Source organism: Haliotis rubra, unplaced genomic scaffold, assembly GCF_003918875.1.
Source record: "Haliotis rubra isolate DU_JTF1 unplaced genomic scaffold, ASM391887v1 Scf307, whole genome shotgun sequence".
NCBI lineage: Eukaryota > Metazoa > Mollusca > Gastropoda > Lepetellida > Haliotidae > Haliotis > Haliotis rubra.
Genome location: NW_025766977.1, coordinates 45,925 through 167,820, shown reverse-complemented (window position 1 = coordinate 167,820; position 121,896 = coordinate 45,925). Strand labels below are relative to the sequence as shown.

Below are 121,896 nucleotides of genomic sequence, written 5' to 3'. Positions count from 1 at the left end.
CGATTCCTTCTTCATGTAACTGATGGACGAGTTTGGAGGCAGCGACGTTGAGGATATAGTAGATTTTGACTGCACAACATTCCCACGTTACAAATAAACATTTCTGTCTCATCACATGCAGGCACAGACAAGCCAAATGATTAAAGTGTTCCGCGTCACGGCTTAGGCCCGGGTTCAATTTCCCACATGGCTACAGTTCTGGTGTCCCCAGGGGCGGTGTGGTAGCCTAGTGGTTATGGCGGTCATTCGGCACGCCGAAGACCAGAGTTCGATTACCCACTTGGGTACTATCTGTAAAAGCCCATTTCTGGTGTCCCCAGTCGTGAATACTGCTGAAATATTGCTAAATCCCAAATCACCAACTCACTCACTCACTTAGTTTTCAGACGTTATGCAAAGTGATGAAAGAGCTGAGTTATTAGACGGCAATGTTTTGAGTGTTTTCCTTCCGACCGGGTTCAAAACGAATTCATGGTGTCGGATGTATTCCGATCTGTGACATAACCTTACTCTTGAAATCATTCATTATGATTCACGAAGGGACAATTAGCTGTTCATTACAAGTCACGCCTACATCATCTGGTAACCACATTTCGACTTTTTGCTTGAAATAATCAATTATGTATTTTTTAACCAGATGCACAATTCTTGGAAGCATCATCAATAATGTCTTGTATTCTATTTTGTATTTCTATTTTGACACGTAAACCAATGTTCATTATACATAGTTATTTTTAAAATAAAATAACGAAAAAACATACACTAAACGCCAAAAGAAACGTTACCCTCCTTCCTTAATGACCGGGGTACCTATCTTCAGCTGGCGTTGTGTTGCGTGGACGTCCACTTCTTGGTCTGTCTACGGTGATCCCGGTCTGTCTGAAGCCCTGAATAAGTCTTATGACCGTGATACGGTGGCATCCGTGGGCGTTGGCAACAGCATTGTATGTCGATCCCATCTGCACCATCCCAATGGCTCTTTCTCTCTTTTCAGCTGTTAATGGTGGCATATTTCTCGTACTTGGGTATCATATCATGCATTGTAGGCTCTCTTTATACCTTACTCTACATGTGAAATGGATGTAAATACTGTTTGAATATTGCTGCGTTTTGGCGATTGATATTGCTATGTGTAAAATGGAAATGGAAAAATGTTACTTTGCAAGCAAAAATGTTAACAAAGATAATTTTAGATGCTCCTAAACATTTTTTCACAATATCAAAGACACATTATACTTGTTTTCACTAATGCAAATCAGCAGAAAATGTTTTAAAAGACTGAAATCATACAAATGATTATTTTACAATTTTACACACTCTACAACAGATGTTTCTTGTTTTAATAGTTGAAAAATGGTGACTTTAAATGGTTTATCATTGTCCCAAAGCAGAATTTTATTTCAACCTTTCTTTTGGACACCAAAATCACTATTATTGGTTTATTTTGGCATGGACGAATATAGGACAATTTTAACTCTTCTGAAAAAGATGCTTTTCACCCTAATATGAATGCATTTGAGAATTATTTTTTCGTGATTTCTGTGTTGTTAAGCTTTCTTGTAAACTAAAACCTTCTAAAATATCTTTGATAGTTTTTCAGTAATTCATAAAGGTAGGAGGGTAACGTTTCTTTTGGCGTCTAGTGTATTTCCCAGGTTAGATAAGGGCCCATTCTTGCCCACAATATCTGCACAATTACGAATTGTGCATAATTGCTACGGGGGAGTCGGCTTTATGGTGCTATTAGCAATAGTTCAGCTATATCACGGCAGGGTACACCAGAATTGGGTTTCACACATTATACATCGAACCCGGGCATAATCACTAAACGAACCCACCGCCCGTCGCAAATGGTTTGAAGTGAGAACTAAATGTATTGCTCATGTTAACGATTGCATGATTGGGATTTATCACATCACTAATTGTGTCGGGAAGGAAAATATGTCGAAAATAAATTTCGAAGATTTTATTCAGCCTTAGAACATGAGCAAGTCTTTGATCCAAGCTGATTTTTATTGGAGATAGCATAAACGTTACAAACATATAATTATATGAATATCTTTTGGGTTCAAGGGCATGCTCATACTGATAATTTCACTTTGAGTTTGAAAAATCAATCTTTTCCTCTCATTTTTACCATATTTGGCAGAAATCCAAAACATGCAAGTGTTTAAGGAAGAAAAATGGCACGTTGTCAGGCAACTGAGCCTGATATCATGGTGCATGATATTTTCATGTGAATATTTAACTTTTCTATAATGTGAAGTACATTTCAAGTGGGGCAGAAAGGACCCTTACCCTACCTTCTCCTTCCCTATATTCCCGTTAGCAAATACACAAAACGTTGAACGCCATTGATTAAACACGAAGTTATAAAGATCAGCTCCCGATCGAGTTTGGAATCAACAGCTATCAAATATGTCACGTGTAAGGCGATTAATGTAGCATCAAAACTGGCTACGAGAATATCCGTTCTATTTTTCAAACATTTTCCACAATTGAATGTTCTGTCAAAGTTTCTTTGTCGTTTAAAGCCACACTGAGCAAAATTCCAGCTATATGACGGCGGTCTGAAAATAATCGAGTCTGGACAATACAGTGATCAGCAGCATGAGCATCAATATACGCAGTTGTGATACTATGCCGTGTGCCAACAAAGTCATCGAGTGTGACCACCGGATCCTGTCAGTCGCCTCTTACGACAACCATGGGTTGCTGAAGATCAATTCTTATCTGGATCTTCACGGCTGTAAAGATTGAGGGATACCTCAACCATGCAAAATGATAATACTATTATCTTGTGCAACGTCTGTACAATTCAAAGAATCCCTCATCTATATTTGCACTGAGAGCACACATATTAACCTGTAATGGTGTCGGAACTGACTCAAGCCGGGATCACATGCATATTTGTGATCGTGCAACCGTTGGGGCAACCATTGGGGCAGGATGCGCTAACCTTTCCTTGTATCGTCACTATTTCATCACGATTCGTCAACACATGAGACAAAATCGAAGAATGGATTGTGTTTTTAATCAAAGTTTATTATGATTAAGGTAATAGCGTTTTCTCTTTTATTTAATCTCCATCTACTAGCACGAAAATAAAATTGGCCCACCAGATAGCAAGATGTATTAAATTGATATCTTTCGAAATCTTGGACTGTTTATGTGGTGCATTTTCAATATAGAAACACACCAAAACGACCAGCAGACTAAAGCTTTCAAGTCTGTCCAAATGGGTTTTTGAAAACTAAAGATTCCACACCTTCCAAAGATATCATACCCGTGAAAGTCCAGGTTAGAATATTGATCTTCAGTAACCCATGCTTGTCGTAAGAGGCGACTAACGGGATCGGGTGGTCAGGCTTGCTGTCTTGGTTGACACATGTCATCAATTCCCAATTGCGCAGATAGATGCTCATGCTGTTGATTACAGGATTGCCTGGTCCAGACTCGATTATTTACAAACCGCCGCCATAGAGCTGGAATATTGCTGAATGCGGCGTAAAACTAAACTCACTCACTCACTCACTCACTCACTCCAAAGATATCAAATACATCTTGCTTTACATGTGTTCTGACCTGTTCTAAATTTTGACACCAGAGAGCACTGTTTTACTGTCGACAAACACACTTTGTCGTTTTCTATTTCGATTCAGTTATTGGCTTATTCTTGTCAATACACGTCAATACAAAACGCAAAAGTGTGAAGTTCGAATTATTCCAGCTAAGTGACGTCTGTCTGTAAATGATCGATTCGAGACCAAACAATACAATGATCGAGTCGAGACCAAACAATACAATGATTGACATCGTGAGCATCAATCTTCGCATTTGGAATACGATGATATGCTTAAAACAAATCAGCGAGTCTGACCACGCTATCCCGTTAGTCGCCTCTTACGACAAGCATGGGTTACGTAAGAACAGTTCCACATCGAATCTTCACGGGTCCTCTTGACATTGACAAGTGGGTTGGTTCATCAACTGATTACTGGCATGATTCAGTCTTAATATCCCATACTGCAGTCATAAATATCTGTGTGTAGTTCATATATCAATTTTGTAAAACTATTGTGGATTCTTTACGAAAAAAGAGTCTATCGTAGGAAGTACGTCATTATATTGTACGGAATTGAGCCCTTTGCATTCGACGGATGAAAAATTGAAGACAATTTCACCATTCTAATCAATCTTATTAAAATCTAAAATAGCACATTAAGTCGATTAGAAAGAAATATATTCTGTTCCCATGTCTTAATGTTATATTAATGTGAAATGAAATGAAATTCTCCAGGAAAACGTTACTCTCCAATTGCAGTGCAAGTGTTATGGAGTCTCGGATCCGGTTGATATGTGACCTCCTGATATGAGGTCTCGAAACATGATCAATGTATGAGCTTCAGAACTGGGGTCTCGAAACTGATTTATGAGCGGGGACACAAACAGGGCCTCGTGACTGATCGATGAATGAGGTGCACAACTGTTCATTCTATGTTTGATTTACCGTAGAAGTGTACCATGCATAAGATACACAACTGTTTTTACATTGCTCAATGGCTGAAAGGGGAGATCTCCACACTGCACAGTGTCTAACATATACAATTAGAATCTTGGGAAGGTACAAATAGATTCACGAATGGGACATCTTCACTGTACAAATCTTTACACAATAATCTTGACAAGAGAAACAACTGGGATGTCAACACTGAACAACGTATTACAGAAACAGTTTTGAGTTTGACAACGTGAGCATAGAAGAAACACAAATAGGATGACAACACTTTTCAACTTACTATAGACACAAAGGATCTTTACAATGTACTCATAGAAGCGACGGTACAACGTATAATAGACCTACTTTGGACATTGTACAGCGTTTGGGAGAACGATTTAGGATGCCGATACTCTAAAACGTATATATAATTTATCAGAGACATAGAAATATGATAATATCAAAGACAGAGATATTTTTAAAATATAAACGGTATGGCCCCATGTCTTACAATGTTCCGTGTCAACCTTTGATCAACCTCTGTGTCTTGGCTGTCTCTCACACTGACAGCATGGCTCGTTCATGACATCAGTCGCTGATTTGTCGAACGTTCTCTCAGTGTTATTTTCCACTGTATTGTGTCAGCTGATATGAGGGACTGCTGGTATGACTTTGTTTGATGGGTTACTTCAGAAACTTTACGTCCTGCCAGGTAAAGGTGGGAGGAAAACCCGTATGACAGTAACATCAATGTCATTCTGTCGTCGTCAAAGCTTACTACTATCGTTCCTGAAATATTGCCATAGATCCTCTTTGTTTTGTATTGTTCATACGTGAAACGCTATAATTATAATGGATATTTAGGCATTTGAAACATAAAGTAAAGGTTACAGTTACACAGTCTTAGATTTAAATAATGGTAACTTTGGGGCTACAGTCTTATCGTATGGTAATCAAATGAAATTTCAATCAAATATTATTTCTCACGATATGGCTGAAATATTGCCGATGTGACTTTAAATATTAACTCACTCACTCAATCTAATATTAAACACGTACAATATTTTAAGGTATTTAAGTATATTGCGATCCCGAGTTGAACCACGCACTTGCTCCAGTGTACTCAGGCTTCGTGATTTTACCAACAATTCGGGTGGTTGGTCTTTGATAGGTACAGTACCTGTACAGTGATATAGCTTTTGAATTTCTATTTACGGCTTTGTACTGTGAAATGATTTTTGTTCATTCGTTATTTTCAGGCTGCTTGCAGATTAGCCTAGTGGTTAAAGCGTTCGCTCGTCACGCCGAAGACCTGTGTTTAATCCCCCACATAGGTACAATGTGCAAAGCCCATTTCTGGTGTCCCCCGCCGTGATATTGCTGGAATATTGCTAAGGGCGGCGTAAAACCATTCTCACTCACTCACGTGAAAAACCTTAAACTCATTTATTCAGTCTTCATTTATCTATAAAACATGTCGAAAAATATTGTGTTGTAAAATCCCAAGGTAGATTTGTCTTCCTGGTTTTACAATTACCAAGATATCAGAAGCGACAAGTTGTCATGGAAACGTACGAAATTACAGTATCAATAGTGATTCCCACCCATTTAACAACATCATCAACATACCTAAGCAGGCAATATTACCACTGATCCACGGAAAGCTCTCAACATTTGCTAAATGAATCTGCTTTGACTTGTGAAGATCGTTATCGGGTCATTAAAGCGACTAGAACGTTAATTACACGTGATTAAAGGGATTGCCATTTGTGGTTACACCAAAAATCATTTGCGACTGACTTGTGACTGATAACAGAAAATTCCATAAGTTCTATTGCGACCTGATTATTAAACCGCTCTCATTGGTCTCAGAGATCCCAAACGGGTCTCAATAGAGTCGCTTCTAGTTTACGAGTCTATATGCGAGTGTCCTACGACACAAATGCGACCCTCTTGCAACCATTACACATCGACTTGCTACTTCATTGAGAGTGTTGTACGAGCACTGTGGCGATTGTTGCGACCATCGGCGATCGCTGCGAGTGTATGCGACCGAGTTGCAACTCAATCAGAATTAGTAGGAGCAATACTTAGCGACTGAAAGACTCCTAAAACTTTGAGATCGATGATGCAACCGAATGGAGAGTCTGTTACGATCAATGAGACCGAATTAAGAGTGCAATGAGACATGTGCGACCGATGGAGAGTAATTGCGACCAAAGAGACCATGTTTGAGACTATGGATACGGCGTTGAGAATAATTTGCGAGACAGCGACTGATGGCGAGCAGAGGCCAATTTTCGGTCGTAACTCGGTCGCAAGCCCGCATTTCCAGGCCAAAAACATGTGGGAAGACCTTGAAGGCCAGATGTGTCGTTGTGTCATAAGGTGACACTAGACGTGTAGGTGAATGAAAAGATTACTTGAATATGACAGCATACATTTTGTAATTCATAATGATAGGCACAACCAATCACGTATCTGTGTAATTTTCGTGTATCTATATTTTCCAAAACACTTTCCATTACCATCAGAATTAGTGAGTTTGGTTTTACGAAGCATCTAGCAATGTTCCAGCAATATCATGGGGACACCAGAGATGGGCTTGACATATTGTATCCATGTGGGGAATCGAACCCGGATCTTCGGCGTGATGATAGAACGCTTTAACCACTGTCAACTTGAAAGTGAACTTACATTGTTGATGAATTGCTTTTTGGGGGGAAAAGTTTAAGCAAGTCCATTGCGGTTAAACATATGCTTACTTTCTTGCTTAACGCCTTATACACTCAAGGCCAAAAGAAAGTGGCCTGTGCTAAAAATCTGAATAAAAATCAACACAAACAAAAAATTTATTTCAAATTTATTTCTGTTGATAGTAAGGCCACTTGCTAAACATCAGGAGGTTATTACAACATCAAACATGAAGTAATGTTTAAGCAACATTTAATTAAATGACACTGGTATCAAAAGGCAAAGTGACATGTTTTCAGTTGTCTTTAACAATATCTGTGAACTCCAGATTAAAACACATTTGTCAACGTTTAGGTGTGCATTACTTAGTATCTTGTGTGTCCTCCTTCTGCATTGATACATGCAAGTATTCGCCGTCTCATTGACGTTGTGAGACGTCTGATGAAGGCATTTGGGATATTCTTCCATTCCTCATGAATGGCCTGTTCCAGTTGTCTCAGGTTTGCTGGGGGGTATAGTCTCATTCTGATTTTCCTGCCCAGAAAGTCCCAGAGATGCTCTGTTGGTGAGAGGTCAGGGGAACGAAACGGCCAAGGTAAAACGTTGATGTTATTGGTTCCCATGAGGTCTGTCACAATCCTAGCTGTGTGTGCAGGAGCATAGTCTTATTGAAATAATGTCCCTTGGTGTTGATTAACGAAAGGAAACAAAACTGGACGAATAACCTGGTCAGTGTATTGTTGTGCTGTCAGGTTGCCTTGAACTGTGACCAATTGTGTCATTTCGCCACAGATACCTCCCCAAACCATAACACTCCCACCACCATGAGCCTGAACCTCCATAACGCATGACGAGGCATGACGTTCACCACGACGGCGATACACACGTGCTCTACCGTCGTTATGGTATAAACAAAACCTACTCTCATCGCTGAATAGAACCCTACGCCAATCACGAAGCTGCCATCGTCGAACACGACGTGCCCAGATCAGCCTATTCAGGCGATGTTGACGTGTCAGCACTGTTCCACGGAATGGTCTGTGGGCTCGAATTCGTCGTCTAACTGTGTGTCTGCTGACAACTCGACCGAGTGCCGTTGATGCCGATTCCGAAACTGTCAGGAACCGATAAATGCCTCGTCTGGCTGACGTAGTGTCGCTTTTATCCTTCAAAAAACGTGTATTTCACGATTTGAACAAATTTCACGATTCTTTAGCTCGAAGTAAATTTTTCCTAATGATAACATTATTAGTGTGTTTTGGGGATTGTTAAACAAAAGAAAATATATTTCAACAATTTTGAATAAATTTCATAGATCAAAAATATAATGGGCCACTTTCTTTTGGCCTTGAGTGTATACCATCTGCATGATGGCGGTCTGTAGATAGTCTGGAACCAGTCAACAGATTATGCCTTTTTGTTAACTGGACTATTGGCTTTATGCAAAAGTGTTAAGTGGGAATGTTCATCCCTTGCCACCTCATGATTTTGTTTGTGTGATTTGTTTGTTTGCTGTACAAGTTGCTGTAATACAGATAGACGTTTGATGTCGACGGTGATTCGTTCACTCTTCTTGCGGTTACGTATTCATGGGATGGACAGTGAAAGTATATATTGTTCACGAGTCTAGTATGTATGATCATGACACATCGGTCATACGTGTTTGGACTTTGTGGTGTTTAGCCTTGATTAAGGTTTAAATATTAGTAACAGAAGCAAGCCTCGTGTATCACAATGTACGCATTTTTTTAAACACATAAAGTTCAGGTATTTCATATTACAAAACGAACAAATGAAAATATAATCTGACAAATTACAAAAGAATTCCGCTATTACAAAAGAAATGACATTGTTATTTTTCGTAATTTTACCCTTGGCTGAAGTCCAGAGGAAGATTTAAACTAAATCCTCAAGATCACAGTCTCTTCCGATATAGGAGACCAATAACATTTGCTTTCATAAAATTCCGCTCTAAGCAAAAAGAAAATATCACTACTTGAGACAGTTCTATTGTCTTTACAACATGCACCTAGAGAAAAAAGCTGTTGATTGTGCTAATAAGATTCCCTTTCGCCCTTACAAATTACTGTTGCTTTCGAACCTTGCTCCATTCGTACAACCCAGGGGGCAGGGCTTGTGTAGTACGCCAGGCATAAGCTCAAAATTGGCTCTCTTCAGCCAAATAATTTACGAAAGGTCGATTTTTTACAGGAAAGCATGGGACAATTAGTGCCTTCGGTAGAGTCACGCTCCTGCCTGGAGCCAGTGGATTTACGAATACAATTGGCTGAAAATCTAATAACGCTGAGCTCAAGGGTGCGCGGAAGTATGTCGAGGAAGCATGGAGACTCTTTTGGAATGTGTTCCTGTCAAATGTGGAGTCGAGGGCAGAATAAATATCCAATTCCGGACGCGTTGGTGCCTTTGAAGGAAGAGTATCGGAAGTAAACCAAGGTGTTAAGAAGGACAAAGCGTTCTTTGTTATGTGTCTCCTTGTGTAGACATTTGTCTGATCCTCCAGGGCGTTTTGTGTAATAAAAGTAAAAGTATTGAAATGTAGTCGTGAAAACTCCAATAACAATCACTGTTTAAGTTCAGAGCATGCTCATAGTCTCGATTGCTGAATATCAAATTGATCACACACTTGATGGCTACGGGGACTTTTCTGTGCTTCTTGCCTGTAGAATAGCATTGAGACATGAACAGTCGTAAAGCCTTTCAGTTCCATTTAACAAAATATCAGCATTCTGAAATCTACCAGCTATATTAGTCCATTGTACGATTCAGACTATATCACGAACATGTGTTTATGGATCACTATCAAATAGGGAGCTGACTGGGTGTTATCGAAGGAGAACGTTTCCTTCCACCGAGGGCACAGGTCAAAAACACATTCAAAAGGAAATCATATTTGAATGACAATACAAAACATAAAGGTAACTTGATGCAAGATCGTTTTGACAATATATGTGCAAATATTGCAGTTTTCAAATGAGAAATTATATATATTAAGCCCTTTCAGATAGACGCACTGGCGGATGGTCAAAGTGCACTTTGTGTGTCATGTTAGAGATTAACGGTTCTTGATAGCAAAAATAGCTACATAAGAAAATCCTTTGCAATGTCTTATTACGACCAACAATATAGTTTAACAATAGTCCGTAAAAAGAAATCCTTTACCATTTCTACAAATAGTACATCCAAGAGAGTACAAATAGTATAGCGAACAGTGAGCCTCCGTGAATGGTCTGCCTGGTCTACAACTTTTCCACAATTTAGAACCATTTTCCTTACTGTCTGCGGGGTCCATCGAACGTATAGATAAATCAATACCGAAAACCCCACCGACTCTCCTTCCCTTTCCATCACTCGAGATGCCGTAGGTAACATGTCGTTCCAACACAGTAAATCCCCTCAAAACATTTTCAAAACAAGTACAGCATTCTGGTTTAGTAGTATGACAATAGTTGTTCTTGGAACCTACACGTACATTATGATCTTCAGATGATTAGACAGATAAGCAGTAAGCCCTCATTTAAATATTTAGAATCTTGTATAAAATAATTGACGAAATCAACAATGACAACCTCTATTGTAGACATATCGTGTATGAGGCACTGGCACACGGGATGACTACATTGCGTCTCAAAATACAGTGTGGGAATTGATTGTAAATAACACAAGGTGCAACACAGTCCTTGATGATGGAAGCACAGACGGATGTTCCAAGTATTTTTTTAATAGCTTGACTTTGCACCTTACAGAGTGATTCTTCACTGATTATCTATATTGTAATTAAATTGGAAATATCTGATTACGTAACAAAGTATTATATAAATTAAGAGTAATACAACTTCTTTAACTGATTAGTTCATGGACTGATGTATTATGACCCACCAAGAAAGCCTGTCCTGTTCTGTCTAATAATGCTCTCGTTTTTTCAAGGACCTATATTGCTTTTGTCTTTAATGTTTTAAAGAATCAATACAAACAAGCTTCCAAGCTTACCCACTGTCCTGTCTCACACTCACAATGCGTAAATCCCTGTTTCCTCACCTTAATCAGTTTGCACGAATGCTGCTTGCAGTGGTGAGAAACTATATTCACTCAATCACCCACTCATCAAGCTGATCTTTATCTACTTAGGAGTTTCATGGTTTTAAAATGAGTTCCCTCAATGGCCCCAGCACAGGATTGAGTGTACGCTAACTCTATACTGTAATCAATGCCATCACTGCAAAGAAGAACCAGTCGGAATCAAAAGACTATAAGACACTCCTACCTCACCAGATCAATACTGAAATTCCAACACAGCAGATCTCCATGAGACACTAGCCCAGTGGAGGTGTGGATAGTATTTGTATGCACAACATATACACGTACATCATGATCTGAAGCATCTATCAAATAAGAAAGGGATGCTTCATTTAAAAACTTGAACACAGATAGAAAATACTGGTCTTCACCATCGACAACATCATCTATGACAACTTCTATAGGACTGGTTCTGGAACTATGAACTATTTCCTTAAGGGTAGCCTCCGAACATGTCTTCTTCACCTTTTTTCTCGGGTTCCTTTCTCATTCCTGTTTGACCCCACCCTGGTATTACTGGAATATTTCTAAAGGTGGCAACTGATTCACTCACCCATTCATTCACTCATATTCACTCACTCACCCACTCAGTTACTGAGGGTGGTTAGTATTCCTTTTTTCTGTTTTTGTTTTATCATCTTCTTAGACATAATGAGAAGATTTAAGCCACATCAAATTGTTTTCTGCCATTAATGTAACACAATGTTTGCCATCGATTCCTTGTTTTTGCCCGGTTTTAATTGGAAATCTGTCTTTGATGTCACCTGGTTTCTTCTATTTCCATTCCATTCTATTGTCAGTCCTTAAAGAATCGGGAACTGGATTATCTCGTCACAAGAAGGCAGCTGTTGCTGGAAACCATTTTAAATAAATAGTTTATTTTTAAGCGTTGAAGGATTGTCATTGTAAATAACACAAGGTGCAACACAGTCCTTGATGATGGAAGCACAGACGAATGTTCAAGGTATATTTGTATAACTTGACTACTTTGCACCCTGCAGAACGATTCGTCACTGATTATCTATATTGTAATTATATTGGAAGTATCTGATTACGTAACAAAGTATTATATTAATTAAGAGTAGTACAACTTCTTTAACAGATTAGTTCATGGTCTGGTGCATTATAACCCACAAAGAAAGCCTGTCCTGCTTTCTGCCACTAATGTAACACAGTATGTGCCATCAATTCCTTGTTTTTGTCATGTTTTAGTTGGAAATTCTGTCTTTGATGTCTCCTAGTTTCTTCTATTTCCATTCCATTCTATTGTCAGTCCTTAAAGAATCGGGAACTGGATTATCTCGTCACAAGAAGGCAGCTGTTGCTGGAAACCACTTTGAATAAATAGTTTATTTTTAAGCGTTGAAGGATTGTCATTGTTCTCGGCGATTAGATCTATTAAACTGGTTTTATGTTTTTTCACAAAGCCATTATGACTTTAAATGAGATCAAAACAAGTAAGAAGACCCTTGCCCTGATGACAATGATGACACAGTCCTTCCACTGTAAGAACAGGAGATCTCATTTGATTCATGGCAATTAATAGTAAAGGAAAGACTGGAGTGATGTGTTATTTCGAAATACCGGTGTAGTCGTGTTTCCACAATGCCCTTGATTTATAAGTCAGTCAGATATCTCATCATTATATTAACGCCAAGTGGAAGCGATCCTGGGTCAGACAAACTATTACCTAGTAATGTAACCATCTCTAACAATTTCGGAATAGGAGATAGTTACACTTCTATTCGCCGCACGTCACAGCCGTACATCGTATGGGAACGTCATTGATTTATATTTAAGTCATATATTAACATTATATAACGCCTAGTGTAACCGATCCTGGATCAGACGAACTATTACCTAGTAATGCAACCATCTATCACAACTTTAACGAATAGGACATACAATGTTGTTACACTTGTATTTACCACGTGTACGTCGTATGAGATTCTCTATCAATCACCGTTTATCTTTCAACTGATGAGTGTAGACTTATTCGAAACATTTCATCGATTTTGTATTTGGTATTTACAAGTTACAATACTTTTTACATGCAACTACATCATGTTTCATAGTCCAGTTTTGCCAAGTAACGACGAAGCGTGGCTCAACGTAATTCATTCAGATTCATGATCACTTCTACACTCAATCTTCACTTGGTCAAAGCGACGACGAAAATCATAGTTTTCAAGGATTGTTTCCCTTGCAAACAAAATAAATGTGGATTTAAATACAACCATAACTTCTATTTCAAGTTTCATGGAGTGTGTAAAGCATAAATGTGCAATGCTAGATGATGAAAACTGGTTTCAAAGTGTCTGGAATGATAAGACCTGTCCTAATGGAAATAAATTGAGAACATATAGAAATTTTAAAAGGGACAAAATACCAGAAAAGTATCTTTTCATTCCCATGACCAGGAATAAAAAAAAGTTTCTATCAAGACTAAGATGTTGTACTCTTCCACTCAAAATTGAAACAGCGATATGGCCGGCCTATCACACCACTTGAAGCCAGACAGTGTCCCTTCTGTAGAAACACCATAGAAGCTGAGACTCATTGCCTCATTGCCTGCCCAATGTAGTGACATCAGATGTGAACTTTTTAAGAACTGTTGTTTAGAATATATTTCTTCAAATCTCACATCAAAAGACATGTTGAATCCAGTAATGCTGTGCAAATACCAGTATCATTTAACAGATGTTTTTTCCAAAATGTTTGCAAGAAGAAATAACCTTATTTAGCCTCACTTAATACGTACTAAAAAGTATATAAAAAATGTATAAAACAACATCTTTTACAAACATTATTTTTGTATATTATTATTTTACCCCACTCTGGTATCATATTTGGACTTTATGTTGTGTGTGTGTGATACTGTAGTATGAATGGTTTCGATATCTTTATATTAAGGTATGTGAATGCTTGTAAACAAAAATGTTACTTATCGGGTAAAAGTGTATATGTTTTTATATTATATTTTTACTTATCGTACTATGTTAACCGTTTATGGTGGCCAATGCATTATCACTCTCTCTCTCTCTCTCTCTCTCTCTCTCTCTCTCTCTCTCTCTCTCTCTCTCTCTCTCTCTCTCTCTCTCTCGCTAATCGAATGTGGAGTAGACAATCCAGTGAGTAACACGGTGAACATCGATCCACGATGACATGTGTCAACCAAGTCAGCGAGCCTTATCCCATTAAACGCTTTTTAGATAAACATGGGTTGCTGAGAACCAATTCTAACCCGGATTTTTAATGATTCATTGCTAAGTATTTCCTGAAATGTGTTACTGATTTCATATAATGAGCGATAGAAATGACTTATGTTAACAAATTCCTGGAGTATGATATAAAGTCTAAACTATCATTGATATCTTTAAAGTTGTCATCACTAGTTTTCAGTGATCTATTCATGCATATTCACAGCTGTAATATGTTTCCTTTAACGTCCGATGTAATTTGTTTCATATATTCATATTCTGACTTTTACATTCACTCTTAAACACACGCATACAGCATAATGTGAGGCATTGTTTTATTTGTGCCTTATCCATTATAGTTTTTCGCAGTGAAATATATAGAAGAATAGATTCTTTACGAAATATTTGAAAATAAGCACGCACGCACGCACGCATATATGTTTTTAGCAAGGTCCTTTCCGCAATTACTATCAAGCACGTAGTCCGTGAACGAAATACGCTGGGCGTTCCCATTCCAATATGTATTCCACCCAATACCGGTCGCTATGACCGAAACTTTATAAAAGTACTTGCTATGTAACAAAAACCAGTGCAATAAAAAATTTTCTTTAAATACTAGTCGTCTGTGCAATGGATTCCATCGCATATATCATTTGGCTCCAGCGGTGAAAATGCATTAATGTACGAATATTCAATTTCCTGCCTATAATTATGTGTTACACGAAGCAAAAAATAATCCCCCATCCCCTCTCCCACAACAGCCACGATAGATGGATATACAATGTTCCTTCAGTAAAGTGTCAGATTCAATTGAATTCTATTGCCATTTTGGATGTTCGTGATGTCAGAGGAACCCGGTGTACATTGACTGAGGTAAAAACCGGAGGGCGGGATATCGTGAAACGGCTTTATATTGACATTGTGGATTCATAATATACATCATTCGTAAATCGTTATACATGACGGACCGAGTGGTGTACCGCTGATTCCGGCAGTAGTCCAGTTGTAGGTTTGATGTGTGAGGAGTAAGTGAGTGAGTTAAATTTAACGTCACATCGGCAATATTGCAGCCATATCGTGACGAATAAGAAATAAAGCCGTAATAATAAAGTCAAATTGTAAAACCTTGTCAACGAAGGACAGTCAAATAACTAGAGCATCACAGATATAGATATAAAACTAGTATGAAAAACTAAAAACTTTTAAACATAGAAGACAATACAATATAAAAATAGGCTACATATTGCCAACAACTGAAGGTAGATCACCATACTGGGGACCATGGGAACTTACAGTACATTTCCTTCCTGCATGGGCCCCAGCTGGATTTACATCATTCCTTCAGCTATTAGCAATTTAGAATTGATGTGTGAGGAAAGTTTAAAGTGATACAGGTCCATGTGTGTCAGTTGGTTCCAGTCCACATTTGTGTGGAAGATTTCCGTGAATGCCATCAACATCGTTTTGCTGTCATTGTTTGCATTCAAGATAAAACATATCGACCAACTGAAAGATTTCCTTATACAATATAGAAAACATCCATTTACTTCAGATGAAGTATGTCTGAGTTCGAACATATTTCTTCAATAATCGTATGGTATACATGCAAAATCGATATCAATGTCTTGTACTAATCAACATACACGAAACTACGTACATGTATGTTCAGACGTAATGATTCTAAGTAGGAGTATGTATTATTTCTTGGTGAATTTCTTACTGGGAGAAATGAATCAAGCCACTGGTACGCGTTGTGGGATAAAATGTGAAACACCATTACTGCGCAGGCTTATCTCAGTATAGACAATATCTTGATCTTTGGAACATGGCATGTCACAGACTGCGATTAGTATTTTTCGATAATAATACAGTAACATATTTCTCTGTTCCTGTTTCAACAAGGCGTATTGATGATCTTTCTTCACGTTAATCGTAGGTTCGAATCTCAGACATCATATGGTCATTTGTGTTTCAGCGAAGATTGTTTGTACAAAATAATCAGTGAATGCATCTAATCTCGATCATTACTGGTTTTACTCTCACAATCCAAAATTCTAAAGTAACAAACATGCTTGGCAGATAGGTGCAAAAAATGCAACTCACTCACTCTTCATTATGTCACGCGAACATGCCATGGCTAACAGGTGTCAAGCTATGCGTTAATTCTGTATTGTGAAGTTTCAACATGTCGATGGAACTACGCCGGTAGAAGCCCACACCACTGTCAGGTATGTTGAAAAAGTTTCTTCGGAACCTTAACATCTATTAGCGCACAGATGGTCACTTAGCAAGATACCAGCACACCAACTTAATTAAAGAAACGTATTTTCAGTGTTGGAGATGGTGAACAGAATTAGAAGCAAGCCTTCAGAGCGTGAGATTCCAATCATAGCAGTCTTCTTTTTTAGGTTATTGAATAAAGCCAGGAGTCCGTTTTCACACATGGCTCGTCAGCAAGATTGAAGCAAAATAAAAACTTCGAGATGGGTTCTGTGTCTTGGAAGAAGATGCGAAGAACTTGACATGAAATCAATGAACATTTTAATAACGAATTTCAAAGGAAAGATTAATCAACTGTGTGTATATGTGTCATTTTGAGGAAGACAAATATTATAATTTGGTGAACCGCGATTCGGTGCGAAGTCTGTTTTGCATATGCTTGAATTCGATTCTGTTGATTGACTGGCTAGATTAATCTGGTTGCAGTATGGAAGCAGGTTCTAGGTCATTCGGTTCACATTTGAAATTTGTCAGGATGAAAGAATGCCATCGACTTGTTTTTTCTTGATCATTTGATTATTTTACAAATTGAAGTCGTGGCGTGGAGATGAAGCTATTTAAGATAGTTGCTTCTTTCACACCTGTGGGTGAGAAACCATTTCAGTTATTTGGTATCAAACACGGGTGAGATCGAATTCCAGGTCTGTGATTGGCTACGCAATGGCCTAAGGTAAAACAAGAAAACTTTGATACGAGTCTTCAACACGACAGGAGTACAGTACCATGTCTTCATAAAAGTTCAACACAAGTTTTAATGTACAATAAATCCATTTCTCCATAAAGATTAATACACACAGGCATCTTCGAAACCGTCGGAACAATACTGGCGAGTACACCCTTTACATACTGAATTTGGAAAAGACGGTATCCCACAGTTATTGAGGGTAGCAGTGCATTCAGAGTACATGCGGACACCTCCCATTCTGAGTTCAGTAACATCGCTTGAACCCCGTAGAATGAGAATAGTAGACTATTCAGGGTCCCACTTTCATTATTGTGACAACTTTCCCAACATATTTTATGTATTAAGGGATTTCATAAAAGACTCATTTTCAATAATGTAACAACTTTCCCAACAGATTTTATGTACAGGGATTTCGGGATTTCTTTAAAGATTTAACTGAAAAACTAACAACATAATAGTAATGTGTAAAATATAGAATATAAGATATAAGAATGCCCAGTCTGGCCTTTCACAAGAAACAGTTTCCCACGAAAGGGCAAGATACAGGTAAAAATTATGGGAGTGGACCATTGCCAAACTGTATTGAAATGGTAGGTTTCCCCTGCCCTACTGGTAACACCCGCCATTCACATGCAAGGACAAAAAGGATTACAGTCCGACGCCGAACAGTACCCCTGCCATGCGACGGCGGCCTGCGAACAAAATAGACAATCAAATGATCGATGAACCAGAAAATACAGTAAACGCATCTACCAAACCTGAATTGTTGGAATGTTTGAATTCCATGAATTTCCTATCCTGTTACCCGTGGATTACCATGTTCCGACGGACATTATAAAGAAAAAATGCAACTATACATCACAGAAGGTGTCTCCCATTTGTCAGACATTTCAATCCACAAATTATATGGTTGAGTGTACACAAAGGGCATAGAACAAGGTGGTAGCCTTTTATCAGATTATGACGGAGAACTTTCCTATGTTACATATACACAAACTGTACACAGCAAAAGAAGAACAAACTATTACAATTTATGACAATGTATTGTCAGCCACTTCCAAACAAACTGTAAATTCATCATGTGTCAACTGGCCATTGTTCAATACCAAATTATATATTACAAGCTCACAGCCGTTTGCAAATCTCAGTATGATTTGGCAGGTATCAGTATCTAAATAAAACATGTGTTGAGGAATACATCTTTCAAGAATGACCTAACGTTTTGCTTTGATATATTAATAAGACCTAATTTTGATATTTTACTTTTAAACTATATTAATTGATTTATAACGTATTTTTATTATTACGTGGTTTTAAAGGTCAAGATTTTTCCTATAAAAGGGGAGGAGGATGGAGAGGAGGAGGAAGACGGAGAAGAAGATAACATATATAACAGTATTCAAGGCGACAATATTTCATGGATCGACCTGTTTATCACTGTCTACGCCATGCTATGACTCCGAGGTCTATCCATGGTACATCCTGAAATATGTAGAGTACGTCTTGGAAAGTGATAAATATATCATACGAGCCCATAAAAAGCCTGAAACGTACACAAGCCAGCAAACATGATCTTGCCTTTTTTAATGGAATCATTTAAATCTTCATTTGATACAAATGGTACATCCTGAAATATTTAGAGAACGTCTTGGAAAGTGATAAATATATTATACGAGCCAATAGAAAGCCTGAAACGTACACAAGCCAGCAAACATGATCTTGCCTTTTTTAATTGAACCCATTTAAATCTTCATTTGACACAAATGTGATTAACAAGATTCAGGAAAACATCCTCAACAAGGTGTCCTATAAACTGGGGTATTCTACCGGGAAAACAGCCCGTCTGACTCTGATTCAATCTCCTATACATCCATGGGGCCTGCATAGTGCATCTGGCACAGGCAGCCGTCGTGCGACGATTCGTCACATTTTACACAGTCGATTCAATATATTGTGCATGCTTTTCAACATATTCATTTTTGACGAGTCCATGCATCTAATTAAACATCTGTGATAGAATGGTTGAAAATATCCTAAAACGCATATGTGTAATATTAATTCGATTTGCGTTGTTATCCTTTGTTTACATAGGTTATACAACTCCCCTTCGGAGAATACAGTCACGGTCTCTCTCTCTCTCTCTCTCTCTCTCTCTCTCTCTCTCTCTCTCTCTCTCTCTCTCTCTCTCTCTCTCTCTCTCTCTCTCTCTCTCTCTCTCTCTCTCTCTCTCTCTCTCTCTCTCTCTCTGTAATGTCAAAACTTTCCTAATTATGTTTAGTTTATACCGTCCGAACTCATCGACGTTTCATCCATGATTGCCTGGAAGCTTAGCTTGAAACATATTCTACACAAATATGGTTGCCAGCTTAAACATATTCTACACCAAAACATACTGAGATTGTTTTCGTATTAAGAAATCCTTATCGCAAACCAAGAGCTTCGCCTTGATTAATTTTCATATCCGATCCCTCTGATTAAATGATCCAACTGAAATGTCATTGCATATTTTTGGCTTTCTGTGATGTCATAATGTGATTTTATCACAACAAAAGCATCAGTTGAAGTAATTAATCATCTCTTTTTCTGGTCACAGATGTCGTGAGAAGACTTATTTTGGCGTGTTAGTTATCGAGGGTATTAAATCGCAGTCAGAATAATGGGTTTGATGGCTAAAAAAGGAAGGAAATGAAAATGTCGTTTCTGTGAGATCATATTAAGTAAAATATCAAACATTTGTTAAAAACCGTATTCTTTAGTTTATCATGAACATCACATCACATGCTTTTTCGCATGCGATTCTTTTCTCCCTTATCCTTTGCTTACCACGGCATTTCTCAACCATTAAAATGACTCTCCTTGAAGACTGTTCAGCGGAGATCCTGTTTCAAACTAGCAGCTTCGTACAAGCTACACTACGATACATAATTATAACCCTTAAACAACTAAATACGTTGACCACTAACAGAACTATGTGCATGATGATACATCTGATAATAATGTTCATTAAACATATTTTTGCAAGTGGAATTGGTCGAAAATGTCTCTCAAACACATCCTGTGGAGGATGTCCAGAAGCAACCCAAGAATTGCCACAAGAGCAGTGCGCACGTGTCACATGTCGGTATTTAATATGCATAGGTTACAAACTTCAATTATTTCCTCTGCCAATATAGTACGAAGACGATGATGAGATGACCAGAGATGGCAAAATAATGGCATGCATAACTCCGGTATGTCATTTAAAGACATTGGTCGGGAAGTGAATGTCCACTGCACAGTCGTTTGGTCAGAAAATACAGGGAAACCAATGAGGTGAAGGATCTTTTGCTACGACCCAGGATGATGTCACATCGTGAAGACAGGGCACTATTGAGGCTCACTCGACGACAACCATTCTCCGGGTCTCTACGAGAAGAGTCCAGAATACACCTGAGGAGAACAGGTACAACTCGAGAAGGGTCAGCAAACGTCCTGTGCTGAGAGATCATCACCAACACCCACGTTTGTCTCGATGTTTACCACGGTAACGCTGGAATCTAAAGAATTCAATGGTCTGATGAAAGCCGATTCCTTCTTCATGTAACTGATTGACGAGTTTGGAGGCAGCGACGTGGAGGATATAGTAGATTTTGACTGCACAACATTCCCAGGTTACAAATAAACATTTCTGTCTCATCACATGCAGGCACACACAAGCCAAATGATTAAAGTGTTCTGCGTCACGGCTTAGGCCCGGGTTCGATTTCCCACATGGCTACAGTTCTGGTGTCCCCAGGGGCGGTGTGGTAGCCTAGTGGTTATGGCGTTCACTCGTCACGCCGAAGACCAGAGTTCGATTCCCCACTTGGGTACTATCTGTAAAAGCCCATTTCTGGTGTCCCCAGTCGTGAATACTGCTGAAATATTGCTAAATCCCAAATCACCAACTCACTCACTCACTTATTTTTCAGACGTTATGCAAAGTGATGAAAGAGCTGAGTTATTAGACGGCAATGTTTTGTGTGTTTTCCTTCCGACCGGGTTCAAAACGAATTTATGGTGTCGGATGTATTCCGATCTGTGACATAACCTTACTCTTGAAATTCTTCATTATGATTCACGAAGGGACAATTAGCTGTTCATTACACGTCACGCCTACATCATCTGGTAACCACATTTCGATCCTTGTATTTTTTGCAACTTTTTGCTTGAAATAATCAATTATGTATTTGTCAACCAGATGCACAATTCTTTGAAGCATCAACAATAATGTCTTGTATTCTATTTTGTATTTCTATTTTGACACGTAAACCAATGTTCATTATACATAGTTATTTTAAATATAAAATAACGAAAAAACATACACTAAACGCCAAAAAAACGTTACCCTCCTTCCTTAATGACGCAGGTACCTATCTTCAGCTGTCGTTGTGATGCGTGGACGTCCACTTCTTGGTCTGTCTACGGTGATCCCAGTCTGTCTGAAGCCCTGAATAAGTCTTATGACCGTGATACGGTGGCATCCGTGGGCGTTGGCAACATCATTGTATGTCGACCCCATCTGCACCATCCCAATGGCTCTTTCTCTCTTTTCAGCTGTTAATCGTGGCATATTTCTCGTACTTGGGTATCATATCATGCATTCTAGGCTCTCTTTATACCTTACTCTACATGGGAAATGGATGTAAATACTATTTGAATATTGCTGCGTTTTGGCGATTGATATTGCTTTGTGTAAAATGGAAATGGAAAAATGTTACTTTGCAAGCAAAAATGTTAACAAAGATAATTGTAGATGCTCCTAAACATTTTTTCACAATATCAAAGACACGTTATACTTGTTTTCACTAATGCAAATTAGCAGAAAATGTTTTAAAAGACTGAAATCATACGAATGATTATTTTACAATTTTACACACTCTACAACAGATGTTTTTTGTTTTAATAGTTGAAAAATGGTGACTTTAAATGGTTTATCATTGTCCCAAAGCAGAATTTTATTTCAACCTTTCTTTTGGACACCAAAATCACTATTATTGGTTTATTTCGGCATGGACGAATATAGGACATTTTAACTCTTCTGAAAAAGATGCTTTTCACCCTTATATGAATGCATTTGAGAATTATTTTTTCGTGATTTCTGTGTTGTTAAGCTTTCTTGTAAACTAAAACCTTTTAAAATATCTTTGATAGTTTTTCAGTAATTCATAAAGGTAGGAGGGTAACGTTTCTTTTGGCGTCTAGTGTATTTCCCAGGTTAGATAAGGGCCCATTCTTGCCCACAATATCTGCACAATTACGAATTGTTCATAATTGCTACGGGGGAGTCTGCTTTATGTTGCTATTAGCAATAGTTCAGCTATATCAAGGCAGGGTACACCAGAATTGGGTTTCACACATTATACATCGAACCCGGGCATAATAACTAAACGAACCCACCGCCCGTCGTAAATGGTTTGAAGTGAGAACTAAATGTATTGCTCATGTTAACGATTGCATGATTAGGATTTAGGATCACTAATTGTGTTTGGAAGGAAAATATGTCGAAAATAAATTTCGAAGATTTTATTCAGCCTTAGAACATGAGCAAGTTGATTTTTTATCGGAGATAGCATAAACGTTTCAAACATATAATTATATGAATATCATTTTGGGTCAAGGACATGCTCATACTGATAATTTCACTTTGAGTTTGAAAAATCTATCTTTTCCTCTCATTTTTACCATATTTGGCAGAAATCCAAAACATGCAAGTGTTTAAGGAAGAAAAATGGCACGTTGTCAGGCAACTGAGCCTGATATCACGGTGCATGATATTTTCATGTGAATATTTAACTTTTCTATAATGTGAAGTACATTTCAAGTCGGGCAGAAAGGACCCTTACCCTACCTTCTCCTTCCCTATATTCCCGTTAGCATATACACAAAACGTTGAACGCCATTGATTAAACAGGAAATTATAAAGATCAGCTCCCGATCGAGTTTGGAATCAACAGCTATCAAATATGTCACGTGTAAGGCGATTCATGTAGCATCAAAACTGGCTACAAGAATATCCGTTCTTTTTTTTAAACATTTTCCACAATTGAATGTTCTGTCAAAGTTTCTTTGTCGTTTAGCCACACTGAGCAAAATTCCAGCTATATGACGGCGGTCTGTAAATAATCGAGTCTGGACCAGACAACCCAGTGATCAGCAGCATGAGCATCAATATACGCAGTTGTGATACTATGCCGTGTGCCAAGTCATCGAGCATGACCACCGGATCCTGTCAGTCGCCTCTTACGACAACCATGGGTTGCTGAAGACCAATTCTTATCTGGATCTTCACGGCTGTAAAGACTGAAGGAAACTTCAACCATGCAAAGTGATAATACTAATATCTTGTGCAGCTTCTGTACAATTCAAAGAATCCTTCATCTTTATGTGGACTGAGTGCATACATATTAACCTGTAACGGCATCGGAACTGACTCCAGCCGGGATCACATGCATATTTGTGCTCGTGCAACCGTTGGGGCAACCGTTGGGGCAGGATGCGCTAACCTTTCCTTGTATCGTCACTATTTCATCACGATTCGTCAACACATGAGACAAAATCGAAGAATGGATTGTGTTTTTAATCGAAGTTTATTATGTTTAAGGTAATAGCGTTTTCTCTTTTATTTAATCTCCATCTACAAGCACGACAATAGAATTGGCCCACCAGATAGCAAGATGTATTTGATATCTTTCGAAATCTTGGACTGTTTATGTGGTGCATTTTCAATATAGAAACACACCAAAACGACCAGCAGACTACAACTTTAGAGTCTGTCCAAATTTGTTTTTGAAAACTAAAGATTCCACACTTTCCAAAGATATCATACCCGTGAAGGTCCAGGTTAGAATATTGATCTATGCTGTCGTAAGAGGCGACTAACGGGACCGGGTGGTCAGGCTCGCTGTCTTGGTTGACACATGTCATTGGTTCCCAATTGCGCAGATCGATACTCGTGATGTTGATCACTGGATTGCCTGGTCCAGACTCGATTATGTACAAACCGCCGCCATACAGCTAGAATATTGCTGAATGCGGCGTAAAACTCACTCACTCACTCCAAAGATACCAAATACATCTTGCTTTACCTGTGTTCTGACCTGTTCTAAATTTTGACACCAGAGAGCACTGTTTTACAGTTGTCAAACACACTTTGTCTTTTTCTATTTCGATTCAGTTATTGGCTTATTCTTGTCAATACACTTTGCGCAAACACCAGACTGCACGCCAAAACGCAAAAGTGTCAAGTTCGAATGTTCAGTCCAGTATTCCAGCTAAGTGACGTCTGTCTGAAATGATCGAGTCAACACCAAACAATTCAATGATCGAGTCGAGACCAAACAAGACAATGATTGACATCATGAGCATCAATCTTCGCATTTGGAATACGATGGTATGCTTAAAACAAATCAGCGAGTCTGACCACGCGATCCCGTCAGTCGCCTCTTACGACAAGCATGGGTTACATAAGAACAGTTCCACATCGAATCTTCACGGGTCCTCTTGACATTGACAAGTGGGTTGGTTTATCAACTGATTACTGGCATGATTCAGTCTTAATATCCCATACTGCAGTCATAAATATCCGTGTGTAGTTCATATATCAATTTTGTAAAACTATTGTGGATTCTTTACCAAAAAGAGTCTATCGTAGGAAGTAAGTCATGATATTATACGGAATTGAGCTATTTACATTCGACAGATGAGAAATTGAAGACAATTTCACCATTCTAATCAATCTTATTAAAATCTAAAATAGCACATTAAGTCGATTAGAAAGAAATATATTCTGTTCCCATGTCTTAATGTTATATTAATGTGAAATGAAATGAAATTCTCCAGCAATACGTTACTCTCCAATTGCAGTACAAGTGTTACGGAGTCTCGGAACTAGTTGATATGAGGTCTCGAAACATGATCAATGTATAAGCTTCAGAACTGGGGTCTCGAAATTGATTTATGAACGGGGGCACAAACAGGGCCTCGTGACTGATCGATGTATGAGGTGCACAACTGTTCATTCTATTTTTGATTTACCGTAGAAGTGTACCATGTATAAGATACACAACTGTTTTTACATTGCTCAATGGCTGAAAGAGGAGATCTCGACAATGCACAGCGTTTTACATACACAATTAGAATCTTGGGAAGGTACAAATAGATTCACGAATGGGATATCTTCACTGTGCAAATTATTACACAATAATCTTGACAAGAGAAACAACTGGTATGTCAATACTGAACAACGTATTACAGAAAGAGTTTGGAGTTTGACAACATGAGCATAGAAGAAACACAAAAAGGATGTCAACATTTTCAACTTACTATAGACACAGAGAATCTTTACAATGTGAGCATAGTTACGACGGTACAACGTATAATAGGCCTACTTTGGACATTGTACAGCGTTTGAGATAACGATTTAGGATGCCGATACTCTAAAACGTATATTTAATTCATCAGAGACATAGAAATATGATAATATCAAAGACAGAGATATTTTTAAAATATAAACGGTATGGCCCCATGTCTTACAATGTTCCGTGTCAACCTTTGATCAACCTCTGTGTCTTGGCTGTCTCTCACACTGACAGCATGGCTCGTTCATGACATCAGTCGTTGTTTGTCGAACGTTCTATCAGTGTTATTTTCCACTGTATTGTGTCAGCTGATATGAGGGACTGCTGGTATAACTTTGTTTGATGGGTTACTTCAGAAACTTTACGTCCTGCCAGGTAAAGGAGGGAGGAAAACCCGTATGACTGTAACATCAATGTCATTCTGTCGTCGTCATAGCTTACTACTATCGTTCCTGAAATATTGCCATAGATCCTCGTTGTTTTGTATAGTTCATACGTGAAACACTATATTTATAATTGATATTTAGGCATTTGTAACATAAAGTAAAGGTTACAGTTACACAGTCTTAGATTTAAATAATGGTAACTTTGGGGCTAAAGTCTTCGGGTGGTTGCTCTTTGATAGGTTCAGTACCTGTACAGTGATATAGCTTTCGTATTTCTATTTACGGCTTTGTACTGTTAAATGATTTTTGTTCATTCGTATTTTTCCGGCTGCTTGCAGATGATCTCCAAGATTTAGTTTGAAAAGCCTTAGGGGCGGTGGGGTAGCCTAGTGGTTAAAGCGTTCGCTCGTCACGCCGAAGACCTGTGTTTAATCCCCCACATAGGTACAATGTGCAAAGCCCATTTCTGGTGTCCCCCCGCCGTGATATTGCTGGAATATTGCTGAAGGCGGCGTAAAACCATTCTCAATCACTCACGAGAAAAACCTTACACTCATTTATCTAGTCTTCATTTTTCCATAAAACATGTCGAAAAATATTGTTTTGTAAAATCCCAAGGTAGATTTGCCTTCCTGGTTTTACAATAACCAAGAGATCAGAAGCCACAAGTAGCCATGGAAACGTACGAAATGACAGTAACAATAGTGATTCCCACCCATTGAACAACATCATCAACATACCTAAGCAGGCAATATTACCACTGATCCACGGAAAGCTCTTAACATTTGCTAAATGAATCTGCTTTGACTTGTGAGGATTGTTATCGGGTCATTAAAGCGACTAGAACGTTAATTACACGTGATTAAAGGGATTGCCATTTGTGGTTACGCCAAATATCATTTGCGACTGACTTGTGACTGATAACAGAAACTTCGATAGGTTCTATTGCGACCTGATACCGCTCTCATTGGTCTCAGAGATCTCAAACGGGTCTCAAGAGTCGCTTCTAGTTTACGAGTCTATATACGAGTGTCCTACGACCCAAATGCGACCCCCTTGCAACCATTAGAGATCGACTTGTTACTGCATTGAGAGTGTTGTACGAGCACTGTGACGATCGTTGTGACCATCGGCGATCGTTGCGAGTGTATGCGACCGAGTTGCAACTCAATCAGAATTAGTAGTAGCAATACTTAGCGACTGAAAGACTCCTAAAACTTTAAGACCATTGATGCAACCGAATGGAGAGTCTGTTACGATCAATGAGACCGACTTAAGAGTGCAATGGGATCTGTGCGACCGATGGGGAGTAATTGCGACCAAAGAGACCATGTTTGAGACCATGGATACGACGTTGAGAATAATTTGCGAGACAGCGAGTGATGGCGAGCAATTTGCGGTCGTAATTCGGTCGCAAGCCCGGTGTAACCGGGGTGTTACAGAGATACAGGTACAGAACATTTCAGGCCAAGAACATGTGGGAAGACCTTGAAGGTCACATGTGTAGTTCTGTCATAAGGTGACACAAGACGTGTAGGTGAATGAAAAGATTACTTAAATATGACAGCATACATTTTGTTATTCATAATTATAGGCACAACCAATCACGTATCTGTGTAATTTTCGGGTAACTTTCCATTACCATCAGAATGAGTGAGTGAGTGAGTTTGGTTTTACGCTGCTTTTAGCAAAATTCCAGCTATATCATGGGGACACCAGAAATTGGCTTCACATATTGTATCCATGTGAGGAATGGAAACCGGATCTTCGGCGTGACGATCGAACGACTTAACCACTGTCAACTTGAAAGTGAACATACATTGTTGATGAGTTGGGGTTTTTTTAGAAAAGTTTATGCAAGTCCATTGCGGTTAAACATATGGTCTTTCTTGCTTTACGCCTTATATACCAGCTGCATGATGGCGGTCTGTAGATAGTCTGGACCAGACAACAGATGATGCCTTTTTGTTAACTGGACTATTGGCTTTATGCAAAAGTGTTAAGTGGGAATGTTCATTCCCTGCCACCGCATGATTTTATTTGTGTGATTTGTTTGTTTGCTGTACATGTTCCTGTAAAATAGATGGACGTTTGATGTCGACGGTGATTCATTCACTCTTCTTGCGGTTACGTATTGATGGGATGGATAGTGAAAGTATATATTGTTCAGGAGTCTATAGTTTGGCATGAAATGCATGTGGACCCGGGTTTTTGTAAATATCTCTTCATCCAATGACCCAATCGATCTCAAACTGTGCAATCGGATGTTTTGTCAGACAACCTAATCACGTTGTAAATCACCGATTTTATGCATTTGTATTAAAGAATCTGTCTATGTAACTGTCAACAAAATAAACAGCAGAACGCAGAATGCTTGCAGAGGGAGGGAGCCAATGACCTGTAACAGCGGCAGTGTTGGGTCATAAAGGTCAACGTTCGTCAATGTAGGTCAGCTATGCACGTGACAGGTATGAAGAGGTGTCACAGGTCGTGAATAGGGTAAGGTGGGTGCCAACTGTTAACCATCATACGGAGTTTGTTTCTCTGAGTTGTTCAACATTAACCACAAAACCCATTAGTGAGAATTATTCTGTAGGTTAAAATCTTTAAATTTAGCAAATAGCCGGCGAATCACATCTCTAACCTTATGTCAAAAGAATCTAACTTTGGATGCCTACCTTTTTGTACAAGGTTTTGTTTATTGGTTGTTGGTTTATTTTTCACAATTTTTAGCACGATGTTCTTTTTCATGCCAAGAGCAACAGTTGTACGTTTCATGTAATCCGACACCTTATAAATCGGTTTGCTACGTTTGCTCTCTTTTTAAAAAAAATTCAACACATTTCTAATTAAACGTTTAGCATCATTTGAATAAGCTTTCATGATGACAGCTGGAAGTAGTCAATGTGAATGATCCAAACGGTCTATCACTGTGGATTGCACAGGTAACTATTATGAACTGCACGTGCATTGACCTTTATGACCCAACACTGCCGCTGTTACAGGTCATTGGCTTCCTCCCTGTGCAAGCATTCTGCGTTCTGCTGTTTATTTTGTTGACAGTTACATAGACAGATTCTTTAATACAAATGCATAAAATCGGTGATTTACAATGTGATTAGGTTGTCTTACAAAACATCCTCTTGCACAGTTTGAGATCGATTGGGTCATTGGATGAAGAGATATTTACAAAAACCCGGGTCCACATGCATTTCATGCCAAACTATAGTATGTATGATTTTGACAAATCGTTCATACGTGTTTGGACTTTGTGGTGTTTAGCCTTGATTAAGGTTTAAATATTAGTAACAGAAGCAAGCCTCGTGTATCACAATGTACGCATTTTTTCAAAACACAAAAAGTACAGGTATTTCATATTACAAAACGAACAAATGAAAATATACTCTGACAAATTACAAAAGGATTTCGCTATTACAAAAGAAATGACATTGTTATTTTTCGTAATTTTACCCTTGGCTGAAGTCCAGAGGAAGATTTAAACTAAATCCTCAAGATCACAGTCTCTTCCGATATAGGAGACCAATAACATTTGCTTTCAAAAATTCCGCCCCCAGCAAAACAAAATATCACTACTTGAGACAGTTCTATTGTCTTTACCACATGCACCCAGAGAAAAAAGCTGTTGATTGTGCTAATAAGATTCCCTTTCGCCCTTACAAATTACTGTTGCTTTCGAACCTTGCTCCATTCGTACAACCCAGGGGGCAGGGCTTGTGTAGTACGTCAGGCATAAGCTCAAAATTGGCTCTCTTCAGCCAAATAATTTACGAAAGGTCGACTTTTTACAGGAAAGCATGGGACAATTAGTGCCTTCGGTAGAGTCACGCTCCTGCCTGGAGCCAGTGGATTTACGAATAAAATTGGCTGAAAATCTAATAACGTTGAGCTCGAGGGTGCGCGGAAGTATGTCGAGGAAGCATGGAGACTCTCTTGGAATGTGTTCCTGTCAAATGTGGAGTCGAGGGCAGAATAAGTATCCAATTCCGGACGCGTTGGTGCCTTTGAAGGAAGAGTATCGGAAGTAAACCAAGGTGTTAAGAAGGACAAAGCGTTCTTTGTTATGTGTCTCCTTGTGTAGACATTTGTCTGATCCTCCAGGGCGTTTTGTGTAATAAAACTAAAAGTATTGAAATTTAGTCGTGAAAACTCCAATAACAATCACTCTGTAAGCTCAGAGCATGCTCATCGTCTCGGTTGCTGAATATCAAACTGATCACACCCTTGATGGCTACGGGGACCTTTCTGTGCTTCTTGCCTGTAGAATAGCATTGAGACATGAACAGTCGTAAAGCCTTTCAGTTCCATTTAACAAAATATTAGCATTCTGAAATCTACCAGCTATATTAGTCCATTGTACGATTCAGACTATATCACGAACATGTGTTTTCGGATCACTATCAAATAGGGAGCTGTGACCGGGTGTTAGCGAAGGGGAACGTTTCCTTCCACCGAGGGCACAGGTGAAAAACACATGCAAAAGGAAATCATTTTTGAATGACAATGCAAAACATCAAGGTCACTTGATGCAAGATCGTTTGGACAATATATGTGCAAATATTGCAGTTTTCAAATGAGAAATTATATATATTAAGCCCTTTCAGATAGACGCACTGGCGGATGGTCAAAGTGCACTTTGTGTGTCATGTTGTATACAAAGCTGTTAGGGGTTAACGGTTCTTGATAGCAAAAATAGCTACATAAGAAAATCATTTGCAATGTCTTATTACGACCAACAATATAGTTTAACAATAGTCCGTAAAAAGAAATCCTTTACCAATTCTACAAATAGTGTAACCAAGAGAGAACAATTAGTGTAACGAACAGCGAGCCTGTCCTACAGGGACACATGAATGCACTGCCTGGTCTACAACTTTGTGACAATTTAGAACCATTTTCCCTTTCTGTCAGCAGGGTCCATCGAATGTATAGATAAATCAATGACGAAAACCCCACCGACTCTCCTCCCCTTTCCATCACTCGAGATACCGTAGGTAACATGTCATTCCAACACAGTAAATCCCCTCAAAACATTTTCAAGCACAGCATTCTGGTTTAGTAGTATGACAATAGTTGTTCTTGGAACCTACACGTACATTATGATCTTCAGATGATTAGACAGATAAGCAATAAGCCCTCATTTACATATTTAGAATCTTGTATAAAATAATTGACAAAATCAACAATGAAAACCACTATTGTAGACATATCGTGTATGAGGCACTGGCACAAGTGATGACTACATTGAGTCTCAAAATACAGTGTGGGAATTGATTGTAAATAACACAAGGTGCAACACAGTCCTTGATGATGAAAGCACAGACGGATGTTCCAGGTAATTTTTGAATAGCTTGACTTTACACCTTACAGAATGATTCTTCACTGATTATCTATATTGTAATTATATTGGAAATACCTGATTACATAACAAAGTATTATATAAATTAAGAGTAATACAAATTCTTAAACCGATTAGTTCATGGACTGATGTATTATGACCCACCAAGAAAGCCTGCTCTGTTCTGTCTAATAATGTTGACGTTTTTTCAAGGACCTATATTGCTTTTGTCTTTAATGTTTTAAAGAATCAATACAAACAAGCTTCCAAGCTTACCCACTGTCCTGTCTCACACTCACAATGCGTAAATCCCTGTTTCCTCACCTTAATTAGTTTGCACGAATGCTGCTTGCAGTGGTGAGAAACTATATTCACTCAATCACCCACTCATAAAGCTGATCTTTATCTACTTAGGAGTTTCATGGTTTTAAAATTAGTTCCCTCAATGGCCCCAGCACAGGATTGAGTTTACGCTAACTCTATACTGTAATCTTCGCCATCACTGCAAAGAAGAACCAATCGGAATCAAATCATTATAAGACACTCCTACCTCACCAGATCAATACTGTAATTCCAATACAGCAGATCTCCATGAGACACAAGCCCAGTGGAGGTTTGGATAGTATTTGTATGCACAACATATACACGTACATCATGATCTGAAACATCTATCAAATAGGAAATTAAAGGGACGCTTCATTTAAAAACTAGAACACAGATAGAAAATACTGGTCTTCACCATCGACAACATCATCTATGACAACTTCTATAGGACTGGTTCTCGAACTATGAACTATTTCCTTAAGGGTAGCCTCCAAACATGTCTTCTTCACCTTTTTTCTCGGGTTCCTTTCTCATTCACTCGAGTAGTGTAACTTTTTTCCTGTTTGACCCCACCCTGGTATTACTGGAATATTTCTAAAGGTGGCAACTGATTCACTCACCCATTCATTCACTCACATTCACTCACTCACTCACCCACTCAGTTACTGAGGGTGGTTAGTAATCCCTTTTTTCTGTTTTTGTTTTATCATCTTCTTAGACATAATGCGAAGATTTAAGCCACATCAAATTGTTTTTTGCCACTAATGTAACACAATGTTTGCCATTGATTCCTTGTTTTTTGTCCGGTTTTAATTGGAAATTCTGTCTTTGATGTCTCCTGCTTTCTTCTCTTTCCATTCCATTCTATTGTCAGTCCTTAAAGAATCGGGAACTGGATTATCTCGTCACAAGAAGGCAGCTGTTGCTGGAAACCACTTTGAAGAAATAGTTATTTTTAAGCGTTGAAGGATTGTCATTGTTCTCGGCGATTAGATCTATTAAATTGGTTTTATGTTTTTTCTCAAGTCAGTATGACTTTAAATGAGATCAAAACAAGTAAGAAAGACCCTTGCCATGATGACACTGATGACACAGTCCTTCCACTGTAAGAACAGGAGATCTCATTTGATTCATGGCAGTTAATAGCAAAGGAAAGACTGGAGTGATGTGTTATCTCGAAATACCCGTGTAGTCGTGTTTCCACAATGCCCTTGATTTATAAGTCAGTCAGATATCTCATCATTATATTAACGCCAAGTGGAACCGATCCTGGGTCAGACAAACTATTACCTAGTAATGTAACCATCTCTAACAAATTTCGGAGATAGTTACTCTTGTATTTACCACACGTCACAGCCGTACATCGTATGAGAGCGTCATTGATTTATAATTAAGTCATATATTAACATTATATAACGCCAGGTGTAACCGATCCTGGATCAGACGAACTATTACCTAGTAATGCAACCATCTATCACAACTTTCGGAATAGGAGATACAATGTAGTTACATTTGTATTTACCACGTTTACATCGTATGAGATTCTTTATCAATCACCGTTTATCTTTCAACTGCTTAGTGTTGACTAATTCGAAACATTTCATCGATTTTGTATTTAGTATTTACAAGTTACGATACTTTTTACAAGCAACTACATCATGTTTCATAGTCCAGTTTTGCCAAGTAACGACGAAGCGTGGCTCAACGTAATTCATTCAGATTCATGATCACTTCTACACTCTATCTTCACTTGGTCAAAGCGACGAATAAAATCACGGTCTCTCTCTCTCTCTCTCTCTCTCTCTCTCTCTCTCTCTCTCTCTCTCTCTCTCTCTCTCTCTCTCCTCTCTCTCTCTCTCTCTCTCTCTCTCTCTCTCATTATTTCGATTGTTTGTTGTTTTACGCCGCACTCAGCAATTTTCCAGTTATACGGCAGCAGTAACTAATCGATTGTGGACTATACATTCCAGTGAGTGACATCATGAACATCGATCCACGATGACATGTGTCAACCAAGTCAGCGAACCTGATACCATTAAACGCTTTTTAGACAAACATGGGATGCTGAAGACCAATTCTAACTCGGATCTTTAATGATTCATCGCTAAGTATTTCTTGAAATATAATACTGATTTCATATAATGAGCGATGGAAATGACTTATTTTCACAAATTCCTGGAGTATGATTTAAAGTCTAAGCTATCATTGATATCTTTAAAGTTGTCATCACTAGTTTTCAGTGATCTATTCATGCATATTCACAGCTGTAATATGTTTCCTTTAACGTCCGATGTAATTTGTTTCATATATTCATATTCTGACTTTTACATTCACTCTTAAACACACGCATACAACAGAATGTGAGGCATTTTTTATTTGTGCCTTATCCATTGTATGTTTTCGTAATGAAATATATTTTTAAAAAGAATAGATTATTTACGAAATATTGAAAAACAAGCACGCACGCTCGCACGCACGCACGCACGCATATATGTTATTCTGCTACTAATATCAAGCACGTAGTCCGTGAACGAAATACGCTGGGTGTTCCCATTCCAATATGTATTCCACCCAATACCGGTCGCGATGACCTATGGGATTGAGGTGACCAAAACTTTATAAAAGAACTCGCTATGTAACAAAAACCAGTGCAATAGTTTTTTATTTAAATGGTAGTTGTCTGTGCAATGGATTGCGTATCATATATTATTTTTTGTTTCGTGTAACACATAATTATAGACAGGAAATTGAATATTCGTACATAAATGCATTTTCACCACAACAGCCACGATAGATGGCAATACAATGTTCCTTCAGTAAAGTGTCAGATTCAATTGAATTCTATTGCCATTTTGGTTGATCGTGATGTTAGAGGAACCCGGTCTACATTGACTGAGGTAAAAACCGGAGGGCGGGATATCGTGAAACGGCTTTAAATTGACATTGTGGATTCATAATATACATCATTCGTAAATCGTTATACATGACGGACCGAGTGGTGTTCCGTTGATTCCGGCAGTAGTCCAGATGTAGGTTTGATGTGTGAGGAGTGAGTGAGTGAGTTAAATTTAACGTCACATCGGCAATATTGCAGCCATATCGTGACGAGGAGTAGAATAAGAAATACGGCCGTAATAAATAAAGTCAAATTATAAAACCCTGTCAACGAAGGACAGTAAAATAAGTAGAGCATCACAGATATAGATATAAAACTAGTATGAAAAACTAAAAACTTTTAACTATAGAAGACAATACAATATAAAACAGGCTACATATCGCCAACAACTGAAGGTAGATCAACACTCTGGGGACCAAGGGGACTTACAGTACATTTGCTTCCTGCATGGGCCCCAGCTGGATTTACATCATCCCTACAGCTATTAGCAATTTAGAATTGAAGTATTAATGTAATAATACATTCTGAAAATATTGACTCTACATCAGATTGTACAATCCGCGCGTATTTCCAAACCCACGAACCATAGTTAATGGTCGGTTAGCGAATTTCCATGAGTGCCATCAACATCGTTTTTGCTGTCATTGTTTGCATTCAAAATAAAACATATCGACCAACTGAAACATTTCCTTATACAATATAGAAAACATCCATTTACTTCAGATGAAGTATGTCTGAGTTCACATATATTTCTTCAATAATCGTATGGTATACATGCAAAATCGATATCAATGTCATGTACTAATCGAAATACACGTAAATACGTAATGTTTCTAAGTAAGAGTATGTATTATTTCTTGGTGAATTTCTTACTGGGAGAAATGAATCAAGCCACTGGTACGCGTTGTGGGATAAATTTGAAACACCATTACTGCGCAGGCTAATCTCAGTGAAGACATTATATTGATCTTTGGAACATGGCATGTCACAGACTTCGATTGGTATTTTTCGATAATAATACAGTTACACATTTCTGTGTTCCTGTTTCGACAAGGCGTATGGATAATGTTTCTTCACGTTAATCGTAGGTTCGAATCTCAGAAATCATATGGTAATTTATGATTCAGCGAAGATTATTTGTACAAAATAATCAGTGAATGCATCTACTCTAGATCATTACTGGTTTTACTCTCACAATCCAAAATTCTAAAGTAACAAACATGCTTGGCAGATAGGTGCAAAAAATGCTACTCACTCACTCTTCATAATGTCATGCGAACATGCCATGGCTAAGAGGCGTCACTATGCGTTAATTCTTTATTGTGACGTTTCAACATGTCGATGGTACTACGCCAGGAAAGCCCACACCACTATGAGATAGTTTGAAAAAGTCTCTGCAGAACTATAACATGTATTAGCGCAAATATGGTCACTTAGCAAGATACCAGCACACCAACTTAATTACTGAAACGTATTTTCAGTGTTGGAGATGGTGAACAGAATTAGAAGCAAGCCTTCAGAGCGTGAGATCCCAATCACAGCAGTCTTCTTGTTTAGGTTATTGAATAAAGCCAGGCGTCCGTTTTCACACATGGCTCGTCAGCAAGATTGAAGCAAAATGAAAACTTCGAGATGGATTCTGTGTCTTGGAGGTAGATGCGGAGAACTTGGCATGAAGGCAATGAACGTTTTAATAACGAATTTCAAAGGAAAAGAATAATCAACTGTATATGTGTCATTTTGAGGAAGAAAAATATTATAGTTTGGTGAACCGCGATTCGGTGCGAAGTCTGTTTTGCATATGCTTGAATTCGATGACTGGCTTTATACTGAATCCGGGTCACGATTCTGTTGATTGACTGGCTACATGTATCTGGTTGCATTATGGAAGCAGGTTCTCGGTCATTCAGTTCACATGTTTGAAATTTGTCAGTATGAAAGAATGCCATCGACTTGTTTTTTCTTGATCATTTGATTATTTATTACAAATTGAAGTGGAGGCGTGGTGATGAGGCTATTTAAGATAGTTGCTTCTTTCACACCTATGGGTGAGAAACGCATTTCAGTTAACTGGTATCAAACATGGGTGAGATCGAATTCCAGGTCTGTGATTGGCTACGCAATGGCCTAAGGTAGGACAGGAAAACTTTGATACGAGTCTTCAATTCCACGCCTTAACAGTACCATGCATGTCTTCACAAAAGTTTAAAACAAATTTTATTGTATAATACGTCCATTTCCCATAAAGTTTAATGCACACAGGCATCTGTGAAACTGTTGGAACATTACTGGCGATTACAACCTTTAGATACTGAATTTAATGAAAACAGATAATGAAAGTAGAAGTCAGAATACTCAGAATACATGTAGAATTCAGCAACATCGCATGAACCTTGTAGAATAGGCACTGTAGATTATTCAGGGTCTCCATTTCATTAATGTGACAACTTTCCTAACACATTTTATGAATTTAGGGATTTTGTTACAGATTTAAACAGCATAACGGTAATGTGTAAAATATATAAACGCCAGTGCGAAAGAATACCCAGTCTTCCCTGTCACCACAAACAGATTCCATGGATTTAAAGGACAAGATACAGGTGGAAATTATATGAATAGAACTCTCACAAGCAGTGATGAAAATGAAGAGCGTTCCTGCCCTACTGGAAACACATGCCTGAAAAAAAGAAGCATTACAGCCCGACGCCGAACAGAAGTACCCCTGCCATGTAACGGCGGCTTGTGAACAAAACAAGAAATCAAGTGACTGATGAATCAGAAAATCCAGTAAACAGAGGTACCCAAACTAAATTGTTGAAAGATTTGAATTCCATGAATTTCCTATACTGTTACCCATAGCGCCATAGACCATGCGCCGTGGGACATTTTGAATAAAAATTACAATTATAAAAAATTACAGAATGTCATTGCAAAAGTATACTTTGCCATTGTGAGCGAAGGGGGCCCCAGGTTGTCCGTGATCAAGTGTAGTGCGATGGGTGAATCAATTTCATCGTCATGCATTGCACGCGCTCTAGCCTACATCTGTTCTACCTTTCACAAACCAAATGGGTTTGCTCATTGCCGTGCACCGCTTACTTCTCGTAAAAGTGTTCTCTGAGCCGGTCCAACTGATCCTTGTTTGCCAGTACCTGGTTAAAGGTCAAAATTTGTCCTACATGGAAATTGCATGAAGAGAATCGAATCTGCAACAACATAGATCATGCTACGTGTTTTCCCACTGAGAAAAGGTGGGAGGTATATCTGGTTTGTGGGAATGATCTTTGCCCACCGATCATTGCATGTGCAGTAGCGTTCCTCCAAACTCAAGAGTATCAAGGAGCTTTGGACGAGAGTATTTTAATCAAGCATACAGCTATTGAATATAAGCAGCGTGCGTGTATTTAATAAATTGTACTTGTAGGAACTCAGTTAAAATTCAGTATTACCTGTGAAAGTCTGGGTTAGAATATTGATCTTCAGTAACCCATGCTTGTCGTAAGAGGCGACTAACGGGATCGGGTGGTCAGTCTCGATGACTTGGTTGACACATGTCATCATCTCCAAATTGCGTAGATCGATGCTCATTCTGTTGATCACTGGATTGTCTGGTCCAGCCTCGATTATTTACAGACCGCTGCCATATAGCTGGATTATTGCTGAGTGCGGCGTAAAACTGAACTCACTCACTCACTCACTCACTCACTCACTAAGACTCAGTATTGGTGTGAGTAGTGAGACAATTGCGGGCTAATGCCAAAAAAGTAAAAACCTCTAATGCCGAAAAGTAAAAACCTCCATCCTATCGGCCCAAGGTCTTACGTCTTCACCTATTCCCGAACAAAGGTGACAACTCTTTTCATCTCCAAGTAGTAACTTTGCAGGGTAAATGTAGTCATTCCAGGAAACAGATAGTAACATACATCTCGGTCGATATGTTTTAATGCCTGTGGATATCCGGGTTAGAATTGCTCTTCAGCAACCCATGCTTGTCGTAAGAGGCAACCAACAAGATCGGATGGTTAGGATCACTAAATGGTTGACAAATATCATCGTATCCCAATTGCGTAGATCGATGCTCATGCTATTGATCTCTGGATCGCCTGGTTTAGACTCGATTGTCTACAGACCGATTTCTGCATTAGACGCATTCCTTGTGTCTTGATTGGCTACAGCGAGGGAGTTTTCTCGGCTATTATAACCTATTAACCAATCAATACTAGTGGGCATTTTGTTTACCCCTTCCTGCTTATAGTTTCACTGTGTGGCACCTATTTATCCGAGATTCAGAGATCTTGAGTATTTTGAAGGACCGAACTGTTATTAATTACGTTTTCGCAACATAAGCAATAAAATCATCTACATTGTTATCTTAATGACATCAAAGAGACACATGTACAGAATTTCAGAAGTTTGTACTGTCACCAAGGATTATCGTACTGTTGTAATCTGCAAAACGAATTTGTTACAAATAATGGTATGATTTGCACCTCTGTATTCCCCTCAGATCTTAAACTACTTCCAAGACTTCATTCTCAGCCGTGAACCTTTACAAATCCTGAGACAGTAATTTTTTCTTGGGAACAAGAGAATCTGAATTCGGAATTATTGAACGAATGTGTTTTTCCACATTGTACAGTTGTGGGCAATCCGTGTCCGATTATCGACGTGAACCCATCGCCTCTGGAAATTTGTGAAACGTACATCGAATCATCGAGTGTGCGACTAACTGCTCGTTAGTTTGTATTCCTGGCCACTGCACTGTGTCACCACTCGTATCGTGAAACGCGCAAGGAATGCTGTCTTGAAGTACTCGTCAATGGTTAACCCATCATGTGTGACAGCCTGATACTGTGGATAAAAAGACGCAGACAACGTCAAGGGTATGCTGAGTAAAATACTATGATAGTTTGGATAGTCGTATGCTTGTAAAGGGGTAATTGTAAGCTACTACTACCACTACTACTATTTTATTATTATTATTACTACTACTACTACTATTACTGCTTCTATTTCGGAGGGGAGGAGGAGGAGGAGGGAGAGGAGGAGGAAGACGTAGAAGACTGACTGACTGACTGAGTTTTGGTTTTACGCCGCTTTTAGCAATATTCCAGCAACATCACGCGGGGGACACCAGAAATGGGCTTCACACATTGTACCCATGTGGGGATTCGAACCCGGTTCTTCGGCGTGATGAGCCAATGCTTTAACCACTAGGCTACACTTCCGCCCCAGACGTAGAAGAAGATAACATATATAACAGTATTCAAGGCGACAATACAATACAATATCTATAATACAATACAATATCTACAATACAATACAATATCTACAATACAATACAATATCTACAATACAATACAATCTCTAAAATACAATACAACATCTACAATACATACAATATCTACAATACAATACAATATCTATAACACATACAATATCTATAACATACAATATCTACAATACAATACAATATCTATAACATACAATATCTACAATACAATAAAATATCTACAATACAATAAAATATCTACAATACAATACAATCTCTACAATACAATACAACATCTACAATACATACAATATCTACAATACAATACAATATCTATAACACATACAATATCTATAACATACAATAACTATAACACACATTATCTATAACACATACAATATCTACAATACAATACAATATCTACAATACATACAATACCTATGCCATGATATGGCTCCGAGGTCTATCCACGGTGCATCCTGAAATATGTAGAGAACGTCTTGGAAAATGGTGAATATATTATACGAGCTCATAAAAAGCCGGAAACATTCACAAACCAGCAAACATGATCTTGCCTTTTTTAATGAAATCATTTAGATCTTCTTTGACACAAATGTGATTGACAAGATTCAGGAAAATATCATTAACAAGTTGTCCTATAAATTCGGGTATGCTGCCGGGAAAACAGCCCGTCTGACTCTGATTCAATCTCCTATACATCCATGGGATCCATGGAGCATGCATAGTACATCTGGCACAGGCAGCCATAATGCGACGATTCGTCACATTTTACACAGTCCATTCAATATATTGTGCATGTCTTACAACATATACATTTTTTGACGAGTCCATACATGTTATTTAACATCTGTGATAGAATGGGGGTTTTTTCGGAGAAAATATCCTAAAACGTGTAATACTAATTCTATTTGCGTAGCTATCCTTTGCTTACGTTTGGCATACGACTCCCCTCTCTCTCTGTGTGTGTGTGTGTGTGTGTGTGTGTGTCTCTCTCTCTCTCTCTCTCTCTCTGTGTGTGTGTGTGTGTGTGTGTGTGTATGTGTTGACATAATGCGATGGTTGTGGTTGTGAACAAACAGTCTCCTTTCACGCTGTATTAGGTGTGATATTTAACAAACCGCCTTCTTTTGCCCTGCGAGATGTGTGATGTTGAACAAACTGCCTCATTTTGCCCTGAACTGGGTGTGATATTGAACATTTAATAACAAACCCTCTTTCACCACCTGATGCTGTTCTAGGTGTGATATTAAACAAACGACCTCTTTTGCCACTCGATAATGAACAAGTTGTGGTTTTGAACATTAGCACACAGCTCCAATTTTGGCTCCCGGTGATGACCTGGTTGTGTTCCCCTGAATGTGACCTGCGTAATGTCAAAACGTTCCTAGTTATGTAGTTTTCGGAACTCACCTTGACGATTCATATGGTTGCCAGCTGAAACATATTCCACACCAAAACAAAGTAAGATTGTTTTCGTATTTACAAATCCTTATCGCAAACTAAGAGCTTCACTTTAATTAATTTTCATATCCGATCCCTTTGATTAAATGATCCAACTGAAATGTCATTACATATTTATGGCTTTCTGTGATGTCATAATGTGATTTTATCACCACAAAAGCCTCAGTTGAAGTAATTAATCATCTCTTTTTGTCATCACTGATCTCGTGAGAAGACTTATTATGGCGTGTTAATTATAGAGGGTATTACATCGCAGTCAGAATAATGGGTTTGATGGCTAAAAAAGGAAGGAAATGAAAATGTCTTCTCTGTGAGATCATATTTAAGTAAAATATCAGCATTTGTTAGAGGCCATATTATTAAGTTTATCATGAACATCACATTTTCGATTACAACTCTATTATAATTCCATTCTATAATGATATATCCTTTGGATCTGTTTGCTGCAAAGCTTTTTTGCATGTGATTCTTTTCTCCCTTATCCTTTACAAAACACACAGCTCCTCAACCAGTGAAAATGACTCTCCCTGAAGGTAGTTCAGCGGAGATCCTGTTTCAAATTAGCAGCTCGTACAAGCTACACTACGATACATAATTATGCACCTAAAACAGCTTAATATGTTGACCGCTAACAGAACTATGTGCATGATGATACATCTGATAAGAATGTTCATTAAACATATTTTTGCAAGTGGAATTGGTCGAAAATATCTCTCAAACACATCCTGTGGAGGATGTCCAGAAGCAACCCAAGAATTGTCACAAGAGGAGTGTGCACGTGCCACATGTCAGTGTTTAATATGCATGGGCTACAAACTTCAACCATTTCCTCTGCCGATGATGAGATGGCCAGAGATGGCAAAATATTGGTATCCATAACTCTGGTATGTCCTTTAAAGACATTGGTCGGGAAGGGAATGTCCAGTACACAGTTGTCAGGCGTTGGGGCAGAAAATACAGGAAAGTGAGGGGTGTAGGGTGACTTCAGATCGTGAACACAGGGCACTATTGAAGCTCACTCAACGACAACTATTCGCCGGGTCTCTAGGACAACAGTCCGGAATACACCTGAGGAGAACAGATACAACTCAAGAAGGGTCATCAAACGTCCTGTACGGAGCGATCATCACCAACACCAACGTTTGTCTTGGTGTTTACCATGGCAACGCTGGAATCTAAAGAATACAATTGTCTGATGAAAGCCGATTCCTTCTTCGTGTGACTCGTGGACTCGTTTGGAAGCAGCGACGTGTACGGTATACTCGATATTCATTGTACAACTTTCACAGGTTACAAATAAACGTTTTTGTTTCATCACATACAGGCATACACATACATTAAAGTGTTCCCGCGTCACGGCTTATGCCCGGGTTCCATTACCCATGTGGGTACATTTCTAGTGTCCCCAGTTGATACTGCTGAATTATTGCTAAAACCGAAATCACTCACTTATTTTTCGGACGTTATGCCAAGTGATGAAAGAGCACAGTAATTAGAAGACAATGTTTTGCGTATTTTCCTTCCGACCGAGTTCAAAACAAAGTTATTGTGGTGGATGTATTCAGAAGATGTTATATTCCAATCTGTGACTAAACCTTACTTATGAATCCATTCATTACCTTTCACGAAGGGGCAACTAGCTGTTCATTACACGTCACGCCTACATCATCTGGTAACCACATTTCGATCCTTAAGCTTGTATTTGTGGCATCTTTTTCAACTAAATGCACAATTCTTGGAAGCATCAACAATAATGACCAAAACCTTGTATTCTATTTTGACATGTCAAACAATGTTTATTATACATAGTTGTTTAAAAACTAAAATAACGAAGAAAAATATTTTCTTAGTTTAGATAAGAGCCCATTCTGGCCCACAAATCTGCACAGTTAAGATTGTGCACAATTGTTATGAGTGAGTTGGGGTTTATGTTGTTATTAGCAATATTTCAGAAATATCACAGCGGGGGACACCAGAAATGGGCTTCACACATTAATGTATAGGGAATGAAAGCAGGGCAGAATCAGTAAACCAACCCACCGCCCGTCGCAAATGGTTTGAAATGAGAATCAAATGTATTGCTCATGTTAACGATTGCATGATTGGGATTTATGACAGCACTACAATGTGAAGTACATTTCAAGTGGGACAAAAAAAACTACCTTCTCCTTCCCTATAATTACCCTTAGCATAAACACAAAACGTTGAAAGTCATTGATTAAACACGAAATTATAAAGATCAGCCCCCGATCGACATTGGAATCAGCAGCTATGCACATGTGTCACGTGTAAGGCGATTCACATAGTATCAAAACAGGCTTTAAGAATGTCCGTTATATTTTTCAACCATTTTCCACAATTGAATGTTCTGTGAAAGTTTGTTTGTTATTTAACGCCGCACAGAGCAACATTCCAGCTATATGACGGCGGTGTGTAAATAATCAAGTCTGGACCAGACAATACAGTGATCAACAACATGAGCATCAATATACGCAGTTGTGATACTGTGCCGTGTGGCAACAAAAGTCATCGAGCGTGACCACCCGATCCTGTTACTCGCCTCTGACAACCATGGCCATGGGTTGCTGAAGATCAATTCTTACCCGGATCTTAACGGCTCTAAAGATTGAACGAAATCTCAACCATGCAAAGTGATAATTATTAATACTATTATCTTGTGCAACGTCTGTACAATTCAAAGAATCTTTCATCTCTATTTGCACTGAGTGCATACATATTAACCTGTAACGGTGTCGGAACTGACTCAAGCCGGGATCACATGCATATTTGTGATTGTGCAACCGTTGGGGCAACCGTTTGGGCAGGATGCGCTAACCTTTCCTTATATCATCACTATTTCACCCCGATTCGTAAACACATGAGACCAAATCGAACAATAGATTGTGTTTTTAGTCGAAGTTTATTATGTTTAAGGTAATAGCGTTTCCTCTTTTATTAAATCTCCATCTACTAGCACGAAAATAGAATTGGACCACCAATTAGCAAGATGTATTTGATATCTTTCGAAAGCTTGGACTGACGCTTTCAAGGGTAATTTGAGCGGCACTGCAACTGTTTTGACAGATATACACGTGCTATTCATAGTACCTAATCCAAGTAATCCAGGCCATACCTATGTAACAGTGCTATCGTCATTGCCCGAAAACGTTGTTTGTCACCTGAAACGCTAAACAACGTATGGTCTCGCGCAGTCCCGTTACCAACTTACAGACCCTATTAGAATCGTGTGCATTCTATGATGATGCTGAGACTGAAATAGATAAGACTGAATGATTTGGTTTTTTTTGACAATCTTCAGTGATATTTACTCAGCAACATAGAGGTACATTCCACTTTGACTCAGTATGTGTACATGACAGATTTGGGTTAGAATTGGTCTTCAGCAACCCATACTTAAAGTAAGACTAACGGGACAAGATTGCTGTCTTTGTTAATGCATGCCCGAATTGCATATGTCAATGCTCATGTAGCCAATCACTGGATTGTCTCTTCCAGGTTCGATTATTTAAAGACCGCAATGATGTATCTGGAACATTGCTGACGGCGGCTTTTAAAATCAAACAAACAAACAAACAATTTCTCACCTACTATCGCAGCACCCACAATATCCGCCTCCACTGACAAAATGACACAGCACCCTGTTTCTTCCAAGGTAGGGGGTCCTCCAAAAGGTTCTTCATTATGAACCATCTTCTGATAATGTCATGTTTTCAAACGAAATTTGAAATTCAAAAGACTTTATGCAGGTCTTAGTTATTCAGTCAATGAAAATGTACCTGCCAAGTGGGTTTATCAGCTGACTACTGACATGATTCAATCTTAATATCTCATATATCAATTTTGTAAACTATTGTGGATTATTTACGAACAAGAGTCTATCGCAGGAAGTACGTCATTATAATGTACGGAATTTAGCCCTTTACATTCGACAGATGAAAAATTGAAGACAATTTCACCATTCTAATCAATATCATTAAAATGTAAAATGGCACATTAATTCGATTAGAAATAAATATATTCTGTTACCATGTCTTAATGTTATATTAATGTGAAATGAAATGAAATTCTCCAACAAAAACGTCTCTCCGATTGCAGCACTGATGTTACGGAGTCTCGGAACCGGTTAATATGTGACCATCTGAAATACATGATCAATGTATGAGCTTCAGAACTGGGGTCTCGAAATTGATAAATGAGAGGGGGGCACAAACAGGGTCTCGTGACTGATCGATGTAGGAGTGCACAACTGTTAAATGACTGGGAGGGAAGACCTGACAATTTGGATCGTGGTAAGGTACAAATAGGAGATTCACAAATGGGATACCTTCACTATAAAGAGTATCATACAACTGATCTTGACAAGAGAAGCAAATGGGATGTCACCACACAGACACAGTAAGGATCTCGACAACATAAACATAGAAAAGACACAATTACGATCTTTGCAACGTGCGCATAGAATACGTACAGTTGGGATTTCAACATCGTTGAACTTATTACCGGGACAATTGTGATCTTGACAACGACAAATTGGAGACACACATGGGATATTGACACGGTACAACGTAAAATAGGCATACTTAGGATCACGACATCAGGGACACGAATGACATTTTGACATTGTACAACGTTTGAGAGAACCATTTTGGATGTCGGTACTGGAAACTGTATATTCAATTTATCAGAGATATAGAAATATAATAGTTATCAAAGAAAGAGATATTTTGTACAAATATAAACGGTATGGTCTCAAGTCAAGCAATGTACCCTTGATCAAGCTCCGTTCTATGTATCTTGGTTGTCTGTCAGACTCATAGCATAGCTCTTTCATGCTTAAGTAGAACATTCTGTCAGTGTTCATTTCCACTGTATTGTATCAGCTAATATAAGGGGCTGCTGTTACGTTACGTTCTGTCAGCTAAAGACACAGAGAGAGAAAAGAGGGGGGGTGTGACAGTGACGTCAATGGCATTCTGTTTTCATCAAAACGTATTACCATCGTACCTGAAACATCACCATGGGTCAGTCTTAGATTTCAATATGGTTACTATGGGGCTACTTCAATCGAATATTATTACTCACGATATAGCTGAAATATTGCCGATTTGACTTTAAATATTAACTCACTCACTCAATCTAGTATTAAACACGTGCAATATGTTAAAGTATTTAAGCATAATGCGATCCTGAGTTGAACGACGGACTTGGCACTCAGTGTACTCAGGCTTAGTGATTTTACCAACAATGTTGGTGGTTGGTCCTTGATAGGTTCGGAACCTGTCCAGTGTACAGAGATATAGCTTTTGTATTGGTCACTGCTGCAATAAACAACCCTGAAGGTCAATAACTTCGTTTCTACTTACGTCTTTATACTCTGAAATGATTTTCTGTTCATTCGTATTTCTCATAATGCTAGACGAATGATCTCAAAGGTTTGGTTTGAAAAACCTAAAACTCACAGAGTAAGCTGACAGTCTTTATTTTTCCATAAAACATAACGGAAATATTTTTTTGTAAAATCTCAAGGAAGATTTACCTTCCTGGTTTTACAATTACCAAGATATCAGAAGCGACAAGTTGCCATGGAAACGTACGAAAGACAGTATCAATAGTTATTCCCACCCATTTATCAACATCATCAGTGCACCTAAGCAGGCAAGATTACCGCTGATCCACGGAAAGCTCTTAACATTTGCCAAATGAATCTGCTTTGACTTGTGAGGATCGTTATCGGGCCATTAAAGCGACTAGAACGTTAATTACACGTGATTAAAGGGATCGCAGATAATTTCGAAACGATATTCTATGTAATATTATGGTTTGAATGGTGGAAAGTTTCAAGGCCGTGTTGTACTATACTGGAACTCGTCCTATTAGAAAATGAACAGCTTCTTTAAAACTGAAAACATGTAAATATAGAATTTATGAAGTTGGTGTTTATGCCAGTACAGAATATTCATTATCGCATATGTACATATGAAGCCATTCCTTGTATTAACATACATGCTTATAAGTAATCTTAAATAGATATAGTTTTAGTATCCCGAAATCTTTATCTCAGCAACCAAATGCGACCCCCTTGCAACCATTAGAGATTGACTTGCTACCGCATTGAAAGTGTTATACGAGCCCTGTGGCTATCGTTGTGACCATTGGCGATCGCTGCGAGTGTATGCGATCGAGTTGCAACTCAATCAGGATTAGTAGGAGCAATACTCAGCGACTGAAAAACTCCTAAAACTTTGAGATCAGTGATGCAACCGAATGGGGAGTCTTTTACGATCATGGAGACTGAATTAAGAGTGCAGTGAGACCTGTGCGATCTCATTGCGACCATATTTGAGACCTCTTGCGACTGTCATCGGTCACATAACTTTTGCGAGTGTTTTTGAAGGTCACAAACACTCGCAAACGCCTTTGCGACCGATGGAGAGTAATTTCGACCAAAGAGACCATATTTGAGACCATGGAGACCTCGTTGAGACAAATTTGCGACCGTATTGCGAGTCTTAGCGAGTGATGGCGAGCAGAGGCCAATTTTCGGTCGTAACTCGGTCGCAAGCCCGGCGTAACCGGGGTGTTACAGCGATACAGGTACAGAACATTTCCAGGTCTAGGACATGAGGGAAGACCTTGAAGGCCACATGTGTCATTGTGTCATAAGGTGACACTAGACGTGTAGGTGAATGAAAAGATTACTTAGATATGACAGCATGCATTTTGTTATTCATAATGATAGGCACAACCAATCACGTATCTGTGTAATCTTCGGGTAACTTTCCATTACCATCAGAATGAGTGAGTGAGTGAGTTTGGTTTTACGCTGTTTGTAGCAATAGTCCAGCAAAATCATGGGGGCACCAGAAATGGGCTTCACATATTATATCCATGTGGGGAATCGAACCCGGGTCTTCGGCGTGACGAGCGAACGCTTTAACCACTGTCAATTTGAAAGTGAACTTACATTGTTGATGAATTATGTAAAAGTTTCAGCAAGTCCATTGAGGTTAAACATATGGTTACTTTCTTGTTTAACGCCTTATATACCAGCTGCATGATGGCGGTCTGTAGATAGTCTGGACCAGACAACAGATGATGCCTTTTTTGTTCACTGGACTATTGGCTTAATGCGAGAGTGTTAAGTGGGAATGTTCATTCCTTACCACCGCATGATTTTGTTTGTGTGATTTGTTTGTTTGCTGTACACGTTGATGTATTACAGATGAACTTTTGATATCGACGATGATCAAAATCATTCACTCCACTTGCGGTTATAAATGCATTAGTTGGATGGATAGTGAAAGTATATATTGTTCTTGAGTCTAGTATGGATGATAATTTTATGGTTAGGAAGTTTTTACGTAGTTTGAAAATACTGGGCGTGTCTATATTCCTTTAGAAAGGTCGTAACAAACCTATAAAATGCGAAGGTGACACATCGTTCATACGTGTTTGGACTTTGCTGTGTTTAGCCTTGATTAAGGTTTAAATATTACTAACAGAAGCAGGCCTCGTGTATCACAATGTACACATTTTTTTCCAAATTCATAAAGTACATTTATTTCATATTACAAAACGGACAAATACAAATTTAATCTGACAAATTACAAAAGAATGTTGTTATTACAAAAGAAATGACATTGTTCTTTTTTTGTAATTTTACCCTTTTGTTGTTTGTTTCATGTTTGGGGCTGTGTATTGTAATTGAGTTTGAATGTGATAGGTAATGTGATAGTGAGGTTCCCTAATAATTGTGGAGGAAAAACCATATAAATTATGTATTTTTAGAGTTTAATAAATGTTTTTTTTTAAGAATTTCTATCACGTCTGTTGTGTTGATATTAGCCATGTTGGTGGCCAAGCTGAAGTAGTGCGGCAGTGTTGTAAACGTGCGCAGTGAATCGGTCATGAAATCAGACGCATTTTCAATCCAGGATTGATAGTGTCTAATTTTCTTGATTGTCCAATCAAATTCGAGCATTTCACGTAGTCATGGTAGAATTCATGTTACAAAACGAACAAATGCAAATATAATCTGACAAATTACAAAAGAATTTCGCTATTACCAAAGAAATGACATTGTTATTTTTCGTAATTTTACCTTTTGGTGAAGTCCAGAGGAAGATGTAAACTAAATCCTCCAGATCATGGTCTCTTCCGATATAGGAGACCAATAACATTTGCTTTCAAGAATTCCGCTCCCAGCAAAAAGAAACTATCACTAATTGAGACACTTCTATTGTCTTTTCCACATGCACCCAGAGAAAAAAGCTCTTGATTGGGCTAATAAGATTCCCTTACAAATTACTGTTGCTTTCGAACCTTGCTCCATTCGTACAACCCAGGGGGCAGGGCTTGTGTAGTACGCCAGGCATAAGCTCAAAATTGGCTCTCTTCAGCCAAATAATTTACGAAAGGTCGACTTTTCACAGGAAAGCATGGGACAATTAGTGCCTTCGGTAGAGTCACGCTCTTGCCTGGAGCCAGTGGATTTACGAATAAACCTTGGCTGAAAATCTAATAACGTTGAGCTCAAGGGTGCGCGGAAGTATGTCGAGGAAGCATGGAGACTCTTTTGGAATGTGTTCCTGTCAAATGTGGAGTCGAGGGCAGAATAAGTATCCAATTCTTGGCGCGTTGGTGCCTTTGAAGGAAGAGTATCGGAAGTAAACCAAGGTGTTAAGAAGGACAAAGCATTCTTTGTTATGTCTCTCCTTGTGTAGACATTTGTCTGATCCTCCAGGGCGTTTTGTGTGATAAAACTAAAAGTATTGAAATGTAGTCGTGAAAACTCCAATAACAATCACTGTTTAAGTTCAGAACATGCTCATCCTCTCGGTTTGCGGAATATCAAATTGATCACGTCTTTGACGGATACGGGGACTTTTCTATGCTTCTTGCCTGTACAATACCATTGAGAGATGATCAGTCTTCAAGCCTTTCAGTTCCATTAAACGAAATATCAGCATACTGTAAATGGCCAGCTGTATTAGTCCTTTGTATGATTCAGACTATATCATTATCAAATGGGGAGCTGACTGGGTGTTCGCGAAGGGGAAAGTTTCCTTCCACCGTGGACGCCAGTCACAAACATATTCAAAATTAAATCATATTTGAATGACAATGCAAAACATAAACGTCACTTAATGCAAGATCGTTTTGACAATATGTGTGCAAATATTGCATGTTTCAAATGGAAATGTATATATTTTAAGCCCTTTGAGATAGATGCACTGACGGATGGTCAAAGTACACTTTATGTTAGAGATGAACGGTTCTTGTTAGCTAAAATAGCTACATAAGAAAATCCGATGCAATATCTGATTACCACCAAAAATCTAACTTAACAATAGTCCGGAAAACGAAATCCTTTACTAATTCTACAAATAGTGAAACCAAGAGAGTACAAATAGTGTAACGAACAGTGAGCCTGCATGAATGCACTGCCCGGTCTACAACTGTTCGACAATTTAGAAGCATTTTCCCCTTACTGTCTGCAGGGTCCATTGAATGTATAGATAAATCAATGCCGAAAACCCCACCGACTCTCCTTCCCTTTCCATCACTCGAGATGCCGTAGGTAACATGTCATTCCAACACAGCAAATCCCCTCAAAACATTTTCAAAACAAGCACAGCATTCTGGTTTCGTAGTATGACAATAGTTGTTCCTGGAACCTACACGCACATTATGATCTTCAGATGATCAGACAGATAAGCAATGAGCCCTCATTTAAATATTTAGAATCTGGTATTTCATTGACGAAATCAACAATGTCTACCTCTATTGTAGACATATCGTGTATGAGGCACTGGCACAAGTGATGACTACATTGCGTCTCAAAATACAGTGTGGGAATTGATTGTAAATAACACAAGGTGCAACACAGTCCTTGATGATGGAAGCACAGACGGATGTTCCATGTATTTTTTAAATAGCTTGACTTTGCACCTTACAGAATGATTCTTCACTGAATATCTATATTGTAATTATATTGGAAGTATCTGATTACATAACAAAGTATTATATAACTTAAGAGTAATACAAATTCTTTAACCAATTAGTTCATGGACTGATGTATTATAAGCCACAAGGAATGCCTGTCCTGTGCTGTCTAATAATGTGTTCATATTCTGGTCTATAACATGTTGGCGTTTTTTCAAGGGTCTATATTGCTTTTGTCTGAATGCTACGAAAGGTTTTAAAGAATCAATACCAACAAGCTTCCAAGCTTACCCACTATCCTGTCTCACACTCACCTTAATTTCCTCACCTTAATTTAAACAAATGCTGCTTGCAGTAGTGTGAAATGATATCCACTCACTCACCCACTCCTAAAGCTGATCTATATCTATTTAGGATTTTCATGGTTTTAAAATTGGTCTCCACAATAGCCACAGTACAGGATCGAGAGTACGCTAAATCTATATTGAAAACAGCACAGGAGAATCTGCCGGAATCAAAGACACTCCTATCTGACAAGATCAATATTGAAATTCCATCACAGTACATCACCGCAAGACACTAGCCCAGTGGATGGCATTTGTATGCGCAACACATACACGCATATCTTGATCGGAAATATCCACAAAATAAGAAAGGGACGCTTCATTTAAAAACTTAAACACAGACAGAAAATATTGGTCTTCACCATCGACAACATCATCGATGACAACTTATATAGAGTTGGTAATGGAATATTATTTAATTATTTCCTTCAGGACAGCCTCCAAACTTGTCTTCATCTTCTCTCTCGGGTCCCTGTCTCATTCTCTCGATAAGTGTAACTTTTTCTGCTAGACCCAACCCTGGTATTACTGGAATATTACTAAAGGTGGCAACTCACTCACTCAGTTACTGAGAGTGGTTATTAATCCATTTTTCTGTTTTTGTTTTACCACCTTCTTAAACATATTGAGAGGATTAAAGCCACATAAAACTGTTTTCTACCATCGATATAATAAAATGTTTGCCATCGATTCCTTGTTTCTGTCTGGTTATAATTGGAAATTCTACATTTGATGTCTCCTGCTTCTTCTCTTTTTATTCCATTCTATTGTCAGTAAAAGAATCGGGAACTGGATTATCTCGTCACAAAGAAGGCAGCTGTTGCTGGAAACCACTTTTGATACGTAGTGATGTTTATTTTTAAAAGTTGAAGGTTTGTCATTGTTCTCGGCGATTGGAAATATGATATTAGTTTTATGTTTTTTCTCAAAGCCATTATGACTTTAAATAAGATGAAAACAAGTAAGAAGACCCTGCCATGATGATACTGATGACACAGTCCTTCCACTGCAGGAACAGGAGATCTCATTTGATACATGGCAGTTAATAGTAAAGGAAAGACTGGAGTGATGTCTTATCTCTAAATACCGGTGTAGTCGTGTTTCCACAATGCCCTTGATTTATAAGTCAGTCAGATATCTCATCATTATATCAACGCCAAGTGGAACCGATCCTGGATCAAACAAACTATTACCTAGTAATGTAACCATCTATCACAACTTTCGGAATAGGAGATAGTTACACTTGTATTTATTACACGTCACAGGCGTACATCGTATGCTATTCTCTATCAAGGCTTCTAAATCTTCAGTCAATTCTCGATTTATAAGGCTGATAGATCTTCTTTCAATCCCTGATTGTAGAGCGTATCTTGCCTCCATTCAATCGTGATATGTAACCTGAACTACACCTTCGAGTCTATCGCTCTAAGTACACAATACGAACACATCAAGTGAATTCTACTTATTTAATTCGTAAGAGCGGCTAGAAGGTAGGGATAGTGCCTGGTGGACTGTACACGCCAGCGGTGGATAGTTAACATGATATAAATAGATAACTGTTTATCTTTCAATTGCTGATTGTAGACTAATTTGAAACATTCAATCGATTCTGTATTAAAAGTGTAATCCAAAACCTTTTTACAACAACAATAGGCCAATCCAGCATTCATTGAACTTTCAAAACGATATCACGACTAGATAAGTGGGCAAGCGCATGCATCTCTAAGTTCATATTACATAAAGAGCAGTGAATGAGTGAAAATCATTTCTTTCAAGTGGATGTCCAGTTTGGGCCTATATGTGAAGCTTGACCATTGTTCCTGCTTGGAGAATATAGGTATCACTGTCTCTTTCGCAATTGTAAATATACTGAATTGAATTTTTCACTGCCACTATATCGTGTATAACCTTCCTTGTAAGTTCTTTTGGTAGTAATGGGTATTGATTTGTAAAACTAATCTAGTGTATGATTCAGTTGTTAGTTTAAATTACTTGTTGGTTTCACAATGACTTCTTTTGCGTATAGATGTCTGGGTTAAAGTATTGTTCAGTTCAGACACTGACACATAACAGTGTTTTTAGTTGTACACTAAACAGTGTTTCGCTGGCTGTCAACGTAAATTAACCGAGAGCTGGAAGTGAGACACTTTGATAGATCGGGCATGGTACTCGCGGGCATAACTGAATTCGAATCTACACTGAAGCCAATTACCCTCTTTTATATTTGTCAGCAAAACCAATTTGTAAAGGCTTTCAACTTAATGTTTGCTACTTGCATCACTGGTCGCAATAAAAAAAACAACTGGACACCAAACAAGCTGCAAGTTACAATTCTTTTAAAATGGAGCTACATTATGTTTTATAGTCCAGGTTTGCCAAATAATTCATTCAGATTGCATGATTGCTAATTATTTTGATTGTTTGTTTGTTGTTTAACGCCGCACTTAGCAATTTTCCAGCTATATGGCTTCGGTCTTTAAATAATCGATTGTGGACTAGAAAATGCAGTGAGTGACATCATGAGCATCGATCTACGCAACTGAGATACGATGACCAAGTCAGCGAGCCTGACTAAACGATCCCGTTGGGCGTCTCTTAGACAAACATGGGTTGCTGAAGACCAATTCTATTCCAGATCATTACTAATTATTTCTTGAAACTGAGTGTTTGTGTTACTGAGTTCATGTAATGAGCGATAAGAACGACTCGTATGAACGAATTACTCGAGTAACATGAAGAACCTAAGTTATCATTGATGTCTTAAAAGTTGGCATCACTAATTTTCAGTGATCTATTCATGCATTTTCACAGTTGTAATAGGTTTCATGTATCGACTGTTGTAATATGTTTCTTATACTCGTATGATCTGGTGCAGACTTTTACATAATTTACCTTTAAATACATACACTGCATAGCGTGAGGCATCGAAAGTGTTTAATTTGTGCCTGATCCATTTCATGTTTTCGTAATGAAATACATTTACAGAAAGAATACGGAATACAAAAACCGCATACGCACGCATGCACGCACGCATGCATTTATGTCACTAGACAGGTCTACTCGGTCCATTCCGTTCGTAACATAAAGCATTAGTGCGTACGAGTGAAGGCTATATCTCTACAGAAAACTTTGTCCCATATCACTGCAATGGAGAATCTGCAGCAATGCGCGTACATGGAATCAGATGACTATAAGACACTCCTACCCCATGAAATCAATATTCCCACAAAGCAGATCTCCTCGAGACACTCTACCCAATGATGTATAATAATAAATAAATGTGCATTTATAATGCGCGCAATCCAGACAGATATGCCTGTTCAAGGCGCTACAAGGGGATTGTATAAAGATAAAAGTCAGAGAGTGTTGACTTGATATCAATGTCACTATGATACTTGGAGAACATATGGGTCTTTAGTCTTGATTTGAATTTCTCAAAGGTTGGACACAGTTTCAACTCTGACGGAAGTGAGTTCCAGAGGATAGGGGCAGTGGTGGAGAAGGATCTGGAGTCAAATGTTTTCAGTCGATATTTAGGAACTTGGAGGAGATTTTAGTCACTTGATCGGAGTTTACGTGCTGGAGTGTGTGGAGTCAAGAGTTCGGATAGATAGTCAGGGCTGTTGTTATGGAGCCATCGATAGGTGATACAGAGAAGCTTGAACCCTATTCTAGCTTTTACTGGCAACCAGTGGAGGTCTCTGAGCACAGGTGTCATGTGCACATGTTTTGGTGTTCTTGTGCGGCAGAATTGTGCAACACAAGTAGCTTAGATAGCAGTTTTCCACTGATGCCCTGAAGCAAACTGTTTCAGTAATCTAGTCTTGATGTAGACCATGGGCAAATACCTTTGCAGCTTCTGCGGTTATTAAATGTTGGATGTTGCTGATGGATCGGTGATGATAGTAACAGGTTCGACTGATGTGGGTAACCTGTTTCTCCATGGAGAGGTGTGAGTCCAGGTATACTCCCAGATCTTTAAGGTGGTCACTGAGACCTATTTCCGTATCCGCTATCAGAATGGATTGTTCTCCATTCAGTTTCAGCTTATTTGTTGTCATCCATGACTAGTTGTAGTTCATGTAGATCGATAATATTTGTATGGGCAACAAATACACGTACATCGTGATCGGAAACATCCATCAAATAAGAAAGGAACGCTTCATTTAAATACTTAAACACAGATAGGAATTACTGGTCTTCACAATCCACAACATAAACAATGACACCGTATATAGGCTTATTACTGGAACATTAGTTAACTATTTCCTTCGGGATAGTCTCCAAACATGTTTTCATCTTCTTTCCTCGGGGCAGTCTTATTCTCTCGATTAGTGAAAATTTTTCTATTGCATCCCGCCTTGATATTGCTGATATTACTAAAGGTGCCACCTGACTGCATGACTGATTGACTCACAGATTCACTCACTCATGTTTTATCACCTTCTTAGACGTAATGAGAGTATTAAAGCCACAATAAAGTGTTTTCTGCCATTAATGTAATACAATGTTATGTTCGTATTCTCTGGCGATGACTTTTACATTTACTTTCAAACACACACACTGCATAATGTGAGGCATCGTAAGCGTTTACTTTGTGCCTGATCCATCTGATGTTTTCGTAATGAAAATAATACATTTACAGAAAGAATACGGATTACCAAAAACACACACGTCGCACGCAAGCACGCATTCATATATGTCACGAGACATTCCTTTGCTAATATAAGGAATTAATTAGTGCGTACGGTGAGAGGGTCGAATTAGAAAAAGAGTAGTTGTGGTAAACGTTCGACGTTGTATTTCCAGTTCCAATATGTATTCCACCCAATACCGGTTGAGATGACCTATGAGATCGAGCTGACCCAGACTTTATAAAAGTGGTCGCTATGTAACCCAAACCGCGGCAATATTATTTTATTTAAGTAGTAAGTGTCTTTGCAATGGATCCCGTGGTATATGTCATTTGGCTCCTGTGATGGAACTGCCTTTATATACGTCAATTTCCTGTCTATAATTGTCTGTTAAACGAAACAAGAAATACTCCCCCATCCCCCCTCCAGCCATGAAAGATAGAAATGGAATGTTCCTTCAATAAAGTGTTAAATTGAATTGAATTCTATTGCCGGTTTGGTTGATCGTGATGTTAGAAGAACCCGATATACATTGACTGATGTAAAAACCGGAGGGCAGGATATTGCGAAACGGCTATATTGGGTTCATTTCTTTCTTGGAAATCGCTGTAAATCATTATGTACGACTGACAGACTGTGTAGTACAGTCATGGGTTTGATGTGAGAAGTAATGTCAAAGTGATGCTGGTCTTGGCCGTTTACCAGACTGATGGAAGTCACGAGCAGGGACATTGTGATGATGACAAACTGCTAATGTGGTCATGGAAACTTCTTGGTTGACGTCACGACTGTTAAAGCCTGACTGACTGACTGAGTTTGGTTTTACGCCGCTTTTAGCAATATTCCAGCAACATCACGGCGGGGGACACCAGAAATGGGCTTCACACATTGTGCCCATGTGGGGATTCGAACCCGGGTCTTCGGCGTGACGAGCCAACGCTTTAACCACTAGGCTACCCCACCGCCCCCGACTGTTAAAGACACCACGTGGTTAAAGATGTCTGACAAAGCATGCGGGTTCAGAACAATCTGTCGTCTGCACATTTGGTTGACGCTTCATACACTTTGTTCGTTCGAAAGGAAACGACTGACGTGTAGCGTCCATAAAATGTGTAGGTTCCCACCTGGATTTTGAACCACCAGCCTTCTGATCCGAGCTCGGACACCTTGTGAAAATGCCTGAGTGGTAGAGCCTGTCAGCAAGCAGACATGGTAACACTGTCATCTGGGATGACAGCACGTTCTGATAAAAGCGCTTTTCTGGACCAGGGAATCACATATTGGATCTATCAAACCTCTTTAATTGTGTGCAAGATTATGACTGACTGACTGAGTTTGGTTTTACGCCGCTTTTAGCAATATTCCAGCAATATCACGGCGGGGGACACCAGAAATGGGCTTCACACATTGTACCCATGTGGGGATTTGAACCCGGGTATTGGGCGTGACGAACCAACGCTTTAACCATTAGGCTACCCCACCGCCCCCAAGATTATGAATGTATGTGAACACATCACACGTTTTCCATCTTGAAGACGAAGCGGTAATGTTGCTGTCTAACAAGCGTTTGGCAGTAAATGAATAACCCAATTCTGCTGTGTAGACTTTATTGGACGTCAGACAATACAATCGAACGATCTTGTCCTTCAAGGACACTATGCGTTACAATAAAAACAATGGAAATAAACTGTGCTTGAAGCGCCATACAATCCGCACAATGACAGTGGGTTGTTGCCGTAAAATCATCGGATAATTGTAGCTATTAAGGCATCCCAGTGGTGAAAAAGGCCGATCGAAAGTGTTCTGTGGCGGGTAGCGTGTGTGGGGTGTGTGTGTGTGCGTGCGTGCGTGCGTGCGTGCGTGTGTGTGTGTGCGTGCGTTATTTCTGCTATAATTCAGGGGGTCTGTGTTTCATCATAAACAAAACGGTGATATACTTTGGATTTCACTTTCTCAGTAAAGTACAGATTCTAGTACTTAAGTTGGGATGAGTACAATCTGGGATTCCAATCCACACCCTCACACCGTAAGTTCAAGAATCTGTACTTTACTGAGAAAGTGTAATCCCAAATATGACATGTGTTACATGTGACCACTTTCTAAATGACACCGTGTATTAGTACAGGGATCCGCGCATTGATCCGCGCAACGTATCCACAGTATCATGAACAACGATGCCTCACAACGGTTCACTTCGTGTGTCAGTGAGTGAGTTAATATTTAACGTCAAATCGGCATTGTTTCAGCCATTCAGAGACGAGACCATGTTAAAACCTATATAGAAAACCATTACCACACAAATTTCCACTAAAAAGCTGTTTTCAGGTATATATATTAACATCGCAATATTATCGATTCTCAACACAAAACACGGTCTGTCACAATAGCATTTTACAATATAAAAGTGGGTTATAACAATACTATTATTGTGTGTGTGTGTGTGTGTGTGTGTGTGTGTGTGTGTGTGTGTATGTATGTATGTATGTATGTATGTATGTATGTATGTATGTATGTATGTATGTATGTATGTATATATATATACGCACAAAATGTCCAAAGTAGTACAGGTGTTCAGTCATAAATATTGCATAGATAAATAAAAACAGAATGCCTTTTTCTTCAACATGTCTCGTTTTCTCCATGAACGAAACATGTTGGAGAAAAAGGCATTCTGTTTTTATTTATCTATGCAATGTATATATATATGTGTGTGTGTGTGTGTGTGTGTGTGTGTGTGTATACATACATACATACATACATACATACATACATACATACATACATACATACATACATACATACATACATACATACATACATACATACATACATACATACATACATACATACATGAAATCAATTTGTTACAAGGTTATATATGATAACATGATAGCTAACATGGACAAACATATCTCTCAGGTTCCCAGCTTGATAATGTGAGTCTATACAGTCTTATGACGTACTCTAGTTGCTATAGGTTGCTGTGGAAACTTCTAACTGGGAATCCCCAGGGGCTGGAATTACTCGACTTTTACGGCAAGCAATGGGATGCTGTCAACACATTTCACCCCGCGTGAACGAGACATGAAGTTCAGACAAGACTAGTCAAGACAAGAATTTCCGCATCGTAAAAAATGAATGCATCGAAGAGACTTGAGAATGCATATGCATGTCCACTGGGAGAAGCAGTATGATAACATCTGCAGCCATACGTCCGCCGGGCCACAGAGCGTATACTAGACATGAAACCCACAGGCATTGCGGTAATTGATTCACTGAAGACGCGTGCTGAATGGATGAAAACGCTAACCATATCCCTGCCATACCTACAAGTCTAGAATTGTGAATAAAGAGCAGTCATAACACCATTTCTTTTTTCCATAAAGGCAGAGTCAATCGAACGATTACGACTATATAATAAGCTTGTGGTTACGAACCAATATCAAATGTTATTAAACATTGGGGGAAAATTCAGCGTCTCTTGACCCTACCGTAGCACCAAGGTTCGGAACTAATTCTACCCGATGTATTGATCCCGTGATAACTCCTTATACCTGGTTCACTGTAGTAGCATTTCCTTGTTCTCAAATCTCTGGACAATTTATTTCCCCCTTAAGTCCCTTGCTAGTGAATGGGCCTTTTCTTTTGCGAGCCTTTACCCGTGTGTCTGGTCTCGGGGTGACCGCTTGGAATGGGTGATTTTAGTTTTAGCAATATTCCATCAATATAGCGGCGGGGAACTCATAGATGGGCTTCACACATTGTACCCATCTGGGGAATCGAAACCGGACTCCGGTGTGACGAGCAAAGGTTTCAACCATTAGGCTACCCCATCGCCCCTTTGTGACCTCTTGAAAAGTCGCTGGGGTCCGGCTGGTTAATGGGGCTAGCTCTCTCAGTTGTTATCACATTGTCTGCTGGCTCGTTCCCCTGTTTCTATATTTACTTCTTAAATATACTATAACCACTAAGACGATTACAAGCACCTCAACACATACACAAATAACGCTAAAAGAAATAAGTTAGTTGATGATGTGTTCCCCGAAATATATATCGTTCTCAGCGGTATCCATCTCATTGATTAAGCCATCAATGGGTTCCTCAGTCGGCATTTTAAACTGTACAGTGGTCGTTACGAAACGGAAAGTTGGTTCAATAGTAGTGGGTGAGTGAGTGGATTTAGTTTTACGCCGCACTCAGCAATATTCCAGCTATGTGACGGCGTTCTGTAGATAATCGAATCTTGACCAGCCAATCCAGTGATCAACAGTATGAGCATGGTTCAATATTAAAACATGTATATAACTGAAATTCAATTCTTAATGTAGACTCTGTCCGAATATATATTTCGACCTAAGACAGACACGTAGAAAATGAAATACATAGCAAGCATTTCAATTACATTTGCTCCAGGCCTCAATTCAAATCCGGTGAATAAGTCGGAGTCACGAGGTAGAGAAGATAATTCAATGTCTAGACTGCCTTTGGTGTAAATTAACCATATAGATTCGTTAAGGATTTAATAACCAGCAAATACTAACAAAAGTACCACAGCACTAATCTGTGTCGTGTTGGTATTTTATCAAATGTGTGATCAGTACATGCTCCGTATGACAATAACTGCTTCGAAGAACTATCCCGTTAAAATATTGAGCGTTGCCATTGTCGCGAAGCCAGTGCTCACAGAGTACTCTCCCCTGAACAAAGTTTCCACTGAAAGTAGTATCATCGCGAGTAACCATTTCTGAAATGTTCTTTAAAAGTCCAGTAAAACTTCTATTTCATCAACATTGTTCTTTTTGACAATGATTAAACAAATGTGCTCTCAAAAAACCTTTTTTAAATGGTTAAATTATGTATTGTTCATCTGCGATCAACGATCATATATATGCCTGTATAAATCTTTATAAGAAGTACTGTACAGCAAGTATTAGAATAAACGCGAGTGAGTGTATTCGTGTTTTAGTGTACTGACAATGAGCTCCGTATGAATCAATAAGACAGTTTTCTATGTTCAACTGTATCGGAAGGTCCCTTAAGAATAAAATCGCTTCAAAACTTTCCTGAATTTATTTATCTTACGAGCGATTTTGTTTTTACAGTTCTGGTTTGCTCTACGTGACACTGTTCTTTCTCTCAATCTGTTAATAGAATCTTTAACAAAGAGTCTCTAACTGTATAATGCTTCATCAGAACCTGTAAATAGCGCACATTGATTCGGTCGATGGCTATTCTATAAAACCAAAATGAAACTCCATGTACCATAATACATACACAATCCCATATTTACACAACTGTAAATGTGAGGGGCGTTTAGAAATGACTTCAATAGTAATGTGGAATAACTTGATTGTATCGAAAATTTCCAAATGGTTACCGCTGATTGTGTTTATCATATGTACAAAGTCGTTCCGCTCTATCACAACTTTATCTCCATATTGCATTTACATCGAACAAACAAATGTGTTTTGTCAACCGTTACATTGCTGGATCACTACTGTCATGCTGAGCTATGTGTAAAAGTACATATTAACAGCAGTTCATGTCTGAGCAGAGAGGCGTTGCATGTTGTTTCTCCAACAAGGCCTAACAGAAGAGACTTATATGGCCACCCCCCACCCCCACCCCAATCAAAAGCCCCCAAAACATCGAAAATTAAAACAACAGACTAACAAGAACAAAGAGACAAACAAACAAACAAAACATACAAATAAACAAAAAACTGCTGGTGCCAAAAAATGCATAAAGGTAGGGTACACATATTCTTCCGTTCAGAAATACGTAAACTGATAAAAAAGAACTGTACCCGATCTTCCGACCTGAGTACTGGGTACATTTTATAGTGAGTGAGTCATCTCGTGACTAAAACTATTTCTCAATTCATGAAATATACATGTAATTTATAAAACCCCGTCAACGAAGGACAGTAAAATTACTAGATTATCACAGATTTGTTAGGTCCGTTTTATACCATAAACGGATCAGTAAATAATGAAATTTGACATTACATATTCCCCCTGTCTGGTGAAGTTCGACATTTTCACCTACATCTTCTACCCTACTTTGGTTCATTGCTGCTGGATACCAACACTCCAAAGTAGAAAAATGTTGTTTTGTAATGTTCAGAATCTCGATTCATCAAATTCACAAGGTCAACACAAGGCTGGTCTGCATAATAGGTTTCATCACGAAATAGTCAACGGTTTAGGAGTTCTACTCGACAAACGGAAAACACAAAGACGATGAATGAACATGCTGACCGCTATATTTCCGTTTTTCAAACCTGGGGAATGAAAAACGCCGGGCCTTTTTATCTTTACAACATCCCCGTGTGATATTCATTCCCACCACATTTACAGCAGTATTTGCATTTTACATGTTAGATGGATTTGTATCTCAATGTATTTCAGTTTCCAGTGTTGACATTAAACTGTGTGTACACATGATTTACATAAATCCTGTTAACTATTGCTGAGACCAGGGGATTATGTAATCATACTCAGTTGATGGTAACCCCATGGAGCGAATTGGACAAAGGCGTTTAATCATTTCCTTGGATGGATGTTGACTGGCTCATTGGATGTCACCATTGATGGAATTACCGATTCATTCAAATCGCCTTTAGCTGTTTTTAATGTTCGTTTTCAACCGTTTTTCTCAAAGTGCATTTTGTAATGATAAAACTACCGATAATCAAGTACAACACTTTCAACTGTTTTTGTATGTACTTTGCCACTGGCTTTTAATTCGAAAGTGCATTAATGTAATTATGCAACATATTGATAGGTATCACTTTGAGCTATGTTTGTATGCACTTTACCATTCCGCTGTTTTTATAACCAGCCTATGTCAGGATACCCGCACTGTAGGAGGTCAAGCTAAATGCTTTCGCAATACCACCTCCTCAATCATTCCACACGATTCCCCACATGGGTACAATATGTGAAACCCATTTCTGGTGTCCCCCGCCGTGATATTGCTGGAATATTGCTAAAAGCGGCGTAAAACCATACTCACTCATTCCACATATAAAAGTTGAATATTCGTTATGTTAAAACAAAGATTGGAATTTAACGAGATACCTGGCAAGAGAAATCATACCGTCATGTTTGATGGGAGCTTAGTATGTTACATACAAGAAAAGGTTCATACGGGTGTCATCGTTCTGTTTTGGGAGTTTAAGTCTGGAATGGAGATATTGTATGCCATTCAAAGACCTTAAGTCTGCGTTGTTTCGGCGACTTTTTGTTGCCTAGTTTGCAATGTTTTAAAATTTTGTTTTCGAGTGTACATTTTCTTGTTTTAGACATTCCCTTGTGAAACGAGTCAATATGTTTGTTTCATTTTGAAAAAATGAATAATTCAAAGTCTCCCAACGTCCAGTAGAACATACATACATAAGGAAAAAAAAGAGCTGAAAGTACACATAATAAAATATTGAACCTGGGCTGCTGTAGCTTATCTTAATATGTAGTCACAACAAAGGTTGCAGTCACCTGATATCTCTCTACTAATTTCACATACAGTACTGTTTAACAAAATGGCTGTGTAATGGTCATACAGAGATTTCTCAAAATGGCTACTGTTGCCGCTCTTTCTTTTTCGTTAGTTCACTAGATTCTGTGATGACGTTTACGACGGATGATGTATGACTAAAGTCTTCTAATGTAAGGCAAATCTGGTCTGGTACAATTTGTGTATGATAAGGGCCTCGAAATAATGTAACTTCACCAGCAAAACCAGAGGAATGGACACTTCAGGCAACGACGCACATCAACATCACAAGCCCTCTGCTTAACCTTTAGGCAAAGAGTTCCACCTCTGCCTTGACCAACGCATGCCCTAGCTTCCCTTTCAATTTTCATAACAATCTGAGTTGGCATATTGATTCCTCGTGATCGGATGACTGATTTCCTGGTCTGAGACCAAGGCCAATTTCGCCCGACTCTCTAGCCTAATCTCTGATCTGTGCGACGTACTGTCTCCAACGGTTCACCATACAGAACCTTAGAACAGTAAACAAAACTATGGGGAAACTGCAGTAGAGTTATTCCTGACTCAAATAATGAAAGATGTTTTTAAATCAGATAGGTCCTTTGCTTTTAATAGTACGTCCATATTACAGAACTGTAAAGCTTTTAAGAGCATGTATGAAACGGACAGGTTTATCAATGCAATTTGTTTTGATAAATTTAGGAGCATTTTGGCAATGTTTTGCAGCGATGTTCTTCCGTTAGAAGTAGAACATGGTAGGATGCAAGGTGTAAACAACTCTGAAAGATTACGTAAATGTCAAGAAGTAGAGGTTGAACATCATTTGCTTATGACCTGTAAATCTTTAAGGGACATTAGGCAGAAATTCGTAGCCAAAACAATATATACATCAACCGTCTAAGCAACGATTTGCACTTCTAATGTTTGGTCACAGAATTGATACAATACAAAATGTAGCTATCATGTATATATATCATGCCTTACAATTTAGAAATCTGTGCTTTCTTCGAAACGTATGCATGTAGGAGTGTTTTACTAGTATGTTCTCAAATGACAAAAAGGAAATTGATATATATGTTTGCCTATGCCATAATGGATAAAGTATTTTGAATGTAAATATAATTTCTGTGTTTGAAAATTGTCTTCTAAAAGTGAAGACACTCTTTGAAAACAACAGCGACATACATCACACAACTATGTATAGGCTTAACACTATACCATGTTATTCTGTCTGTATTTAAATACTACAATTTACTTTCGAATGAAATATGTTATTGTATAGGCAAAAGGCCTATAATCTATATCATAGGCCCACGATAATATAGTTGCATAACATGTTTTATCCGCTTTTTTTAGCATTGTTCGTTCGTTTAACACGTTAAAGTGCACATTATAGGAATATATTTAACTGTTAATGGATGTTGACGTGTATATCAACTCTAGCTGACGCAGATGAAAACATCAATATTTTGAACAACTACCTTATCATTTTACAACAGGACGGCGGGGTAGCCCGAAGGTGGAAGCGTCCGGTCGTAATGCTGAAGATCCGGGTTCGATTCCCCATGGTGGCACATTGTGTGAAGCCCATTTCTGGGGTCCCCCACCGTGATATTGCTAAAAGCGGGATAAAACCAGAGTCACTCATGCACTTAGTCATTGTACAACAAGTTTAAAACTAAACGACAACTGTGACGGCCGTTAAATATAAAACATCAGCACCAGTGAATAATGTCTATATATATCTGAAATGTGTTTTGTATAAGGTCTGTACTTGTGCTAAGAAAACACGTCTTTTCCAGTCACAAATGCACCATGCCAGTCTTTCAATTTAATATAAATGTGTCGAGGCTGTGATTGATGCTTCAAGTTTCAAAGCGAGATAACTTTGTTTCTGTTGAGCGATGCAAGTCAATTCAAAAGTGATCGTAGCGGATTGGTCAAGGACAAATAACAGGATGGGGATATGAACAACTCGATCATCGGTATGCGTTACTTGTGCTAAGAGGCAACTGGATCATCGGCATGTATTTTTAACCAGCAGGCAACTGGATCATCGATATATTATGTTTTGTGCCAACAGGCTTCTGGATCATCGGTATACGTTACTTGTGCCATTTTGTAGGACCATCCAACATCCTGTCATGACGATATGACCCTGTGTTGTCTTGAAAAAAGCGCTCCTTGTGTCGTTACTTTGTTCCCGAAATCCTTAGAATCTCATTCAAACCGTGGCCTGACTACCAATAACAGATCCGTCACTACAGAGTGTGATAATATATACATGCTTGAATACAGATTCGTGAACATGACATATCAAACAGAATACAATTCAACCCAAAATTCATTCACAAACACAAATATACTGAGTCAAAAAAGGAACTTCCAGTCTGTCTTCAGGGCACTATAAAAGAACAAGAAATGGTAAGATGGTTAAATTGTTATTATTTCATTGCTGAGATCTGTGTGATGTACTCGATACACTGACAGTGCCATAATCAGTTCCATTAGGCTACACCGCCGTTCCAAAACATGGGTATACAGAATGTCAAGTCACAAGAATAAAATTGCGAAATTTCTCAGTTCAATATCGTGTATGGCCGCCCCGCGCATTCACCACTGCGAAACACCGTCTCCTCATCGACAACCTGATGCTTGTGAACACGTGGTTGGGAATACTGCGCCATTGCTCTTGCAAGGCAGCGCCAAGTTCCTGCAAATTCTGAGGTTGGTTCCGAAGACCACGAAGCCTTCTCCCAAGTGCATCCCAAACGTGCTCTATTGGATTAATGTCAGGGGACCTCGATGGCCAGTCCATGACGTTGATTCCAGTGTTTTGAAGAAAATTTCGTGTCAACATCGCGGTATGCGGTCGAGCATTATCATGCTGGAACTGTAGACCTTGGCCATGAGCCGCCATGAAAGGAACGAGTTCAGGGGTGAGCACCTGGTCGCGGTAAGCAGCCGCTGTGAGGTTTCCACGGATGACCAGAAGTCGGGAACGGTTGTTCCCACAGAAAGCACCCCACACCATGCAACTTCCGCCCCCGAATCTGTCGACTTCCTGTACACAACATTGGGCATACCGTTCACGACGTCGTCTCCAGACTCTATGCCTGCTGTCCGCGAATCTGAGGGTAAACCTGGATTCATCGCTAAAGACGACTCGATTCCAGTCTCTCTGGGTCCATCGGAGGTGACGTTGGGCCCACAGCAGACGTTGACATTGATGAAACGGCGTCAATATTGGCCCACGATATGGACGTCGAGAATGGAGATTGGCAGCCCGCAACCGATTTCGAATGGTCTGTGAGGACAGTCGACCTCTAAACATCTCAGCCCTGGTTCGTGTAGCCGGCAGAAATCTGTCACGTAGGTGACGTAGGACGATTTGAGTCTTCTGCTCGTGACGTCACACGTGGACGACCCGACCTTGGGCGATCAGAAGTGGTGCAAGTTTGTTGTAGACGACCTCGCAAGTCATACACAGTACGACGGATGCATCCAATTGCTCTTGCGACGTCAATAACTGATCTTCCCGCTTGCAACATGCCAACGGCACGTTCACGTTGCACATTTGACAATCGTGGCATTTCAAGTATCGTTAGAAATGTGGCTTAAAAGTGTTTTTTCAATTCTTGAGGCCAATGCAAACACGTGCATATGAAGAAAACTTCGATGCGAAGATCACGTGATCGACTGCACGTGCAAAACCTGATTTGGCACTAACGTCATTTGCACGATGAATGGATGGATTTGAGTGGGTTTTGCTAACGTTTTTCTAGAGTCGAAAGATAGGGATCCCATTTCGGATACATAGATGTATCATCAGAGAAAAATTACTCATTATTTTTCAAATTACATTTTGTGAAGTTTCTTTTTTGACTCAGTATATAATGTAAGGTTTTTTGGTTGATTTTCGATATGGCTAAACATCTAAGGTCATCGCACAATCATTTCTGCTCACATTCATTGCACGTTCTTAGATTTTCATATAATGAATTGTGGGCTCTCGTAGCAACTTCTCTGAGAGATGCTGGATCCATGTTTCTTTGTTTGCTCCTTAATGACAACAACTTTATAAAACACCTGTGTCTGTTAACATTTCATTGACTGGACCAAATATTCAGTATGGGACGAATATTGAGGCAAACAGCTGGGCTGTGGCACTCGTTCTGTTTACGGTTTCTACATATACAGCAATATTCTACATAGTGTTAGTCTGTTAAACAACCAAGTTACGAAGGCTGACCACACGATTGATTTGTTGTTAATGGGACCGCTATTGTTACCCAGAATCCATCCGGCCATCCGGTATTGCCTTGCGTCATAAATATTTACTTCGAGACAACACTGTAATGTATATTTTCTGAAAACATATGTCTTCCGTTCTCAAGTATAGTATCACTACTGGTAGGAAATGGGCATTTAAGGAGTAAACGAAGAATGACTTTATATGATTATTTGATGAACACTTCACTGCTTAGACCTTTGGGCAGCATTCTCCATTCCATTGTAACAGATCCATGAACAATTAAGAATTGCACACAGAATGGTTTTAGTTCACCGAAATAATCAATGCAGCAACTTAGTGTATTCGCTCTTCTGTTTATACTTCGACAGAAATATCCATTATATATTTACAATCAATATATTATTTATCAACTGTCTGCTATTATCAACCGAGTCTCATTAACCAATTCAGACAATGACCTACTTTTCAGCCGATCCAAATTTTCTCGTGTGAAAGTGAAAATAGACATCACAAACAACTATGGTTGCACTGAATTCCAATTCCTTGTTTCTTAAGAAAATGGTATTTACAAATGAATTTTAATTTTAAACTTTAATAACATCGTATTTCTATATTTTATGGCAAGGTGTAAGCAGCATCACCTTAACTAAGACGCCACAGACTGCCCCAGTTTGATAAGGTCGTAAAATGATTCACAATGCATCTGGCTCACTGGTTACACATGTTATGTGTTTGTTGTGCTTATTCAGTGTCGTGCTGTAACGAACAATGTGATTGATGTAATATCAAGTCCGTACCAGACCGCCAAACATTTCTAGCGGCAGAGCCTCGTTTTGAGATTTCCACGATTTCCAGGTTTCTGTTTGTCAGTGCTCGCTGTACGACAGAGCACATTGCACAACGTGTTTGCAATGATTATAAGGAGCGTAGTGTTGCAATATATACTCTCCCAAAAAAGAAACGCATAATGAAAATAGCAATTTCATGTAGCAATGAATTAAAACGTGATTAATTTACAAAAGGTTTTGCTCTGTTTATGAGTCCTATGGTGTTTATGTTGTGAAACATCGCACCAAAACGCACCATCCGTAAAATACCCGTATATAACAGCATGATTTTCAATTTCGGCGTGTAGTGTCACAGAATACACCATTCACATGCAATGCACGTGAAAGTTGGGGATCAGATAGTCTCATTGATGGGTATAAAAGGTTGATCGCTGTCTGTCAATTATTCACTCTATTTGGAATATTGTTGACGAACGCAAAATGCCACGGCTACGTGAAGCCAACCGTCATATCGCCATTGGTTTGCTTGAAGCTGGCCAGTCTTGAATGTTCGCATGAATGTTCACCAAAGCACCATTTCACGGCTCTGGGAGAGATATCGCCGGCAGAATGCGGTAGCAGATGCCCCTCGTAGTGAGCGACCTCGAGCGACCACTGCGGCTAGGGTTCGCTACATCCGGGTACATCACCTGCGTCATCGAACAGCTACGGCGACCAGTACCGCTCGACAAATACCCGGATTGAGGAGGCTTTCTGCACAGACCGTCATGAACAGGTTGAGAGAGGCTGGTTTACGTGCCAGAAGACCTTATTTTGGCCCTGTGCTTTGACAACAACATCGTCGACATCGAGTTCAATGGTGCACCAACGTTCAGGCCTGGAACCTACCGAATTGGCGTAGAATCTGCTTCAGTGATGAATCACGATTTCTATTGAAACGATGGAAGAATGCTGGTGTACAGACGTCGACGTGAACGTTTCACCGACGCTTGCGTTCCCCAGGTGGACAGATTCGGCCGGGACAGCGTTATGATGTGGGGGAGGATCACCTGCCGCAGGAGAAGTGATTTGGTGATGATCCAGCTCAACGGTACTGTGACGAAATCATACGCCCACACCTCCTTCCAATCATTGATCGCCAGAGGGAGTTGTTTCAACCGGACAATGCCAAGCCCCACACAGCACGTCACACTAGAGACTTCCTCCAGAACCACAACATCAATGTGTTCCCCTGGCCCTCAAGATCACCGGACTTAAACCCGATCGAACATCTGTGGGATGCCCTGGACAGACGGGTGCGACGCTGTAACCCTCAGCACCAGACACTTCAGCATCTCGCACAGGCACTACAGGCAGAGTGGGCTGCGATTGGGCAACGCGAGATTCTGAGACTTATTCGTTCGATGCCGAGGCGATGCAGTTCTGGATGCCCACGGTGGTCACACGAGGTATTGACTTCAGCGCCACCACACGTCTCCATGTGTAACTCAAACTGACTTTCCTCGAGTTGGTGCCAAAGACGGATAATTCTGCATTCACAGTGTGCAATTTCGCTATATTTCATTGACTCATTAAGCCCACAAGATGTTTCAAAATAAACATAAAAATACAGTTGAAATTCCTATATGCGTTTCTTTTTGGGGGAGAGTATACAAGTGCTTAGATGTATCAAATAATACTGATTAATATTTATGTACCCAGTTAAATGAATAGGTCTCAAAATTCTGGACTGGTTATAGTACTAAGATGCGCAATAGGTCGGAACCCAGTCAACAGGAAACAAGACTGTAAAATATTCATGTTTAAAGGTGTTAGTCGAAAGCTGCACGTACCCACATCAGTGGTAATCCGGTACAAATACATGTTATGGCAAGTCAGTTATTCACCTGAAAACAACAATATTAAGTAAAAGCCAAAATAGGGAAAGTCATCGGACAGCGTATTTGTCAGTGATTCGACAAATTTGGAAAATGTCCTCCTCATGTCCACCCCAACATGTTTTAAAAGTTGCACTGAAGCCTTGACTGTTTGAATGCTACCTTGATCAACAAGACCTTTTAATCTACTTGAAAATCATGCTGTTAATGTGATGTTTCAAAACATAAACACCAGAGGACTCATAAACAGAGCAAACCTTTTGTAAAATGAATCACGTTTTAATTCATTGCTACATGAAATTGCTATCTCCATGATGCGTTTCTTTTTTGGGAGAGTATACATGTTGAGTAATGATCACTCCTGTTCATTTCAACTAATCATGTCATACGAACATGTTACAGTTCCTTACTTTATTGTTATATTACTTGGGGAAGATAAATGAGAGTATGCGTTATGAGGTCACTTTAAGTTACAGACATAGAATTAATTTCTTTGTGCCATTATGTTGAAATGAACCAAGTGGCACATTCGAAAGTCTTAGAGTACTTGAGAATCGTCGAGAGTACTGGTTCAGTCTTGGCAAAATATAAATATAAGGACCAACGCTCTGATGGGGCATATTTTATTTTTAGCCAATCAGATCACTGGCTCTTTTCAGTGCGGGTGAGGTCAAGGCCATGATCCGCAAAGGCAAACGGACACGATCCATCCCTTTTGGCCATGAATAATAATCCTGGTTAGAATAGGTCCCCAGTAATGCATGCTGGTTATAGGAGGCGAAAACATGGATGAGGTTGGTCAGATTTGGTACCGGAGTGGATCATGATTGTGTGGTCATACCGCGAATACTTACAGGCAGCCGCAATACAGTATGGCTGGGATATTGCTGATTGCAGCATTAAGAGCAAAGGTATTTCTGTTAACCCACAATCATCATCATCTTTATCATCATATAACAACAGTTGTGATACGTGAATATTGTACACTGTTTTTTTAACGTGAAGTTTGGATGACGTCCCAGTTAAATAAATGAACACAAATTCGTTCTGTGCTGCAAATGGCAGTTTCAGTTCCCTACTTCGTTACCTATTTAACACAACAATTGTACACGGGAGCCAGTTCTTTGTGACAGATATTATGACCAAAGATCCACATTGATGGCAGTATGCAAGAAGTAATTTGGATCGTCCATGCCAATGTGTGACGTCCAAGTCTGCTGTTGTGATGACCGCGGTGCATTGTTAAAAGTGAGGTAAAGTCCTTAAATACACACTCTTCAATCTGTCCTATGTTAAATACCAATGGATTTGTTTTCTAAACAGACAACCCAGTCACTGATACCATGCGCATCAATCTGCGCCATTCGGATTCGATGACATGTGTAAACCGAGTCAGCGAGCCTGACCACTCGATCCCGATAGTCTCCTCTCATGACAACCATTAGCTGAAGTGAGGGTGTAGCAGTCACGCAGCAAGTGAAGTGTTAAAGTGTAAAGTAAACAGACGCTATAGTCCTGTACATTTAGTGAGGGATTCATCATTGAAAGCACAACCTGTGTGAGAAGCATTTAAACAATAAGATACCTGACAAGCCTGGCTAATTAGAGGTATCATCACTTCCGAGCACAACAACCATTTTGGTAATGAAGAACCTGTTGTATACAGTCATATAAAACCAGACGACATTGACATTAAACGCCCAATTACCAAGCCTCAGCATATTCCTGACCGCATTGTCTGTAATAAGTGTAGAGGCAATAGTCTAAAACACCTTGAAACTTGAGCAATATTAAACAGACGTATATCTTAAAGTTAGAATAAATTGTCATATTTGTGAATAATATCTAATTAAAACAGATTCAAAGTCCACACAATTGATGTATACCGATATAGTGGTCAGTTAATTGGCGCGTATCTGTTCAGATATTAATTCAAGGTTTAAATGTAACTATAAGTTGTAGACTGGTCTCGATGGGAATACGGTGTGACGTATCTGCATATACCCAGAGTCGACGTTTGACAAAGCCTACAATTATTCACCGACGGATACACGAACAAGAGGTTACCTTATATTTATCATTTACCATTACTCTCAACATGACATACATTTCACTGTTTCGCTGTACGGAGCTTTGTAACGGTTAACAATTTGCCGTGACAAAAGGTTTAAGAGTCCCCGTTGATCCAGCAAAATAGAAGACAGACAAGTCTAAAATATTCAATAATATATTGGACAAACAATGAGCAAACTACAATGAATGACAATACAGATTTCTAGTACAATGCAATTGAGTCACAAATCTAAAATAGCGGGTCACAAATATCAAATATTAACTCACCAGAGTCTTGACATTCACAGTGAGAACAGATATACTGATTGAAGGCTGTTTACAATGACAGCAATTCAATAAACAAGCACGGTCGGTCTTGTTACGTTGATCAACTTGATGTCGGCAGACAGATGTGTATAAATCCAGTCATGTGATAATTCCGGCGTTGCACAACTCAACAACCAATTGCAACCTCTATATAGCTCTTACATAGTTCTCGAGCATTCTAGCAACGTTTGGCTCCATCATTATTCTCTCAGAACGTTATGGAAAATTCCACGGCCTGACCAAACGGATGTCAACAAGATAAACAAGCCAGCCAAGGGAGGCAACTCTGAGGCGCTAATAAAAAGGCGCGCCACTACAAATACTATTGCAATTGAACATATATGATGCGAGATGTGAGCCACAACCCACACTCAACACTTTCAACATTGTAACCCATAATGATTATCACTTAATCAATGTGATATTGCAAATTACAAAAAACAGACTCTCGTAACACTTGTAGATTTGTCAAAGACAACTGATTGATTGATTGTTGTTGTTTAACGCTGCACTCAGCTATATGACAGCGGTCTGTAAAATAGTCGAGTCTGAACAAGACAGTCCAGTGATCAATATCATGAGCATCGATCTACGCATTTTGGGATACGGTGCCATGTGTCAACAAGTCAGCGAGTCTGACCACCCGATCCCGTTAGTCGCCTCTTATGACAAGCATGGGTTGCTGAAGACCAGTTCTCACCCGGATCTTCACGGGTCTTAAAGAAAAATGTCTGTTGCGATGAAGGCGAGTATATTCTGTTTGAAACCTAAAGGTTGCACAAAAATCGTTCCCATAGACTTCCATAGTAACGCTATATTGTCTTGAAAAATAACCCAGTCGTTAACAGCCATCAAATGTAAACTAGTGCTCTAAAGAAAGTATACAGTGTGTTTGACCAAACTTGAAAAGAAAAGAAAAGTATTTATAACAAAATCAACACCCGTTCAAAATGAATACATTTCAATAGAGTATTCAATTCTACAACAAATGTGCACAATTTCATTTCAAACAAAGTCAAAAGTACCGTTTGACTAACACGGTAAGACACGTGGTATCATAGTCTGAACTTTTACACAGATCAATTGGGCGTGTTTTTCTGCAAAATGCCATCAAATGTTGAATCATGTTGACCACCATTATCTTCAAAAAACGCCAAAACACATCAACTCATTGATGACGTAAGACGACGAATGACGTTAAGCGTGATCCGTTGCCATTCCTGTTGGAGACATTGTTCCAGTTTGTTTTATGAGAGTGTGTTTTTTGTAATTTGTAATATCACCTCTTGCATCGTATACACTAAACGCCAAAAGAAACGTTACCCTCCTACCTTTATTAATTACTGAAAAAACACCAAAGATATTTTAGAAGGAATTAGTTTACAAGAAAGCTTAACAACACAGTTTTATGCAAATCACGAAAATAATTTCTCAAATGCATTCATATTTAGGTGAAATGCAACTTTTTAGAAGAGTTAAATTGTCCTATATTCGTCCATGGCCGAAATAAACCAATAACACTGATTTTGATGTCTGCTTTGGGCAATGATAAACCATTGAAAAGCACCATTTTTCAACTATTAAAACAAGAAACAACTGTTGTAGAGTGTGTAAAATTGTAAAATCATAATTCCTATGATTTCAGTCTTTTAAAACATTTTCTGCTGATTTGATTAGTGAAAACAAGTAAAACATTTCTTTGATATAGTGAAAAAATGTTTAGGAACGTCTAAAATTATCTTTGTTAACATTTTTGCTTGCAAAGTAACATCTTTCCATTTTCTGTTTACGTATAGCAATATCAGTCGCCACAACGCAGCAAATTTCGAGCAGTATTTGCATCCATTTCACATGTAGAATGATTCTATAGGGTATGAAGAGAGCCTAGCATACAAGATATGATACACAAGTACGAGAAATATGCCACGATTAACAGCTGAAGAGAGAGAAAGAGCCATTGGGATGTTGCAGGTGTGGTCGACATACAATGCTGTTGCCAACGCCCTCGGATGCCACCGTATCACGGTTATAAGAGTTATTTAGGGCTTCAGACAGACTGGGGTCACCGTAGACAGACCAAGAAGTGGACGTCCACGCATCACAATGCCAGCTGAAGATTGTACCCCCGTCATTAAGGAAGGAGGGTAAGTTTTCTTTTGGCGTTTAGTGTATGTTCAGTGGTAATAGTATTTGTAGCGGCACGCCTTTTTTATAGCGCTTCAGAGTTGCCTACCTTGGCAACTTGTTGACTTCATGCCGTGTGTTCCACATGATTCCATATCGTTCCGGAAGAATAATGATGGAGCCTAGCTTTGCAAGAATGCTCGAGAACTGTGTAGGAGCTATATAAAGGCTGGTTGTTGAGTTGTGCGACACCGACATTACTTTAAAGTAAGACTCACCGCGGGGGTTCTTGCCACTGTTCGGCCACATCAAGAGGCTGCGTTCATATCAAGGACACTAAAACAGCGATGTGATCAAAAATTATATTCTTAATTGAGTAAGCTCACAAATCAATAAAAGGCAGCACCGTGGACTCAGAAATTCAAAGGCAGTACAACACCAGAACAGTTATTACAGCAATAGAAACAATGATCGTAATGTTCACCTTTCAGAAACGGAAATCCATAACAGTGGCAAGATGTTATGCGGCATACTTTTTTACTGATTCCCGGTTAACATTTTTAGTGAGCATGTGTTTTATACTGTTTATGACACCAGGTGTTCATGGAAAGGTGATCGTATCCTGCCACACGGGTGTCACCTGTCATAAAAATAATGCAAAGCTTTGTTATTTTTTTACTTGGAACATTCGGGAACGTGTTAAAACAAGGAATTGCATTGGACATCATTTTTGCCACTAAAATGTAATTTAATCAAATTGTCCTCAACACGCCAAATATAAAATGTTTTGAAAGCATTAGTGATGCTCTGTTGTGATCCCATGATCTTCGTCCGCTTTTGAAACCATGGCTGCCTTTGCTATTTGGAATGCTGGTGACTCACCATGCTGACGCTGCCTGTTCCCTGGCTAGTAAGACTGCCAAAGTCTTTTCCATTGATGCTTCAGTTTTTTACAACAAGAAAACTATTAAATATAAAGGTGTTACGTTTGCACGAGGTTGGCTTGGCAGTAGCCGTTAGTTTGAACTCAGACAGACGCATGTTTAGACAGTAGACGTTGTGCAATGTCCTGCTTGTCCGTAAATGTCCTAAGCATCGCTATACCTTCAATATGTCAGTCTTGCTCAGGCTTGAAAGCTAGTGTGAAATGATACGGTTGTGTGTATGTGTGAACAGGCTCTAATGAAATATCACATATGTTTAGTAACCTTTAGGTTACCAAAAATGGTCAATACACTTCAAAATGTCAAAATAAAATTCATGTATCTTACTGGGTTAGCATCTCACTCCGGAGATTGTGCTGGTCGAACAAGTCGACTGAACGAATCAGAAGTTCGGGGACAGGTCTTATGTCATTGTACCTGACCCCATGGATCGGTGCTTGCATAGATCACTGGGTTATCAGGTCCAAACAAAAAAGGTTTCAGCCTGCTTGGATCTTGAATATTGCTGAATGTGACAATATTTAACCGAACGAAACTCCAAATGATCTGTTGAATAATATATAACCATGTGTTTATACTGAATAATTGGGACAAACCAATCCACATCCGTATTGTTGTGGAAAATCAATTTTGCCTCAGGTACATGCATCCACAAAATCCACTCATTGACGGTGATGTATGGCTACACATCCGTTGTCGTACTGCAGTGTCGATAATTTCGATGCCAGCAATGAGCTTATTTCATTACAGGCACAAAGGCTGGAACTGATGGATGAAATTGTAACTTTCAACCGTTATGAATGATCTGAATGACGTTGATAAAAATTGGTTGTGTTTTACATTGATTTTGTGGATTAATCGTAGACATGAATTCTGGCTATTCAGTGTGTAGGATGATATTGATGCCATCCCCTATCTGCATGGTCAATACGTGGGAGACAATGTGTATTGTATGCTGTCACTAATGGCTATGTGCAAACAAAAGTAAAAAATGAAAAGCCAATTACCAGAGCCACATGAAGGCAAATGTGGACACTATGGAAAATGCGTAACTTGAAGTAATGACACACAGAGACCTATCAGTATTCATAACAACAGGTTCGCGAAGCGTTGGGTTGGCGGATACAGGAAAGGTCGTGAACACACTTGGAAAATGCGGAGGCTACTATTAGTTAGTGTCTTCTGTATCTTACAAAGTTTTCGTGGTGAGTTCTTCTTGTAATGTGACGAATTCATTGATGTTCACAAAAACATGATTATGTTCAATCCTGTGATGGAGATATCTTTATTCAATGACCACAGAGCATATTGTTGTGACTACAATCGGTTTTTAAAAAGTAGGTATTTGGTACCTGATGCCATTACAGTGAAGTGTCAATGAAGAAATGCAGTGTTCGTTGTAGAACTATTTGAACCGAGGTGCGTCATATGTGTTGCCGCTATCTGGCAGACAGTATCATTTATTCAAGACTTCATTCATCATTTTGTTCTGTTGATTTATATTTTACAATGACTTGAGCAGGATTTCAGCTGTGTTCAGCTGATTCCAAGTTAGAAGATGTCCAAATGAACCTATCTTTGTTGAAAGAAGTGACAAAATGGAAGGGGTGGTAAGGCTCAGTGACCTGGCTGACTGCATTTCATCGATTCCCAATTGCGTTTATAATGCTAATGATTTCAATCAATGGATTGTCTGGTCAGTATTCAAATACTTACAGATCGCCGTCAAACGGTTGGAATATTGGTGAGAGTGGCGTTAAATAATCACAAATCACCTGAAAATTATATCCCTTACTCTCCATAACGTCTCAGTTTGACAAATAACAATCACTGATGATCAATTGTATCCTTGAAACCGCTTGCATCCTTCTTGCCTTAGTATGCTATTTGTATGCATAATATCAGTACTTTGTTCCAGTCGGGGGTGCTACCCTGAAGACATCATACTTAATGTCTCGATATATCCGCCTATCCTGAAACCCTTGCATCCTTCTTGGCTTTGTATGCTATTTGTATACGTGATATGGGTCCTTTGTTTCAGCTGGAGCTGCTAGCCCTGAAGACATCATACAGTTGAAGAAGAAGATATTTGATGGATATGACAGATATGTTCGTCCTGTTCACAGCCACGAAGAAGCAATACAAATGGACATGGTGTTTTCACTTGGCAGCATTGATTCTCTGGTAAATAATTTAACATGGTATTCTTATCCAGTACTACTTACATCGATTATGTTACAGATCCCAGATTTACTTACCATCAAGGTCTGACAATAATATGTTCTTTGTGAATACAGTTCACTATAAAGGTATTTCAGACATAACACCCTCGAAACATACCACGAAAATCCGGTACAATCATTCCACTATTTACCAATTGTACATTATTTCCGGATATACGGCATAGCACATGGTTTATGTGTGTTCATACATTCATTCTCGGAGGTATTGAGCAATATGATTATAGTCAGTTCTCTGGACACCAGGTTAATTACCTGGTTTTACTTTTTGTTTGAACCCTTATATACTAAGCAGCAAAAGAAACGTCAGTTTGGACTTTTCCTTTAATGTTTCGATTGTATATTTTTGACAACATCTCCAACTTTACCTGAACAAAGACATTCCTTCCCAAACTCAGAACGGAACCGAGGAAACGCAATCAGAAACGCAATCTGATCTCGGAGATGGTAAGGTGTTCTCCATGTTTTTCATGCAACTCATTCTGCACGTGCTGTTCACAAGGACCAGCCCTATAAAATGCACCGCTATGGGGTGGAATAGGCCAGAACCAGAGAGTGGGTCCTGTGGTGTTCCAGAACCTTCGACCAGGGAGAGGAGGCGGCATTACAGCGGTGCGCTACATCGACCAAGCTCTCAGACCACACGTCATACCACATTTAGCACGTCACCAGAACAGCATTTTCCAGCATGATAACGCAGGGGTCCATACTGCCAGAGCTACACGGGACTTCCTACAGCACAACGGTGTCAACACTATGCAGTGGCCAGCCCTTAGTCCTAATTTGAACCCAATTGAACATCTTTGGGATGAAATTCAGAGGAGACTGAATAATGTCATACCAAGGCCGAACACAGCCGATTTATTGCGCCAGGCCTTTCTGAGAGTGTGGTTCCAGGTGCAAATGGCCTTCAACAATCGATTGGTGCACTCCATGCATAGACGCTGTGCTGCAGTTATTGCCGCTCATGGTGGTCACACTAGATACAGAAGTCAAGAGTCTGAATGGACTGTAAACGTTCACGTAATGTCTTGATTATTCATTGATGTTGTACACAAAAAATGTTTTTGATCCGCTTATTATGTCCATTTCTGTAATGATTTGATTACAGTGCCTATCTAATTTTGAATTCGTACTGACGTTTTTTCTTGCTGCTGAGTATAGTACAGATAATTGTATCTCGAACAGTTTATTATATTTCTGTTAACCAACCATTTCCTCCAGTCATGATGTTGAGAGAGCACGTAGATGCTTTAAAATGCCACTAACACAATGGTGTTGTGGTCTCTTGTGCAATTCGGACTATAGCGTACGTGTGTTCATTAGTCACTATAAAAAGATGCTCGTATCCTGCCCCATTTCTGAAAAAAAAAACTAATATCTGCAGATACCAGATAACATAGATCATATGGAGACTACATTAATTCGCATGGCTTACTTTCCGCAAATATGCACGAAGAAGAGAAATTTATGTTTTGATTTTCAATTTCAGGATTTGAAAAGTCAAAAACTTAAATGGAATGGATGGCTTACTCTTGTAAGTATGAAAAACCTCATAACATCTTTGTGACCTTCAATAAGGCTGGAGTAAGTAAGGTACAAAGATGCTAAAAGTATGGAAACGTTTTTAAGTACAATTAACACTATCTTGTCTGTCGCGATTGTATCTGTCTACGTTCTGATATACAACACGTATTCTTTTCACACAGACATGGCATGATAAACTGCTGTCCTGGAACGCCAGCCAGTATGGAGATACTGACTTCATCATGGTGCCACAGACGAAGATTTGGCTTCCCGACTACGTCATTAATAACGAGTATGTACAACCAGAAACGTGCACTGCCAAATGGGATAGATTCTAAACTGATGAGTTACCATTTCGTTACGTAGTATGTATGGAATATGTATATAGGAAAACAGCTCAGGCACTACAATGACTTCTTCAAAACTCCGAAACGTGGTAACTTGGACTTGATAATATATGTCACAAATCCAAGCCAGTTTCAAGATTGAAACATACTAAACTATGTGCCCCAAAAGTGGCATGTGCAGACTCTATTACGTTCCAAACCATAATGGATCAGTCAATTTTGTTCTTAAAGATTCTCGATAATTGTAAAATACGTGTCTCCCAAAACATGTAAATGTGGTAAATTCCACAATACCGTTTACATGAGATAGTATAGTAGTTCATCCCTGACAACTAATTATTTTCAATACCAATACTTTCCACTTCTACAGAAACAATAACAACACTGTTTAAGAATCCCTTACACCTCCATAAAACACTCTACACTCAACACATGTGAGGTTTCATTTAGAATACAGAACTGATGGTAATAACCAGCTACAGAAGTTTATAATTTTTTGGGAGAACATGGAAATCAAAATGGCTAGCACCTTTGTTTCAACAGTCAGCACATGACCTTACACTTGTTCCATGCAAATGCACATTTCACTAAGTGTAATCAGCCAGGCTTCAGTGAGTCTCTCAGGAAGAAAGGCATGATTCCTCTTCAGGATTGCGCCCGCACAATTTATTGGGCAATTACATAAACGATGTAGACTTCGACACCCTCAAGACTGGCTAAGTGTTATTACTGTCAGTTGGGTGGTTGGTTCGTGAGCCAAAATGGCATAGGTTTCTATTGATAAAGTTCACCTGGAGTTATAAAGCTCAGGCGCGATTTACAAATCAGAGGAATGGAATTGGACATATATTGCACGATATTAGAGTGAGTGAATGAGTGAGTTTAGTTTTACGCCACACTCAGCAATATTCGGTAAATAATCTAGTCTGGACGAAACAATCCAGTGATAAACAGCAAACAGCATGAGCATTGATCCTCGCAACTGGGAATCGATGACATGTGTCAACCATGCCAGCGATCCTGACCACCCGATCCCGTTAGTCGCCTCTTAGTTACTGAAGCATAGGTTACTGAAGATCACTTCTAACCCGGACCTTCACAGGTGCACGATATTAGACCATCGATAGAGCTGAAACGTCTTGGCCAGATTAGCCAGTTTTGATTATATCCAGTTAGCCAGTTTTGATTTGCCATATCCATATGGCTTTGATATGAAGACAAAGCAGGGCGTTCTTTGATAACCCGTGAAGATCAGAGTTTGTCTAAGGCTAAACGATGGTAGTCATCAGAGGCGAACCCGCTCGTAGTAAGATGTGAATAACAGAATCGGGTGGTCAGGTTTGCTGACGTGGTTGATGCATCGTATCGTATACAAAGGCGTACATCGATGTTCATGATATCAATTGCTGCATGGCCTGGGTCCAGACTACATTACGCATAAAGTATGTCTAAAGCTGGAAAAGTACTGAGTAACAAACAAAAGTATTAAGGTGAAAGCCTAAACGAAATTTTCTTAATCAAAACACTCTAAATATTTTCTTCACCAGTGTTTCTGCTAAAACAGTCTTGGGAAACGCGGGCACTCTGGTTTTCATTAGAAGCAGTGGCAAAGTCACCTGGGAACCTGGAATGATTAGTGAAACAAGCTGCAAAATTGACATCAGGAAGTACCCCTTCGACACCCAGACCTGTTCCATCGATTTTCTTCCCTGGATGACCACAAGCAAGTTCATGAACACTACAGTGTCCTCAAACAAGATCGAAATGTCAGGTTTTGTGCCACATGGAGAGTTCACTATAGCAGGGTCATCAGTGGTGTATGCTCGGTTCCCTGCAGGTTTTACAGACGACGACTTAGTGGGCATTACTTTCTCCGTTGTCCTCAACAGACGTCCAGCGTTCTACTGGATGATCATGATATTTCCAATGATGACCTTTCCTCTGCTCTGCCCGATCAGCTTCCTTGTACCCGTAGAGAGTGGAGAGAAGATAACTCTGTCAATCACCGTGGTGTTGTCCTACTTGGTCTTCATTGGGTCAATGAACGACGCCATGCCAAAGCTGTCTGATACCGTTTCTTTGATGGGTACGTATAAATACAGCTACTACAATTTACAATTTAGTTTGAGTTCACTGTTGCTCAACGGTTTATAGGTCTACCTAAAAAACAACATTTTACTCAAGAAACAAACCCACAAAAGTTTGTGGAGGATGCTATAGGAAGCGTATATTTAGTAATTCATACCCTCAAAGACTTTCTCGTGTTTGTTTTGCCTTCCGAATATCACTGTAAACAAAATGTTAGACCATCTGGGTTCTGCCTTTACAATACTGGCAATAATCAGATTCTCCTGATCGTAGATTTGCATTAATTGACACTAATTTTTGTAACATTAACATATTCATTCTTTTCAGTGATATACGCCTCCTTGCAAACAACTATTAGCATCCTCACAGTAGTCGCTAATGGAATCATCATATGTATTCACAAACTTCCCTCGGACTTTCAAGTCAAATTTCCCAAATTCCCCAAGATGTCACAGAGGCTCGGGACAATTGGGGAACGGAATAAATACCTGGTCAAAGGAGAGTCTCTTCAAAGTGTTACTGGTAGTTCCTTGGGGCTGTGTCACGATGACCTAAAAAACAAATGGAATTCCAGCATTTGCAGACGGAAAGAATGCGTCATCGAAACCAGATGAGCCTGGAAGAGACAAATGGATCCTGTATGCACGTCGACTTGACCAGATTTGTTTCTCATGTTTCATGTGTCTTACTATAGTGGTGTCAGCTATATTCGGGTTTCTCATGTCCTAGTGAGTGGATACATGTTGTCTTTCACCGTGGCACGCTCTCGTTTCCAATAATGGAGCAGGGTCTTACAAGCCAGCATTTCATATCAGTGGCAAAGATGGGAGCATTCATTAATTTATCAACACAACCTGGCAACCTGATTAGTTTCCAACACCCTCACAACCAGAAGGACTCGTGAGAAGCCATTTTTTAAAGAGCATGCTTCCTGGTTGATAACATAGGCAATGACAATAGTGAATGGGTACAACAGCACACAATCAGCCAGGATGAAGTTCGAATTGTCACTTAACTGTCACTGTTTACTACTTGATGCACCCGTCTGGATTCAGGGGAGGGGTATATGTGCTCATCAATATTTGGTTTTTGTAAGAATCGACTAAACGGATCGAGAGGTCAATCACTGGATTTTCGTGTCAAGATGAAATTAATTGCAGTTGCTTTAATAAAGCTCAGTGCTAAGCGACAACAAAACGAATAAAATATTTAGGCGGTAAACGTGCTCAAGTGATCAGCCTTACTGACATGGTCGATACAGCTTGTCGTTGTGAAAACAAGCAAACAAATCATTGATTATTCTTTCACAGCCGGATGGAAATCACATCATCGTCCATTAAAATCTCAGCAGGACATCAATACCCAACAGAGTTATCATACCTGTCTTGTCACCAAAGGAAAATGGAAGCACGTATCATATATCCAGCTACATGGAATCTTTACTGGCTGAAGGTTTCTGCAAGAAAACAAGATCCTTGCATTGATCTTGAAAGTCAAACAAGACTTAGCGTCAATCTATCTGCAGGAAATAACTGAATAGTACCATCCCTCGAGAAATCAGCGACCAAGAAGTTGAAAGTTACTCCCTTTCTCTGCATGAAAAGTCCGACAGAAACCTTATTTAGTAATATACAGCCTTATGACCTATTCTGAAGTTAATATGTAACGTACTTAAAATGTCACGTAAGTAAAAATTAAAGTAATTATCTAGCAATAGATATATGCTTTAACAATGCTGCAACGGCATGTATAACAAGAGGATTTTTGGAAAAGCAAACCCACCCACCCTCTATCTTGTAATTAAGTTAAACAAAGGACGGCATAAGCAGCTGTTCCCACCCGACTGGACACTATTGGAAGCTCAGAGAGTCTCGCCCAAGACTGTTCTACAGTTATATACCTTGAGACACGAATCTGTTATGAATCTGAATATATCTGGGTTGAAGATATTGCCTGATAATTCACACTGTATTCACATATGATACATGATCGGGAATACCCTATTTTCCAAATAAAATTGTGATCTTGGTGTCGAGTTTAATCTATTGTTCGTCAGTTTCTCTTGAAAGAGGATTAATACGTGTAACGGTCAGCACAAATCCGCAACATAACGATGGATAAATTGGGAAATGATCAGATAAATCCAAACGCGGTGGTCTAGTGATGACCTTTGTAGACGACATCCAGATCATTCGTGAATAGCAAACAATATTTAATGAGTGTATCACTACATGATAAGGTGTTAGGGAAACGTATCTCAATCGTAACGGATGGCACTAATGACGTTGATAACAGGCCTGCATGTGCCACTACAAATGAATGTGTTAGGGAAACGTATTTCAACCGTCACTAATGACGTTGATAACAGGCCTCTATGTGTTTGATTGTCCTGTAATTGGATTTTGTGGACTCTCTTGAAACACTAATACTGGATGTTTATTGCACACTGTCGGCGGCAGGAAAGTACCCTACCCATGATCAATATGTTGAAAGTAAGGCATATTGAATGCTGTCAAAAGTGACAAGGTTCAGACAAAATCGAAAAATCAATTGCCTATTGTAAGAATATACTGAAGGCAAACATTGACCCATACACAGTAATGTATCTGATGCATTGATCATACAGGCTCGTCCTTAACCACAATAACAGGTTGGAGAAGGAGTCACTGGGAAGCGGATGCTACAAAGGTTCTGTGGACACGTTGGAAATGTTGCGCCAACTTCTAGCTTGTTTATTCTTTGGCTTGCATAGTGTTTTCGGTAAGCATGCCTTATAATGTGACGAATTCAATGATGTGTTGAAAAATATAAGTATTAGCCAACCATGTTTACAGGGATATGTCTACATATATGTTTTTATATACAAAACTTCATCATAACTTATAGCATTCACTGTGTCTATATATGAATTGTTGCCAAATGGTGATGTTCCTAGCGTTTTTAACGGAGGTGTGTCATAGTTAACCAAAACCTGGTTGACAGATTCTAACACAAATTCGAACGTCATTGCCTTTTGCTTTGTATATTTAAATATTCGGTAAAAGAACGCAGGGATACATTTGAATCTACTACTGCTTGTCGGAAGAGGTGACTAAATGGATCAAGTAGTCACATTGGCCCATTGTGAACAATCTGTCAGCAACCATGTCTTTTATGTCAATTTCTGTATTCTGTTGCCATGTAGCTGGAATATTGCAGAGTGTGGCGTTAAACAATGTCAGTCAGGTGTTAATGGCATCCCTCATAACACAATGTCTCGATTTGACAAATAACAACCATGATGACCATTGAAATATATCCTCTATCCTAGAAACCCTTGCATCCTTCTTGGCTTCGTATGTTATTTGTATGCATAATATAGTCCTTTCTTCCAGTCGGAGGTGCTAGCCCTGAGGACATCATGCAGATGAAGAAGAAGATCTTTGATGGATACGACAGATACATACGTCCCGTTCACAGCCACGAAGAAGCAATACAAATGGACATGATGTTTTCTCTTGTCAGCATTGATTCCCTGGTAAATATGTTTACATGGCATCTTTATCAAGAAGTATTTTCAAGTTTTTCATTCACTAGGTTTATTACTATTAAGCGAACGCCAACGTATGTCAACAATATGTTTTTGATGTCCAAGATATTTTTATGGATTAAACTTCTTTTTTAATTTCTCTCACGACGTTTCGAGACCATTCCAGGTCCCTTCATCAGGTGAACTGGCAGTTAGGACTATGACGTCGTCACTATGACGTCATAACTGAGTTATGACGTCACAATGCAAGTGACATCACAGTACACTAGGGAGAGTACTGTATAAGTGAGTTTGAAGAGTTAATTACATAATGATGAAAATTCATGCTAAATAATAGAGTTGAAAGTTGAATTGTCAATACACAACAACTGCTAATTACACAAAGGTTACCAAAAAGAATAGTAGACTCGTTTTTTCTTTTATCTAAAGTTCATCAAAAGTTAATCAAGAGGTCCCACGCACTTGGCAGGTATACACCTTGATCACGATTAATTGCTGGTTTATGTCTCCTTATCTCGACAGCTTCCTGTAGTTTTCTCCGACGCCAGTCGTTGTTATTTCTCGAAATCACCCTAATATCATTCCACATGATAACATGACTTAACATAACTCAGTTATGACGTCATAGTGACGACGTCATAGTCCTAACTGCCAGTTCACCTGATGAAGGGACCTGGAATGATCTCGAAACGTCGAGAGAGAAATTAAAAAAGAAGTTTAATCCATAAAAATATCTTGGACATCAATGTACAACTTCTAAATGCCACTGAAAGACATCAATATGTTTTTGTTTTTAAGAAAATAAACTGCACTATAGACGTCACACCTGCAAACCATACAACTAAATGAACATTACTACCAATCGTACAATATTTCAGCCTCTTCTTTCTGGATACATGTTCGCCACTTGCCCAATTATACGACGGGAGTGTATTTGACAGGATAGAAGTGTTTAATATTCTGGACATCAACACTTCACCTGTTATCCTTATTTCACATTTGACATATACATATTAAGAAAGGATGCTGCATTTAAGGAAAATTGTATCCCGAACAGTGTATGATGTTTTATTCACCAACTATTTCCTCCAGTCACGAGTTTGACAGAAGAAGTAAATGCTTTAAATGGAAGACACAACCCTTTCCATTAAGATTGTGCTGTACGATTCAAATACGTGTTTATTAATCACAATCAAACAGTGCCAGGTTCTTCCGACAAGATGAGCGTATCCTGCCACATGAAGGAAACTTAACCTGTTTCAGACAAGAATTATCTTATAATCCTGAAGCATGCACCAATAAGTGAAATTAATGTTTTGATTATCAATTTCAGGATCTGAAAAGTCAAAAACTGAAATGGAATGGATGGCTTAGCTTTGTAAGTATGCATCTTTTTCATAAACAAGGTCTCTTTTTTTCTTTTTTTAAATTGCTGTTTAACAAATGGCGTACAACAACATGATCTATGTGCCACACTAATGCAACTCCCACAATATAAGAAACACAATTCAGTGGCATTTAGTGAAAATCAGGCAAACTGAACAGGCCATGTGTAATCACGTTCTGACGTTGCTAAACGTATGAAAAACCTTTTTAAAGACGCAAATGTGCACTGTTTCAAACTATTTTTAATGTTTGATACAAATACAGAATATGTACTTAAAAACAGACATGGCATGATAAGCTGCTGTCGTGGAATGCCAGCCAGTATGGGGATCTTCACTTCATTACAGTTCCACAGAAGAAGATTTGGCTTCCCGACTTCGTCATTGACAATGAGTACGTACAACTGGGTTAAGTTCTTAATTTAGGGAGGCTCATTCATTTAGATAAGTGATTTCCTGTAATTATGCATTTCATGCTTTTGTGGAAATAATTACTTCTGTACTTTGTTTGAAATAAATTATTGATTGTATTGTATTCTATTTCATGGAGTGGCACTCACATAAGCCGTTGGCTTGTGCCAATCCATATTCATGTCATGTTTATATGTCATGAATAAAATATGTTATAACATAAGTGATTCGGGCACAATAGCTACTTCTTTGCCGCAATAATACTTGGTATCATGGACTTGATCAACCTGATTTATCGATTCATTGATAAAATCAAAATATATTTGATAAGTAAAACATATTACACAAAATCTCCCAAACTGAATGCAATAACATGATTAATATATGTTTCAATAGCAATCAGGATAATTATCTTTTAATATTGTTAGACCTTTTAAATTTAATGTATCAAACACGTAAGTTATTTTATATGGTCACTGAGATGAATTTCGATTAATCAACCCATGGGATTGACTTGGACACTTATTTTGATTATATATTAGCCGAGAGCGTTGAAGAGCATTCCCTAGTGAAACTCTGGTATTTCTACATATTAATGATATCAAAATGTTTACAAATCATTGAATATGACATTAAAATACTCTCCTTGGTGTACAATAATTAAAGACAGAAACTAACATGAAGTTGCTTCGTTTCGCGTTTTTGAATGATAACTTATCCATAATTATGCCTTCGAATACATAAAGAAGAAGACTGCCTTTCTCAGGTAACAGCCAGTTTCTCCGGGAGGGGAATATTTGCAGACTACTGTCATATAGCTGGACTATTCCAGTGCAGCTTTGAAAAGCAATCCAACAAAAGATAAAAGTCATAATGAAATGTGTCTTTGTCAAACCTCTTTAAATATTTTCTTTACCAGTGTTTCTGCTAAAACAGTCTTGGGAAACGCGGACACTCTGGTTTTCATTAGAAGCAGTGGCAAAGTCACCTGGGAACCAGGAATGGTTAGTGAAACAAGCTGCAAAATTGACATCAGGAAGTACCCCTTCGACACCCAGACCTGTACGTTTAACTTCCTTCCCTGGATGACCACTGGTAGATTCTTGAATACAACAGTTTCTTCCGGCAGGATTGAAATGTCAGGTTTTGTGCCACATGGAGAGTTCACTATAGCAGGGTCATCAGTCGTGTATACCCGGGTCCCGGCGACTTTTATAGACGATGATTTGGTGGGGATAAACTTCTCCGTTGTCCTCAACAGACGGACATCGTTCTACTGGATGATAATGATATTTCCAATGGCAACCTTTCCTCTGCTCAGTCCAGTCAGCTTTCTTGTACCTGTAGAGAGTGGGGAGAAGATAACTCTGTCAATCACCGTGGTGTTGTCCTACTTGGTCTTCATTGGGTCAATGAACGACGCCATGCCAAAGTTGTCCGATACCGTCTCTTTGATGGGTAGGTCTATCATCTATACATAAATTGAGTTGGATCATTTGTATTTGTAAAATATTTTTCAAGTGATGGTTTAAAATTCAAGATTAATGGGTTTGTTTTTCTATTTCCCTATAATTAGTTTCATTTACTGCAGCTTTTAACATTTAACAGTTTATCCTAGACGTTGGGAAAAATTGCTTCACTTCAGAAAAATTCTTGCAACATAAAAATGTACGAGTACACAATGCTATTAAGAAAGTGATCTAATGTAGCATATGGTATATTTGGGATTACACTTTCTTAGTAAAGTACAGATTCTAGTACTTTTGTTGGGTTGAATCCCATCCGGGATTCAAACCCACACCCTCGTAGTTAGGCACCTCATCGCCAGCACACAAAGTCAGCCGCCTAACCCGCTCAGCCACCGCGACTTCCACAAAAATGAAAGTCGGGCAACTGGTAGTCTACACTGCGGACTTTGTGTACCCTTCAACATATGTTACATTTGATCACTTTCTAAATGGCATTGTGTAATCATAGCTTTCGGCCGTGAGAGCCATGCCAATTTACACTTATCGGTTGCTTATTTTGCAACATAAAAATGTACGATTACACAATGCCATTTAGAAAAGGATCAAATGTAGCATATGCTATATTTGGGATTACACTTTCTTAGTAAAGTACAGATTCTAGTAATCCCAAGTATAACATGTGTTACATAAAAATGTACATTTACAACATCATGTCTTGTTATGAACTGAAACTTGGATAACAAGGAATTGTCCCGCACAGTCTATTTCAACTGCAGATTATCACTGTGGAATGAAATGTTAAACCAACTGGATGTAACGTTAACAATGATGACATGACACACTTTAACAAATAATATATTCTTTTCAGTGATATACGCATCCTTGCAAACAACTATTAGCATCCTCGCAGTTGTCGCTAATGGAATCATCATATGTATTCACAAACTTCCCTCGGACTTTCAAATCAAATTTCCCAAATTCCCCAAGATGTCACAGAGGCTCGGAACCATAGGGGAACGGAATAAATACCTGGACAAAGGAGAGTCTCTTCAAAGTGTTACTGGTAGTTCCTTGGGGTTATGTCAAGATGACCTAAAAACAAATGGAATGCCAGCGTTTGAAGACAAAAAGAATGTGTCATCGAAACCGGATGAGCCAAGAAGTGACAAATGGATCCTATATGCACGTCGACTTGATCAGATTAGCTTTTCATGCTTTATGTGTCTTAGTATAGTGGTGTCAGCTGTATTCGGGTTTCTCATGTCCTAGTGAATGGATAAATGCTGGATTTCTCAGTTCTGTGCAAACATTCACCATGGTAGTGAAACAAATAACGAGTCTGGGCCTTGCAAACAAATGGTATATGCAACCAATCATTTAATCACTATTTCGGGACAATCTGATCACTTAACAGAACTCTGAGAATATGCTGTGCCGGAGATGGGAACATTCCTCAACGGGTGAGACCAGTCAGAAGCCAGTGTTAGAAAATCTGTTTCTGGCCTGAGCTGCGGCCAAGGGTGCAGGGTTTTGATGACAGCCAGGCTGATTTGTAATAATGAAGAGAGCACAAACCATAAACTATCATTACCAACTGACAAAGGGGTGGCGGAGTAGCCTAGAGGTTTAAGTGTTCGCTCGTCACGCCGAAGAACCGGATTTAATTCCCCACATGGGAACAATATGTGAAGTCCATTTCTTGTGTCCCCGTCGTGATCGTGATTATATTAACGACTGCGGCAAACAAAGCAAATTGTGATAAAATGTTACTGATACATTTGGCCAAATCTTTCTGAAAACATTTTGCTGATAGTAAGTTCTGACAGCATAATGGAATGGGACATTTCATTTAGTCAATAGATTTCAAAGTTTCATTCCATCTTGTGGCTTCACAAAATATGTCCCGTCAAAGCGTTGATGCCTAATATCCCAGTTCTACAGCATATGCAGAATACTGCTCAACATTAACTACAAAGATGTGTAGCCTTACCATCTTTGAAGGAATCGCGTCTTTTATACATAATCATGTAAACTATTTTGCAACGATTTATTATGGATAGACAACTTCTTCAATGCAATTGATTGAACAGGAACGATTTTTTTACGGATAGACAACCTATTTCTTGCATTTATTTTCCATACAAAATCGTTCCTGTTTTTTATACCAGCTTTTCTGATCCAAGCAGCTTGCCTAAGGATACTACCTTCCTATTAGAATCTAAAGCAATGCCTTCCACACTCATAATTAATCGTTCTTGGAGTCAAGAGAATGAGTATGACAATATCATATGAATATGTTAATAAGTCACCGTCAAATGAAAAGAATATCCTGTCCTTCGTCGAGATTATATATAATCAAGAGGTGACTATTGAAATCATCGACATAAACAATTTGCTTTCTGAATAATTAAATAGAACTGTTCGTTACTTTACTCTTGGAGTTGATTATGAAAAATGTAAAAATCGAAACGGATTAAATGATAGGGTATTATGTAAAAAACGAACTTTTATATTAATAAGGAAGAAAACAAATGTCCTTAAATCCAGAAAAAGAAAACTGGGGTGTATACCGAGTTTGCTTTTTTCACTTAATTGAAAGTAGAAAGATCTCTGGTCAAACTGATTGTGTCTACTCAACATCACTTACTTTGTAAAACTTAGTTTGTGACTGGGAAAGTTTGTGTAAAAATTCATTGGTTCAATGATGACATGGTAAAGGAATAAATTCACAACCTGATGACCTGTACCATGTTTGAAATGTAAATCAGTGTCGCAGTAGCCTCCCAAAACCCCTACAGCCCATAATCCCTACAGCTTATATTTATAACAACAAAGTCCATGGTCCAGTGGACTGCTAATATCCTGCTTGTTACCTATTTCATACAATGGATCAGGCAAACCACTTAGAAATTAAGAGAATGATTTTAATGAGCAATAACCAAACTAAGGGTTTTAATAGATGATTACACATTTTATTAACATTAAGACCACGTGGAAGTATTCTTCCAGTGTTGACAAAGTGCAATTGCTATTTTATTTAACATCGCTAACTTAACATTGTTTTTAACGTTTACTCCAAAGTTTGTAGGAGTGCGGGAATCATAGGATTGCTCTGTTTATGACCATTTGTTAGTCAGCTGAATACACATATTCTTGTGATTGACATAGTTAAGATCTGATATTCTGGACTTTCCACCAAGGTTCGATTCCCCACATAGGCACAATGTGTGAAGCCCATTTATGGTGTCCACCTCCGTGATATTGCTGGAATATTGCTAAAAGCGGGGTAAACCTAAAGTTCACTCACTCACTTCACTTTGGAAAGGAGGGAAGTTGCTTTCCATGACCTAGTATTGTATTGGTATTGTTTTATTACGTGCTCAAACCTAAAGAAGCAGGCTGTAACAACACTTCATGACGTGGGAGGTAATTTTGGAAGTGGTTAGTCTTTCGTCAAAGTCAAGACAAACTCATGAATATTGTACATGACGATAATGAATATAGACACTTAATCAAAACAAGGCTTGGTATAGCAATAGAGTGGACAAATGATGATATTGATATATACATGGGCATTGGAACTAATGTCGTAGTTTTGAGATTAATTTTGTTTCTAAAATATAAATTACAAATTCATAAAACTGGAGTTTAATGAATTTATCAACAGTTACATGTTCAAGTCTCTAATGTGATACTTTCGTAAAACTTCGGTCATGAGAAAGAAATCTTGCATGTTTCCATCGGATGTTTCTAGCATATTTCTTGTTTAGTAATGTTCTAATTTTATGTGTAACCATTTGGCTAAATTAAGATAGTTGATAAATTTAATTACATTTCGAATGTCTTTGTTTATTATATGACTGTACATGTTCAGCATATTCATAGACATTCACAGAGACTGGCACTCGTACGAAGCAAAGTGCTAGTTTCTCTGGCAATGTTTGATTGTCGACCTTTGAAATAAAACGACTGGTTTCCAAGAATTATTCATTGTATGCTTCAGTTCGTTATCCTTTGATACCTAGATGGAATTGATTCTATGGCCGATAATGGATGAGTATGGTATTGTTTGCTGGTCTCCAATACTTGCCAACATCATTGGATGAAGCTTAGCAAGATCATTGGCAAATATTAAAAGAACTATATTTAGTCAAGACAAATACGTGATGGAAGCTTTTGACTCATACCCTCCTTTCATCGAAGACCATTTGTTTAAATACACATACCAAAGGTCTCGATTAGTATGAAATGCACTCTTTTGACAACAAAGGAATCAATTAACAAATTTATACCCTCCATTTAAAGAAGCCTTTGGACAGTCTGATCAATAATAATAATGATGTTCTTATATTATACGAACCTATACTCATACTTACATTGTATATTTGTTTCGGTTTGTTGCTTTATTATTCATTTGTAAAACATAGTAATATATCATATGATATATGAACAAACATGTTATATAAAATACATATTTTCCACAGAATCAAATTGATAAATTGAATCAAGCTATTTTTCTGTCACTTCAACGACATGAAGAAGAAAGGTATGCTGGGGTTGGAAGGATCAATTATTCATTAATAAAAGTATCCTTTAAGAGCCAATCATTTTACCATGGTAACCTGTCAATGTCCTGATAATTGACGACAAAAGGATGTTGCCGTTGAGATTGACATCCAATGATCGAGGGAAAAAGTACCAGCGCCTTGAGCATGTACTAGTTGCGTGTATCTGTGTGCTATATAAATATCCAAAATATTTCACATTTTCAATTGGACTTCAGCTGTTAGCTTCTTTAAAAGGTTGAAATGAGTGGATGTCAAATTCGTATATTGACCACGAAAGTTGCAAGGTATCAAGTTTGATTTGAATTGGGATTTACTTTCACTGAGTTAAAATCCAGTGTAATTTTCTACTTTGCATCATTCTAGATCATAGACCATAAGGATATCTTTCGACGGAAAATGGGGAAAATACAGCCCGTTCCTTTCGTCTAACCCTTTCCCAAAACAGGTCAGTGTAGTTCATAGGCTTCGTCAAGGAAAGCTTCCTCTAAATGGTTGATGTCATACGTTTGATTTACCTGTTTTCTAATAAAATTTGGCACCTGGTTGATTAGACCATTCCCGATACATTGAGTCACATGGCTTTACTAGCTTCCAAATATTAGAGATCCAGGTCCCGTATTTTCGCTGTGCACGTAGAAGGAAATTAAATTCTGTCATGTATTAGGTCTGACAATATGCTTAATAAGTATTACGGAAAGCGCTCGTATTTCTGTAGATCCTGTTTGGTTGTTTTTCATTGGCAACATCTTTCTACCTCATTTGTCGTACAAATGTATATTTCTGCAACACACTGGCCACTAATTTAATTGCGGCTTCATCATTAGTATGTGGGCGTGTGAAGTGAAGTGGATGTTTTATCTGTTTTATAGAGAAATTCCATCTGTTTATTGAAAGCACACAAATACACTGACTTTAGGTTTGTATGTATTGAACTTCTGTGTGGCAGGTGGAGCCGTTACCCCAGAGGATGTCAAGCAAATAAAGAGAGAAATGTTCAATGGAAACAATGTTTACATTCGTTCTGTTCACAACCACACAGAGTCAATAAACGTGGATATGAGGTCTGTCCAATATCGCCTACCTGATTCGTATTTCTATGACATTCAATTAGTACAGTCGAGCACCGTTGTCTCGATATTCATGGGGCCAAGAAAAAATATCGAATTATCCGAACTTCGAGACATCCGACCAGGGCATATCATCACATATCACTATGTGCTATAGGCTCCAATATTTGAATCAACTGCGGGACTGGTGATTGTGACCACCATTCGTTTGACCCCCCCGGCTTCCAAAGATAAATGGACATACCTTATAATTGTTTCAGTGGAAACAGGTCATGGCAGCGAGTTGGGGTGAACTCTCCATTGAAAAGAAAAATAATTGTAGATATGGCTATACAAGTGTGAGTGAGTGAGTTTTATGCCGCACTCCGCAATATACCAGCTATATGGCGGTGATCTGTAAATAACTGAGTCTGGACCAGACTATCCAGTGATCAACACCATGAGCATCGATCTACGCAATTGGCATAAGAAGACATGTGCCAACCAAGTCAGCAAGCCTGACCATCCGTTAGTCGCGTCTTACGACAAGCATGGGTTACTAAAGCTCGATTCTAAACCGGTTTTTCACGGGTGGCTATACACGCAGGTTACACAAATATTTGCAAAACATATGAGGCACATGCTCTGTTTTCCTTTTCCTGATATACATGAGGTTTGGCTGGGAATCCAGAGTGAAATGGGATCGTTATGCACTGCTGGTCAAAATGCAATAAGAAGTCACAGAGGTACACAGGTACCCCATTAAGCTTTCATAACACAGCTCTAAATATTGTATCTAGTACGTAACTTACATGCACTGAATCTCAAACGAAAGTCCTTAGTACAATCACAACGCTGATTTAGAATGACGTGCACTGTCAAATAATATTTGCTAAATCCCCAGGAGACTTAATGCTACTGTAAAGAAAGAGTTCAACATCTGTCTTCAGAGGGTCAGGACAAATCGTGAAAAATGAAAGCAAAATGTCTTTGGAAATTTATAGGGAAGCAGTAAATGTAAAATGTTGACCTTCCTCATTGATAAACTCCATGTTAGACATCCTCTTGAGGACCCTTTGTTTTCTCCTCTGTTTCTTAATGTAGATGAATCAGGATTTCTGCAAAGATGTTAAACCTACGCTTATAAAAAACGAAAGCAAATGTCATTTCATTTTGGGTTGATTGTTGTTTAACTCAGAACTCAGCATTTTCAGTTTGCAGGGGACCAATATGCAAAATGTTGAATTTCTTCCTTTATGAAATCCATGTAAAATGATAGATTAAAGCAAGAAGACATCTCCAAAGTGACCATTTGTGTTCTTTTGTTTTGCATTTAATTAAATTTTATATCGGATTGGCGAAGCCTCAACAAGGTTATTTGGCGATGATGTTAACCTTAAGCTTCAGGTCTATCAGAAATATCAACGATCAAATAACCAATTCCCTTCCACTGATTTCCCATCTGAACTAAAGGTGATTTATGACACTTTAAGACTCTATGCCGACAGGGGTGACTTCCAACTTTCCAACAGTGAACTTTCGCTTCATGTTTATCAACATTCCAGCAGTTCCAGCATTTGTAATAACCATTTCACAACTTTTGAGGTACAACTGCACATGCACTTTTTATCAAGATTACAAAGAGCGCAGAGACCATATATTTGTGATCACTGAGAGCTTTTGGTTGGCCTAAAAAAACTGTGCGAAGAATAATACGTTCAAACCATATAGTTAATGGGTTCGTACAGTCGATATTTCGTTTTGACGTGAAAGAATTTTGTAGCTTAGCATATGTTATTATTGTAGTACATTAAATAATTGTCATCACTTTTTGTCATAAAATCATTTCCACGCGTACACCAGATAAGTTGACTAACGTATCCTGCCACAAGTCCTATTGAAGAAAACCCGCTGTCATCAATCACAAATATCTTCATTAGCGTAATTTGTTTCGCCAGATAAAATAGATTAGGTTTTGTTTGGTATTGATATTTTACGTACATATGATATTATATAATTATTGAAGCACTACTTTGTTCCACAAACTCAACTGTTTGGATTAACGCTTATGGCTTACAAAATTACATCAAGTCACTAAGTGACAACACGTTCCTGATCATCGTTGTCTCCAATTCCTCTGAGCGTAAAGGCTAAAACTGTTTTCTACGTCCAATGCATTAGTGTCTTGGCGTTGACAAACAATGGGCAAATGCCTGGAGTAATTATTGGCAAAGTCCAAACACAAATTAGATATCTTTTATCCAATGAATCGATATTGTAAGTTGACTCGGGTAAATATATTTATTGATCAGTGCACGTGTGAATGTATGAAATTCAGACCAGGTGCCGCACCACTCGGATAGTTTGATGAAGGAAGGGCACACGGAACCCAAGTTCCTGAATAAATGGCACCAACTACCCTTACCGGTGTGCTTCTACTCATGCACCTTTATTATGGTAAGTCTCTTCAATCACCTAATCTAGTGTAGGCAGAAATAACATGGAATATATATAATATATAATCAAGAGTATAAATCGAATTGGGATACGATGACATTGGCCAACCAAGTCAGCGAGCCTGACCACCCGATCCCGTTAGTAGCCTTTTGCAACAGGCATGGGTTACTGAAGACCAATTCTAACCCGGATCTTCACAGGTTATTAACTTTGGAGAGTTAGACATCTGATTGTCGCGCTCTACACGCCCTCATATATTCCCGTTTAAAGTGCTGTTTTTTGGCTAATGGAAACCCGAATGTCAGTGATATCGTACTCGTATTTAAATTTACGTTTGTCGCTTGTCAGTATGTCAGTTAAAATGTGACTCACACAACGTACAATAAGTGCCTTTGTCACATCTGGTAGCCGTGCCATAAACTATATATATATATATATATATATATATATATATATATATATATATATATACTAGGCACATAAAGAAACAAAATCTAAATTTAACAAACCTGTGTAGACACATAAGGATTTAAACTCAGAGATTAGTGACATGTATCCAACATGCATGCACGTGCCACGTTCCGTGACGTCAGTAGGTTCGTCCTTGAGACGTGCAATACGTTGTTGTACGTGTTTTCCGGGAAAGAGAAACAGAGCAAATGAATGCCACACAATACTGTCACTTTGGAAAGCTCAACCCCTGCCCTTGCGATCGTTCAAAAAATTAAACGGCTATTGAAACGCATAGCATGCCAAGGCTGACGTCTGCACAACGTCATGAGGCCATTGGGATGGTCCGTGGGGGGAATGTCTCAATGACAAGTGGCTGCACATTTCCACTGCCCCCCGGAACATCATTTCTGCCCCGGTGAGACGCTACCAGAACACAAATGACGTCATCGATCGGCCACGTTCTGGACGTCGACGTGTAACAACGCCAAGACAGGACAGATGGATAAGGGTGACCCATCTTCGCCACAGGTTTCAGACTGCAGTGATGACTGCCCGAACCATCCCAGGACCCTCCACCCCAACACAGTTCGACAACGTTTACGTCATCACGGGATCAGACCACGACGTCCCGCCATACGGCCTATCCTGACACAACGTCATCGACAAGCTCGCCGAATGTGGTGCCGAAATCATGTCCGCAGACCCTTGTTTTGGTGGAGAAATGTTGTTTTTACAGATGAGTCCAGGTTTAACATTTCCCATAGTGATGGACGTCAACGTGCCTATAGACGCGTGGGAGAACGTTATGCACAGGCCTGTGTCTTGGAGAGGAATCGCTTTGGTGGTGGTGGTTCCGTGATGATTTGGGGTGGAATAACAGCACGCCAAAGAACTCCTTTGGTGATTGTTCAGGGCAACTCAACTGGTGTGGGCTACAGGGATCAGATTCTTTGACCTGTGGCAATTCCTTTTCTGCAACGTCATGGCCCTGGGTTAACATTCCAACAGGACAATGCCCGCCCTCATACGGCAAGGGTTGCTATGGATTTCTTGCAACACCACAACGTTGACTTACTGCCTTGGCCTGCAAATTCACCGAGATGGATCGACTTCTACGCCGTCTTCCTCATCCGCCAGATAACGTCCTTGACCTTGCAACAGAACTTGAGAGAATCTGGCGTGACATCCCACAAGCCTTCCTTGCACGTTTGATGGGCTCTATGCGTCGTCGATGCACTGCTGTTCTCAATGCCGATGGTGGACATACCCGTTATTGAGCTTGTGACATGGTCGTTTGACCCCTGTTCCGCTTGTGGACTCGTGACGTCATTGTGATTGACTTTTCAATTGAAATTCTCCCGACTTGTTATGGTCTCATGATCCCTCCATTAAAGTTTACATGTACCTTTGTTATCGTACTTATCAACTGGGATAATATTTTGACAATGCACAGTTTCTTTATGTGGCTAGTATATATATATATATATATATATATATATATGGGCCGTTTTCAAAATTTGTAGTATACAGAAAATACTACCAACTTTGAAAATGACCAATATATATAAAAAAATCTGTAAGTTTAAAAGGATTTTTTTGTTCCAGAACAAATATTTAGATATTTACTGGGCAGTACATGTGGTAAATCATTAGTCTTGTCATTTTTAACAAAGTTTAAAAGTGCTTTTGATATCAGACTTAACTAAAAGCAGCGACGTTGGGCTCCATGGTCATTATGCGATTTAGCCACATAGTACAAGATTAGCCTTTCAGAAATTGATCAATGTCTATTTATCCTTCTTTGCAAATTGTGCAATCAATCGATTATTATTTAACAGTCAAATGTCTGGTTTGAGAAACACGTTTGTGCCGTATTACAACCTGAAATCTGTAAACAGAAGCGACAAAACCCTTTCCACATCCATAGGAAGTCCGACTTTATCAGTATTATGTATTTGTTTGTTTAACGCACCAGTCAGCACTCAGCTGCGTGTCAGCGGTCAGTAAATAGTCGAGTTTGGACTAGAAGATCCAGTGATTGACATGATGAGATATAGTGACAGAGCAAATGTTTATGAATCACTATGAATTAGGGATGGTAGAAGCTGTTCACAAAAAGGTGAGTGGACCTAGCCTAATTGTGGCACCATTCATAAATAAATACAAAGGCTAGTCACCTGTGCACCTGAAAACAATCTGTAACCTAGTTGTTAAAATAGTAAACGTACATCTAATATGGATCATATCACTTCCAGTAATGAGAAATGCTTCATTTGTTCTTCAACTTTAATTTGGAATTCTTATGGTCCAGGGTTACATACAAATGAGTGTGTAGTCCGTTTTGGATAATGGTACTTGTGACTGCTAGCTGAAAACTAGAAGTAATGGATGTCGTTTACGTTCAATTCAGTTTATTAAAAAGTTTACATTCCTTGATCTAAGTGTCATGGGGAAAATGAATCTCACGGCAAAAGAACCCGTTATTCAAACTGTCAGAAAAACACAAAATTTGGTAGTCTTATTTAAGGCTGAATAAGGTGCAAGGTTGGTGGTAATTTAAATTAAATTGATTTAAATCCCTTAAGCAACAAAAAAGTATGTTTACGTATTTACAACGTACTCTCGTCAATTAAATGGATGAAGGAAAACCAAGTTTTATGGAAAGTCAACTTCTTTATTGCAATGACGTCGCACGCATTGCAATAAAGAAGTTGACTATCCATAGTACTTGGTTTTCCTTCATCTATACAACTTCTAAAATGCCTCTCAAAGAAGTTATTTTATGGATGCTTCCTCTTTGTCAAAAGAAGCGCCCATTAAGATTCGCCCACTGCATTCACATTAGCAGAAGAACTAATGGGAAGTCTATCTAAAACATTCATACAAGTATTACTTGAATATTTAATATCATACCACACGAGTCGAAAGGATATTGGTTAACTGATTTCTTAAATTCAGAAAGAAAATAATAATGTTTTTATATATTTGTGTGTCAATGGCAATATTCAAACAAAGACGCCAGCACGATATTGTTAAGGGAGTTAAGTCTATTTGTCCGTTCGACAATTAGTCCAAATTGAACTGTTACCGTCAACAGCTTTTGCCGGGAGTCGGGAAGACCCAACAAAACAATCCGTCTCCATAAATCCTATGCAGATTGAGGTGAGGTGAAATGGGGTTTAACGTCGTACTTGAGAATATTTCGCTCATAATACATGCATGCGTGTGTATGTGTGGCTGCTTGTGCTAGCACAAACTTAAACTGGTTTTATGGTGCTAGCTCACTGAGATACCATGCCACAGTTAAGCATGAATACCCCACTCAGACACATTATACTGACTCCGAGCCAACCTGTACTTGTTGTAACCGTTAATGCCGAGCGCCAGACAGGAACCAACAAGTACTTTTTAACATCTTTTGGTATGACGCGGCCGGGGATCGAACCCGCGACCTTCCACTCTCCGGGCGGACGCTCTCACCACTACACCACAGAGGCGCTAATACAAGATTTCAACCCAGTCAGAAATAGCAAAACGTTTCAGTCTTCCAGAAAAGCCTTCTCACCCGTTAATACTAGTGCATTTCAAAAGGTATCCATATCATGTAGCTGCATCAGAATGAATAGAAGGAATTCACAGGACTTTGTCTTAAATTATGATGGACCTCGTAATGACACAGAATCTATTAACTTAAATTCTACACAAGCAAACACTGGGGTTACTTATGATACATTTAATAACATATAATATTCAGTGGAAAAGACTACCCAGTCAAGGCTATCCTCAGATTGGTATTAATCAGATTCCCTTCAATTGCAACTGTAGCACCCATTTCGCTAAAAGGCACCATCTGGCAACGATATTAGATTTAAGTTTTGGGCCGTGTTTTCCGCTACCAAATAGCTACCAAAACTTCCACACTACTACTTTGCACACTGAGCACAAAAAGTGCCAAAATGTACCTATTGAGTCTTACTTCCGCGCCAAAGTTCTCTTGAAAAATTTCAAAGACTTCTTCAAAGTATTTTCCAAAGGAGAATTGACTGGTCAGGGACAAGACCAATGTTGGTCTGGTGTCGACTTTGGTTCCTGAACAATTTCTGTTCTAGGTCTTATGTAAAAAGTCATCTGATCCATTCACACTTTCTAGCTCTCAAATAAACTTCAATCACCTCTAACTGATACCACCCGTCCGGTGACGACTAGTACTTGGCTGTGCATGTAGGCTATCAGTACCTATTAGTGCAGTCCATTTGCTGCAACAGGCAATAGAGGGAAAAGTAAAGCATTACTTTTTTCACTATTGTTTATATATACAACGGTTCTCTACAGAGCACTACGAAAGTTGGCAGTATGTATCTATGTAGTGTGTTGACAATATTTGCTCTATGGTAATTCTTAAGAGTACCACCACTGGCTGGTTAAGGACATATTTTTATTTCATGAACTTAAGAGTTAATGAAGCTAACTGAAAGCAGCGCCATGAAAATAACACACACCCCACCCCATTTCGTCGTCTTTCTAAGGACCAATGAGCAATGCACCTTTGGTCACAATTTGGTCTGTGGTTTGTAAATTGATTTTTAAAACTCTATAGATACCGTTTGGTGTGCTGATAAACGTTTTTTAAAGAACAATTCCACCTGTGTTATAATTAAAGCACTAATACGTAGGCATTAGCGTTAAAGACCCGTTAAGATCCGGGGGTTAGAAATGATCCTCAGTAACCCATCGTATGGGGCGAATAACGGGATCGGGTGGACAGAATCGCTGACTTGGTTGACACATGTCATCGTATTCCAATTGTGTAGATCGATGCTCATGCTGTTGATCACTGGGATGTCTGGTTACAGACCGCCGCCATATAGCTGGAACATTGCTGAGTGCGGCGTACAACTAAACTCACTCACTCACTGAATAGCATTAAACTCCTCTCTGTATCAGTTGTAGCCTTTACCCCGGAAGACGTCAAGAAATTAAAGAAAGAAATCTTCGATGGATACGATGTTTACATTCGCCCTATTCACAACCAAACCGAGCCAGTAAACGTGGATATGAGGTTTGTCCTTTACAACATCGCCTACCTGGTACGTACTTCTACCTGACACTGAAATATATGTCATATCCCTCTCGTAGCTTTTGTATTCATAACGTTCATTAAATGTGAATGTAAGTGTGCTTGTGCGTCTGTATATATAATATGTGTGAGGTAATGTGATATACCTTAGAATAGCACTTTGTGGTAAACCTATAGCTGCGTTTCTAAATATTTAACTGTATGTTCACATTCAGGATCTGAAGATTCAGAAACTAAAATGGAACGGGTTTCTAAGCTTGGTAAGTTTAACGTTGAACAACTGTTTCCTGTTACATATAATCAGTCCAAGGCAAGGAAACGGAATTACATAATGTATACTTGCCCTTAGTAATGTACAAAGTGTATACGTCAATCATTAGCATGCATATGATGGTCCTTGTCAAGATGAATCTCTGAAAAAACTACCGTGTTAAAGTTAAAAAAAACATTGAAGAAATGTATCAAATCAAAGCCATCGAGCGATACACTAAGGTCTGAATGATTTACAAATATCATACTGGACCTCCTTTCGTGCATGCAGTGTAATAAAGCACAATTTTGATTTAGAGAATATCTCAGGGGGGCATTCCAAATTGCAAATAAAGAAAAGCTCGGTGGATCCTATTTTGTTTGTCTGTTTTAGCGCTGGTACGATGCAATCCTATCATGGAATGCCAGTGAGTATGGAGACCTGGACTTCATCACTGTGCCACAGTCGAAAATATGGCGTCCTGACTATGTCATCAACAATGAGTACGTAATGAGACGCTCAGAACATATCAATATGTACTCGCCAATTGGCGTAGAAGAAATTGAAAAAAAAATCACTGTTATTAAAACTTTTGCAATCTCAACTCCTGTACATATTTTCTCTGCACTGCCCAACCCACTTAAACATTAAAGAACTCAATAAAATAATTTACAGATTTTTATTGAAAATTTAAAACGACAAAATAAAGAGTTCAGCCATAAAGAGGGGTTATCAAGATTGGGGCCTCAGAATGATTAATATAGAATGTTTCATTGATGCTTAAAATCATCTTCATTGAAAAACTAAAAAAAAAGCCCTAAAGAATAACAGCCCTAACATCTTTCTCGTAACTCATTTATTCTCACTTTGCTCAAATGCTGTTGCCTGACTGGAAAGGTGTATTTAGCTATTATAGGAAATGTACAAATGACTGTAAGCTCTTAGACTTTCAATTCAGATTTATAAACAGAATACTTTATGCAAAAAAAATATTGAAGATGAAGTTAGTTGATGACGATACATGAACATTTTCTAAAGCCGCCTCAGAAGATATATCACATGTTTTCGTTGAATGTCAATTTGTTCGGAACTTTTGGCTTAATAATAACCTCCAAACCAATTTGACACTATCTGAATTCATTATTTTGTTTGGACTGTCCTCAAACAACCAATCACATTTTACTACTTGCCAAAAGATTCATCTATACTTCAAGCCTTAAACAGCAAGATCTATCTTTCGCTCAAGGACATATGCTATATTAGAAGATTTATTGCAATAAAAAATGATAAATTTAGTTATTTTACTAAGAAATGACATCACTTTTTACCCAAATCTGACATTTTAATTTAGCACACATACAGTTTGACTTATGGAAACTAATGTGTCCATTGAAGATATAACATTGTCACCCAGCTCCTGTCTATCTATATATGTACACCCTCATATGTGTATACAATTTTGTATATTAACTTGATGATGTAACTGCCAACACATGTCACGCTTCTGCCTGTACATGCAACTTGAATTGGAACTGAAAAAACCCCAGGACTATTACTTATTGCACTTTCAGCATCATTATCTGAAGGGAGCGAGTACTAATAGTACTGGAAAGTCTGTCAACAATATTCCAATAGTTTTGCATCAGGGAAGAATACACAAGCCTATCCACCCCCTCTATATAAAATCATATAATAATCATCATTGAATCCAATGGGAATGATGTTGAATATGGTAAGGTAAACTAATTAAACACAGAAGCTGCATTCAACTATATTTACATTAGAACCAGCATATATGTACACACACAATCATCACATTTTACCAGCAACCAAAGTTAGGTCTCCATGCAAGGTATCATTGGGGCTTAAGTGTCTCTTCTACCTTCTTTGAATCTTCGGGGCGGTGGGGTAGCCTAGTGGTTAAAGCGTTGGCTCGTCACGCCGAAGACCCGGGTTCGAATCCCCACAAGGGTACAATGTGTGAAGCCCATTTCTGGTGTTCCCCGCCGTGATGTTGCTGGAATATTGCTAAAAGCGGCGTAAAAACAAACTCAGTCAGTCAGTTTTCGAATAATTTTACTAAAGTACATGCTAAATTCATCTTCTTTTTTTATAATAGTGTTTCTCAGAAAACGAGCCTGGGAACACCGGACACTCTCGTTTTCATAGAAAGCAGTGGATTAGTCACTTGGGAACCGGGAATGGTTAGTGAAACAAGCTGCAAAATTGACATCAGGAAGTACCCCTTCGACACCCAGACCTGCTCGTTTGAATTTCTACCCTGGATGACAACGAACATGTTTTTGAACACTACCAGTCGTCTCAATAAGATCGACATGTCAACTTTTGTGCCACATGGAGAGTTCACTACTGGAGAGTCTTCAGTCCATTTCAATCCCGACAGTGTAGCCTTTACAGAAGATGTATTGGTGACAATAACTTACACTCTTGTGCTCAACAGACGTCCGGCGTTCTACTGGATGGTCATGGTATTTCCAATGGCAAGCTTTCCATTGCTCAGTCCAGTCAGCTTCCTTGTACCTGTAGAGAGTGGGGAGAAGATAACTCTGTCAATCACCGTGGTTTTGTCCTACTTGGTCTTCATTGGGTCAATAAATGATGCGATGCCAAGGTTGTCAGATACAGTCTCCTTGATAGGTACCGTACATCAGCAAGACATTTTTGGTAAACAGCAGCTAAAATAAGCTATCAATTAAAGTTCCTTTGGTTGTCATCCATATATGCTCTGATATGGTGTGTGTGTGGTTGTTTAACAACATAAAGGGGTACAGTTGAAGCCGTTGTTATGATTTTCAGCTTTTAATATATACTGCTTCATGTTCTCATTGCCAATGCCACTGACAAAAGTGCTAACTTGATAATTTCTTCAAACAGTTTTATAAGTATAAACCCGTGAAGATCCGGGTTAGAATTTGTCTTCAGTAACCAATGTTTGTCATAAGAGGCGACTAACGGGATCGGGTGGTCAGGCTTGGTTGACACATGTCATCGTATCCCAATTGCGTAGATCGATGCGCATGCTGTTGATAACTGGATGGTCTTTTCAAATCTCAAGTTAAAGTTGATTTACGATTTCATTGTGTTTCAATATATAATCTCCATGTGTGTTTACTTCAGTGATCTATGCCACCGTACAGACAATGATAAGCATGCTGACAGTCGTTGCCAATGGAATCATCATATGCATACATAAGTTGCCCCAGGACTTTCACGTCACAGTTCCATTATTCAAAACATCAAGAAGGCCTCATTCACAAAGAAAAAAGAAACACGATGCACAAAATGGAGAGAAGTTGGAGTTGTGTTCAATTACTGGCAAGGCAATGTCCAAAGCATCAAGAACAATTAACTCATCAAGAAAAGCGAAATACGAACTACAAAATGGGGAGAGTTTCAAAAGCAATTCTCCGAAGTTGGAGTCGTCTTCAGTTACTGGCAAGTCAAGGGCTTTACCGTTAGCAGAAGAGCGCATGAAAGAAAATTCAGAAACCAACGGGCTTAAATGGGTCCTGCTTGCTCGCCGACTTGACAAGATCTGCTTAGTTTGCTTTGTGTTTCTTGCTGCATCAGTGTCAGTCGTTTTCGGCCTCCTTTTCACATGCTAAGGTAGAGGATAACGATGCCGATTAGGACTTTGTTTGAAACCTTGATTTCTATACCGCATTGAAGCTAACGGTAGTTACATATTAAATGTGTTAATTTTCTTTTCATAAATTAAAACAGTTTCACCAATTGTTCTTATCTCCGTTTTCATTGGATGTTCTTATTTGTACTATTTATTGTAATATATTCCACTGAAAATTTAATTGATGCATTTCAATAATACACTGACATTCTATTTTTGCCAGGGTATCCATGGATACATGGGCATATTCTGACCTGATCATGGTAACTTGATTCAGACACAATATGCTTAATCATTTTAAGACATTGTAGAATAGTACGACCAATATGGAAAGGTTTTTGGATGTAGTATCAAAGAATAGATTATTTCATCTCGACTAGGGTTATTTACAGGCCAACTCCATGTAGCTGGAACCTTATTGAAGTTTGAAATCACCTGCCATTCTGAGATACGCGGAATCCTACAAGAACTGCCATAATAATCACACCAGTATATCAACGTCTACAAGTTCCAATGCTGAAATCTACCACAGAACTATAATTGTAGCGACCATGTCATCTATTGAGCTGACAAGCATAGATTCCAAAGGTGAAGTCTAAATGCATCATAACTGTTTCAGTGAAGCATGAACAGAAACAGTTGGGTTTAATACCGCTTTGAAAGGAAACATGAGAATAATCGCCCGTAAGGCTAAACAAGCAACGTGCACAAACATTCACAAAACACCCACCCACATGCTTCCTCACAGTGTATATACTCCTATCAATTTCCATGTCCTGACAGATCTTAGGTTAGCATGGTTATATTAACATATAAGAATTGGTGACCTCTCTGTTGCTGGTGGTTGTGGTGGCAATAACAACCTCCAACAGTTATTCAGATATGGACTGAAGTATTCCAGCTATGGACTTGCCTCACAAGAAATACGCTTTGCTGACGATGAATTCTAACCTGGATCTTCACAGTTCGACATGTGTTGCTGGTTCAAAGAACGTGTACCACGAGTGCCCTGCCTCAAAAAAATAATGATAATCCTTAAAAATGCCAGGCAAGGACTTTCCCTATATTCACAGAGAGTACATATGGAAGTAATACATTTTAATTTGTCACAAACGAAAAGAATCTGCTTGAAATGTTGCATTTTCAGAAAAAAAATAAAGTTCTTGGCTGTATAAATGCAGTAGGTTTTTCACCTTTGTATTCCCCTAGTCCATACAACAAAACTCTAAGCACAGCCTCATGCTGGTACGTGAGAATTGAAACTACATATATAAGGTAATCAGAAAACTGTGTCATACACTGCTGTTCAAGTTGCAATGTGAGATGACACGCGTGTACCCCTGCATATGGTACACATATCTCAGAGAACATTCTGTAACAGACTGGATTACACAATGCTGGATTAATATATGCAGTTCTAGAAGCTTACTTACGTCAAGTCTATATATAGTAATTACCATACCACTGACCGCTATCGAATCTCAACAGAAGCCCCTAGTACAATTTTTTTCAATGATGCACACAATTCCTACCACATTGGAGCATATGATACTAAGCATGGTTACCACAGAGCCAGTTTCATATCTCCCTTCAGAGGTTCAGGACGAATTGTGAAAAATGAATGCAAATGTCATTTGAAGTTTACAATATGTAAAAATACCAAGTCAAATTATTGGCTAAGACAAGAAGAAGATATCCCCTTGGCGTCCATTTGTGCTGTCCTCTGTTCTGTAATGAAAGAGAATACTTGCTCGAGGTGGCGAATCCTAAACAAGGTTATTTGGCAAAGATGTTAACCTTAAGCTCCAGGTCTAATAGTGATCTGAATCTGTTCAACAACGATCAAATATCAAATGCTCTTCCACTGATATCCTACCTGAACAGGATGTAACATTTAACAATAAGACACCATCATCTATCTCATATGTACATGTATACTAAAACATGCAGAGTGATAAAACACTTTGCACAAGACTTTTGAAGACAGGGATGACTTCGATTTAACTGTCCAAGAGTCAACTTTCAGTTCATGTTCATTACTATTCCAGCAGCTCCAGCTGTAGAAAACATTTCATCTTTCAAGGTTCAAGCGAGCGTGCTCTTTTTCTCAAGATTTCATAAAACGCAGAGTTCGTATTTTCATGATTACTGACCGTTTTCTTGGTTGACCTTAAAACAAAACTGTCAGGGGAACATAATTGTTTCAAACCATGTAGTCAACGGATTCGTATCATCGTGTCAGAGACTTATTGGCAGGGACTTATTGACGATGGGAAAAGAGTTTTGTAGATCGTATTGAATACATTACATAATTGTCACCCACTTTCAGACATTTGCCAGGTTATCTATAGCATCGAATCATTCCTACTCGTAAAACCCCGCTGTATTCACTGATTTCCATCAATCAAAACATGGTGTTGACATTCTACTTTCACATATTTATATAGATATTGAAATACCATTCCATTCCGCCAACACACTATTGTCCTTGTGTCACACGAGACTGTAATGACATACTGATCATTGTTGGTCATGCAGTCTCCCATTCCTCAGAGCAGAAAGTCGAAAACTGATATCTGCATCCAATGCATTAGCGTCTAGGCCTTGACAAACAATTGTCAAATGACAAACGTGTGAAAATGAATGGCAAAGTTATAAAAGAATGATTTATCTTTATCCTAATGCCGGTGGACTCTGTAAAATTCATATATTGATTAGTGCACACATTTGTGTGCTTGTAGTTCAGACTTGGTGCTGCATCACTCTGCTGTTTTCACAAAGAAGGTCACACGGGAAACGGGTTCCAGGAGATATGGCACAAAGCACCGTGACGTGGATGATTCTATTCTTGCACCTTTATAATGGTAGGTGTCTTGAATTGTTGAATTCTGATCAGTTATATTTCACTATCAAGATTTCACTATCAACAGTATAATATGGAACATATAAAATATATAATGGAGATAAACCCCCATGTAAATTCGGTGGTTGATGTTTAATGCCCGACTTGGCATTATTCTGGCTATAATTGAGTCTTGACCAATCAACTTTACTTGATTCCGATTCGTTTAGTGATAGCAGACATATCTCCTCATAAACAGTATCCCCTTGAAGCGTGGTTTTGGTATTGTATAATGAGACCATCCAGTAGTTGACCGGTAGTGTAAGTATGCACGATGGAAAAAAGATCGGGCGTTATACCGACCTGAAAAATATAATTGAAAACAATGGCTATATGAGTGTGTAAATATTTACAACTACAGTGCGTTTGAAAGACCTTGGAAATGTGGTTATGAACATATGTTTTCTCGCCCCAGAGCTCTAAATATGACCGCCATTTGAGATGTAAAAATATGAGTAGTTGAACCTTACAGTTATAAACATGACCAGAATTAAAGTTCGTGCAGACCTTCCAAAAATATCGCTTCAGCACTCGCGTCCGTTCTTGGAAGGTTTTTAACTTTGGTTCCTTTGAAAGCCTATTAAAATGCGGTTCAACATCTGATGGTCAAGCTGGCATTCCCTTATATTCCCTTTTGAACCTTTGATTCGCGCTGACAGAGATTAGCTCCATCAGTGGTGTTAGATACATGTTTGCAAACAGCGTAAAGTCAGTATCATTGATAGGACAAGTACTCTATATATCAGACTTAGCTAAATGACAATTTACCTGGAGTTTGAACTATTTCAATTGTACTGTCAAACTAGACTACCAGGGAAAAAAAAGTTATCACCGAATTCACTTGTCCAAATTATAGAATAAAAAAAAGTATGTGAGCTTTATGATGACTATTTTAATTAATTTTAATGCTGGTCTTCCATTTGCTGCAATTCATTAAGAAAGTGTCAAGGGGACAAAATTAAACATTTCCCAAATCAGAGTTCATTCAAAAAGTGCATTTAAAGTCACGTAATGAGACAGGAATCGGGATACACGTCATCAATAGAGAGTGTCACCACCCTGGTTATCCGTACACGCCAACGCATGCTTTCTGCTTGGGTTCAGACCTGTACCATCGTTTTTGTTTTTTCTACAATTACTTTGAAAATGATAACTTTATGTTGCCCGGTAGTTTAGTACGTTTTATTGATGCTGACTCATCGGTTAGATTAAAGATGTATTAGTCGGAACAGACCAGGACCCCGTTCCATAAAGCGATCTTAGCGTTAAGATGATCGTGGCTTTACGATCGCTTTGAGGAACGGCACCCTGGTTCCTTTTGAGGTAAAATTACTTATTAGTGATATCCAGAAATATCCTGATTTTCAACGTTTCCCCTTTCTCATAAGCAACGGCATCTTTGCACTCTTACGGTCGTAATTCTCCGGTCAAACCTTTGATTGTCTTGTCAATCGGTCACATGATAGGAGTATTGCAGTATTAGGCATTAATTACTTATCCTGTTGCTTATTTCCTTTAGTTTATCATAAGTCACCTCAGTGTTTTTTCCTCATATTTTACGTTTGGAGATGTTGTTTCATTACGAGGTCCATCCTAATTCAAGGCCTGTGTAATTCTTTCTTTTTTATACTCATGCAGCTACCTGAGCTGGGTACCTTTTACAGTACACTAGTATAAACGGGTACTTAAAAAATGAAAATGACAGCATTGCATAGAAAGCTCAGCTTTGAGGTTCATGACCCTGTTAATGAGAACAGAGGCCCTAACGCTTGCAGCTCACTTCTATCCAGTTCATTTACACGGATGCACCTTAATTGTCTGGATTAAATAGCTTCATAGGTTTTGTGCAATCGAAGAATAACGTCTTTAAGGACACGTTTGTCAAAGTCATCCAGTTTGTTCCAGCTGAAATGTGTTGAGACGGTCCATGAAACAGTTTTACCTGTTTTACAATTCATGTAGGAAACGATTCGAAAGAGTGTTTGCCTTGAACTGTTCTTTTAGCCTAATAATTCAGTGATATTGTCCCGTTTATATTCTCATTTGGAACAATTGCATCCTTCGACAGATTATTTCACACACTCTCACACGCACTGACTCTGTTGAGTAATGTTGGCATGATACAGAGTCGTGCACGCAGGTAGCATGTCTGACCTTATATTATCTGCAAACAGACATTTAGTCATCTGCTGTTACCAGCCATATCGGAAACACGAGTCCTCACCTGACAGTACATGATATCAATGAAGGAAACATCTTGTGTTTGAGATGACAAACGCTAAACATGAATTTTATTTTATTTTCATCAAATAAAAACACACTCTGGCTAATTAAATCTCTAAAAACCGATCTGGTTGACGGAGTATAAGCCAGTGAATGTTGATTTACACCTTTCATCAATATGGAAAGACTGCACATGGCTTCGTGATATCACTTGATACTTGTTGGCCATTGCCACACCACAATAGCTTTCCATTAAATCGCACCTTTAGCAATACTGTGTGATGCGTTTATGAACGTATGTTTTGAGAACAGTTCCATCTGTTTATCCATTAACTCGACAATGTATTGGCATTAATGTTAACCTTGTTCAACTCCTCTGTAACAGTCGGAGCCGTTACCCCTGAGGACGTCAAGCAGTTGAAGAAAGAAATATTCAATGGATACGATGTCTATATTCGCCCTGTTCACAACCAAACAGAATCAGTAAAGGTGGATATGAGGTTTGTCCTTTACAACATCGCCTACCTGGTACGTTCTTCAACTTGGCAAACAAATTGATATCATATCCAGATCTTCACGTAGCGTTTGTATTTATAATGTCCATTAAGCACACAAACAGGTGAGGTGAAATTGGGTTTAACGTCGCGCTGGAGAATATTTCGCTCATATGACGACGTGCATGCGTGTGTATGTGTATGTGTGGCTGCTTGTACTAGCCCAGATTTAAGCTGGTTTTATAGTGCTAGCTCACTGAGGTACAGTGCCGCAGTGAAGCATGAATACCCCACTCAGACACATTATACTGACTCATTAAGCCGACCAGTCCTTGTTGTACCCAGTAATGCCGAGCGCAAGGCAGGGACCAACAAATACCATATTTTAACGTCTTTTGGTATGACGCGGCAGGGATCGAACCCGCGACCTTCCGCTCTCCGGGCGGACGCTCTAACCACTACACCACGGAGGCGGTCCACAAACAGGTATACAAGATTGCAACTTTGTGGTTAACCTATCGCTACTTTTTTTAATTTTTGTATTATGTCACTAAAGTACATACTGTTTTAATATTGTTCATTAAGCACACAAGCAAGCAGTTTGGACCTTGCACATCTATATCTATATGTGTGTGTGTGTCTGTGTGCGTGCTTAATATAGGTAATGCGACACATGCCTTAGAATATCGCTTTGTGGTAAACCTATAGCTATTTTTTAATTATTTAACTGTATGTTCACATTCAGGATCTGAAGATTCAAGAACTAAAATGGAACGGCTTTCTTAGCCTGGTAAGTTTCACGTTTAACAAAAAGTTTTCATGTCTTTTGTAAGCAATCGCTAAATAATTATTCCTGCTACACATTTATATCATCAGTATAATCATTTAAATGCCAATAAACTGAACCACACATTGTATACTTTGGCCTTAGTGAATCACATTGTATACTCCATGCACAAATATGCGATTAAATCAAAGCATACGGCTTTGTGCATTCGCCTCCAGCGTAAGGGCATCATTTTTTTTTGTGAATCGCGTAGCCACCAAATTCTGAACATGGGACGGTCGGTAGGGGAAAAAACTTAATAAGGACAAAATTATCTGAATAAAATTCTTGATTCTCATTTATTATAATTCGTATTACAATTTCTCGCGTTCTGTGGACTTGTGGCAGCGACTGATTATATGTTTATAAGATAAACATTTTATATCGCGAGGGTTCTCATTTAGTGTAATTCGTATTACGATTTCTCGCGTTCTTTGGACTTGTGGCAGCGACTGATTTTAAGATAAACATTTTATATGACGAGGCGGTACGTTTTTGGTTCGAGTCGGCGGTGTTGGAACGAAAATAATAGGGGCAAATTGCAAATGAAGAGCGGCTCGTTGGAATGTTGGTTTTCCACCCATCAAACTGTTCTGGGTATTTTTAACAACTAAACTGTTATAGATATTTTTCAAACATTCAAACTGTCCTTGTTCTAAAGACTGTCAAATTATACAGACAAGAAGTTAAAGTATTGACAATTAACATTGCATGCAAATGAATAATTTACGCCTTTCGTTGTTCACGTAAACTTGACCATATGACCGTAAACTTCTCATTTACATCTATACAATTTACAGTCTTTTTGAATAGACATGTTTAATGAATTCTTCGTTTGTTTGCTTGTTTGTCGTGTTGTACTAGCGCTGGTACGATAGACTCCTGTCATGGAATGCCAGTTTGTATGGAGGTCTGGACTTCATCACTGTGCCACAGACGAAAATATGGCGTCCCGACTATGTCGTCAACAATGCGTACGTACAAAAAAAAAATGGTCATTGAACCTTCAGCATCATTGTATGAAGTGAGCGAAAACTGCTTAGTACAGCAAAGGCAGTCAGCAGTATTCAAATACTCCTCAACATTTATTCCCAAACATGGATAATATGTTGATAAAGGTAAGGTAAAACATTTTAATACAGAAGCCGTATTCATCGACATTAGAAACAGTACACATGTACACAAACGAAACGCCTATTGCCAATGGATATCAATTATCAGCAGCAACCAAAGTTAGGTATTACTGGGGCTTACAGTGCCTTTACTACCTTATTCGAATCTGTTGTTTAATGTCACTAAGGTACATGCTAAATTCGTCTTCTTGTTTTGTCATAGTGTTTCTCAGAAGAAGAACCTGGGAACACCGGATACTCTCGTTATCATAGAAAGCAGTGGATTAGTCACTTGGGAACCGGGAATGATTAGTGAAACAAGCTGCAAAATTGACATCAGGAAGTACCCCTTCGACACCCAGACCTGCTCGTTTGTCTTTTCTCCCTGGATGACCACAAGCAGGTTCTTGAACACAACCAGTCGTCTCAATAGAATCGATATGTCACGTTTTGTGCCACATGGAGAGTTCACTACTGGAGAGTCTTCAGTCCATTTCGACCAAATAGATGAAGTATTTGCAGACGATGCTTCGGTGACAATAACTTACACTCTTGTCCTCAACAGACGTCCATCATTCTATTGGATGGTCATGATATTTCCAATGGCAAGCTTTCCATTGCTCAGTCCAGTCAGCTTCCTTGTACCTGTAGAGAGTGGAGAGAAGATAACTCTGTCAATCACTGTGGTGTTGTCCTACTTGGTCTTCATTGGGTCAATAAATGATGCGATGCCAAAGTTGTCAGATACAGTCTCCTTGATTGGTACGGTTCGTCTATTAGAGTCTTTTTAGCCTCTTGAACTACCATTGCCTGTATGTACACACATATTTTTGCCACTTTTTTGTTTATTAAATGTAGGGGTATTTTACCTGTAATTGTATGGGTACTAAATTGGATTGAAATGAAAGGCTGATGGTCCCCATGGGTGACCTTGAAGTAAATGGCAGTGAGAGTGTTGTTAAATGAGTTTCCACAAGCAGTTTTAAAACCATAAAAGACATGGCAAATTGGCTACACAATTGAAATTTTTCGTTCTGGATAATCAAACACAACAATATAATTATGAATATTTGTACATGGACTGATCTATTCTAATCTCGAGTTAATTAACGTTTTCATTGTGTTTCAATATATAATCTACACATGTGCGTTTATTTCAGTGGTCTATGCCTCCGTACAGACACTGATAAGCATGCTGACAGTCGTTGCCAATGGAATTATCATATGCATACATAAGCTGCCCCCGGACTTTCAAGTCACAGTTCCAGTGTTCAAAACCTCAAGAAGACTCAACTCATCAAGAAAGACGAAATACGATCTACAAAGTGAGGAGAGTTGCAAAAGTAATTCTCCGAAGTTGGAGTTGTGTTCAATTACTGGCAGGACAAGGGCAGTACAATTAGCAGAAGAGCGCATGAAAGAAAACTCCGAAAACAATTGTCTTAATAATGACAAATATATCCTGCTTGCTCGTCGACTTGACAAGATCTGCTTCGTGTTCTTTGCGTTTCTTGCTATATTGGTATCCGTCATTTTCGGCTTCCTCTTCATGTGATGAGATAACAGATAATGGCGACGATTGGGACTTTTTGTTTGAAACCTTGATTTCTATTTGATAGTAACATATTAAATGTGTTGTCTTTGTCGAAATTAAAACATGAATCGTTATGTGCTGATTGTTGATATTTTCATTTATATGAAATGTTTTGATATTCCTTTTAGAATATATTCCACTGAAAACTTAATTGATGCATTTCAGTAATATGCAAACAAAATGGAAATCATTGTATTATGCTGTCACAACAGGATGAAGTCGTGTGTGACCGAAAAAATATGAATCCTACGGGAACTGCCATAATCCCACCAGTAGATCAAAGTTTTTCAAGCTCCAATGTTTAAAACTACCTAAGAAGTGGTAATTGTGGTGAATATTTCACATTGTGATCTGATATCCGTGGATATCAAAGAAGAAGTCAGGATGCCCAATAGCTGTTTTATTTAGTGTTGTTGAGTTGCGTTTTACGTCACAACGGCATTATTCCAGCCATAGAGCGACGAGACCAAGTCTGAATTCATACACATTTTAAGTACAAAGTCCAAATGAGTTTTTTGTAAAACATATTCATTACATTATTATTTACAAACAGAATATGTCATAGCACCAAACTGAAAAACAAGCAATTACATAGTTACAATTTATGATACAGATCAATCTCCTTTAAGTAGTTCAAAATGAGATGCCCGCTGACGCGGGAAAATAGATCTTTCAGATTCCTTGCTTCATAATGTGAGTTCCTCACAGTTGAAAAGCTCACACAGTCAAACAGAATATGCTTGATGGTGAACACTTCGTCGCAACACACACACATATACAATGATCCCATACTCTAGAGCAAATTAATTATCTGTACAGGTGAGTGAGTGAGTTTAGTTTTACGCCGCACTCAGCAATATTCCAGCTTTATGGCGGCGGTCTGTAAATAATCGAGTCTGGACCAGACAATCCATCAACAGCATGAGCATCGATCTGCGCAATTAGGAACCGATGACATGTGTCAACCAAGTCAGCGTTCCTGACCACCCGATCCCGTTAGTCGCCACTTACGACAAGCATGGGTTACTGAAGGCTCATTCTAACCCGGACCTTCACGGGTCCTGTACAGGTGAAGGCGGGTAGTCTGATCCAATCCCCACTCAGTATTTGAAACTACTTTCATCAAGTCAAGAGCCTTCAAACACTTTGTTTTCAAGTATTGTATGTGTGGTAAGAATGTCAAGTGACGGTAGCATATGAGTCCCAGGAATTTGCCCTCTTCTACTTAACGGGAGTACCATCTAAATATAGGACTGGATCTTTGTGTGGTTTGTATTTATGACCAAAAAATTATTACAATTTGTTTTTCATTGACCCATTTTTTAATTTTGTTAAGAAAGAGCTGAAGCTGCCTTTCTATTGCGTGCATATTCTTACCACGGCATGGAATATTGAAATCATCCACGAAAAGGGACTCTTCAACACAACTGTTAGAAACGTTAGTGAGGCTGTTGATTTTGATACTGAAAAGTGGGACAGACAGGATGCTGCCTTGAGGGACGCCCTAGTCTTGGCGAAATTAATCAGACAGTGTGGAATCCGCTCTTACTTGAAATTGTTTGTTGTTTAAAAACTGAGACATGAACTGAGAAGGGCCGGCCCTAAATCCAAATTCATGCAAATCTTTTAATATACCGTGTTTCCGCGTTTTATGATATGGTTCTCGAAGTAGAACATGACAGAAAAAGTATGTTGTTTGTCCACAATGGAATGTTTGATAATGATTCCAGACGCTTCAGATGGTCAATGGTACTTTGGTTTTTGTTTGGAAACCACATTGGATGTCACTAGCCGTCTTCAAGTACCTAAATCAATCGATTGTTGACCATGCACTCCATGGTTTTACAAACACAGCTAAGTTAGTGATATAGGACGGTAATTTGTGTGATCCCGACCAGGGTTTGGTATAGGTATTTTAATGGTATTATGCCATGAAGGGGGATAGTTGCCGGTTGTCCAAATGTCATCAAATATATCGAGTAGCGTTTCCAAACATCAATCAGGTGGGTGTATCAGAAGCTGATAATGAATATCATCTGCTCCTGTCGTGAGTCTGCCCTAGGGCAGTGCGTAATTCATGGTCGAAAATGTATGAATCCTCTCCTTTATCAGAGTTAAAATTGACTAGTTTCTTTGGTTGGGTTTGGTACCTCTGGAACCGAGGGTTGTAATTTGATGAAGAGGAATGATCTGCCAACGTTTCACCAAGTCTGTTTGCAATGTCAGATGTATTGGTTAATAAAGAATCACCATCTTTGAGATGGCGAACACCAGATGTTGATGCTTTGCCCTTAACCTTCTTCATGCCAATGTTCCCATATGGGAACATGTCATAAAATGCTTTGTAACTTTTTTTTATGCGGGAAGATAAATTAATGATTTCTGTCCATATTGATCTTAAGATAATTGCCAATGTCCTAACATTTCAAATTCATACTTTTGATTTGTTTAAAAGAATTGACGAGGGTCCAAAAATGCCAAAAAAATTGACATATATAATTGCATTATTTTAAAGTCCTTATAAACAAATGATGTAAATTTTATCATGACAGCAGGAATGTATTATAATTAAGTTAAACTTTTGAATTGAAGTTAAATGTTATAGGCAGGATCATCGTTAAAATCAATACATTCACATCATCTGCATTAATAGATAAGAAAAACAACGAATGATCTGTTCAATTCTGTATTTCGAATGAGATGTCTTGTCCTTTTTGATAAAGCCAATGAATTTATTTACGTCATTGAATTTTCTATCCCTTTTTGACAGCAATGTGATTGGCAAGATTCAGGAAAAGCATGCTATATATGCGGACCTCGCCTTTGAAATGTCTTGCTTGCATCCCAAGTACACTGTTGTCAGGCTCCCCATTGTTCTTGGTGCTCGTGGTTTGGTGCCCGGGTTCTCCACCGGGATAACAGCCCTTCTGACACTCTGGGTAGTGCAGAAGGGCTGAGAAGGCTGCAGTGTTGGGGAGTATTCTCCGAAAAGTTCTTGTAAGGTTCGACACTGGGCTACCACTGGAAAAAAAATCCATCTTTCCAAGCTTGGAAATGTCTTGGAAAGATGATGTTTCCAAGACATTTCCAATTTTGGAAAGATGATGTTTCCAAGACTTTCCAATTTTGGAAAGATGATGTTTCCAAAAATTTCCAATCTTGGAAATATCCGCAAGGGGAGATAACTGGTGGGTGATGGTAAATTATTGTTCTGCATGGGCTAATTGCAATAGTGGCATGGGGCGGCATGAGTCTTTCATGGGGTCGTTAAGGCGACTGGCGGTAGTCTTTGATGTTTGGTGTTGTTTTAGTAATGATTGTTTAAGGGGTTAACGAAAGGATAATCGACTTGACTAGTCGAAATTGCAGTGGTGAACACATTTTAAATGTTCAATGTTTTGGGTGAAAAGTGAATTCACGTTTAGTTTAAGTATGTGTCATCGTAAGCTTATATCTAGTGAGTGAGAGTTAATTTCATACAAGGGCCACCGACCCGTTATACAATTATGAAGATAACAATACAATCCAGCGCCATATATAATATTAAGCTGTATGCTTACATGTACAATGTCTTATTTAACCTTATACTCTATATTCGACAACTTCGCTCTTTTTGTCAATGCAAAAAATATAAACTTAGCAAGATTGTGAACAGTTGTAGAATTGGAAGACAATAATAAGTTCATAAATTTAGTTTCACATGGATTATTTATGTAGTATTGTTGTAGCAGGCTGTTTCTCAGATCACAGTAAAATGAACATTTAATAAAGAATTGGTACTCCGATTCAATGGTAAGTACAATACACAGAGGGCAGAATCGCTCATGTTGTTTTATATTTACTTTTCGCCCATATTCCAACATTAAAGGATGGTCTGAACAACAGAAACCTACTCGAGGCAAAACGAATCGTTGCGTTGCCATCAATCGTTGCGTTGCCATCAATCGTTGCGTTGCCCTCCTAGGGGGTCGAGTGATGGTGTCACCATGCACTAACTTCCACCGGACCCCGTAGTTCGTGCTAGATGGGTTATGTTTGTGAGTGCGAAGCGAGCGTTGTGGAAGCTTGGAACGATATCTTAAATATGTTCAGATCGTTTCGCGGAAGTTAAAGAATCAAAACAACCTACTAGTTGTAGTACAATAAATATATGATTGATGACCAAAAAGATTTCCCATGACACAACTTGAAGCATAACGATTTCTTTCTCGGAAGCGAGGTTGTGGTGGAAGTGGCAATAATATTGTAAGTAGTATTATATTGACACCCACCTTGCTTCCACGAGAGAAATTGTTATGTTATAAGATATGTCATTCAAAATCCTATTTGACATCAATCAAATACAGATTTTACTACCAGTAGAAAGTAGTTTTGATTTTGTAACTCGGTGAAAACAAACCTAAATAGCATTTATTCTCAGACTGGCTGATGTTTTTTAATAATCGTAACATCACGGGCTAAAGTCTGTTAAAGAATTAATGAGATTATGGTTTGTTTTCATCAAGTTAGAAAATCGAAACTACTTTCTACTCATAGTTAAACATGTATTTGAGTAATGGCCAACAGGATTTGGCATGACACAACTTGTAACATAACGATTTCTTCCTCGGAAGCGAGGAAGTGACAATACTGCCCAATAAATTTCTTGCTACACTCACGTGGTAAACGTCCACTCACCAGTATGTAGATACTAGTCAACGTGCGTCTTTATATTTGGTCTTATTATCCTAATTAGTTTATTATCATACTTGTATGCATTTTGAAACCAAATAATAATCAGGCGATCTGCCTATACTTATAACTGGAATATCTAGACATTTTATAGTTTGCCAATGTAAATCATAATTCGCACACGCCCTAGTGTATGTTGTCATTACTTCACGACGAAAACAATGATTCTGTGGAATGCTACGAAAAATGAAAAAAAAAAAATGCAATTATTAAAATTAAAACAGATTAGAGTTACAAGAACAATGTCAGGCGATTACTTTGTTCAAGGAATGTATCCATCAATATCCACAAAAATGAGTGATATACCATTCACCTGCAGCAGTTCCAAATGATGTGTCTTTTAACAGTCTAATACATGTTTACGAAAAGTGATATATCGTTTCAGGTATCTCACATTGGTATATAGTCTCATTGGTCACCAAAGATAGCATACCTGGGAACTAATTGCATAATGTCCGCCATTCTTTACAAAAATTAATTTAGTTAGCCAATAATGAGAATCAATGTCTTGGCGGTTAATCCTTTGAAAGAAGGAAGTTGTTTTACGCAGACACAGACACGACAGAGTGTATTCAGTATAGATTAGTAAATCTACATACACAAACACTACCTTTTGACAAATCCGCTGTGTAAGATAAACGTATGGGTTAATCGTTTGATCGATGTTTATAATGTTGAGTATTTACTCCAGACACAAGAAATGCAAAATGGGAACATTTGTCGGGTTATCTAAGTGGTGTTACCACCAATTATACCTGTTATAAATTCATTAACTGACCATCAAGTGAATGATGACAAATGACATGTGTAGGTTTATACCACCTAACACGGGTTACAACAAGGGAGTATTAATTGCTGTATTGCATGTGAAAACCTATGGGCCGACACTATTTTGAGAATACGGACAGAACTTCATTGTTGCATACGAAATACATATAAGCATTTGCTGTGTGCTAAAACTGTATTTACCTATTTACCTAAGTAAATTTTCAGAGTCTTCTAGCAATAGCAAAGTGCAAGGATGTGTTAAAAAGTAGAAAGGCAGTCAAACAGTTGCTGTTCGAATTGCATGAAATATTTAAGAAGCATGACATATTCAAGAACAATGTTTCCAATTTTGGAAATATGAGATTCCCAAAAATGTACAATTTTGGAATATATCTACAAAGG

The 121,896-nt window shown here is 38.7% G+C and overlaps 4 protein-coding genes and 1 long non-coding RNA gene across 5 annotated transcripts; all 5 read left to right on the top strand.

Moving 5' to 3' along the window:
* The first annotated feature begins 6,686 nt into the window (after positions 1–6,686).
* Positions 6,687–84,576, top strand: LOC124282938 (neuronal acetylcholine receptor subunit beta-3-like). The gene is made up of 7 exons (XM_046718991.1): positions 6,687–6,886; positions 7,684–7,787; positions 78,393–78,535; positions 80,084–80,128; positions 80,301–80,410; positions 82,013–82,551; positions 82,881–84,576. Exons 1-7 carry the CDS (start codon positions 6,687–6,689, stop codon positions 83,165–83,167), a joined length of 1,428 nt encoding a protein of 475 aa, XP_046574947.1. The 3' UTR covers positions 83,168–84,576.
* Positions 84,577–85,124: 548 nt separating this feature from the next.
* Positions 85,125–91,282, top strand: LOC124282948 (acetylcholine receptor subunit alpha-type acr-16-like). Its single transcript, XM_046719000.1, has 6 exons — positions 85,125–85,313; positions 85,928–86,070; positions 87,416–87,460; positions 87,752–87,861; positions 88,798–89,336; positions 90,216–91,282. Exons 1-6 carry the CDS (start codon positions 85,262–85,264, stop codon positions 90,614–90,616), a joined length of 1,290 nt encoding a protein of 429 aa, XP_046574956.1. The 5' UTR covers positions 85,125–85,261; the 3' UTR covers positions 90,617–91,282.
* Positions 91,283–103,096: 11,814 nt separating this feature from the next.
* On the top strand, positions 103,097–105,456 carry LOC124282947. The gene is made up of 3 exons (XR_006900285.1): positions 103,097–103,208; positions 103,592–103,701; positions 105,318–105,456. It is a non-coding gene; the product is annotated as an uncharacterized LOC124282947 (long non-coding RNA).
* A 37-nt stretch (positions 105,457–105,493) lies between these two features.
* LOC124282937 (neuronal acetylcholine receptor subunit alpha-6-like) lies at positions 105,494–106,824 on the top strand. Its single transcript, XM_046718990.1, has 2 exons — positions 105,494–105,856; positions 106,337–106,824. Exons 1-2 carry the CDS (start codon positions 105,496–105,498, stop codon positions 106,822–106,824), a joined length of 849 nt encoding a protein of 282 aa, XP_046574946.1. The 5' UTR covers positions 105,494–105,495.
* Positions 106,825–111,891: 5,067 nt separating this feature from the next.
* Positions 111,892–115,995, top strand: LOC124282936 (neuronal acetylcholine receptor subunit alpha-7-like). Its single transcript, XM_046718989.1, has 6 exons — positions 111,892–111,976; positions 112,355–112,497; positions 113,209–113,253; positions 114,154–114,263; positions 114,625–115,163; positions 115,562–115,995. Exons 1-6 carry the CDS (start codon positions 111,892–111,894, stop codon positions 115,954–115,956), a joined length of 1,317 nt encoding a protein of 438 aa, XP_046574945.1. The 3' UTR covers positions 115,957–115,995.
* The last annotated feature ends 5,901 nt before the right edge of the window (positions 115,996–121,896 follow it).

Excerpts from the sequence above, each read along its gene's own strand:
- LOC124282938 (XM_046718991.1), top strand. The coding sequence starts at position 6,687 with ATGTGCGACCGATGGAGAGTAATTGCGACCAAAGAGACCATGTTTGAG. Across the intron at positions 80,411-82,012 it reads GACTACGTCATTAATAACGA|TGTTTCTGCTAAAACAGTCT; the intron begins GTATGTACAACC and ends TTTCTTCACCAG. Across the intron at positions 82,552-82,880 it reads TGATACCGTTTCTTTGATGG|TGATATACGCCTCCTTGCAA; the intron begins GTACGTATAAAT and ends CATTCTTTTCAG.
- LOC124282948 (XM_046719000.1), top strand. The coding sequence starts at position 85,262 with ATGTTGCGCCAACTTCTAGCTTGTTTATTCTTTGGCTTGCATAGTGTT. Across the intron at positions 85,314-85,927 it reads TGGCTTGCATAGTGTTTTCG|TCGGAGGTGCTAGCCCTGAG; the intron begins GTAAGCATGCCT and ends CCTTTCTTCCAG. Across the intron at positions 87,862-88,797 it reads GACTTCGTCATTGACAATGA|TGTTTCTGCTAAAACAGTCT; the intron begins GTACGTACAACT and ends TTTCTTTACCAG.
- LOC124282937 (XM_046718990.1), top strand. The coding sequence starts at position 105,496 with ATGTTTTTGAACACTACCAGTCGTCTCAATAAGATCGACATGTCAACT. Across the intron at positions 105,857-106,336 it reads AGATACAGTCTCCTTGATAG|TGATCTATGCCACCGTACAG; the intron begins GTACCGTACATC and ends TGTTTACTTCAG.
- LOC124282936 (XM_046718989.1), top strand. The coding sequence starts at position 111,892 with ATGTCTGACCTTATATTATCTGCAAACAGACATTTAGTCATCTGCTGT. Across the intron at positions 112,498-113,208 it reads TTTACAACATCGCCTACCTG|GATCTGAAGATTCAAGAACT; the intron begins GTACGTTCTTCA and ends GTTCACATTCAG. Across the intron at positions 114,264-114,624 it reads GACTATGTCGTCAACAATGC|TGTTTCTCAGAAGAAGAACC; the intron begins GTACGTACAAAA and ends GTTTTGTCATAG.